The 137576-nt window shown below is 39.1% G+C and overlaps 1 pseudogene; it reads left to right on the forward strand.

Moving 5' to 3' along the window:
- Window positions 1–23092: 23092 nt before the first annotated feature.
- LOC101597536 lies at window positions 23093–108734 on the forward strand (annotated as a pseudogene).
- Window positions 108735–137576: the final 28842 nt, after the last annotated feature.

Genomic DNA, 137576 nt, shown 5'->3' on the forward strand with positions numbered 1-137576 from the left:
TCAAATTAACAAAATTTTCTTTATATGAAGGTAATTTTATATTTGGGAGAAATCATTCTTATAAAAATAATATGCTTTTACTTGACAAGTTAAAATATTAATAGTCCTAAACATCAGTTTCTTCCTTTATTTTATTTTTTTTCTTTTAAAAAATTATTTATTTGAGAGAGAGAAAGAGAGAGTGAGAGAATGGACATTCCAGGACCTCTAGCCACTGCAAACGAATTCCAGATGCATGTGCCCCCTTGGGTATCTGACTTATGTGGGTCCTGGAGAGTCGAACCTGTGTCTTTTGGCTCTACAGGCAAGTGCTTTAACCATTAATCAATCTCTTCAGCCCAACACCAAAGTTTCTAAAAATATAATGTGAGGGCTTCCATGGACAAATATAAACCTCTACCAAATAGTTTACTACAAAATCAAACTTGCTCTGATTTTATGCTTTAGAAGGTATATCAAAGGAAATGCCCTTCAAGTCATAAATATCACCATTAAACTACTTAAGAACAAGTTAAAATTTCTACTCCCATGCACATATTCAATACTTTTAAGTGGTGAGAAGCTTATCTATTTTCAGTGATTTTATAATGCAGGCAAGCTTTCTTGATACTTAGAAAAGGGTTGAAATATTCACATTCTTCTGCAAGTAGGGAGAAAAGATTCTTTCCTTACCACTAGAAACAGGAAGTGATTTACAGCAAAAACCTACAGATCCTTTAGCAGACAGAAGGTGCTGCAGTACAGGCAAAGTGCTGAAAGAAAAATAACCAAACTGTCATCCTAAATTCTATACACAGAAAAATAAATTTCAAAAATGAATACCAAATAATTCAATAACTTTTAAAGGTTTTAGGTTAAAGAATTGAGATAGAAATAAAAATGGGAGAATCTTTTGGATATCAGAACTATATGGTGAGTAAATACTAAGTTCTAAGTAACCCACCTATTAAAGAAGAGGATTAGATGAGAATAGAGTGGTTTCAGGGGAGATGACTCAGTAGATAAAGCACTTTCTTCTCCTTAGAGTACCCCAGAACAATCTCCAAACCTCACATATAAAACCTGAGGCAGTGGGATCCCAGCACACTGATGCTGATGCAACATGAGAGGTGAAGAGAGGAGAACTTCCCAGAGATGCTCATGGCTAGTGCAGCAAGGAAAAACAGAGCAAGAAACTCTGCCTCAAATGAGGTGGACAGGCAGAGGACCAACCTGAAAGTTGTCCTCTGACCTACACACACTATGGCATGCATGTGTACTCCCTCACACACATGTACAAATATATGCAAATAAATAAATAATATTTTTTTCAAAAGGAGTAATACAACGTATCAAAAATTCTCAGGTGCTTGTGTTTGGGTATGGTTCTGACTTGTTTCCCAGCTCCAGCTATGGGTCTAGTACCACTGAGTGGATCAGTTAGCCAAATCAAGAGCAATTGATTCCTCACCATGGCTGTGTACCACTATTGCACTTGTGTGGGCATCACATCCGGTTATTTGTTGCTAATTAGGTTAAACAATCAGGGAAATTTTCGGAAGAGGGGGCGGAAAGAATGTCAGAGTCACATGTTGGGTCATGATTTGCAGAGACATTTATCATACCAATAACTGGGGGCTAACTCCACAATGCACGACCCATTTTCATTAACAAGGAGGGTCTAATGGGAGGGGGTAGATTACAGATGAGCCTAAATAATGGTACCAAACTGCTTGTATTTACTGAAAAGAAAACTAATAAATTAAATTAAAAAAAATTCTCAGGTGCAACAAGAGTAATGATTCATTGATAAGTTATGGCATCATATGCCTATATTAGAAAATGAGAAAAGGGTTGGAATCATCCTCACTTTCCATCCAACATAAACAACTCCATGTAAAGAAGGTAATAACACTGATGAGACGAACACCCTCTTCAAAAGGTGTCACCTAGGGCTGGAGAGATGGCTTAGCAGTTAAGCGCTTGCCTGTGAAGCCTAAGGATCCAGGTTCAAGGCTTGATTCCCCAGGACCCACATTAGCCAGATGCACAAGGGGGCTCACGCGTCTGGAGTGCATTTGCAGTGGCTGGAGGCCTTGGCATGCCCATTCTCTCTCGCTCTCTGCCTCTTTCTCTCTCCGTCTGTCACTCTCAAATAAATAAATAAAAATAAACAAAAAAAATTTTTAAAGGTGTCACTTATAAACCTCACTGGAGAAAAATGAAGAGATAGTGTTAAATTGGTGTGAAGGCACACTACTATTACAATAACTGTCTTTCTCAAATTAAGCTATAAATTCACCATAATTCTAATAAAAATATTAGTGTTTTTTAAGAAATCAACAAAAAATATTTATAAAATTCATTATGTAAATACAAATAAGTCAGAATAGGCAAAGTAGCACTGAAAAATAATGGAAATTGAAATTCTAGCCTAACCTGATTATTTCATGACAATAAGGGCTTCCGGTCCACGGCTGCACAAACTATATAGTTGATATGACTTGAATCTGAAACGTGTACTATAGGCTAGTGTATTTGAATGCCTTAGCCCCAACAGGAGGTGCTGTCTGGGGAGCTTGAGGAGTCTGGGATATTGAGACTAGTAGGTCAATAGGAGCAGGCCCTGAAGATTACCGATGTCTGGTTCTGGGTGTGCACTCACTGGTCAGTTGTGAGGTGAAGAGCTGTGGGTGTCTGTTCCCACCGACACAAACTAGCATGTTTTTCTATCAAGGTGGCCTCAAACTCCTCTAAATCCATGAGACAAGATGAAAGTCCCGTCTTTGTTGCTTGTCCAAGGTATTTTGTCACAGTAATGAGAGTAATAACCAGTACCGTAGCTGCACTAACTTGCTCTTAAAAGAGCCCTCAGCTTCTTTTACTATTCTTTGTCATTGCCTTAAAATTCTTAATATTTTTTAAACAAAGCTGTTTGTTTTGCTCTGGGTCACAAAAAATTATGTGTCTAGTCCTGGCTACAAGAGTCAAGAAGGTTTAGTGTAGTAAAATTTAGTGCTATAAGATAGAAAAACAGTGCACTAGTCCATAGACAGTCATCCTAAACACTGCATATCTTGGTATCTTGGCAGCTATACTAGGTTGGGCCCTGTTAGCACTTCACCAGAAAGACTAGGCCACTGCATCAGTATGCAGTCCAGAAATAAATCAATATATGGAGGGTAAACATTTTGTACAGCTGATCTGTGTGTATGCATGTGAGTGCATGTATACAAGTGCATATGCACACGTGTGTGGAAGTGGAGGCTAGAGATTAATATGGGCTGTCTTCCCGCATTGCTTGCCTCTTTATTTTACAGAGGCAAGATCTCTCACTAGAAGCCAAAGCTCACCAATTTGGCTAATCAATCTAGCCAGCTTGCTCCAAGTCTCCACCTCCCATGCAGAGATTACAAGCAACTACCATACCCACCCCAGCATTTACGTAGGTACTGGCACCTCATGCCAATGTAGCAAGTGCTTTACCCTGAGCCATCTCCCCAGCCCCTATTAAGGCAGTTGGGCAAATAGTGATGGCAAAGATTGCTAGAGAAATTGAGTATTCAAATGCAAAATGAATGAGCTTTCATTCAGTCCTACACCATATATATATATATATATGTATAATTGACACAAACAACCATGAGCCTAGATCCCAACCTAAAACTATAAAATTAGATGAAAACCTCAGAGGCAATCTTTGTGACCTTGCATCAGTCTCCTTAGCAGCAATAAAAACAATATTAAACATAAAAAATAAAAATAAAGATATTCAAGGTAAAATAGTCTACCAAAACAAATGAGAAGACAAGTCACAGAATGAGAGAAAATATCAAAATGCACATATAAGTGTGAATATATATATGTACATATATAACAATAAATGATTTATGTCTGTGTATATACATAATTCTAAAAACTCAATAAGAAAACAAAAACAACCCAGGGAAATATTGGCAAAATGTTTGAATAAAGATTTATAAATGTCAAATCAATGAATTTTTTTTAAGGTAAAGTCTCACTCTAGCCCAGATTGACCTGTAATTCCCTATGTTGTCTCAGGGTGGCCTCAAACTCATCATGCTCCTCCTATCTGCCTCCTGAGTGCTAGCATTAAAGGTGTGCACCACCACACCCAGATCTCAAATCAATGTCTTAAAGGAAAGTAAGTATCAACAGTCTTTAGAACAGTGAAAATTAAAACCACTATGAATAGCTAAAATTAAAAAGAGTTATCATGCCACATGTTGGTGAGGTGTGGAAGATTTGGAGTACTGATATCCTAATGGTGTTTGTTTGAAGAAACATGATAGTTCCTTCAAAACCTAAATATATGCCCACTATCTCTAGCCATTCCACATCCAGGAGAAAAGAAAAATCATGTCCTCTCGATAAAATTATAACTCTTTCCTATAGTTTTGTCTCAATTACCTCCAAACACCAAGGAATTCAAATGCTCATCAAGTTCTGAACATGTAACCAGGTTCTGAGGCATCTTAAAAGTGCAATGATATTCTATAATGTAAAGGAACAAATTCTACACAGATAACTCTCAAAGGCATACTATACTAATTTTTTAAGTGAACCACAAAAAAATGAATACAAATTCTAGAAAAGGAAAAATTCAAACACATTTGTTGGTGAGGTAAACTATTATGTTAGCTAAAAGGGAGCAGAAAGGCCCATTTTAAGGGGTGAAAGAAATTATGAGTAGTGGTTACATGACATTACAGATGCTAAAATTCAACTCACTCTATATTTCATATTAGTTTCCTTTTGTATAAATTATACCCCAACAAAATTTTTAAATTACTTTTTAGAATGCTTCTCCCAGGAGTGAATGTTATTGGCTTATTAGGAAACATGAATACTTTTCCCTTGAGAGAGCCATCTTCAGAGTCAGACCTTACATCAGCTTTGGAACAACAAATTCTTTTTTGGCACAACATCATATGCCAGTGCCAGAAGGTCATTTTGCGAACTCACCTGGCTTTCTCACTTCATTTCACTGTGTGCACAAAACAAACACAGTATGAACATTCTCTACTGTCCTTCCACAAATAGTTCCTGGTTGCAAGCTTATAGAAAATGTCTTTCTGCAAAACTTTGCAAATCTTCCTGAAATTTTGGCAAAGAGATGCTCCTCCTTTGTGCGAGTCCTTCAGACTCAGACCATCTGCTGCATGGAGCATCTCAGAATCCAAGTGTCAAGGCCTCCCAGAGCTATTCTACTACTAATCTTTATGGGATAAATCTGCACATCTGGGGAGGAAGTGTTCCTTAATGTTATCTTACAGCACCTCCTGGTGTTTAGATACTGCAGATTTAAATTCTCAAGACTTATTTTTCCCTAAAGGCAGAGAAATTAGAACAATACTTCATGTTAAGAAAAAATATGGAATAAATAAATCTAGTTTTTAAAAACTATTAGGGATTCTTGGTTTGTCTCTTCCATATACTTTCAAAAGAAAGAAAATAATACTTATTTGCAGAATAGTCAATGGTTAGTTTCTAGCTGGAGTTATATCAGAAACTGTGTATGTAGGCATGCCTGCCTAGGTAGGTGTGTACATATTCACATATGTGTGTGTGTGCATATGTATGCACACATGTTGGCTAAAGAACATCAGGTCTAATGGCTATAGAAGTGACTCACCAGTTAAAGGTTATTTCTGGGCTAACATGAGGGTCTCAGGAGACCTGAGACTGTGTGAGTTCAAATCTCCAGAACCCATGTAAACAGCTGGTGTTCTCATACATATCTGTAACTCCAGTCCTGGGGGAAGCAGAGACCAGAGAATTGCTGGGATTGGCAAATGACAAGCTCTAGTAAGAATCAGTAAGCAACTCCATCAAATGGAAAACACAAATGGGTGTTCTAACCAGTGTGCTCTCCTCTGGCCACCATATGCAAATTCACAGGCCACATTAGCATATATATGTACATATACTACACATACATCACACCATCATATACTATGCATGTGAAGAAAAAGAAAAAAAAAGAAATGTGGTCCATTTCTTTTTGATACCTGTCTCTCATTGGCCTAGAACTCACCCAATATAGGATAGACTGACCACTGAGCTCCAGGAATCCTACTCTCTCTGCCTCCATGATTCTAGGTTTATAGGCACATACCACCAAATCTAGTACTTCATATGAGTACCAGGGATTTAACTGAGGTACTCATGCTTGTAAGACAATCACTTTGCCTACTGAGTTATTTCCTCAGCTCCTACACTAAAAGTTCTATAAATAGTTTACATAAAATTTTTCCATCAAAACAACTAATAATTACTTAAAAATTAACAAATATAGGGCTACAGAGATGGCTCAGCAGTTAAGGCACTTGCATGAAAGCCGAAAGACCTAGTTTGATCCCCCAGTATTCACATAAAGCCAGATGCACAAGGTGGCTCATGCATCTAGAGTTCATTTGCAGTGGCTAGAGGCCCTATCATGCCCATTCTCTCTTCTCTTCTTCTCTCTCTCTCTGCCTCCCTCCCTCCCTCTCTCTCCTTGTAAATAAAAGAATAAATAAAAAATTTCAAAACATACTAACAAATGCAGTATTGTGATTACAGCCCCACAGGAACATAATGACTTGTCATATCAGAGTAGAGCCACTAGAGGCAATTTTTCATCTGTGTAGTCCTGTCTTCTATTCAGTTGGCCAGGTGAACCAAGCAAAGCCTACCAGCCTCAGCAGCTCTGCAGCATGGAATGGGGACTACCCATGCAATCATGGGAAGGTTAGGTAAGACAACTGTCCCTAGGCCTGGGTAATCAACCACCAGCACACAGCAGACTTGACTATTCCTCTCAGCCATTTTTAAGCAATTATCATGCATACACAGGGTTTCTTTTCACCAGAAAAGAGACTGGAATACAGATGACCCTCAAGGAAGAGAGGAATTCAAGCCATTGGCTTTTCCTTTGCCTACACTTTCCAAAGACTTCTACTAAAGTTGTCAACCAAGACTAGAAATTATTGGAAACAAATACCCTTGCTGCAGTTCTCTGTATCTCAGTGTCTACAAAATAATTTGGAGTCAGGAGAGGTTGGGGATGTGGAAGTAAAAATGCCTTGGGATTATCTGTGAATTTCATTTGTCCATGCTAGTCCTCACCACAATTCCACTGCTAATCCTGAGTCAGCTAGAGTTCATGTCTCCCATATGTACACTGCACAGACAGATCAAGGAGGAAAGGGGAGCATTTATCATAAATTACAGAAAAAACATAACAGTACAGCTGATTTCTTGCTAATGTCATCCATCTGTAGCTAATAGGTAGCATGTCTTGGTGCAAACCCAATGATAAGCTCGAAATTTGAAAAATCATAACTTGGCTACTTAAAGTGATCCTTCCACTTAAGCTTTTCCTTTTATAATTTCTTCTATTTGTATATTATTAAAATTATTAAAATAATTTTACTCTACCATAGGAAACCAGCAGGTGCTCCTCTAGAAGCTAAATTACTTAATGTAATTACATCTGAGATTTAAAAATCACTAGTAAAATCCATTTGTAGGGAACTTGACAAATGTACTTGCCATTTTATAAATAGAAGCAATTGATTTTTCATTTTTGACTTATTTCATTTTTTTGCCATAAGAACAGCAGAGTAACAATCAGAAAATGAAGATGATATTTATTTCTGTGCTGTTTACAGCTATGTAAAATCCATTTACTTTTATTTATACTTTTTCCCAACTGCATATGTGAACATATATTGTACCATGTCATCTCAGGTCCAATAAATAAGGAAGAATTTATTGTTACCATAATGAAAGAATATCTTCTAAGTAAAACAAAACAAATATAGCAACCAAACATACATAGCCAATCAAGCATGAAAGACTTTACAACTGAAAGCAAGAGTGGTCAGCAATTAACAATATGCAGTGCATGTTTTAAAACAATTCTATTTTATTTTAGAAAGAATCTTATGAAGCTGCTTTTCCAATTATGCTCTGATTCTGAATAAATGGGGGTTGGGATGGAAAATCCAAGTGCAGCTGTTTCGATATGAAAGTCTCCACATCTCAAACTTGAGCCAAGAATAAAGAGCCCGTCAACCTTTTACAGCCTCAGACAAAGCTTGAGCAAGCATGTGTGCCCGCCTCAAGATGGAAAGGCTGCACTTGGCTGCGATCTGACTCTGGGGAAATTATTCTGAGCAGAGTAAGTTAGGGAGGTATAAACACAAACTTGTAACACAGCAACAACAGAAAATGCTTTCCTGGTGCCATGAAAGAACACCTGCACATTGCTCATTTATGATCTATGTGTACCAAAGTACACTAATTCTGTTTTTTACATTAGTGTTCTTAGAACTGACAACAAAATCCTGTTTCAGGAAGGTAAAACAAGGCACAAAGTAGAACTCTTGGGATCCCAACAGCAGGAGAGAGAGATACAGAGATAAGCTCACAGTCTTGTGTCTGTATTTTAACATGAATAGAACCATTGATTTTTTTAATTAGCCTCCTTTCTTCTAATTGATAATTATTCTAATTAAACAATTGAGTTAATTTGCTCTCCATTTTTATATTTCGTTTAAGATTAAAACAAGACTCCAGCAACCTTTCCACCCAACAAAATAAGATTAAAACAAAGCACTGTATTTGGGGTTTCAGCTATCTTCTCTTCACATATATGTCTGTCTCTCTAGCTAGTTGGTGTTAAGCAACCCAAGAGGTGCTTTTGACTGTCTCTTGGTTGTTTTTAAGCAGAATATACATTACTTTTATCACACTTGATGAAACTACTTTAAGAAAAACCTGGTGATGTTGCTAAGATGTCGGAGACATCAGCCCCAGACCTTGGTCCTCAAGCAAGCCAGTGACAAAATTAATACTGGTCTTGTTTTAAAATGAAAAATCAAACAGAGGTTATTATAATACAGAATGTATTCAACTGGAGAACTATTTTTGACACAAAGTAAATCCTTCCATTTGTAAGAATCAATTTGTGTCTATTTTCTTTCCAAAATGAAAATTATTATATATGGGAATTGCCTTTGGTAAGGGCCCTAATAAGAAAAATGCTATAAGAATTTCCAAATTCTGTGAACTTTTCTGACATATAAATTTTTAAAATCTGGACTAAGATAGAGATATCAGACATCCAGGCTATTAAATATCAAAATGATAGCTAATAAGTGGTGTTTGGCAAGTAGCAAATGTTCCCCATCAACCTTCAGACAGGAACTGAAAACAATATCTGTATGCAAAATACTTTTGCTACCTCCAGGTAGCTCACCTATTATTTTTGTTTCCAAGTCAAATGTTTGCTATCATTTTCTCACCACATTTTCATAAGAATAAATAGCGGGTATTAGAAAGGTAAGTTTTATTTTGACTACTCCCAGATCAGTGTCCATGAATGCAGTTAAATGAGGAGGTAAAGGAAGAGGCCTCAACTCCTTAGAGCCTCACTGGTTCTCGGTGAAGCCCTTCCACTTACTGCTGAATGACATTGGCACCTCATTACCTATTTTACACTGCAGATTCCTTCCCCGCTAAAAGGAGGCTACTCAAGTAATCCTGACTCTCCTGGGAGGACATGAACCAAGGCTTGCCTTGTAAACTTCAGTGACAGCTTTGATAGTGTTTTCACTCCACAAGCTGGGTCAAAGGGTGAAATCTAAATGCTAACAAGGACAATAACTGCCATCAGAATGACTTTCACAGGAGGCAGCCAGCTTAGTACGTTGGTAATCACAAGTAGCAGGGTCATACGGGCATGTGAGAAACTATGAGCAGTGATGTTAGCATAGGTTTCTCCATAATCTACATTGTACACTGGGGTAATCAATGTACTTAGCTGTAAACCTACACTGTATCTGCAAAGCCAAAAGCACAACAAGGAGACTTACATCATCAGTATTTTACAACATCTGTGGACACTTCCCTTGTTCGCTTTTGCCTCATGAGACAGCATTTTGGGTTTTGGATCCAAGTGTTCCACACTGACTTGCTGGATCTTCTGTTCTCTGCAATTCTCTAAGCAACATCCATTAATCTAGATTCCCCAGGGGCTCCCAGGCTATTACATCCTTTAAATTGAAGACTCGTTCTTTTATGTGCTTCACAGAGAATACACATTGAATTGCTATCTTTTCCACAGATTTGAGAAGGATTCTGATTTAAAACAGGCGGATATGTGAGTTACTTGGTTTTCTGTATTACTAGAAAAGAGTAAATATGATAGTCTAGGAAAATATATAGCCATAGATAAAGCAAGGTTAATATGACTAACAACATCATTAATGAAATGGTTCTTTTAACGAAGTACTTTAAACTTTCAAAAATATAATTTTCTAAATGTTTGGATGTATACATAGTCTGTACAATCAGCCGTAATACTAAATAATAATGCAAACATCTTCTAAAACAAGCTTCAAAGATTACTATTGTCTTAGTGAGGAGGGCAAAAGACACTTTTGCAGATTTAAGTTTCTCCTTCGTCCCTTGAAATCTAAATAAAAGTCATGTCTTGCTATGAAATGTAACTCCCAGGCAAGTACTTAGGCCACTTCCTTTGCCCTATTCCTCAACACTATTTCCTCTCCACAGCCTCCTCTAAAATAAATTCTGGAGGCATTACTGTTCATACAATAGAATCCTATCTAGTGATAAAAGCAAAAGAGGTATCAAGCCACACAAAGACATGAATACACTTCAATCATATTGGTATGTGGAGGAAGATAATCTGAAAGAGTTGTATGTATATGATCCCATGCACATGACATTTTGGAAAAATCTAAACTCTACATAAAGTGAATAGTCAGTCATTGCTAGGAACTCAGGAAGGAAAATGTTAACTGGATAAAATACAGTATATTTTTATGGCAGTGATACTTTTCTGTATAAAACTGTAAAGTTGTATACATGACACTCTGTATTTATTGAAACTCCTAGTTACAACCTAAAGAGTGAGCTTTTACATATGCAAATTTTAAAATGATTTAAGAATTCAGGGATCCTAGAATAGAATATACATTCTGACAAAAAAGATCTGACATTATAAATGTGTAAAACAGTTTCACTCAAAAGTGAAATGGAAATCCATGGACTCCAGAAGGATGTGTATATATATGTATATATATATATATACACATGCTCTGTATTCTAGTTTATAAAATTGTTTCCCATGAAGGTGCAGTCTGAGACCACTATACATATATATTAGAATTTAACAGGCTGATATTCTTAATACTGCATTAAAACTTTACAGGTGAGATGGGGACTGGAGGGATTGCTCAGTGGTTAAGGTGCATGTCTAAAAAGCCTAAGGACCCAGGTTTCATTCTCCAGTACCCACACATAGCCAGATTCACAAAGTGCTGCATGTGTCTGGTGTTTATTCTCAGAGGTTCTGGCATGTGTGTCCAATCTCTCTCTCTCTCTCTCTCATTGCAAATAAATTTATTTTTTTTTAATTTACAGGCCAGAGTTGAAATCATCTTGCAGGAAATACAGAAAATAGTTAGGATAATCCATCTGATGGCAGATGAACATTGAAGATATCAGCATAAATTTTACATTTTAGCTTTCTTATGGTTACATAGAGAAATAGTTATAGTCACATCAATATGGAAAGTTAGCAAATATGCATATTTCTTGCACTGTCAACTCAACAAGACCTTGAACAAAGATGTCTCAGTTGTGATAATGATCCCTAGTTCTAGAATCTTGGTCTTTCATGCCATTCTCCAAGAAAACTTGCCAGGGCTTCTTAGAGAACTAGATGCTTGCATGGCTGGCACAGTAAATATTCAAGATGGGCCTGAAATGTAGTGCCAAAAGGAGAAGACATGTCACAGCAGACCCCACACCCTGCAATTGAGCCATGGGAAGGAGTGCATGACCAGTGAACTCTGTGGGCTGCATATGGACAAATTTGAGCAGCAAAATAAACTAGGGTTGAAGTGTAACATATCTATGAGCTCCTGTTAATTCAATCAATAACAGGTAAAAATGGAGAAGATATGAATCTCCCACGAGGAAGAATTCAAATAATTTATGTAGAAATTCTGCTTTCAAGTAAGGGGAACATAATTACTTGTTCCTTAGATGTTAGCTTTGCATAATGATCTATTTCCAAAGATAGAGTATAATAAGCAGTCAGGGGGTTACATCAGCAACTAACACCACAGTCAGGTGATCAAAATTAATAGCAGTAAATCATGGGAATTTGAGGTTATCTTCCCCAACTCACATGCCAAATCGGACTATGAGAAAAACAATAAAACTGAAGGGGAAAATGTAGCTTTTTCTCGTCACTGACATTTCTTGTGATCTTGACACAGACTTTTAGACTGAAATGCTGTGCATTTCTAGATCTCTATCATTTATAGCCCACTATCCTTGGGAAAACATGTTTACATCCCTTTCCTTATTTTATACAAATAGTCATAGCATAAGAAGGCAGAGTGCATAACCATAACTGGTACTGCCATCAGCTATACTGAATTGGACAATACGTGACAGAGAGATAAGGATAACGAAGGCAGCCATGGACATTTTAAACATGTAAACCATAAAGTAAATACACATATGCATGACAGGAGAAACTATTCCAGAAAAACTGATGATCTCAGGGAAAAAGAACAGATATTTGTTTGAAGAAAACATTTAGCTTCTTCAGGCTCTAAATGTCACATAGCATGGGCTGACAGAAATGTGAGCATAGCTCTCCCTAGCAGTCAAAATATTACCATATTATAAAATTAAATGGAGAAGTGGGGAAAAGGAAATAAGTTACATTTCTTTTCCAAGGCCAGACTATTACATTTTCTTTTCCAAATACTTATCTAAACTGACAGGAACAGAAAGAACACGAGCTCTTAAGGAAGAAAGACCTGGCTTAAAACCTCAACTCTGCCATGTCATATGTGACCTTGGTCAGTGTCAAACCTCTGTGCTGTAATGGCTTCATTTGAATAATGAGGAAATAATGCATATTTCTATGGCCCGTAGAAGAGACAAAGTGACATAGAATATTCTGGGACAAGTAATATTTCTTGAAGTTCAGCACCCTAACACTCTGTGGGGTTGCCAGGACCTCATCACTAAGGTCCTTAATTATGAACAGTTCCCAAGGAACGGAAAACTTGCAGATGCATTCATCCTTACTGACTTCTCCATCTAAGGCAAATGCTGTGCTGAAGGAGTCACCTGGAAGTGGTTCTTCCTTCTCTGCCTGCCATAGCAGAGACAGTGTTGTGAGAAGGTAAATAAAAGGCTACAAACTTTCCTACCATTGTTGCAATGGCCTTTTCCGGTTTGGACCTTCCTGGAGCCTGCACAGATTCTCAGTGATTTCCACTCACCACGCAGCACTTTGATTGGCACATAGCCGCTTGTCTGGCAACTTTGAGGGGTCACAGGAAACAGGAGTCCTGACTGTTTTAGAATCTCAAAAAGCCATTTTTAAAAACCATAAGTTGGGTACTATCACTTTCATAAATTGAACTAAATTGTTTGATGTCTTCCCAGTAAAATAAAACCCAAACTTTTTAGCCTTCAGGCACTACATAATTTGTCCCAAGTGTTTGTTTCTCTACTCAGCTTTAGTTGGTTCATTCTTCTCCTTTCTGTCTGACCTCCTACCTCGGCCAATTTCTTTCTGTTCCAGGAAAACATGAGTCCTTGTCTTGCCTTAGGGTCTTTTTTACAAGCTCCCACTTCTAGCGAAAGCACTTTCCTTTTCATTATGCAATGCAAATGCCTACTTTTTAATTCCAAAGTATAATTTCTACAACTTCTTGGAAAGTTTCCTGTGTCCTTTCAGTTCCATTGTCATATACATCAAAACACCAGGCATTTTTCCAACCACAAATAGAGTTTTCTTTCTGGGGTTACTCTATATCAATCTCCTCATTAAACCAGCAAAAGACCTTTATCATAGGAAACACTCCACAGTCCATAGGTCACAGCAGGCACTCAAAACAGTTTTCCTCTCTTTGATAATTTAAAGAAGCTTCTCATTTGTTCCTTTGCCTTGTAGTTGTTTTGCATAGCTGTGGCTAAACACCTGACCAAAACAACATAAGGAAGAATAGGTTAACTTTGGTTCCTGGATGTAGAGAGACTTAAGTCCCTCATAGCAAGGCAGACCTGGCAGAATAGCTATGTCCATGGTGATGGGATTAGGAAGCAGTGGGATAGCTCAGGAAACAGAGAATAAGGCCAGAAGCAGGGGCAGGTAGTCTTCAAAAGCTACTAGTGACCTACTTCTGCCAGTCAGGCCACCTTCTTAATCTTGTAAGTACGTATGGAGAAATATGTATGGGGAAGTTGTGACCATGAGGCAAAAGTGAGTGAAAACATTACCACAATTTAAAAAACAATTTTGTCTGTATGAATGTGTGGGTGGGTGTGAGTACCATAGCACAAGTGTGGAGGAGTTGTCTGTGTTCTGCCCTCTTTGATACAGGGTCTCTTGTCACTGCCAAGGAGTCTGGCCAGTATTCTCCTAGCTCTATCTCTGCATCATCACATGTACAGCTATACATGAATACCAGGGAATTTTATCCAGGCTGTCAGGCTTTTGCAAGAATGTACCTTTAACCACTGATCCATCTCTTTATACCCTAAACTGTAAACTTTAATGCTGGTTAGCATGACTGTGACTTGCTAGAGAAATGAAAGGAATGAATGGTGAGTATTCCTCTCCTCTCTTATCTTCGCCTTCAACAGAAGCCAAACCAACTTCCTCTAGTCCTTCTCTAGGGCATATACCCTCATGGGCCTCAGAAAACTCTCTTCTCCCATTCCCTACCCACACACAAGTGCATGCTTGTCCTCTGGGGCCTTCAGCCTTCAAAATATTGCTACAAGCTGTGGACCAAGTATTCAAACATAAGCCAGTGTTGACATTTCAGATCCAAACCATAAAGCATATATTCTTCTTCTTCAGTCCTATGGAGATGCTGCACATGGATCTGCTCCATGATACATGCTGACATAGACTGTCACCATGCCTTCTGGCATACCCAGGGTTGATATAGAACAGAGCTTCCTTATTTCAATGTCCTTTAACAGCCTTAATCATTTCCTTTCCTCCTCAGGTAGCCAGTGCTTCACCCTGTGAAGAACAAATTGCATTTCTAAAATGGCCTTTACTTCTTATTAAATTATGAACTTGCTCCCCATGCAGGTGCCTCTTTAGCAGAAGTCAGTATGGACAATTAAAACACACAGAAGAATTGCCCACCTCCATGACACACATGGAAGAAATAGATTTGGTGGAAGCTTCTCTAAAACAATTAATTACTACCCTACTATATCTCTTTCCTTTTTTATTTCTTGATTCACTGGAATGTACTGAGTGCCTATCACCTGTATTTTTTTAATTATTTATTTATTTTTATTTATTTATTTGAGAGTGACAGAGAGAGAAAGAGGCAGCAAGAGATAGAATAGGCACTACAGGGCCCCCAGTCACTGCAAATGAACTCCAGACGCATGTGCCTCCTTATGCATCTGGCTAATGTGGGTCCTGGAGAATCGAGCCTCAAACCAGGGTCCTTAGGCTTACAGACAAGCACTTAACCACTAAGCTATCTCTCCAGCCCCACCTGTATTTTTTATGGGAGTGGAAATAGTATATAGATTAATAAAGTTTTACCCTCACCTTTAAATTCAGCTCAGTAACTATGGCAAATATTTAGAAATAATGATCAAAAGAAGTATTCTTGTTCTCAGACAGATAACAGCACAAAGATGAACACACTTACAAGAATGGTTAGAAGGAGGAGGATACTTAATAGGCCGATATTGTATATATGTAATTACAATGATTGTAATGGGGAGGTAATATGATGGAGAATGGAATTTCAAATGGGAAAGTGTGGGGGTGGGGAGGGAGGGAATTACCATGGGATATATTTTATAATCATGGATGACTTCTTGGAGAAGAGAGAAATAATTGCCATATACAGTTATTTTAGCAACTCAGCCAATAAAGACAATTTTCAGCCTCAAAAATATTTTGCAACTGGTCCCTTTAAGAAATAGTAGGAAACAGACCACCTCTCCCTAAAGAAACAGAATATAATGTGAGAAAATTATGATGAGGAGAGACAAAAGGGCATATAAAATACAAAGAAAGAAATGTCAGAAGTATAAAAGGTTGGAGGGAAAGCACACTTAAACTTTTAATAAGGTCAAATGGGAACCAATTAAAAACAATAATACCTCTCAATTGAGTCACAGGAAAGAGCTGACAAGGACCTGAACTATGTCATGTGAACACTAAAGAGCTGAAGGGGACCTGGCCCTATCTTCTAATTTTCTGCCTCCAGGAAATAATTACAAGCATCCTGCTTAGTGACTATGATGCACACACCCATAACTCCAGATTTCTGTGCAATTCCTTCATTTTGCCAACTAAACGAAATCAGTGTTTTGGGCCCTGGCCAAAAAACAAAAAATAAAAATAAATAAACAGAGCTAACATTTACTTGTACTTCATTGACTTTTCTGAGAAGTCTCAGAGGCAGTATCTGGTATAAAATTCAGCAATGCACAGAAGGATGCTACTTAAGTTTTTCCTCATTACTGACACCAAGCACCTGACAAGAAGCAACCCAAGACAGGAAGGGTTGATTTATACTTATAGTTCAAAAGGATGCAGGCCATTATGATGGAAGAGCTATGGGAACAAGAAAGTAAGGTCACATTGTGTCTGCAGTCAGACAGCAGAGAGAGGGAAGTGGAGCTGGGCTAAGAAACCTCAAGGCCTTTATCTATAGACCCTCTTCCTCCAGCTAGGCCCCACTTCAAAGCCCATCACCAATTCCATTAAACATCTGATGTCTTAATTATTACATAAAACATAGGGATATATAATAGTTTTAAAATGATTACCACAACTACACTTAAGCTTGTTCTAGACCATTAATATGCATTTGATTAATTCTCATCATTATTTCTATACTTTCATGCATACTGCTGGGTTATGGAAATACTAACATTGATGTGGAAATATAGTACTTTTACCAGATAAAAGGACAGAAAATACAACCACAGAAAACCAAGGTTATAGAATCAGTGTTGCCAACCAAATGATCACAAGTTTGCTTATTTAACTCAAGATGATATTAAAGATTATTTGGCATATTAACTAAATTTATAATAAGGAATTCACAACCACAATAAAGTTAGGTGTTATCACTCTATATAATATGGCTAATCCCAAGATACCATACCTCAAAAATTCACTTGTTTATCATTCAATGGCACAGTTTCTACTGCAACATGAAAATGTATTCATGGGCAGGGATATCCCTAGCATTGGGGATACCTATAATCCAAAATATTGGTTATAATATACCATTTCCCCAATAGAAGAACTGGGGGCATTTAGAGAGACTGCTGACGGAAAATTACAGGATGAATGTATAATGCTTTACTGTACCAGTCAATGAGAAATTTCTCAAGAATGATAGTGGAAATGCCAACTAAGAAATTTGGACTGAAAAATCAACAAGTCAAATAAATTTCAATCATTTAGTACTAATTGATGCAGATAAGGATTATTAAAATATGCTAAAATTTTTATGTGAAAAATTTTTGGTGATACACATTTTTAAAATATCTCCTTATACTTTATTTGGCTTCAAAGAGAAAATGGTACATTTATAGTGAACAATCCTGACAGATTACAAAATATACAAAAAATATACAAAAGCACATACTTCCATTGAGGCTAATTGTACAAAATAGTTGATTTGTACAGTTCAAGATATTAATGCTGTGGAAAGAAAAACAGGGGCTGGAGAGATGGCCTAGTCATTAAAGTTATTTGTCTGCAAAGCCAAAGGACCTAGGTTCAATTCCCCAGGATCCATGTAAGCCAGATCCACAAGGGGACACATGCATCTGGAGTTCTTTTGTAGTGACTGGATGCCCTGAATGCCATTGTCTATCTGCCTCTTTCTCTCTCCTTCTCTCTCTTTCAAATAAATAAATATAAATATAAATATTTAAGACTTTTTTTTTCCTTTTTTCTGTGTAGGGTCTCACTCTAGCCCAGGCTGGCATCGAGCTCATGGAGATCCACCTACCACTCTGCCACCTAAGTGCTGGGATTAAAGGTGTGTGCCAGCATACCCAGCTTAAAAATAAAAATATTTTTTTAAAAAACAAGAGCAAGGGCTGGAGAGATGGCTTAGCGGTTAAGCGCTTGCCTGTGAAGCCTAAGGACCCCGGTTCGAGGCTTGGTTCCCCAGGTCCCACATTAGCCAGATGCACAAGGGGGCGCATGCGTCTGGAGTTCGTTTGCAGTGGCTGGAAGCCCTGGCGCGCCCATTCTGTCTCTCTCCCTCCATCTGTCTTTCTCTCTATGTCTGTCACTCTCAAATAAATAAATTTTTAAAAAAAAGCAAATAAAAAACAAGAGCAAAACAGATTGAGGACATTTTGTAAATTAAATAATCTTAAAGGAGTATTGAATGCATTGTGACTGAAAAGAAATTGGGAAGATGAGTAAAATTTGAATATGTGTTGTAATTAGATAATAATATATCAGTGCAAGGCTTTATGAATTTAATTATTATGTCATGAGTAGGAAAAAGAATGTGCTTGTTCCTGAAAAATACATCCTGGAGGATTGGTGGAAAAAAGTATTACCATTTCTGACACTTTCTCTAAAATAATTTCACTACACTGAAGACTTTTTCCTTTTGACTTATCTGAAACAAGGTAGTAGAATGCTATTTATGTTGTATTTTTGTATGTAATTATTTAAATTGTATTATTTTATGTAATATAGATATACATACAGGTTATACATAGTATTATGCCTTTTATTTTATTTTTTTTGAGGCAAGCCCAACAGACTGACCTTTTTTAATGTTTTTTGTTTATTTTTATTTATATAATTGAGAGTGACTGACAAAGAGAGAAAGAGGCAGAGAGAAAGCGAGAGGGAATGGGTGCTCCAGGGTCTCCAGCCACAGCAAATGAACTCCAGATGCATGCATCACCTTGTGCATCTGGCTTACGTGGGACATGGGGAATCGAGCCTCGAACTGAGGTCCTTAGGCTTCACAGGCAAGCACTTAACTGCTAAGCCATTTCTCCAGCCCCAGACTGACCTTTTTTTTTTTTTTTTATGCAAGAGAGAAAGTGACAGAGAGAACTGGCGTGCCAGGGCCTCCATCCACTGCAATTGAATTCCAGATGTGTGTGCCCCCTTGTGTGCATGTGCAACCTTATGTGCTTGAGTAATTTTGTGTGCCTGGCTTATGTGGGACCAGAACAGTCAAACATGAGTCCTTGGGCTTTGCAGGTAAGCACCCTAGCTGCTAAGCCATCTCTCTAACCCTAGTATGCCATGTTATATGAGGGACTACACATGTGCATATTTTGTACCATAGAAGTTCTGGAAACAATCCCCCACCAAGACACAGGTGTGTGTGTGTGTGTGTGTGTGTGTGTGTGTGTGCCTGTGTGTCTGTGTGTGGGTGTGCACATGAGTCCATGTAATTAAGCATATGCCAAATGTATAAACAGATGGTGAGTATAGATATTGGAGAAACAAAGTACTGCTATTTTTCCAGTTTTTAATTTTACAAAACTCTTGAATGAAATCTGTTTCTTTTTTAACTAAGTAGTTTGGGTTAATGTTTCCAATTTACCACTGTATACTTCTTAAGGAGTAGTTTGTTTAATATTATATAGTAACATATATGTAGTTGTTTGAATATAATGGCCCCATAGCTTCATATAGTTTAACACTTGGTTCCAAGCAAGATATATCTATTTGGAAAAGTTGTGAAATCTTTTTGCGGTAGAAGCTTGCTAGAGGAGGTCTGTCATTGGAGGCAGATCTTGAGGAACTATAGGGTAGCCATGTTTGCTGTTGTTACTGTGTTTTATCCCTACTCATACCAGCTTCTGTTCCTTCTTTCCTACTTTCCCTGCCATAATGAACTCTGCTCTCTTGAGATTTAGACCAAGTAGGTCCTTTTCCTTCAAAAAGCTGCCTCTGGTTTGGTATTTTGTCCTAGCAATGAGAAAGTAACTGATACAATACCCATATACTTTATATTACTACAGACAGACTCTGACTTACAAAGTTATGACATGATTTTTTTTCTACTTTATGATTGTGTGAAAGTGAAACAAAACAAATAGAAATTCTACATCCAGTTTTTCTCTTTACCCAGACTAGTGATATGTGGTATTCATTTCTCTCATAATGCTGGGCACTAGTAGTAAGCCCCAGCTCCCACTGAGCCTCATGGTCATGAGGGAAGTAATCAGTACTCTGTAGTTTGCTGTATTGCCCTTGTATTTTACCATGTGTTGCTTTTACTTTCCCATTGCTGGGGCAAAACATCCAACCAAAAGCAGTTGATGGGAGGAAAGGGATTATTTTGGCTTGCAGTCTCATGAGGGAAACATCATGATGGCAGCAGAAAGCATGGCAGGAGCAGAGGCTGGACCTTATTCCCTGTCACAACAGGCACAAAACCACCACAACAGTGTTAGCTAAACTCTGGAATTGGGAGCTGGCTGTAACACCTCTAAGCCCCATCCCACTAAACAAAACCCCTTGTCCAACAAGTCTTCACCTCCCAAATTGTCACCAACTGGAGACCAAGCAAAAACACATGAGTTAATGGGGACAGTTGATTCAAACCACCACACAGTGTTTGCATTTTTATACTACATTATATCTACAAAATATCTATCTGTCTCCTACTTCCAGTGGGAAGAAGGCAATCATTGTTCAGATGAAATTTATGACCATTGCCCAGCATGAAAGGGACAAGCCAGTAATGGCCATTACACAGAGGTCTTGCACAGTTGACTTTCTTGACCATTACAATAGACAAGAAGGGAATCGGTGGTGCAGTAAAACCAGCAGTGGCAGTTAAAGCCACTGTTCTGGAATAAATACTGGGCTGGCTTGTTGACATGGGAGCATTGTTTGTCATGTGGCTGGAATATCAGATACAGAAGGGATCTTACTTAACCTGATGACTCAGGCTAAGAAAGAAGTCACTTCAAAATGTTAACAGAGGATATCAAGGTTCCTACACATATGCAAGAGCTTACAACAAATCCTGGGTGGTTCAGAGCTTCCAAGGGCATCGTAATTTAGGCAGCAAGTATCTATAGTGATAGCAACAGTGCTGAAGCTTTTAAGGAAAAGCTGCATAGATGATAAGAAAAATCTTTGTCAGAATGAAAATACTGCTGATGAAGTCAGTATGCTCTGGAGCAGGGCATACATGCATTCATCAAGAGTCAGTCCCAGACAATGCTAAGATTTGAGGCACTGAAGACCAAGTGATGTTGTTTTGCAATGGGGATGTTACAAACCAAGTGATGTTGTTTTGGAGTGGGGATGTTACAGGGTCCACATTAAAACTTTTCCTAACTCACCACTCAGGGAAGCCCATAGCACTGAAGAATGTGATAAAGCATATGATGCCTATATATTATCACCATAACAAGAAAGCCTGGATGATGTCAGCATTGTTTGGAGGCTGGTTTTTGAACTTTTTTATTCCATAAGCAAGAGCATATTGAAGACAAATGCCATCCTGTTTGTGTTTCTTCGGTCACCTACAATACTCAAGGACACTCATCACATATTTGCAACATATATCCTGTTATGAAATTTGTATATCTGCTCCTGAACCCAACCTCTTTTTTAGTCAGTGGACCAAAGTACAATCAGTTCCCTGAAAGCAGCCAGTTACTCTTACACATGATTCACCTGGATGTTTGTACAGTTTATTGAGGCAACTGGTTCATGCCAAAAGCTCTGAGATGTCTGGAAATACTTGAACATTCTACATGAGATGCAGCTCATCACAAAAGCACAGAAAGTCACATAGCAATGCACGAATGGTATTTGGGAGAAAGTTTTAAGACATACATTAGTACATTCAGTGGCTTTCATAAGGATTACTAAATTGTCAATGGCAGCATCTTAGTACTTGGGAAACAGATTCAAAGATGAATAAAAAGTAAATAAAGTCAGGTGTGGTGGCACATGCCTCTAATCCGAGCACTTACTTGGGAGGTCAAGGTAGGAGGAATACTGTAAGTTCAAGGCCATCCTGGGACAACAGAGTAAATTCCAGGTCAGCCTGGGTGAGAGTGAGACCCTACCTCAGAAAAACTAAAACCAAAAACAAACAAAAAGAGTGAATAAAGAAGACATTCACAAGCTGCTTGGCACATAGGTGAAGAGCTTTTCATTGACATACTGATGGGACAGAAGGAAGAAACTGAGGCAGAAAAAGGAGTCTCACCTGAAACAAGAAGAAAGCTCACAGCACATAAATCAGTAGAGGTATTTACTACCATCAGCAGTAGTGTAAGGGGATTAGAAAAAAATAGATATCAGCTCTGAAAGATTTACAAGAGGTCACAGGCAGATACAGGATGCCTTTTCATTCTGTAAAGATATATAGGATGAAAAGAATAAACTCAGCAGTCAAAATTTGATATCTTCCTGAAAATCACCAGGTCCACTCAACCCCTGATGCCCCCGTGCCAATATCCAAGTGCTGATGCCTCAGGGTTATCTACCACTATTCTCAAGCCTCATCAGAAGAAACAGAAATAAGACCCCTCAATGCAGTGAATCATCCATCCCCAGCATCCAATAAGCATAGTTCAGACCCAGCTGTGTGTTAGTGGAGAGTACCTATGTGAGAATTTCACCAAAGAAAGAAAATCTTGGAGAGACTGTCTTGTGTCCAGAGCTCTTGGAAGATCTAGACATGAGTACAGCAGAGCCAACAAGGAATATAGGTTAGTATAGACCAGTATTAGTGCTTTGCACATGGAGGATGCTAGTTAATATCCATCAACCAAAGATAAAAATATATTGGCTGTAATGTTGATCTAAGTGACAGGGAGATGTTGCATTCCAACCATCTTTCTGAAATTTAAACTCAACATTTTCCACAGTTTGTGGCCACATTCTGCAATTTACTTCTGATACTGACTGAAAGTTAGGTTTGTAGGTCACATTGAAAATGTACTGTCTGCAGGAACAAGATGATGGCTGACCCAGCGTGTTCCTTAACTCCACTAGAAAAGCATGTTCTCAACTCTGTAAGGGAAAATGATAGAAATTCCTTCAACTACTGAGAAGAAATTACAGTGGTGGGAGCACCTCCACAGGACACCAAATGATGTGGCCACCTCCCTCTATGCCACAACCCTTACTAAACCATGGTAACTACTTTGCCATTGAGCATGTAAGAACTATGCTTAGGAGGAAATGGACAGCAACACAGTGTGCCACAGAACACTGAAGATGCCTTCTGGAGTGGTAGGCCAAGTTTTATGGACAATTCTAATCAGAGTTTGAGAATGCTAAGTGCAGACAGCATTGAACTTCGAGGCTTGGCTTATGAGCTTTCTAAGGGGAAGGAAAGACTGCAGAGGACTTTGTTGGAACTGGGATACTGGCATAAGGACTGGCTGCATCCTGCTTCCCAGGCCCAGAGAGTTTGATCAAGGTTCAATTTGTAATGGACTGATGTGCTTGGCTAGAGATATTGGACTGAGATATTTTAAGATTTTAAGCTGGAAAACATCAAGCAAGTTAAAAATATAGGCACTGAGACTGGTTTTAGGTTACTGAATCTGCTATTGTCAAACACATTAGCAATCTTAAAGGAAGATGGTCCAATTGCTTTACCATGGAAAGGATGCCTGAGGAAAGACTATCATAGAAATGCAAACACTTTTGGAAAGAGTTGACTGGAGAAGGAACATGCTTTTCAAGGTTATGATTTATTTTGTCTGTGAATTAAGAATATGGCTGTGTCCTGCACACCTGATATTGGGTTCAAAAGCATGAATAATGCGAGGAGACTTCTGGTTAGATGGCGGTGTAGGTACAATGCCAAAGCAGCCTAGGGGGAAAAAAGACCAAAAAAACTCAGCAAAATACACACTTTTACTAAAAAGTGAGGTGTATAGGAAATTGAAGCAGCAGCAGAGGAATAGAAGAGATCCAGAGCAACCAGAGCCTGCACAGGCCAGCAAAAGCATCCCCGGCACCTCCGCCAACCATGGTGGCAGTGCACCAGAAAGCAGCCAGACTTGGCTCCAGCAGCAGGAAAAGCCAGGTGCGGAAGCTGCCACTCACACCGGCTCTCCGTAACTCAGGAAACGTGAAGAGAGAGCGGCAGTGAGCAATGGAGGAGCAGACCATGAGGTAGAAGAACATGTGGAACAACGAGAGATCCAGAGCAGCTCTGGCTCCCTCCACTCCCCCAACACCTAAGCCGAGCTCCAGCGAACAGAGCAGTGGTCCCGGGACCTGGCCATGCCAATTTGAGCTGACATCAGGACCCAAGCAGGAGCAGAGTTTGGCAGCAACATCAGTGGCTCCAGCACCGGTAACAGCGACCTCAGCAGCAGCAGACCAGTAGCAATGGCAACGGCAGACCCAGCAGCATCAGACAGACCCAGGAGCGGCAGCAGCTGCAGATCCTGCAGCAGCAGCTTCAGTGGCAGTGGACCCAGCAGCAGCAGCTTCAGCAGCAGTGGCTCCAGAAGTGGCAGCTACAGCAGGAGCAACAGCAGAGGCAGCAGCAACAATGGGCCCAGCAGCACCAGCTTCACCTGCTGAAAGACCCAGCAGAGGCAGCTTTAGCAGCAGCAGTTCCAGCAGTGGGGATGCTGATCTGCAGGGCCACAGTTGCCAGGCTTGGTTTGCCCCTCAGGAAAAGCCAGTGCCCAGCTCCAGAAATCAAAACAGCAGCCCGACGACCAGGCAGCAACTTGACTGAGACCAAAATCATCCAAGGTAATTGGGATTGCACCAGGGAAGGGTCTCACTTGGTCACAAGCTGACTTGGATCACTCAACAGACCAGAAATCTTAACCTCTATGTTGATAGAGGATCTGGTTGTTATAATAACTGCTCTGGCATACATGCTTGGGGCTGTTTTTGATTGAATGGGTACAGTGTTTAGTTAACTTCTAGGATCTACATGTATTTTATTCTACTCAGCATACTTGAATACTCCTATAGCAAAGAAACTCAACCCCTAGGAGCACCTTTGTAGATACTCTAAGAGTCTTAAGAGCCACACCTAACACCTTAAGCTCCTACCCTGAAAATATATAACATCAAATCAATTGATACAGCTAAGAATACCAAGCTAGCTAGAAAATCCAAGCATTAACTTAATCCAAGATGCAAAAATATATACATTATAACACAAGAATCACTAAAAAGCAAGACGATATAAATCCACCTTAAAGTATTAATGCATCAGAAATGACCTCCAGTAAGAACGAGTTAGAGGAAATGCCTGAGAAAGATTTCAAAAGAATGATTGTAAATATATTCAAAGAAGTCAGAGAACAAATCAAAGGAGTCAAAGAGGAACTTAAAGAGGAAATCAAAGGAATCAAAGAAGACACAGGACACCAATTTCATGAAATAAAGAAGGCAATACAAGACATATATAAGGAAATAGAAATAATAAAGAAAAACCAGTCAGAATTGCTAGCAATGAAGAACACAGTTAATGAAATAAAAAACTCTGTAGAATATCTCACAAGTAGAATGGATGAAGGAGAGGACAGAATATCTAATCTAGAAGACCAGGTGGCAGATATAATGCAGTCCAACAAAGAGAAAGACAAACTTATAGAAAAGTATGAGTGGGAATTTCAAGATATTCGGGGCACTATGAAAAGATCAAATATAAGAATTCAAGGCATAGTAGAAGGAGAAGAATTCCACTCCAAAGGCATAGTAGGCATCTTCAACAAAATCATAGATGAAAACTTCCTCAAATTTGGGAAAGAGGTGCCAATGCAGATACAGGAATCCGTTAGAACCACAGCTAGACAAAACCTGGAAAGAACCTCTCCTCGCCATATCATAATCAAACTTCCAAACACACACACCAAAGAAAAAATATTGAAAGCAATTAGAGAGAAAAATCAAGTTGCATACAAAAGCAAGCCCATCAGGATTACAGCAGATTATTCAACACAAACTTTTAAAGCCAGAAGGGGATGGAGTGATATATTCCAAGTTCTGAAAGATAACAACTGTCAACCAAGGTTACTTTATCCTGCAAAGTTATCCATTCAAATAGACAGAGAAATAAGGATATTCCATGACAAAAGCAGGTTAAAGGAGTATTTGAAGACAAAACCAGCTCTACAGAAAATACTTGATAGAATCCTCCATGCTGAAGAAAAGGAAAAGCACACATATAAGGAAGCTAGAAAAAACAAGCAATACTAAAATACTAGTTAACAAAAGAGAGCAGAGGGAGAACCAGTAGCACACACACACACACACACACAAAAATTGGCAAACATAAATACACACCTTTCAATAATATCTCTTAATATCAACAGCATCAATACCCCAACAAAAAGACATAGGTTTGCAGACTGGGTTAAAAAGCAGGATCCTACAATTTGTTGTCTCCATGAAACTCACCTTTCTATAAAGGATAGACATTATCTTAGGGTGAAAGGTTGGAAGATGGTGTTTCAAGCAAATGAGTCTAGAAAACAAGTAGGGGTTACTATCCTAATATCTGACAAGGTAGAATTTAGTCCAACATTAGTCAAGAAAGATAAAGAAGGTCACTTTATATTGATTAAAGGCACACTCAAACAGGAGGAAATTACAATCCTAAACATATATGCACCTAACATGGGGGCTCCCAAATTCATCAAACAAACACTATTAGAACTAAGGTCACAGATAACACCAAACCCAGTGGTGGTGGGTGACTTTAACACCCCACTCTCATCAATTGACAGGTCATCCTAGGAAAAAAACAGAGAGGCATCTGGAATAAATGAGGTCATAGAAGGAATGGATCTAACAGATATATAAAGGACATTTCATCCAAAGGCTGCACAATATACATTTTTTCAATAGCACATGGAACATTCTCTAAAATAGAACATATACTAGGACACAAAGCAAATCTTAACAAATTCAGGAAAATTGAAATAATTCCTTGCATTCTATCTGACCACAATGGAATTAAACTACAAATCAGTAGCAAGAAAGGCTATAGAGCATACACAAAATCTTGGAAACTAAACAATACACTACTAAATGATAAGAAATCAAGAAGGAAATCAAAAAATTTATAGAGTCAAATGATAATGAGAATACAACATATCAAAATCTCTGGGACACATTGAAGGCAGTCCTAGGAGGTAAATTTATAGCCTTACGTGCCTATATTAAGAAATTAGAAAGGTCTCAAGTAAACAACCTAATGCTTCACTTTAAAGCCTTGGAAAAAGAAGAACAAGGAAAACCAAAAATCAGTACGTGGGAAGAAATATTAAAGATTAGGGCAGAAATTAATGAAATAGAAACAAAAAAAAAATCTAAAGAATTAATGAAACAAAGAGTTGGTTCTTTGAAAGGATGAACAAGATTGATAAAGCCTTAGCAAACCTGACCAAAAGAAAGAGAGAAGAGACCCAAATTAATAAAATCAGAGATGAAAAAGGTAACATCACAACAGATTCCAGAGAAATTCAAAAAATCATAGGCACATACTATAAAAGCATATACTCCACAAAGTATGAAAATCTTTGAAAGAAATGGATGCTTTCCTTGATTTATATGACCTACCTAAATTATATCAAACTGAGATAAATCACTTAAATAGACCTATAACAAACATGGAGATACAAACAGTTGACAATAATCTCCCAACTAAATAAAGCCTAGGCCCAGATGGATTCACTGCTGAATTTTACCAGACCTTTAAGGAAAAGCTAACACCATTGCTTCTTAAGCTTTTCCAGCAAATAGAAAAAGACAGAATTCTACCAAACTCCTTCTACGAAGCCAGCATCACACTGATACCAAAACCAGGCAAAGATAGAACAAAAATAGAAAATTGCAGACCAATCTACGTAATGAACATAGATGCAAAAATTCTCAACAAAATATTGGAAAACAGAATACAAGAGTATATCAAAAAGATCATTCACCCTGACCAAGTAGGCTTTATCCTAGAGATGCAGGGATGGTTCACTATATACAAATCTATAAATGTAATACATTATATAAATGGGTTGAAGGACAAAAATCACATGATCATCTCACTGGATGCAGAGAAAGCATTTGACAAAATCCAACATCCCTTCATGATAAAAGTACTACAGAGACTGGGAATAGAAGGAACATATCTCAATATAATAAAAGCTATTTATGACAAACCAATAGCCAACATATTACTAAATGGGGAAAAACTGGAGGCTTTTCCACTAAAATCTGGAACGAGAAAAGGGTGTCCACTGTCCCCACTTTTATTTAATATAGTTTTGGAAGTCTTAGCCATAGCAATAAGGCAAGAGACACACATAAAAAGGATACAAATTGGAAAGGAAGAAATCAAGTTATCATTATTTGCAGATGACATGATTCTATACATAAAGGACCCTAAAAACTCTACTAGCAAACTGTTAGAGCTGATCAAAACCTACAACCATATAGCAAGATGTAAAATAAATACACAGAAATCAGTAGCCTTCATATATGCTAACAACAAACACACAGAGGATGAAATCAGAGAATCACTCCCATTCACAATTGCATCAAAGAAAATAAAGTACCTTGGAATAAACCTAACCAAGGAAGTAAAGAATCTCTACAATGAGAACTTTAAAACACTCAAGCGAGAAATTGCAGAAGACACTAGAAAGTGGAGAAACATCCCCTGTTCCTGGATTGGAAGAATCAATATTGTGAAAATGGCAATCTTACCAAAAGCAATCTACACATTTAATGCCATCCCTATCAAAATTCCAAAAGCATTCTTCATGGAAATAGAAAAACCAATCCAAAAATTCATTTGGAATCACAAAAAAACCTCGAATATCTAAAATAATACTGAGCAACAAAAATAAGGCTGGTGGTATCACCATACCTGATTTTAACCTATACTACAGAGCCATAGTAACAAAAACAGCATGGTACTGGCACAAAAACAGACATGTAGATCAATGAAACAGAATAGAGGACCCAGATGTAAGCCCAAGTAGCTATAGCCACCTGATATTCAATAAAAATGCCAAAAATACTCATTGGAGAAAAGACAGCCTCTTCAGCAAATGGTGTTGGGAAAACTGGATATATATCTGCAGAAGGATGAAAATAGATTCTTCGCTCTCGCCATGCACAAGAATTAAGTCCACGTGGATTAAAAACCTTAACATCAGACTGGAAACTCTAAAATTGCTAGAGGAAAAATTAGGGGAAACCCTCCAACATATTTGTCTTGGCAAAGACTTTCTGAATATAACCCCAATTGCTCAGGCAATAAAACCACAGATTAATCACTGGGACCTCATGAAATTTCAAAGATTTTGCACTGCAAAGGACACAGTGAAAAAAGCAAGGAGGCAACCTACAGAATGGGAAAAAATCTTCGCCAGCTATATATCTGATAGAGGATTAATATCTAGGATATACAAAGAACTCAAAAAGTTAAATAATAAAGAATCAAACAAGCCAATCATAAAATGGGCTATGGAGCTAAATAGAGCATTCTCAAAGGAAGAAAGACGAATGGCATACAAGCATCTAAAAAAATGTCCTACGTCACTAGTCATCAGGGAAATGCAGATTAAAACTACATTGAGATTCCATCTCACTCCTGTCAGATTGGCCACCATCATGAAAACAAATGATCATAAATGTTGGTGGGGATGTGGAAAAAGAGGAACCCTTCTACACTGCTGGTGGGAATGCAATCTGGTCCTGCCATTGTGGAAAACAGTGTGGAGGATCCTAAAACAGCTAAAGAGTGATCTACCGTATGACCCAGCTATAGCACTCCTAGGCATATATCCAAAGGACTCATCTCATTTCCTTAGAAGTACGTGCTCTACCATGTTTATTGCTGCTCAATTTAGAATAGCTGGGAAATGGAACCAGCCTAGATGTCCCTCAACTGATGAGTGGATAATGAAGATATCACACATTTATACAATGGAGTTCTACTCAGCAGTAAAGAAAAATGAAGTTATGAAATTTGCAGAAAAATGGATGGACCTGGAAAGGATTATACTAAGTGAGGTAACCCACGCCCAGAAAGCCAAGCGCCACATGTTCTCTCTCATTTGTGGATCCTAGCTACGGATGACTGGGCTTCTGTGTGAGAAAGAAAATACTTAGTAGCAGAGGCCAGTAAGTTAAAAAGGAGACATAAAGGGAAGAGAAAGGAAGAGAGGAGGGTACTTAATAGGTTGATATTGTATATATGTAAGTACAATTATTGTGATGGGGAGGTAATATGATGGAGAATGGAATTTCAAAGGAAAAAGTGTGGCGGGGAGGGAATTAACATGGGATATTTTTTATAATCATGGAAAATGCTAATAAAAATTAAAAAATAAAATAAAAATAAATAAATAACATAAACAATAAATAAATAACATTAAAAAAATGCGAGGAGTGGTCATAAATTGCACATGCTTCCAGGAGCTGCCACTGAGATGTGGCAATGAGGTAGGGCCTGATTCCCTGATAGGCTGAAAGAGCCTTTGGAAAATGTGAGTAGTGGTCATGAATTGCACATGGTTCCAGGAGCTGTTGCTGAGATGCAGCCTGAGGCAGGGCCTGATGCCCCGATAGGCTGAAAGAGCCTTTGGAAGATGGACTGTGGTTTGCCTGAAGACCTGAAGATGTTTTGGATATATCAGGACTGTGCAAGGGCTACCATAAAGCACACTGTTGGCCTGAGATGGAAGTGTTCCCTGGCTACTCTGCCCAGCTGGAGGGGCGGAATTGGAAAATCTGGAGACTGTCAGTTTCTGGTTATGTTGAATTTGAGCTGCAGAAGTTTGATGTTTGTTTGATGGTGGTTGAATTTTCATTGTTTTAGACTCTCCTTGCTATGCCTTATACCAGTTAAAAATGTTTACTTTGTGCCTTTATATGTTAGAAATGTTTAACTTGTTTGATTTTACAGGTCTTAATATCTTAAATTGGTCAAGACTGTGGGGACCTTTGAAATTGAACTGAGTACAATTTACAATGTGTGATGATTATAAATGTTTTGGGGAACAGGGGTGGGTGGAATGTGGTGGTTTGAATAGAATAGATGGCCCCCAATATATTCAGTTGTTTATGTATTTGTAGTTTGCATCTGCTGGCTACCTGGCTGGAGGCAATGTCACTGGGTGGATCTTAAGTTGTGGTGATGGGTTTCCGATTTCAATCTAAAGATATGCAAAGTGTGCCTAGCTGGAGTTCCTGAAGTGTGCTCTGGCTTTTGGCTTTTAGGCTTGTGCTTCTCTCTCTCTGCTTGGTCCTGTGAAGGCAGGCCAGCTTCTTCTGCCATTATGGAACTTCCCCTGGATCTGTAAGCTTCAATATATCCCTTCCTCCATAACTGGGCCTGGTCTGAAAGTTCATCTCAGCGAACCTGAAGCTGTCTGCTACACTGACTATGGCTGCAATATGACAAGCTGTCTCAGGCTCCTACAGCTATGACTTCTGTACAGTGATGGACTGTAACTGTGACCCAAAATAAACCTTTCCTTCCTTAATTTCCTTTTCTCAGAGAAAATCAACTAGGACAGGTGCCCAATGAAAGAAGCCAAACCACATTATACCCTAATACCTACCTGAGAAGATTCCCCAAGTATGCCAGGTATGGGTGACACTCTTGGGAGCTATGTTGCATTCCCACCTTCCCAGAGTGGCTGGCAGAGTTACATCATTGCTCATTTCTGTGACCACAACCACCCACCCTATCCCCACCACCAAGCACATCCCCAGTGTGTTTCAGTCACTTTCATGTGTTTAGGGAAGTTGACTTTGTGTCCAAACCCCCTTAGTGTCCAAACCCCCTGCCTCCTCAATTAGGAGAAATCTTGAATAATCTGAATGCCAGAGCCAATGATGAGCATCATTTCTTCCCTTTTTCTGGTTTAGATGTGGAAATTATTCACTTTGGTCAACAGAAACTGTGCTGTCTTTGTGAGATTTCCAGAAAATGCTCACCATTTTCATGAATTCTGTTCATACAATAGTTATATGATGCTGGTTAAGCCTGGGAAACTGTTTCATGTTAATTGGAATATGTGGCAATGAAGGCCTTATTATTTAAGCCTCATATTTGTTTTTTGAAAACCTCATTATGTAAAAGCTTCAAGATGTTAAGTGTTTTAACTAGTGTACCCCACCATATGTTTAAGACACAAACCACAATCTCAACTTCTTCCATTTTTCTCACCTTCTTCTTAGAAATACAAGTGAGTCAGAAAATTGCCAAAACAGACAACCACAGTCATGAATTCTGTACTTTTCTGTGTCTTATTGATCTCTTTGGCCAAATGGTGAAATCTTTGAGCCATTTCTTAGATATCAAAAAAATGTCTATTGTTGTATATGCTTATAAATTGATATATTAACTAGCAAACTCTTTATGTAAGCAGTAACAATTACTATGCTTTAAAAATAATGATACAGCATAAATGGTATTTCAAGATATGTACAACAATTAAAAGGAAAATGAAGATATCTACAAGCCCTATTGGTAGCAAGAATATGCCCATGGTTTGTGTATACATCTGTAAATGATGAAATTGCTAAATTTCATTCAGTAGCTAATTATTCAAAATATGGAATTGTTACAGAACATTTGCATTCTATCCATAGGTTTCTTTTGAGTCCATGGACCCTAGGTACATTTGGAATGTATGTACATGGAGTGTGCACAGTGGCCTGGGTTAGGACTATGTTTCTACAACCTACTATCTCATGTTTCCCTGAAGCCCCCAACAGCTCTTAGAAGAAGGTTCAATGATTCACCAGGGGCTAAGTGGACTTGTTAACTAACTGGTAGTTGGTCAGATCTTGGCTGCAGAGACTTAGTTCCTGAGCTGACAACCACACACTGCCATCTGGAGATAGATAGACCCTTTCCCTGGACCCTTTTCATCCAAGTGGGAAAATTAAAATAGTAAAATGAAAATCAAAGAATTAAAATCCTATCAGGGAGAATATTTTCACTTAATATTGATCCTACTAGACAAGTCACTTCTTCTGGTGGAACACTTCACTGCACATGACACTAAGTGGCAAGAATAAATCAAAAGGATGTTTAGTTGGGTAAAGAGAAATAAACTGGAATGGACTTAAAATGTTAGTTGAAATGGTATAGATACCTCTGATGAATGACAATTATTTACTCTCAATAGTTTTATTATGCAAATTATGTTATTTGTCTTCTAGCTTTACTTAAAACAAATGACTTTGCCAAGGCTGAAAGCAAATAGAATGCTTATCAATTGTCTCATCAATGTGATTTGAAACATCACAAAATTACCATGTGCTGACCACTCTTATATTATCCATTGATCATTTAACTTCAATATCAATTTGACACTACAATATCCTAACCAAAGTTTTTTCTTAATAAATATTCTGCTTATAATAAAAAGAACAAGATGAATATGATTTTGCTCATCTTCTTGTCATTTAAACAGGTTATTTTTTATTTTGCACCAGTATGCTTATATTTCATTTTATGCTTCCATAATAACTGTGAAAAATCAAGTATTTTGAGTGAAAGCAAAATGAAACATATTAAAATAAATTGTCTCTGAGCCAGGCTTCCTTCTGTGGTAGCTTGCCTTTTTCAGTTCTTTTCCTCTTTTTGCCCTCCTTATACCATTCTCTGGTTCTCAATGATGGCTCCTCATCTTCTGTTTAGATTCTTCTTTATTTAAGTGTCAGAAGAAATGCTTGCACTTCCTCCCTCACTTATACTCATGATTTATTTATACAGAAAACATAAATCAAACAAATTCAAGCTGACGTAAGTATCTATTGGTGGATGAATGGATAAAGAAAACATGATACACGAGAGCAATGGGAAATAGTAGACCCCACCAAAAACAATGGACAAGGAAGCCCTGCCATTTCAGCCACATGAGTGAACCCAGAGGTTCTTGTGGTAGCTTAAATAAGTCAGATCGTATGCATAATCTAAAAACATGTATCTCAGAGAAGTTTAAAACAGAACAGCAGCTTCCAGAGGCTGGGAATGATAGCAGTTGCTTAGCAGATATAATGATATAGACAGAAGCAAGGGAAACTCATGCTCTGTTGCATAATATGGAGTGATATTAAAAGCAATATGTTATGTATTTCAAAGAGCCAATGAAGATATTCCATTCTTAGAAATCTGTGCAATACTGCTGCTAGCATAAAATACAAGGAAAAGCAGTTTGGGACTAGCATCAGCTCTGAACATTAAGAAGGCAGTCATATCATCTTGATCTCTTTTCTGTTCCATTTTAATAATAAAAATATATTGACATCTTGTAATATGCAAGGTTCCTTAGAAAAAATTGTTAGCAGTGGCTTGAACATGAGACTTAGAAGATTAGGAGAAAAGAAATAATAACCTCATAATTGTGAGTCCTGGTAAGAAAAAGACATAACTTTAGCTAAATTTTTAGTAAGATTAAAAATGAATAAAAAGAGCTGGAGAGATTGCTCAGCACTTCAGGTGCTTGTATGCAAAACCTAATGACCAGGGTTTGACACCCTAGCACTCACATAATGCCAGATGTACAAAGTGTCACATGCATCTGGAGTTTGCAGTGTTTGGAGGTTCTGGTGTGCCCATTATCTCTCTCTCTCTCTCTCTCTCTCTCTCTCTCTCTCTCTCTCTCTTGTCTCTCTCTCTCTCTCTCTCTCTCTCTCTCTCTCTCTCTCTCTTTCTCTCTCTCCCTTCCCTTGCAAATAATTAAATAAAATATGTTTATAAAATGAATAATTGGAAGAAAATAAGTATGGAAAAAGAAATGCAATATTAAGAGAATTGTGTATTTTTGTTTGCTATTAATGTGGCCTTGGTTTTCTCATTCCTGGTGAACAAGGATAATGCCATTTACAGTAAAACTATAAAGAAGTACATCCAACCCACTTCTACATAACAAGGAATCATTCAACATAAGTGTTAAGCCAACTTGTAGAAACCTTATTTCAAAGTTGAAGATTGTAGTCAAATGTTCTTGTTCAATTTCACATAGCTAGTAATATAGTTGGGGTGAAATTCTTGTTTTATTTGCTACATATCAAATGATCTGTCCAATGTTTTATAACTATAGAGTCTAAACTTTTGCAAGCTTCGCAGTAGAGGCATATAAGTTTTTAATCTTTGACTAATTCTGATAATATTAAGATGAATGTGTTCTGATTGTTTCTTTAGTGGTAGACCTAGGAGGCACACTTTAAAAATTCATTTTATCATAATTTTCAAGAAACTTTCTAAGGCTGGAGAGATGGCTTAGCAGTTAAGTGCTTGCCTGTGAAGCCTAAGGACCCCTGTTCAAGGCTCAATTCCCCAGACCCACGTTAGCCAAATGCACAAGGGGGCATATGTTTCTAGAGTTCATTGGCAGTGGCTGGACCCTGGTGTGCCCATTCTCTCTCTCTTTTATTTTTATCTCTCACTCTCCATCTGCATCTTTCTCTCTCTGTCACTCTCAACTAAATAAATGAAAATGAATTAAAAAAATTAAAAAAGAAACTTTCTAGTAAGAGAAAACAGAATTGTTCAGAATACTGAAATAAAAACTAACAAACCAGTTCCAATATTGGCTTTATAAATTACTAATATGTTGTTTAATTTCTCACTAAAAAGCTTCTGAAATATTAAAGAAATATATCTACTATGTTAGTTATCTGTGTGATGCTCAAAAAACAAAGTTTTTGAGATAATCAACATAAAGAGAAAAGGGTTATTTGGCTCATAGTTTTAGAGATTCTGGCCCATGATCAGTTGGCGCTGCTGCTCTGGGCTTGTAATGAGGAAGAATAACATGGCATGAGTATACTATAGACCAACATCTCTCCAGGAAGTATTTACCAAGAATCAAAAAGTGTGATGGAGAATAAACTAGGGTCTTATAATCCCTGGGAGGATACATCCCAATGACCCAGGGTCCTCCTCAAAAGCCATAAATTTTCTACCAGTGTGAGAATGAACTATCAGAAAAATCTGTGAGAATGAACTATAAAAATAAAATAAGAGGGCTGAATTGATGGCTTACTGGTTAAGGCACTTGCCAGTGAAGCCAAAGGACCCAGGTTCAATTCCCAGAATCCACATAAGCCAGATGCACAATGTGGCACATGCATTTGGAGTTTGTTCACAGTGGCAAGATTCCCTGGTACACCTGCTCCCTCTTTCTCTACTTGCAAATAAATAAATAAAAATATTTTTAAAGGAATGAAATATGGGGGAAATAGTGGGAATATTTTTATAAACCTTAGATATAACTTTCCTGAGAATATTACTTTGAGATGTTTTTTAAATTCCTGACTTGCAATTTACCCTAAAGTTAACCTTAAAACCATGTAATCCAATATGACTGGGTTCCTCTGCCTTCATGTACTTTTGGCCTGAACAGTACAGATGACCAATATTGACAGGGACTGTTTGGAGATGGAGAATTATCTTGAGCTATGTGCTCTACCCAATTTCCTTAGTAGCCTAATTAGGCTGTTGACCCACAACAAGCACACATTCATGAAAAACGCTGACCACTGCACTGAAGACAACAGTCAGTAACAACTAGCCCACAGAACTGTCACATATCTGCTGGAGACATTTGTGAGTGATGTGTTTAAACAAATATTTAAGTATTATTCAAAGTCATCAGTGTTTTGCCCTTTGTCCATGGAATGTTATGTATTTTACTTCTTTTTAATCATTTAATAAAAATACCACTGAGTGTCTGTCAGCAAAGTTACATCCATAGAATGTCAGAGCCATGGCAATAGCAGATGCAATGGATTCACCCTTGTTTTAAATGAGTCCCAGTGTGTTTGCTTTCTTTTCTCCCAGGTTATGATATAGAGGCAGCTAGTCCACTCTTGGGCAACTCCAAAGGTTAGTTTCCTTTCCCTAAGGCTCTTTTTCTAGAAGCAACTTTGCCATTCTTGGATAAATGATTACAAGGGTTAGTTTTTATGATTCCAGGGCTGTGACTTATAATTGGGCACATCAGCTCTCAAGAATTGCAAACCAAGCACCAATCTTCTAACATATAAGACCCATTTGGGGGTGGGTGTAGAGGGGAACAGATGGTGTTTATTTTCAAGACAAGGTCTCATGTGGCCCATGCTGTCCTTAAAATTTCTATGTAACCAAAGCTGGGCTTGAACCCCTCATCCACTTGTTAGCCTAACAAGTCACCATCTATTTTCTTAACCACTAAATTATTTTCAGAACTCATAAAGAATGAAGACTATTCTTATTCCATGAGAGAAAACTTCATTTAATTTGTAAAATTTGCAAATTATTTAGAATAAGTAATTTATTAATATTTCCAGTTTAAATGGTAGATATTGCCCATATTCAACTTTTATTCCTTCTCAAATTTAACAAATATAAAAGCAAAAGAAATAGGTATAAAGCCATGAAAACAAAATATATTAGTTGGTTACAGGTAGGCATAATTGTATAAGTGAAGTATGGATGGGTGAGTGGTAACTTATTAGAGAAGAGAAAACTTAAATAGTGTTGTGAGCTTCAGGAGGTGTGCTATTGTTAAAGTGAAGCAAAGTTTCATACGGTTCAGAATATGGAGCAACTTGTCACTGTCACTCTCTAGATGGATATGGGTTAAAGCTCACAATAAGAGATCTGGCCAAAAATAACATTGTATGAAAATGAGCTGTACACCTGTGTCTTCTTCCTAAGCCCAACAAGATTGTAGTAGTTTAAATAGGTGTCCCCCAACATATCCAGGGCTGGAGGAGTTATCACTGTACAGATCTTAGGGTATAGCTCTAAGGTATGGTAGAGAATTTGGAATTTCAGTCTAAAGATAGGCAAAGTGCTTGAGTTCTGCCTGGAGTTTCTTAAGAGTGCTTGTTTGTGGAGTGGCTTTTGGGTTTGGCTTGTAGCTTTTCTCTCAACATGGACTAGTGAAAGCAAGCCAACTTCTTCTGCCATTATGGAACTTACCCTCTCTTAAACAAATCTCTTCCTCCATAACTGTGCCTAGTCTGGAAGTTTATCTAGGTGACTGAAACTTTCTACTGGAAGAAAACTAAACAGCATTCTCACTTTCAGGACAGACAGACCTGTAGAGGCTCTAGACCAAAAGATCATAGGCACAGCTGAAGGTAGAAGTTAAGGTCTTATCAGAAAAAAGGTAACTAAGTGGTAATCTACATACTGACTTGATCTCAGGGTGCTGGTTTGAAGCATATGTTTCAGATGACAGTTTCTTTTATAAAACTCAACTAATATAAGAGAAAGGGCCCACAGAAGTTAACTGCCTACACAACCCATTGTAAAGCCCAATAGCTTACAAAGTAACCCATCCCCCTTAACAGAAATAACCAGTACTCATATTTATGCTTATCATACCACCCCAGAAGATTATAAACATAATCAAGTAGTCAACTGTCATCAAGAATTCTCAGCGAGTTTTGCCATGGCTCCTCTTTTAAAAATATATCATTCCTTCTTGGTAATTACAATCCCTGTCTGTCTTCCCTCATTAAAGGTAAGAGTCTTAAGGACAGGAAACTACAGTTTCTCCAGGTTCCTGGAGTAGCATAGATATTCATTAAATATTCTTAAATTAATAATAAAGTAAAACTCTTTGAAACTAAAAAACATGGAATCAAATTTTTAATTTTTATTAACATAAATTAGTTCTACAAAATAATGGGCTTCAATGAAATATTTTCATACACATATTATGGTAGTTTGAATTTATATCCCCCAGACTCAAATGTGTTTCTTTTTTAATATTTTTTATTTTTTAAAAAACTGTATTTATTTATTTACAGGCAGAGAAAGAAAGTTAAAATGGACATGCCAGGGCCTCCAGCCACTGTAAATGCACTCCAGTTGCATGTGCCATCTTGTGCATCTGGCTTATGTGGGTAACTGGGGAATCAAACTCAGGTCATTAGGTTTTGCAAGAAAATGCCTTAACTGTTGAGCCATGTCTCCAGCCCTCACATGTTTTATTACACCTATAACTTGGATTTCCAGCTGCCTGGCTGGAAGAGGTATCACTACGGGTGGATCCTGGGGTCCAGCCCTAAGGTGTTACTGGGGGTGGATCTAAATTCCAGCCTAAGGTATGCAGGGTGTGGTCTGCCTGTGTCCCTACTGTTTTGCTGTTGGTGTTTTGTATCTGGCTGCTTGCTTTGTGGTGCTGCTGGTGGTATTTCTCTCTGTGTGGACCTGTGAAAGGGGGCCATCTTCTTCTGCCATTTAAAAAATTCTTCTGGAACTGTAAGTTTTCAATTAACCCCTTCCTCCCATAAACTGTGCCTGGTTTGTAAGTTCATCCTGGCAATGTGAAGCTGACTACTATAGAAATTTGTTATTAAAGAGTGGGCTGTTGCTATACAATGAATCTGACCATGTGGATGTTGGTCTTTTGAAACTTTTGTTTTGGAGGAATGGATGTGGAATTGGTATTTGCAACTGAAGATGCCTCCCACAGTGGTAAGCCAAGTTTTATGGATTATTCGGGTGGGAGTTTGAAAATACTAAGTGCAAAGAGGACTGTATTTGAAGGCTTTGCTTATGAAATTTCAAAGGGGAAGGAAAGACTTCAGAGAAATTTGTTGGAACTGGGTTACTGGCATAAGGACTGGCTGTGTTCTGCTGCCTAGGCCCAGAGGGTTTGATGAAGGTTAAATTTATAATGGACTTATATGCTTGGCTAAAGATATGGAACTAAGAGATAGAAGATTTAAAATGGAGAAATTCAAACAAGTTTAAATTTAACAGATACAAAGATTGGCTTTAGGTTACTGAAGCTGATATTACATTAGCAATACATAAGTAATCTTAAGGAAGATGACCCAACTACTTTACTTTACATTAAAATAATGGAAGGGGGCTGGAGAGATGGCTTAGTGGCTAAGGTGCTTGTCTGTAAAGCCTAAGGATCCAGGTTTGATTCCCCAAAATCCACATAAGCCAGATGCACAAGGTGAAACATGCATACAAGGTGGCACACATATCTGGAGTTTGTTTGCAGTGGCTAAGTCCCTGGTGCACAAATTCTCTCTCTATTACTTTCTCCCCCTCTCTCTCTTTCTCAAATAAATTACAACAGAAAGGGTGCCCAAGGAAAGCCTGAATGGCATAAATGCAAACACTTTAGAAAGTAATAAACTCGCTCTTCAAGGTCACACTAAATTTCAAAACTGAATTAATAATATGACTATGTCCTGCATACCTGGTACTGGTTTCGGTAGCATCAAAAATGCCAGGAGTGAGTCATGAAATGCACATGTTTCCAGGAACCACTGCTGAGACACAATATAAGGCAGGGTGTGATGAACCTGATAAAGAGTCAAGTGAAGCCATTGAACAATGATCCATGGTGTGCACAGAGACCTGAAGATGTTCTGAATATACCAGGACTGTGCAAGGGCTACCATGGAGCACCGTTGGCTCAGTATGGAGGTTTTCCTAGCTACTCAGTCTGACTCGAGGGCCAAATTGGAAAATCCAGAGACTCAACACTGGTTACTGGTTATGGATAGAGGATTTGAACTGCAGATGTTTGCCTAATGACTGTTGATTTTGAATTGGTCTGGTCTCTCCTTGTTATGCCTTATAGCAATGGAAATGTTTACTCTTTGTTGGAAGTATGTAACTAGTTTCACTATACAGGACTCACAGTTAGTTAGAGAGAGTCTTAAATCTCAGATGAGACTTGGGACTTTGGAACTATCTTAAATTGGTCAAGACTACAGGAACGTTAATGTTAGACTGAACACAATTTACAATGTGAGATGGGTATGAATCTATTAGGGGCTAAGCGGGGGGATATGGTAGCTTGAATTTATGACCCTCAATAGACTCAAATGTTTTATTAAAGCAGTAACTTGGATTTAAAGCAGCCTGGCTGGAAGAGGTATCTCTGTGGGTGGATCCTGGGGTCCAGCCCTAACATGTTGCTGGGGGTACATCTAAATTCTAGCCTAATGTATGCAGAGTGAGTTCTGCCTGGGTCCCTGATGTTCGGCAGGTGGTGTTTTGTTATTGGTTGCTTGCTTTGTGGTTCTAGTGGTGGTATTGCTCTCAGTGTGTACCTGTGAAAGGGGGCCAGCTTCTTCCACCATAATGGAACTTCCCCTGGATCTATACATTTCAGTAAATCCCTTCCTCCTATAAACTGTGCCTGGTTTGGAAGTTCATCCTAGCAACATGAACCTGACTGCAACACGTGCATAATATGTATGGGTACAAATATATTTGATCCCACCCCATGCCAATTCAAAACTTCAATAGGCAAATTGAAATTAAATTAAACAGATTATTCACAAGGTCCAAGAAAAAATTTTTTAAAGTAAGGGAAAAAACATTATGAAATAAATATGATTATTTTTCATTAGGAAGGATGTGAGTTTCCAGAATTAAATGGCCCAAGTAGGCACCAGAAATGTAATTTAAAGAGAATCAAGCTATAGTCAACACTGTGACACACGAAAATACCAAGGAGAAAGATTTCAAAAGCTTCAGAGAGAAAAAATAATAACATAAAAAAGAGGATCCCAGGACGTCTCAGGACTTCTCATAAGCATTACTGGAAACAAAATATCATGAGAAAGTTCTCTGGAATTTCAGAGAAGAAAATAATATATATTACTTAAAATTTAATATATAACAAAATCACTAATCAAATATGATAATGCAAAAGAGATTTAAGTACTCAAGTTCTCTCAAAATATTATTTCATTTATTTTCCTTTACCAAAGCAAATTTTATATTAATGTTTTGGACATGTCTTTATGGTAAAACACAATATTTTAATTTTTTTCCTGTTCTTTTTTAATTTTTTTATCTTTTGGTTTTTCAATTTTTTTTTCTTTTCACAATTTTTATTAACATATTCCATGATTATAAAAAATATCCCATGGTAATACCTTCCCTCCCCCCCACACACACTTTCCCCTTTGAAATTCCATTCTTCATCATATTACCTCCCCATCTCAATCATTATAGTTAGATATATACAATACCAACCTATTAAGTACCCTCCTCCCTTATTTCTCTTCCCTTTATATCTCCTTTTAAACTTACTAGCCTCTGCTATTAAGTATTTTCCTTCTAACACTGAAGCCCAATCATCTGTAGCTAGGATCCACATATGAGGGAGAACATGTGGCACTTGGCTTTCTGGGCCTGGGTTACCTCAGTTAGTATAATACTTTGCAGATCCATCCATTTTTCTGCAAATTTCATAACTTCATTTTTCTTTACTGCTAAGTAGAACTCCATTGTATAAATGTGTGATATCTTCATTATCCACTCATCAGTTGAGGGACATCTAGGCTGGTTCCATTTCCCAACTATTATAAATTGAGCAGCAAAAAACATGGTTGAGCATATACTTCTAAGGAAATAAGATGAGTCCTAGGGATATATGCCTAGGAGTGCTATAGATGGGTCATATAGTAGATCAATCTTTAGCTATTTTAGAAACCTCCACACTGTTTTCCACAATGGCTGGACCAGATTGCATTCCCAACAGCAGTGCAGAAGAGTTCCGCTTTTTCTACATCCCCATCAACATTTATGATAATTTGTTTTCATGAGGGTAGCCAATCTGACAGGAGTGAGATGGAATCTCAATGTATTTTTAATCTGCATTTCCCTGATGACTAGTGATGTAGAACATTTTTTTAGATGCTTATATGCCATTCGTATTTCTTCCTTTGAGAATGCTGTATTTAGCTTCACAGCCCATTTTTTGATTGTGTTGTTTGATTCCTTATTATTTAACTTTTTGAGTTCTTTGTATATCCTAGGTATTAATCCTCTATCAGATATATAGCTGGTGAAGATTTTTTCCCATTCTGTAGGTGGCCTCTTGGCTTTATTCAGTGTCCTTTGCAGTGCAAAATCTTTGAAATTTCATGAGGTCCCAGTGATTAATCTGTGGTTTTATTGCCTGAGAAATTGGGGTTGTATTCAAAAAGTCTTTGCCAAGACCAATATGTTGAAGGGTTTCCCCTAATTTTTCCTCTAGCAGTTTCAGAGTTTCTGGTCTGATGTTAAGGTCTTTAATCCATTTGGACTTAACTCTTCTGCATGGAAGAAGAGTCTATTATCATCCTTCTACAGATACATATCCACTTTTCCCAACACCATTTGCTGAAGAGGCTGTCTTTTCTCCAATGAGTATTTTGGGCATTTTTATCAAATATCAGGTGTCTATACCTACCTGAACTTACATCTGGGTCCTCTATTCTGTTTCATTGATCTACATGTCTGTTTTTGTGACAGTACCTTGCTGTTTTTGTTACTATGGCTCTGTAGTATAGGTTAAAATCAGGTACAGTGATACCACCAGCCTTATTTTTGTTGCTCAGTATTATTTTAGATATTCGAGGTTTTCTGTGATTCCAAATGAATTTTTGGATTGTTTTTGCTATTTCCATGAAGAATGTCTCAGTAATTTTGATAGGGATACATTAAATGTGTAGATTGCTTTTAATAATATTGCCATTTTCATAATAGTGCTTCTTCCCATCCAGGAACAAGGGATATTCCTCCACTTTCTAGTCTCTTCTGCAATTTCTCACTTGAGTGTTTTAAAGTTCTCATTGCAGAGATTCTTTACTTCCTTGGTTAGATTTATCCCAGGTATTATATTTTTTTTTTGATGCAATTGTGAATGGGAGTGATTCCCTGATTTCATTCTCTGTGTGTTTGTTGTTAGCATATATGAAGGCTACTGATTTCTGTATATTTATTTTGTGTCCTGCTACATGGCTGTAGGTTTTGATCAGCTCTAACAGTTCGCTAGTAGAGTCTTTAGAGTCCTTTATGTATAGAATCATGTCATCTGCATATAATGATAACTTGATTTCTTCCTTTAAATTTGTATCCCTTTTATGTGTGTCTCTTGCCTTATTGCTATGTCTAAGACTTCCAAAACTATATTAAATAAAAGTGGGAACAATGGACACCCTTGTCTTGTTCCTGATTTTAGTGGAAAAGCCTCCAGTTTTTCCCCATTTAGTAATATGTTGGCTATAGGCTTGTCATAAATAGCTTTTATTATATTAAGATATGTTCCTTCTATTCCCAGTCTCTGTAGTACTTTTATCATGAAGGGATGTTGGATTTTGTCAAATACTTTCTCTGCATCTAATGAGATGATCATGTGATTTTTTTTCTTCAACCCATTTATATAATGTATTACATTTATAGATTTGTATATAGTGAACCATCCCTGTACCTCTGGGATAAAGCCTACTTGGTCAGGGTGAATGATCTTTTTGATATATTCCTGTATTCTGTTTGCCAATATTTTGTTGAGAATTTTTGCATCTATGTTCATGAGGGAAATTGGTCTGTAATTTTCTATTTTTGTTCTATCTTTGCCTGGTTTTGGTATCAGCGTGATGCTGGCTTCATGGAAGGAGTTTGGGAGAATTCCTTCTTTTGTTATTTTATGGGAGAGCTTAAGAAGCAATGGAGTTAATTCTCCCTTGAAGGTCTGGTAAAATTCAGCAGTGAATCCATCTGGGCGTGAGGTTTTTTTAGTTGGAAGATTATTGATAACTGCTTGGATATCCATGCTTATTATAAGTCTATTTAAGTGATTAATCTCATCTTGATTTAATTTAGGTAGGTCATATAAATCAAGTAAATAATCCATTTCTTTCAGATTTTCATACTTTGTGGAGTATATGCTTTTATATAATGTGCCTATAATTTTTTGAATTTCTCTGGAATCTGTTGTGATGTTACCTTTTTCAACTCTGATTTTATTAATTTGTGTCTCTACTCCCTTTCTTTTGCTCAGATTTGCAAATGGTTTATCAATCTTGTTTATCCTTTCAAAGAACCAACTCTTTGTTTCATTAATTCACTGGATTTTTTTTTTAATTTAATTTATTAGTTTCCTTTTCAGTAAATACTGGCAGTTTGGTACCATTGTTTAGGCTCATCTATGATCTTCCCCCTCCCATTGGACCCTCCTTGTTGATGTAAATGGGTCATGCATTGGGGACTTAGCCCCCAGTTATTTGCATGATAAATGTCTCTGCAAATCATGACCCAACATGTGACTCTGACATTCTTTCTGCCCCCTCTTCCGCAAAATTTCCCTGAGGCATGTTGGGTTCATTTTTGGTCTGCTTCAGTGCTGAGGTATTGGGGGCCTCTGAGGCTCTGGCTCTCTGATTTGGTAGGAGTTGATTTTTCTCTGCATTAGTCTCCTTCCCCTTTGTGCTGGTATCCGGTTTATCAGGAACACAGCACCCTTGCTTGTTTCGCCAGTTGTCCTTAGTTTTAGTTGGGCCCTTTATGAGGTATGTTGGGGCAGCTCTCTCCTTAGGATTTGCATCTATCTGAAAAAGAGAAGCAGATTCTCCAACGGAGAGTAAGTTAGCACCCAGAATATTGAAATAACACTTACTTTTTTGATAGACAGTTTGATAGGTGTAGGCCCTCTTATACCCCGTGATTGATGGTAGCTTGTTATTGTAGATTGGGCTTGTGTTTGGGTATGGTTCTGACTTGTTTCCCAGCTCCAGCTATGGGTCTAGTACCACTGAGTGGATCAGTTAGCCAAATCAAGAGCAGTTGGTTTCTCACCATGGCTGTGTACCACTATTGCACTTATGTGGGCATCACATCAGGTTATTTGTTGCTAATTAGGTTAAACAATGTGTTGCTTGGACAGATCTTGGTCATTTCCCCCAGTCGCCTATGTAGCGCCTTCTGGCACTAGACACGCTGACTGTCTGGGGACTGACTCTCTCCTGGATTCCAACCACGTCATTCAATTTTACATGTCAGCTGCATATGGAGTCTTCAGCAATAGGGTCTTACCACTGGCCTTTAGTGGGTCATCAAGTACTCTGATAGAAGTCTGTCATTGTTTGGGGAAACCTTGTAGGTTACTCTGATCAAAAGCTCATTGTGGATGGTAGGTCCAAGCTGGAAGTGGGGGTTAGAGGTCAGTGTCCACTAAGAAATTGAGGAAGAACATAACTAATATACACGAGTTAGAGAGGAGAGAGATAGAGGGGAGAGGGGAGAGAGAGGGAGGGAAGACATAGAAGATTTAGGTTAGTCTTGATCCTACCCTCTCCAGTGTCTTGTGGTTCAGGTGTTTCCTGTAAGGGTCTAGTGAAGGTTCAGCCTTTTGGTCTGTCTTTTAGGAAGTAGAATTTTATGGTACCATTGCCGTTTGGGTCCAGATTACTGTTTTCCACACTTTGATGCCCTCCCCGCCCTCCCATCCATCCTATTGTCTAGTCCATGAGGTGCTTGCTGGGTATGTAAGGCATCTTGGGCAGATTCAGTTTAGGTGTTGCAGATGAGTGAGACTATGTGTCGATTTTTTTTCTGTGATTGGGTTAAGTTCGCTGAGAATGATCTGTTCCAGGTTCAACAATTTTTCCTCAAATTTCTTTGTGTTGTTTTTTTCTTACTGCTGTATAGAATTCCATTGTGTAGATATACCACATCTTTGTTATCCATTCTTCTCATGATGGACATCTGGGTTGATTACAGCTTTTAGCTATTATGAATTCAACTGCTACAAACATGGTTGAGCAAATCTCTCTGGCCTTTGGTTTGAAGGTTTTAGGGTAGATGCCCAGTAATGGTATAACTGGGTCTGTTGGTATTTCTATAGTCAGCTTTATCAGGAGTCCCCATATTGCTTGCCAAAGTGGTTGTACCGTCCTGCATTCCCCCCAACAGTGAGTGAGTGTCCCTGCTTCTCCACATCCTCACCAGCATTTATTTTCATTTGACTTTTTGTTGTTGGCTATCCTTATTGGGGTAAGGTGGAATCTCATAGTTGTTTTAATTTGCATCACTCTGATGATTAGGGATGATGAACATTTTCTTAAGTGTGTGTTTGCCATTTATATCCTCCAATATTTTGTTGAGAATTTTTGCATCTATGTTCATGAGGGAAATTGGTCTGTAATTTTCTATTTTTGTTCTGTGAATTGCCTGTTTAACTCTGTGCCCCATTTTGTGAGTGGGGTATTTGTCTTCTTATTGTTTATACTTTTGATTTCTTTGTAAATTCTAGAGATAAAGCCTCTAACAGTTGGATAACCTGCAAATATTTTCTCCCATTCTGTGGGTATTCTAGTGGCTTTGCTTATTATATGCTTGTCTGTAAAGAAACTCTTTGGCTTCATATGATCCCAATGGTTGAGTGACTGTTTAAGAGCTTGAGCCACTGGGGTTTTGTTCAGGAAGTCTTTTTCCATTCCTATATCATGGAAAGTACTTCCTAAATTTTCTTTCAGTAGTATTCGAGTTTCTGGTCCTATGTTGAGGTCTTTGATCCATTTGGATTTGAGTGTAGTGCATGGTGAAATGTGTGGATCAAATTTTAGTTTCCTGCATGTGGTTATCCAGTTTGTCCAGCACCATTTGTTGAAGATGCTATCTTTTTTCAAGTCTATATGGTTGGGGCCTTTGTCGAATATCAATTAGCTATAGTTGCTTGATCCAAAATTCAGGTCCTCAAGTCTATTACATTGGTCTATACTCCTGTTTTTATGCCAGTACCATGCTGTTTTTATTACTATGGCTTTGTAATATAGCTTTAGATCAGGAATGGTGATGCCACCCAAGGTATTTCTTTTGCTGAGGATATGTTTGGATATGTAAGGCCTTCTGCCTTTCCATATGAAATTGGAGATCATTTTTTCTATCTCTGTGAAGAACACTGTAGGGATTTTAATTGGAATTGCGTTAAATCTACATATTGCCTCTGGTAGGATTGTCATCTTCACAATGTTAATTCTGCCTATCCAGGAGCATGGGAAGTCTTTCCATCTTTTCAAGTCCTCCTCAATTTCTTTTTTGAGAGTTTTTATATTTTCATTGTATAGATCTTTTACTTCCTTGGTTAACATTATTCCAAGGTATTTTGTTGTTGTTGTTGTTGCTATTGAAAATGGGACTATGTCCTTTATTTCTTTTTCTGTGTCTTTGTCATTTGCATACAGAAATGCTACTGATTTTTGTGCATTGATTTTGTATCCTGCTACTTTGCTATAGGAGTTAATCACCTTCAGGAGTTTTGGCATGGAGTCTCGGGTCTCTTACATATACAATCATGTCATCAGCGAATAGAGCTAACTTAACTTCTTCCTTTCCAAATTGTATCCCTTTTATTTCTTTCTCCTGCCTTATAGCTTGGGCTAAGACTTCCAGAACTGTATTGAAAAGCAGAGGTGAGAGAGGACATCCCTGTCTTGTTCCTGATCTCAATGGAAATTCCTCCAGTCTCTCTCCATTAAGTATTTTTTGGGCCTCTGGTGCTTTGTATATAGCCTTTATTATGTTAAGATGTGAACCAGCCATGCCGATTCTCTCCAATGTTTTGATCATGGAGTGATGTTGTATCTTGTCAAAGGCCTTTTCTGCATCTATTGAAATGATCATGTGATTTTTATGTTTAAGCTTGTTTATGTGGTGTATTACATTGACAGATTTCCATACGTTGAACCACCCTTGTGTTCCTGGCATAAATACCACTTGGTCAAGGTGGATAATGCTTTTGATGTGTTGTTGGATTCGGTTTGCGAGTATTTTGTTGAGGATCTTTGCATCTATGTTCATTAGGGAAATAGGCCAGTAGTTTTCTTTTCTTGTGGCATCTCTGCCTGGTTTTGGGATTAGGGTGATACTAGCTTCATAGAAGGAGTTGGGTAGCTTTCCCTGTTCTTCAATTGTGTGGCCCAGTTTTAGAAAGATTGGTTTGAGTTCTTCCTTGAAGGTTTGATAAAATTCGGCTGGGAATCCTCTGGTCCTGGACTCTTCATTTTTGGGAGTTTTTTTTTTTACTTTTTCAATCTCCGTGAATGTGATGGGTTCATTGAGGTGATTAATATGCTCTGAGTTGAGCTTTGGTAGATGATATGCATCCAGGAATTTAACCATCTCCTCCACATTTTCCAGTTTTGTGGAGTAGAGGTTTTTGAAATAAGTCCTGATGATTCTGCCAATTTCACTTATGTCTGTTGTGATCTCTCCTTTTTCGTTTTGAATTTTGTTATTTTGGAGTCTCTCCTTTTTTTGCTTGATCAAATTGGCCAGAGGTTTGTCAATCTTGTTTAATTTTTCAAAGAACCAGCTCTTTGTTTTGCCAATTGCCTTAATTGTTTCCTTGGTTTCCAATTCATTAATTTCTGCTCCGATTTTAATTATTTCTTTCCTTCTGGAGCTCTTTGGGTTGGATTTTTCTTGTTTTTCCAATGCCTTTACACAGTCTTTGTGACCCAGTATATGGTCTATTTTAGAGAATATTCCATGGGCTGCTGAGAAGAATGTGTAGTGTGTGGATTTGGGATGGAAAGTTCTGTAGATGTCTGTTGGGTCTAAGTGCTCTATGGTTTTGTTGAGCTCTCTTACTTCCTTGTTGAGCTTCTGTTTGGATGATCTGTCTATTACTGATAATGGTGTGTTATAGTCCCCAGCTATGGTGGTGTTGGTGGTTATTTCTGTTTTATTGTCAAGTAGGTTTTGTTTTATGAACTGTGGTGCCCCTGTGTTTGGTGCATACAGATTTATGATTGTAATATCCTCTTGATGGATTGTTCCCTTTATAAGTAGGAAGTAGCCTTCTTTGTCTTTTTTGATTGTTTTTGGTTTGAAGTCAATTTTATCTGATATTAATATAGCTACACCTGCTTGTTTCTTATTCCCATTTGCTTGGAATATTGTTTTCCACCCTTTCACCGTGAGGAGGTTTCTGTCTTTAGTGGTAAGGTGGGTTTCTTGAAGGCAGCAGATTGAGGGGTCTAATTTTTTGATCCACCCTGATAGCTTGTGTCTCTTGATGGGTGAATTAAGGCCATTAATATTTAGGGTGATGACTGTGAGATTTGATTTGATCCCTGTCATTTTGTGGTGGTAGAGATGTGTTGGCATTTCCATGGAATTTAAATTTTTTTCTGTCTACTCTGGGTTTGGTGGCTGTGATCTGCTTCTTGTTGACATTTGTGTTTGATTATTTGTTTCTTCTCTGTGGAGAATTTCCTGGAATACTTTCTGTAGGTTTGGTTTTGTGTTCATATAATTGTAAAGCTGAGTTTTGTCATGGAAAGTTTTCCTTTCACCATCTATTATAAGGGAGACTTTTGCTGGATAGAGTAGTTTGGGTTGGAAGCCATAGTTTCTTAGAGTTTGGAGAGTGTCATTCCAGGCCCTTCTAGCTTTCAGGGTTTCCATTGAGAAGTCTGAAGTAATTCTGATGGGGTTTCCTTTGAAATTGGTGTGCTGTTTTTCCCTAGCTGCTTTTAGGATTTTTTCTTTTGTGTCAATGTTTAGAGTCTTAATGATAATATGTCTTGGGGAGTTTCTCCTTTGGTCTAGTCGGTTAGGAGTTCTGTTTGCTTCTTGTATCTTGAGGGGCCTTTCTTTTAAGAGATGGGGGAAGTTTTCTTCAATTATTGTGTTAAATAAGTTCTCCATGCCTTTGGACTGAAATTCTTCTCCTTCTGGTATTCCAGTGATTCTGATATTAGGACATTTAAGTGTATCCCACAATTCCCTCATGTTCTGTTCACAGGAACTTTTGAACTTACTGAAATTTTTGGACTCTCGAACTGTTTCTTCCATCCTGTCTTCCAGATTAGAATTTCTATCTTCCACTTCGCTGACTCTATTCTTGAGAGCCTTTAGCGAGTTTTGGACTTGTTCAATTAAGTTTGCATTTTCTACTACTTTCCTATGTATCACTTCCATCACTTTGTCCAGCTCCCTTTTCATCTCATTTTCTGATTTTCTTGATGATTCTTGGAAATCATCCTTGCATTTCTTTATGTTTTCATTTAGTGTGGCCAGCTGATTTTTTTTTAATTTTTTTTTTATTTATTTATTTGAGAGCGACAGACACAGAGAGAAAGACAGTTAGAGGGAGAGAGAGAGAATGGGTGTGCCAGGGCTTCCAGCCTCTGCAAACGAACTCCAGATGCATGCGCCCCCTTGTGCATCTGGCTAATGTGGGACTTGGGGAACCGAGCCTCGAACCGGGGTCCTTAGGCTTCACAGGCAAGCGCTTAACTGCTAAGCCATCTCTCCAGCCCATGGCCAGCTGATTTTTAAGGTCCTCTTTTTTTTCACTCTCCCTCAACTCTCTTAGCTCTCTTTGAATTCCTTCCAGTGTCTTATCATAGTGCTCTAGCTTAGTGATGGTAGCATCCACATGATTATCTGTCCTTTGTAGCTTTCCTGCCAGTTATAGCAGTAGGTTGGTCAGGGTTGCATTGTTCATTGCTTCCACTTGATGTTCTGATCCTAAACACTCTTCTATGTTTTGGTTAGATGTAATCCTTGTTGGACTGGGTGATCTGTCTGGATTTTCTTGCATTTTATTTTTCACATTATTTCTTTTGCACTGTGGTCTACCCATGTTAGTGTATGGGCAGGTAGGTGGGTGGAGCAGCCTGGGATCTAGCTTAATGAGAATCCAAGGCAGCCTGGGGCAGTTGCAAGCAGCCTGGGTTTTTGCTCTCTCTTGCCAAAGCCGCCTATCTATAGCCTGACAGGGGCACCAAAGTTGCCTGAATTCTCACCTAGTAATGCGCCTAAGCTGCCTGTCTTCCAGCTTAAAAGGGGACTGAGGTAGCAAGCCCTGAAGCTGCCCAAACTCTGGCTGGGAACACTGGGACCTGCAAACAGTCTGCGCTCTCCCGCCTCAGGGGAGTGGGGGATGGGTCGCAATGTACAGGTAGGGATGGCACCTGTGCTGGTGCTAGTGACTCAGTGTGGACTTGTGTGGCCCTTGCTGTGGGACTAGCCTGCTGCATGTGCAATTGTAGTGCAGAGGCAGCTGATGTGGGTACAGGATCAGGACACAGCAGAGGCTGGCAGGCCAGCAAGTGATGGGATCACAGCAGCAGGGGATCTGGCAGCCACCTAATCATGGTAGAAGTGGCCCCCGCAGGCATGTGAACTGAGCACTACGTGGCTGGCCAACTTGCAGGATCAGCGAATAAGGGCAGAGGTCACAGCTTCAGTGCAGCAGGCTGGCGGGTGTGGCTGGTGGGTGCCCAATCAGAGCACAGCCACACGGAGCACAGGGCATGCGTGGGGAGTGTGGGGGCCCAGGGCACACGGGGGGCGCGTGGCTCACGGGGGCTGCGATGGGGCGCAAGGCGCGCAGGGGGGTGTGGGGCAAGCTGGGGCACGGGGCACACCGGGGCGCAGGGTATACAGGGGCACAGGGAGCATGGGGTGGGAAGTGCAGGGGGCGTGGGGAGGCGCTTGGGGGGCATGGGGCAGGTGGGGGGGCACGCGGGGGGTGCGGGGTGCGTGGGGGGGTGTGGGGGGAGCACGGGGCCACAAGGGTGCGTGGCACAGGACCACTGGGGCGCCGGGGCGCAGGGCACACCGGGGCGCGTGGGGGGTGCAGGGGGCTTAGGGCGCACAGGGCTGCCAGGGTGCGCGGGGCTTGGGGCGCACCAGGCCACCAGGGCGCGGCGGTGGGTGGGGGTCACAGGGTGCGGGAGTGTGTGCTTCCCTGTTTTTCCCAGTCTGTGCACTCCCACTGGCAAAAAGACCCTAATAGCCCTTGAATACTTGCCTTTTTTTTTCCCCCTGGTATCTGGAGTGCAGCTAGGCAGTCGCCATCTTGGCCGGAAGTCCTGGATTGGTTTTTTTGTGTGTCTATTTCATTAATTTCTGTCCTAATCTTTATTATTTCTTCCTGTCTACTAATTTTTGGTTTGCCTTGTTCTTCTTTTTCCAAGGCTTTAAGGCGAAGCATTAGGTCATTTACTTGCAACCTTTCTAATTTCTTAATATAGGCACTTAAGGCTATAAATTTACCTCTTAGAACTGCCTTCATTGTGTCCCAGAAATTTTGGTATGTTGTGTTCTCATTATCATTTGACTCTATAAATTTTTTGATTTCCTTTTTGATTTCTTCATTGACCCAGTCATCATTTAGTAGTGTATTGTTTAGTTTCCATGATTTTGTGTATGCTCTATAGCCTTTCTTGCTACTGATTTGTAGTTTAATTCCATTGTGGTCAGATAGAATGCAAGGAATTATTTCAATTTTCCTGAATTTGTTAAGATTTGCTTTGTGTCCTAATATATGGTCTATTTTAGAGCATGTTCCGTGTGCTGCTGAAAAGAATGTATATTGTGCAGCCTTTGGATGAAATGTCCTGTATATATCTGTTAGGTCCATTCCTTCTATGACCTCATTTAGTCCAGATGCCTCTCTATTTATTTTATCCTGGGATGACCTGTCAATTGATGTGAGTGGGGTATTAAAGTTACCCACCACCACTGTGTTTGGTGTTTACTGTGACCTTAGTTCTAATAGTGTTTGTTTGATGAATTTGTGAGCCCCCATATATATTTAGGATTGTAATGTCCTCCTGTTGGAGTGTGCCCTTATTCAATATAAAGTGGCCTTCCTTATCTTTCTTGACTAACATTGGACTGAAGTGTACATTTTCAGATATTAGGATAGCAACCCCTGCTTGTTTTCTAGGCTCATTTGCTTGAAACACCATTTTCCAACCTTTCACCCTAAGATAATGTCTATCCTTTATAGAAAGGTGAGTTTGTTGGAGACAACAAATTGTAGGATCCTGCTTTTTAACCCAGTCTGCAAACCTATGTCTTTTTTTTTGTGGGGGGGGGGGGGCATTGAGGCCATTGATATTAAGAGATATTATTGAAAGCTGTGTATTTACGTTTGCCATATTTTTTATGGTTCCGGTTCTACCTTTGCTCTCTTGTGTTAACTAGTATTTGAGTATTGCTTTTCTTTTTTTTCCAGGTTCCTTATATGTGTGCTTTTCCTTTTCTTCAGCAAGGAGGACTCTATCAAGTATTTTCTGTAGAGCTGGTTTTGTCTTCAAATACTCCTTTAATCTGCTTTTGTCATGGAATGTCCTTATTTCTCCATCTATTTGAATGGATGGCTTTGCAGGATAAAGTATCCTTGGTTGACAGTTGTTATCTTTCAGAACTTGGAATATATCACTCCAAGCCCTTCTGGCTTTTAAAGTTTGCATTGAATCATCTGCTGTGATCCTGATGGGCTTGCCTTTGTAATTAACTTGATTTTTCTCTCTAACTGCTTTCAATATTTTTTCTTTGGTTTGTGTGTTTTGTAGTTTGATTATGATATGGTGAGGAGAGGTTCTTTCCAGGTTTTGTCTAGCTGTGGTTCTAATGGATTCCTGTATCTGCATTGGCACCTCTTTCCCAATTTGGGGGAAGTTTTCATCTATGATTTTGTTGAAGATGCCTACTATGCCTTTGGAGTGGAATTCTTCTCCTTCTACTATGCCCTGAATTCTTATATTTGATCTTTTCATAGTGTCCCGAATATCTTGAAATTCCCACTCACACTTTTCTATAAGTTTGTCTTTCTCTTTGTTGGCCTGTATTAGACCTGTCACCTGGTCTTCTAGATTTGATATTCTGTCCTCTCCTTCATCCATTCTACTGATGAGATTTTCTACAGAGTTTTTTATTTCATTAAATGTGTTCTTTGTTGCTAGTAATTCTGACTGGTTTTTCTTTATTATTTCTATTTCCTTATTTATGTCTTGTATTGCCTTCTTTATTTCATTAAATTGGTGTCCTGTGTCTTCTTTGATTTCCTCTTTGTTTCCTTTGATTTCCTCTTTGATATCTTCTTTGATTCCTTTGATTTGTTCTTTGACTTCTTTGAACATATTTACAATCATTCTTTTGAAGTCTTTCTCAGGCATTTCCTCTAATTTGTTCTCACTGGAGGTAATTTCTGATGCATTAATACTTTTAGGTGGATTTATATTGTCTGGCTTTTTAGTGTTTCTTGTGTTATAATGTATATATTTTTGCATCTTGGATTAAGTTAATGCTTGGATTTTCTAGCTAGCTGGTATTCTTACCTGTATCAATTGATTTGATGTTATATATCTTTAGGGTAGGAGCTTAAGGTGTTAGGTGTGGCTCTTAAGACTCTCAAGAGTATCTACAAAGGTGTTCCTAGGGGTTTAGTTTCCCTGCTGTGGGAGTATTCAAGTAGGCTGAGTGGAATAAAATACAGGTAGATTCTAAAATTTAACTAAACACTGTACATATTCAATCAAAAATAGCACCAATATTTATGCAAGAGTACTTATTATAATAGCCAGATCCTCTATCAACAAAGAGGTTAAGATTTCTGGTCTGTTGACAGATCCAAGTCAGCTTGTGGCCAAGTGATAACCTTCCCTGGTGCAATCCCAGTTACCTTGGATAATTTTGGTCTCAGTCAAGTTGCTGGCTAGGTTTTTGGGCTGCTATTCTGATTTCTGGAGCTGGGCAATGGCTTTTCCTGTGGGGCAAACTAAGCCTGGCAACTGTTGCCCTGCAGAACAGCACCCCCACTGCTGGAACCACTACTGCTGCTGCTGAAGCTGTCACTGCTGCATCTGTTGCCACTGTTGCTGAAGCTGCTGCTGCTGGATCTGCTGCTGCTGCCTCTGATGTTGGTGCTTCTGGATCTGCCGCTGCTGCCACTACTGGATCCGCTGCTGCTGGGGCCGCTGTTGCTGGTGCCGGAGCCGCTGATGTTGCTGCCAGACTCTGCTCCTGCTTGGGTCCCACTGTCGGTTCAAGTTGGCATGGCTTGGTCCCAGGATGCTGCTCTGCTGGCTGGAGCCTGGCACAGGAGGTGCAGCTGCTCTAGTTCTCTCACTGTTCCACGTGTTTTTCTACCTTGTGATCTGCTCCTCCATTGTTCATTGCCACTCTCCCTTCACATTTCTTGAGTTGTGTAGGGCTCTGGTGTGAGTGGAAGCTCCCCTCACCTGACTTTTCCTGCAGCTGGAGCTGAGCCTGGTGGCTTTCTGGTGCTGCCGCCACCCGCCGCGGTTGCAGTCCCACTGGGGCCACTTTTGCTGGCCTTTGCAGGCTCTGGATGTTCTGGTTCTCTTCTACTTCTCCACTGCCATTTCAATTTCCTATACACCTCACTTTTTAGTAAAAGTGTGTATTTTACTGAGTTTTTTGGGTCTTCCCCCCCCCCCCCGCCCCAGGCTACTTTGGCATGGTACCTACACTGCCATTTTAACTGGAAGTATGAAAATATTATTTCTGTGGCCTCTTTCTCAGGAAATTACTGGAGAATTCACTGCACCAAATGCGGTGTAGTTTAAGAAACAATCCTAGAGAAATGCTGGGGAAAGGTGAGGGGAATTCTCAATGAGCAGAAGGGAGTGTCCCCATCAAGAGAAAAGGTAAAAGGAAATCTCTGTGAGGGAAAGGAAGCACCCCATCAAAGCAAAGGTTTAGGAGATTCTTAGGGAGGGAGAGAAAGTGTCCCATATAGCAGTTTTGACACAGGCTTAGAGTGAACCAGTTACAATTATTGTGCAAGGATAGAGGTTTCCAAAAGTTACCAAAAGAAAAAAATGGCCCTGACCACTCTGAGATTTTTACAGTGTATATGGAAAGTACATGATAGATTTAGTAATCAGTAAGTAGAAATTTAAGAAAACGCATGAAAATGCAAATGTTTTAACTTCAGAAAAAAGTTACAAATAAAATGCAATATAATATGCTGCAGAATTAGCTATAACTACAGTCATCATAAGAAAAATTTTAAGCATTCATTTAAACATAATTATGCTAGAAAGGCAGGAATTGCCACAATGTTGGCTGGGGTCAGGAGCAGTATAAGAAAATAAAGCAATTAAAATAACAAGCCAATAATACCTAAAAGTTTAGCATAAATAAATCCCAGTAGAAGCACTTTACTCACAAATATGGAATAAACACTAGAGGGAGAAAAATCCAGATGAAGGCGCTGTAATTCCTCTGGTAAATGGAAAACAAGCCTTAGCAGGGATCAAACTGTGGAGTCTTGTTTTTATTATAAGTTTTGTAGAACTATTTGACATTCTAAATCTTTTCCACTTACCATCTTAATCATGAAATTTCTTAGGAGGAGTATTTTATGTAATTTTGCTACAAATAATACTACTTCTGTGAGTTCTTCTGGACCTGGGATTATCATCATATGCACACTAGTTTCTACAAACAAACAATATCCAAAAAAGTTAAATCAGAACCTCTGATTTTGTCACTTCAAAACCCTGAAGTATTTTTGTGGGTGCATTTTCTAAATCATTTCATGATGGGATGTGTTGGCACTGTAAACAAGTGGATAGAAAGAAAAACAATAAATAAGCTTGGTTTCATACTCTAGTCCACAAGTCTACAGATAGACCTTCCCAAAGGAAGGAAGTACATTCAGGAAGTTTGAGTAGGAGCTGGTGATGAATGGGACTGGGAAATAAGACATCACGAAGGATATGCACCTGTTTCTTTCCAGTAACACCCGCAGATGAATAATTCCTGGAAAGAAGACACATGTGAGTAGGAAAAAATTTCATTCATTTGAGAAATTAAATATATGATTTACTACTGTTTGAGAAGTCCAGTAATTAGTTGCAACTATAAGTCAAAAAGATCAGGAAAAATTATAGATGGATACTGGAGATTTGGAAGCCATCAAAGTAATTGTAGTCAGTGAGACACTTAGCACTACTTGATAGGGAAGGCTAACAATAAAGAAGAGTAAGTACAGACAGATGAAAGGAGGGATGGACAGGAATTTTGGGAATACCCACTCATGAAGGATGGGAGAAAAAGGAAGTAGGCAAGGTGGGGTGGTGAAGCTGAATGAGAAAACCCAAAGAGACATACTGAGGTGGGAGCAGCCAAAAACAAAGAAAAGTTCAGAAACAAGATAGTATTCCACTGATTGGCATGCTATTGACATACAAGCCCACAAAGACACAGAGTAGGAGGGTACTGATGACTTTCATGAGGTGATTTTGATTGACAGTTCTACCACCCTGGTTTGGTAAGTGCATAGATGAAGAAATGGAGGCAGTGAATTTAGGTGGCTGAACCAAAAGAATAAGAGTAAAAAAGGGAAAATCATTAATATTAAATACATGAACCATTATTCCTGTATTTCCTTGAGTGAGCATCTGAATCCTTTCTATTCATTTCCTAACTTCTTTTTCAGAAATCTCAGATGTTCCACTTTTGTCATCAAAACTGAAAAAGGCCAACCCAAACCAGTATTTTTCACATACTCAACTTCTGTTATCACTGCTGGACTCTTCTGAGTGTGTTCTTCATCTACATCTTGTCTCTCTCTTGTCTTTTGTTCTTCTTTTAGTTTTACTTATTTATTGCAAGCAGACAGAACAGAGAGACAGACAGAATGGGCACACCAGGGCTTCCAACTGCTGCAAATGAACTCTGTGTATCTGGCTTTACATGTGTACTGGGAAATTGAACCTGAGTCATTAGTCTTTGCACCTAAACACCTTAACCACTGATCCATCTCTCCAGCCCTTCTTTGTCTCTCTCTAGACACTGACCTATACCAAGTATGAGAGTTCACCCACTATTTACCCCTGTGAATTTATTTGCTAGCTGACCAGTTCTGCTACTTGATACCTCCACTGTCCAGAATCTTTGAGTATCAACTGTGTTTTAACAATGACAGTAGTAGCACCACTGTTTAGTAATAATGATGTGTCTGGAGCCATGCCAATGTGTTTCCTAGGCATTATCAGTTTTCATGCTCACAACCATCTTATTATACCTTTTATTTCCAGATGAACAAATTGATGTTTAAAGAAATTAAGATACTTGCCCAATGTCACATTTCATACATGATGGAACTATCATTTGAATTTAAGTTTATCTTACTCTAAAAACTTACCTCCAATACGAAGAATTAAAATAGGCCTCAAGAATGCATGCTGTGTCCCCAGAAAGCCAGCCCTGGAATAAAATGATATGGTAAGATTGAATTCCAGGTCAGAAATATGTAATAGCTGTATACCACTGTACCACTCCCTGGGTCACACAAACACAAAATAAACAGTGCCTGCTCCCAACGACTTTTTTAATCTAGCTGAGAAGATCAGACAAATAGGTTTGAAAATTCAAAGAACCATATAAAGCAGCTTATGACGAAGGGTCAAATGACAGGTACAGATGAGAAGCGCTGTTATGTGAGAAGAAGGAGAGATTAAATCAGGCTGGGAGGATCAGAAAAGGTTTCAGAGGAAAATCTTGAGCTGGACCTTGAAAAATGGCTCCAATCTTAACAGGAAGAGAAAAGGGATGATATGAATTCAATCAGCAGATATGGAACGGGGACTGAACTATTAGTGATAGCAAGGCAGGAAATGAATGAGTAGGTCACCACCATCTGATCTGGACAGAGGCAGCTTTTCTCAGCATGGACATATCCACAGCCAAAATGAGAACCAAATCCTTCTCAAGCTCCATTAGATACAGCCTGATGATACTTTCATTTTCTTCCCAGTTAATAGAAAGCTTTCTTTTTGTGAGCTACTGCTCCAGCCTACCAGTAACCAAACCCAATTCAAGGTATTTCTGGACTTTAACTTCTCATATGACTCATGCACTAATGGTGTGTAAGAGTACGTTTAAACCTATAATTGAGGTAGCAAAACAATGATGAATTAAACTCTGTGCATCTACACATTTTTATGGAAGAATGTAATATATATATAGTCATGTTATTTATGCTATGAGTTGGATGTGCTCATTAAATTTTCAGAGTTGAAACAATCTTCATTGTGTAAAATATTTGACTTTTTTATTCACTAAACCATTCAGCATAATAAATAAGCACAGTATTTCAGAGAGAAAAGACTTGTAAATGGAAATTTGTCCTTTCCCAAGGAGACATTGGTATTCTCTTGGCTGCAGTGTCATAGAAGAGTTGTGTTTAAGAAATGATTAAATAATAAGGTGATGTCTTTGTTTCATCTTTTGCTGTTCCAATGATACACAGGACAATATTTGACTGTGCCTGAGAGTGAAGAATGCATGGATAACTGTGTTTGATATTTACAAGACACTAATGTTCCCAGGCATCATAGTAACTGCACCAAGACCATCTTTCTTGGCATTGTTGATTAAAGTAGATGATTACAAGTATTGCTATGTGGACCAGTGAATCTTGGGGCTTGTAGACAGGGTGTAATTTCTGTCTGGAAATCTCAGTGCATGATTAGATTCAGCACTGCTTATTTGCATTTAATGTCACAATCAGCTCAGCTCTATTTGCAGTTAAATGTCCATTGCTAACTGTCAGGCATGCAATAGCTATGTGTTTAAACATAGTGTGCAAATATTTGTGCTTAAAAATAATGAGCAGGATTTTAATTAATTTGAAGAAACTAACAATGTAAAAAGGCCCACAAAGCCGACACTGTTCTAAATAGATGTAATGTAATCTAACATGATTGGACTTGTGTTCTTTATCTATTCTCATTTCAGTATCCCCCAATGCACATTTTATGAATCTTTAACAGATAATGTAGGGTTTATTTTACAAGTAAAAGCACCCAGATGACCAAGTCTAGTCAGGCACTGATGTTTCCAATTCAAGACCGATTTTTTTTTTTTTTATTTGTAACTAGTTGGTAGGTAATCCTTGCACAGATCCACTCACATTGGATTTACACATTGGTGTTAATACTGTCACAGAAAAGGAAAACTTTTAGGTTTTGGTTGCTTGTTTATATCACAGCTGGAGGTCTAAAAGATGGAGAGGAGGACTAGTTAGGAATTTCTATCTCTCTGAAGAGAAGGAGAAGGAGACACGGGCATGGAAGACTATGTACATGGACACTGCATCAGGCATAAATGACAAGCTCCTCACAAGGTCACACATCTAAAGACTGCTTGCAGAGTCTTTATGACTGTCTGCTGCAAAAACCCTGACTATCACAGTGCTTAATGAAATACTGGACTCTGCTCATTCAGATAAAGAACGAGAAAATATGTCTGCACTTAGTCCTTTGATTTAGTCCTTGTGCTTTAAGCCCCAGCCACTGCAAGTGTGTATTGAAAATAAATAAAAGGCATAAAAATTCAAAATAAAAATAATAAAAACTGCATATGTTCATAGTCATGGAAAATTCTAAAGAATTTATGAAAAAGTCTACCATGCTGATATGTAACTTTAGCAAAGTGTCAGAATATCAGGCCCAATTATCAGGAATTATGCTTTCATATAATATCTATAAATAATTTAAACAAAAATATATCATTTAATCTTGCAACAAGACCATATAAAATACATAAGGACAAGGTACTCAAATATGATTAAAATGCATCATATCACATATGGAAAGGTCATGACACCTTTTTGACAGTGTTCATCCACAAAGCACTTTCTACTACATGCCCTGTGGAGTCAGCTTTCTGGGGATCTCCACCTGTGATAAGTCAAGGTGAAGAAGTCTCAGTACCTCATTTACTACAATGACTTCTTAATAATTAAAATGATCCCATAAGACAATACTCTGCCCTGAAAGGCAGTCAATTCTTTCACATGAAAATATCTTAAAATGATTGACAAACTGGCTGTAAAGAATTTCTGAGTCAAAAAAAGATTTAAAACATATCACTAAAACATGTTTTCTAATTCAAAGTAATCTGCAGTTCATTAGATCAGGTATTTTTTTACCTGTGAGAAATCACTTGTTCCTTTGTGGCCATTTCTTTTTTTAAGGAAAATAAAAAGACTAAAATAACACTGAAGTCCCTTGTACTCCAGTGACTTTATGGTCTATAATGTGTTTCTACAAGTTTTAAAGACATAATTAGTATGATGCCAATTTCAGATAATGATGAGAACACATGAAAGGTTAGTTCCATGGCTATTAGTGTAAATAAAATGTTACCACTTTGTGAATCTGTTGATTTTCTACCACTTATGCCAAGCTTCTTTAAAGAATGTTTGTCATTGACCAGCCCATTATGATTGATTCTGCATTACTCATTTTCCTGTCCTTATTTCCATGGCAACCAGTATATAAAACCATCAATAATTTGCTGAAAAAATTTCTAGAAATTTAAGAAAAGGTTTTGTTTAGTTTCTGAAAGAGTGAGAGAAACAAAAACATACAGGCATTCTCATCACCTTCATTATACAACTTCCTTGAAGTCAGTGATGTTGATAATATAATATAATATTATGCTATTATTGCTAGCACAGATAATATTAAAGTATTTAATACCAAACAATAGTTTACCAATAACTTTCAAGTGTCTTATTATAAGTATATATGCAACATGATAAGTAATACCTAAAATATAGTGGCAATTATGGTGCCTGCTAAAGAAAGTGTAGAAGAAATAAGTTTATCCTACTACAACATATATTCAGAATTGGAAGCAATGTCACCACGTGGAATATTAGACTTCAAAGTGAACACCATCTAATATCTTTTGCTAAAAGATTTTTCAAGCTGAGAGGAGTCACATGTAATAATGAGAATCTGAGGTAGATGTGTGTAGAGGCAAACACCCACTGAACAATCTATTAAGGTTCCTAGAAAAAAATTACATATGCAGACTTTCAGTTAAGATGACAGCATAGAAACCAAGCCAAGCATAGGGAAGAAAAAGCCAAAGAAACCCAGCAAAGTACACTTTTACTAAAAAGTGAGGTGTATGAGAAATTAAAATGGCAGCAGAGAAGTAGGAGAGATCCAGAGCATCCAGAGCCCACACAGGCAGGCCAAAGCAGCTCTGGCAGCGGTGCCCGGCTCCAGCAGTGGAAGCGGTGGTGGGAGCTGTGGCTCTGGCTACGACAGCAACAACAGGGGCTCCAGCACCAGCAACAGCAGCTCCAGCAGCTGTAGCAGCGGCAGGGGCGAACCCAGCAACAGCAGCTTCAGCAGCAGCGGCAGACCCAGAATCAGCAGCTTAAGCAGCAGCAGCAGTGGGTCCAGCAGCAGCAGCTTCAGCAGCAGCAGCCTCAGCAGCAGCAGTGGCAGCTCCAGCAGTGAGGGTGCCCATCTGCAGGGCCACAGTTGACAGGCTCAGTTTGCACCACAGGAAAAGCCAGTGCCCAGCTCCACGAAACAGAGCAGTGGTCCAGCGACCCAGCCAGCCTACTTGACTGAGATAAAAATCATCCAAAAAGGTAACTGGGATTGAACCAGGGAAGGGTCTCACTTGGCCACAAGCTAACTTGGAACCCTCAACACACCAGAAATCTTATCCACTTTGTTGATAGAAGATTTGGTTGTTATAACACCTACTCTTGCATGAATACTTGGTGCTGTTGTTGATTGAATATATATAGTGTTAAGGTAAATTTAAGAATCTACCTGTACTTTGTTCCACTCAGCCTACTTGAATAATCCCATAGCAGACAAACTCAACCCCTAGGAACACTTTTATAGATACTCTGAGAGTGTTAAGAGCCACAACTAACATCTTAATCTCCTACACTGAAGATATATAACATCAGATCAATTGATAAAGCTAAGAATACCCAGATAACTAGAAAATCCAAGCATTAACTTTATCCAAGATGCAAAAATATAAACATTATAACACAAGAAACACTAAAAATCAAGACAACATAAGTCCAACAAAAAGTATTAATGCATCAGAGATGACCTCCAGTGAGAACGAGTTGGAGGAAATACCTGAGAAAGACTTCAAAAGAATGATTGTAAATATGTTCAAAGAAGTCAAAGAACAAATCAAAGGAATCAAAGAGGAAATCAAAGAAGACACGGGACACCAATTTAATGAAATAAAGAAGGCAATACAAGACGTAAATAAGGAACTAGAAATAATAAAGAAAAACCAGTCAGAATCACTAGCAATAAAGAACACAGTTAATGAAATAAAAAAAAAAAACTCTGTAGAAAATATTTCCAGTAGAATAGATGAAGGAGAGGACAGAATATCTAAGCTATAAGACCAGGTGGCAGATCTAATACAGGCCAACAAAGACAAAGACAAACTTATAGAAAAGTATGAGGGGGAATTTCAAGGTATTCAGGACACTATGAAAAGATCAAATATAAGAATTCAGGGCATAGTAGAAGGAGAAGAATTCCACTCCAAAGGCATAGTAGGCGTCTTCATCAAAATCCTAGAAGAAAACTTCCCCCAAATTGGGAAAGAGGTGCCAATGCAGGTACAGGAAGCCTTTAGAACACCAGCCAGAGAAAACCTGGGAAGAACCTCTCCTTGCAATATTAGAATCAAACTACCAAACAAACAAACCCAAAAAAAATGTTGAAAGCAGTTAGAGAGAAAAGTCAAGTTACATACAAAGGCAAGCCCATTAGGATTACAGCAGATTACGCCACACAAACTTTAAAATCCAGAAGGGCTTGGAGTGATATATTCCAAATTCTGAAAGATAACAACTGACAACCAAGGTTACTTTATCCTGCAAAGCAAATAAGGACAAAAGCAGGCTAAAGGAGTATTTGAAGACAAAGCCAGCTCTACAGAAAATACTTTAAAGAATCCTCCATGCCATAGAGAAGGAAAAGCACACATATAAGGAACCTGGAAAAAACAAGCAATACTTAAATACCAATTAACACAAGAGAGCAAAGGTAGAACTGGAACCACAAAAAAAATGGCAAACATTAATACAAAACTTTCAATAATATCACTTAATATCAACAGCCTCAATGCACCCAACCAAAAGACATAGGTTTGCAGACTGGGTTAAAAAGCAGGATCCTACAATTTGTTGGCTCCAAGAAACTCACTTTTCTACAAAGGGTGGACATTATCTTGGGGTGGAAGGTTGGAATCTCCATCAAAATTCCAAAGGCATTCTTCATGAAAATAGAAAAAACAATCCAAAAATTCATTTGGAATCACAAAAATCATCAAATATCTAAAATAATACTGAGCAACAAAAATAAGGCTGGTGGTATCAACATACCTGATTTTAACCTACACTACAGAGCCATAGTAACAAAAACAGTGTGGTACTGGCACAAAAGCAGACATGTAGATCAATGGAACAGAATAGAGGACCCAGATGCAAGTCCAGGTAGCTATAGCCACCTAATATTGGATAAAAATGCCAAAAATACTCATTGGAGAAAAGACAGCTTCTTCAGTAAATGGTGTTGGGAAAACTGGATATGTACCTGTAGAAGGATGAAAATAGATCTTCTCTTTCTCCATGCACAAGAATTAAGTCCAAATGGATTAAAGACCTTAACATCAGACTAGAAGCTCTAAAATTGCTAGAGGAAAAAGTAGGGGAAACCCTTCAACACATTGGTCTTGGCAAAGACTTTCTGAATACAACCCCAATTGCTCAGGCAATAAAACCACAGATTAATCACTAGGACCTCATGAAATTACAAAGATTTTGCACTGCAAAGGACACTGAATAAAGCAAAGAGGCCACCTACAGAATGGGAAAAAATCTTTACCAGCTATATATCTGATAGAGGATTCATATCTAGGACATACAAAGAACTTAAAAAGTTAACTAATAAGGAATCAAACAAGCCAATCCAAAAATGGGCTATGGAGTTAAATAGAGAGTTCTCAAAGGAGGAAATATGAATGGCATATAAACATCTAAAACAATGTTCTACGTCACTAGTCATCAGGGAAATGCAGAGTAAAACTACATTGAGATTTCATCTCACTCCTGTCAGATTGGCCACCATCATGAAAACAAATGATCATAAATGTTGGAGAGATTGTGGAAAAAGATTAATCCTTCTACTCTGTTGGTGGGAATGCAATCTGGTCCAGCCATTGTGGAAATCAGTGTGGAGGTTTCTAAAACAGCTAAAGATTGATCTACCACATGACCCAGCTATAGCACTCCTAGGAATACATCCTAAGGACTCATCGCATTTCCTTAGATGTATGTGCTCAACCACGTTTATTGGTGCTCAATTTATAATAGCTGGGAAATGGAACCAGCCTAGATGTCCCTCAACTGATAAGTGGATAAGGAAGATATAGCACATTTATACAATGGAGTTCTACTCAGTGGAAAATAAAAATGAAGTTATGAAATTTGCAGAAAAATGGATGGATCTGCAAAGGATTATACTAACTGAGGTAACCCAGGCCCAGAAAGCCAAGTGTCACATGTTCTCCCTCATATCTGGATCCTAGCTACATATAATTGGGCTTTGGTGTGAGAAGGAAAAAACTCAGAGGCAGAGCCCAGTAAGTTAAAAAGGAGATATAAAGGGAAGAGAAAGGAAGGGTACTTAATAGGTTGGTATTGTATGTATGTAAGTAGAATGGTTGAGATGTGGAGGGGATATGATGGAGAATGGAATTTCAAAGGGGAAAGTGGGGGGAGGGGGTGGGTGGGTATTACCACTGGATATCTTTTATAATCATGGAAAATGTTAATAAAAATTGAGAAAAAATATTACAAATGCATCAATACTGTATAGAGTATTTAAATGCTGAAAGAAGGTTGAGGATTTAGCTTAGCAGAAGAGTGCTGGCTTAGCAAATGCAATGCCCTGGGCTCAGTCCCTAGCGCTGAGCAAAAAATAAAGGAAGAAAATTCCTATGTTAAATGCTGAAACAACAGAATATAAACCAAATTTCATTTACTGAATTTTTATTAACACCATTGACAACAACAAGAAAATTTCTATTATATTTTATGTGTGATTTTTGTGAATTCCATGGCCAATACTGCAACTTCCCTTAATACACTTTCTGAATCATAACATGGAGACTTCCTATAGGAGCCTGATCAGCATCTTTGAGATTATTGTAAATGTTTGTTATGTCTTTCAATATTACTAGGAATTATATTCAGAAGACAATCATTGTGTAGAAGTTTTCTCTGAATTGAAATATTACATCCTGAAAGAAAGCTTATTCGTGACTCAAGAAATTCCAAAGCTCATTAAGTCTCAAGAAATAAACAAGGTTGAGAATCTCACATGTCTCAGGAAGTTCCTGAAACTTCCAAGATACTTAAAACATCCACCCAGGGTCACAGAAGCTGTAAGAATTGCAGGTGTGGGGCTCACTCTCCAACCAGCTGAGCTGCCTGCAAGTCTGCAGTATGTTCCAGAAATGCAGCTTCTGTGAGTCATCTTTCATGCTGGAGTGGGCTTTTGTGTGGTACAGCTGCATTTGAGTCACCCATGCACCCATAAATAACACCCCACCCATGCTCTGTAAAGAACCACAATAAACTCATTGGTTCTCCAAAATTAGGTATTAGTACAATTGTTCTGTGGTCTATCATCTGTGCTCTATCTGAGGTAAATATGTTCATGCCACCCCAAGGAAAGTTTCACATAACACAAATATAAAATACAAGAAAATAATACTCCATACTTTGAAAACACTGCTTGGTTAAATGATAAGAAAACATTCCCATTGGCAAACAATAAGAAAATTGCCCAACGTATTATTTGCATGAGATTTAAAATACTCAGATTTAGTGTAAAATTTATCTTCCATTTTCTAGAATATAAGAACATAGGATGAAAACAATGAATGCTTAAAAATAACTAAATTTTTTCTTTCTAAGTAGCTTCTAGCTGCTTAACGCCAACCCTGCCTACCATACTGATGCTCTGGGAGTTGCAGTGGAAAAAATGCCAAAAACAAAACAGTAAATGCAGGATATTGAATAGGATACAAAAATTGTTTTATTTTTATATGAGAAACTTTATTTTCTGTGGTGCTGGGATCCAAAATGCAGCTTTTGTGCATGCTAGGCAAGTTCTCCACCACTAAACCATATCCCAAATTTTAAGTTTTTTTCTTGAGAATTTGAGTTGTTTCAGAGTAAGACAGCAGACTAGACGTTGCCTCCATTTGATATAGTGAAGGAAAAGAAAATATAGACTATTCGATAGAAAGAGTGATAAGAACAGCTTCATAAATTCACAAAAGCCATGATGATTAAACAGTAGAAGACAATGCCCAGAAAAGAAGTCAAGCTAAACACCACACTAGCCCTGTGGCTCCCTGGTACAGAGAGTGGACCAAAAGGTAAAGCAGGTGGATCCTGTAAAAAGATACTGGCAGTCCTGACCTCAGGATTAGCCCACAGCCCTCACAAGCCTCAAGATCAGTTGGAAGTTGTAGGGATATATTGATTTCTCTGGAAGAAAGTCAGTAGTAGGGAGCAGACTATATAACTCAGAGACTAGGGACTGGGCTTCATCTTGAGAGAGGATTTATTGTTGAAACTGAGCTATGCTGCTGAGTTCTTGAGAAAGGAAAACCATAAGATAAAGAGTTTCAACTTAATCTTCCAGAGCCTCAGGGCAAGAGAAAGCTCTGGAGGCAGTGGTGGAGCAAAGGAGAGCCAGACACTGACAAGTTGACATGTGAAGGGGGAAGAAGACTCATGCTCAAACAGTGATGTGCATAGGGAAATGGATATTAACTCTTGAGTTTCATAGCCTGAGCATGAGATAAACTGTGAGTAAACCTGCTGAACCTGATGTCATCAGGTGGATGCACTTTTTTAGCCACTTCTCTATGGTTCACTTGAAAACTCTGAAGGTCCATCAGTCTATTTGATGCCCCAGGCAGGGCTTGAAGGTCTTGAAACTACAAAGAGAGAATCCTCAATCTGTATACAGGTACTATGGCATTCCAAGTGCATATGGGAGACTCCCCAGCTAGAAACTAGTTACCTCAGAGAGTATGAGCTAAAGAGAAACTACCCAGCTCTCAGCATTAAAATGTAAGTGTGTCCTGAAGATGGCTCTAGTATAAATAGAAGGGAAACTAATGTAATGATAGCTCTATATGACATTGGACACTTGTCCAATATAGCCTGTAAAGAGAAACACCAACTCATCAGTAAAGGTGAACCTTAAGTCAGATGGCTCATCAGCAAGCACAAAAGCTAGGAAAGCATAAACTGCTACATCTCAAGTTAAATATAAAGTAACTACAAGCCAAGATTGTTAGACTCAGCAAAGGCATCTTTTAAAATTGACAAAGACATAAAGACATGTCAAGATAAGCACAAACTAAGGATTCTTCACCACTAAGCCAGCGCTGTAGAAGACAAGGGAATATTATACACAGAAGAGGAAGACAGGTATTCTCAGCCATGAGAGCACAGGGAAGAATAAATTTCATGAAGGGATATATGATAAAGGAGAGTGACTGTATGACTCAGTAAACTCCTAATACTAATAGGACAAGGTAAAAAGGACAACCATCCAACCAAGTACAAAAAAAAAAAACAAAACAGATATAAGCATCTCTCAATAATAATCATAAATGTAGGCACTACACTCATTAAAAAAGCCTTGCATGTTGGCTGACCTAAATTTTAAAAATCCAACTATTTGCTGTATCAAAGAATCACACTAAATTGGCAAAGGCATCCTTAAACTGAGTCAATAATAGAAGATAATTTTGTTCAGTGTTGTGAACAGTGCTAAGTGTAAGTGTAAACGTTCACATTGCTGGGACAGAACACACACACTAAAAGCAGATAAAGGGAGGAAAGGGTTTATTTTGCCTTGAAGTCTTGAGGTTAAGGTTCATGATGACAGGAGAAAGCATGGCATGAGCAGAGGCTGGACATCACTTCTGCCACAGTAGGTAGAAAACAAAAGCAGGAGACTGAACTGAGCTCTGGCAAAGGGGAACTGACTTTAACATGCCTGAAACCACTGCCAGTACATCTTGAGATTAAGAGCCTTGCTCTTAAATTTCACCCAGCTGGAGATCATGCACTGAAAATACATGAATTTATTCAAACCATCACATTCTGCTCCTGACATAAGTCGACTCATGACAATCTCAAGATGTACAAATGCATTCAGTTTAACTTTAAGACTCACATAAGTCCAAGACTCAAAAGAGTGTCTTAACTGTAAGCCTATAAAATTAAAATAGAACTTAAATACACCATGACATGGAATAAACAATCACACTGCACAATATGGCATTAGGCATAGCAAGGAAATATGAAACCAATGTGAGATCTAAATCAAGCAGGGCAAATATAAAATCCTGTAGCTCCATGTAGAACATTTTGGATTTGCAATGTATTTTGGATTCTAACTCCACCCCTCCAGCTGGGCTATCCATAGCCTAGGAAAAACTCCATCCCAAGTCAACATATATCCTTTCAGCAATCCTTACATCCATTTCCAAAATCCTGAGGTCTCCATCACAACACATTGTTGACCCTCAGGGATCCATCCAGATCTTCAGGGACTCTAACAACCCTGCCTCACATCATCTAGTGTTCATTACCCTCACCTCAAAAAAAAAAAAAAAAAAAAAAAAACAAGAAAACCTGCATTACATCAAATAAATCACTCTTTCCTTTTTTATGCTTCCATAATGCAAACTTTGTTAATGGTAGGGGTGAATAAAGCTGACAGAGCAGCATTTTTCCTATACAGTGTGAAACAGCTGACCCAGTCCTCAAAAGTGGTAATCTTTCAAACAATTGTAATTTAAGAATGCTTCAGGCTCCAGCCCAAAACGTTCATGTTTTTCTGTGCCATATCCTTCTGCTCTATATTTTGCCATAAGTTTTAAGGTAGCTATGCTTAAGGTCTCAGAACACAGAAAGAGAATGGCTAGCCTTACACACAAACTGCCTCTAATACAGTTAGGCAAAGTTCTTCTTTCCCTCATAAGCCAAGCCTCCACAGTCCATAGTCTTTCAGAATGACTCACAAAGCCCTACTTACAGCACTGCAATGCATGTCTTGGTGCACTTTGAAATCCTTTCACATCCTTCCCATAAATAAGTTACAAAAGCACAAAAGCCACATGGTCATACTTACAGCAGCAATGACCCCACTCCTCTGGTATCCATTTTCTGTTTCCATTACTTTAATGTTGCTGGGACAAAACACATGACCAAAAGTATCTGATGGGGGGGCGGAGTTTAGTTTAGTCTAATGGCAAAGCTTCATGATGGCCAGGGAAAGCATGGCACAAGCAGAAGATAAACAGCACCACTGCCACAATAGGTAAAAACCAGCAGCAGGAAAGTGAGCAGAGCTCTGGCAAGAGCTAGCTGGCTACAATACCCCTAATCAACAACACACCTCCTCTAGCAAGATTCTGCCTCCAAAATTGCCACCAGATGGGGACAAAGCCCTTAGAGCACATGAGTTTAAGGAGACATCTGATTCAAACCAGTACATGAAGTGAAAAGATGCCAAAAGAAAACTGGAATAGTATTCTGATATCTGAGTAAGTAGACTTAAAATCAAAATTAGTCAAAAGAAATACAAAATACCACTACATATTAAAACATGTAAAATTCATCATTAGGCCATAACAATTATCAATCTATATGAATTGAATTTGGGGACTCCTAATTTCATAAAGATAACATTAGTGGGTATAAATCATCTCATAGGTCATAATATAATAACAATTGGTGACTTTGATATCTTATTCTTAACTTTAGATAGATCATCTAAACTCAAAATCAATAAAGAAGCTTCAGAGTTAAACTGAGCCATAGTTCAAACATGTAGATGTAGCAAACATCTGGATAATATATCATCAAATGGACATATAATACACACTCTATTCATCAGATTATGAAACATTCTATAGAATGTGCCACATAATAAGCCACAAGTTGTGACAAAACCAAAAAATTAAAATAATTACAAGTACCTTTGATGTAATAAGACTAGAATTAATAGCAAAAATAACTCTAAAAGCACATAAATATTTAGAGAATAAATAATGTACTCTTGAATGAGTCATTGAACAAAATCAACAAATTACAAAAACGTTTCAGATACATCTAAAGCAGTTCTAAGAGTAACATTTAAAGCTATAAGTAGTACCATTAACAAAAATTAGAAAGTGGCACTTCTGGTTAAGATGGTGGCATAGGTACCAGACCAAAGCAGCCTACGGGGGAAAAAGCCAACAACAACAACAACAAAATAACACTTTTACTAAAAATTGAGGTGTACAGGAAATTGAAACAGCAGCAGAGAAGTAGAAGAGATCCAGACCATTCAGAGCCCACACAGATGGCTGAAGCAGCTATGGCAGGTCCACAGGACTGTAGCAGCCGTGTGCCAGCCAGATACCAGGCTTGGCCTGAACCACAAGAAAAGCCAGGTGAGGGGATATCCTCTCACACTGGGGCTCTCCACAAACTCAAGAAATGTGAAGGGATAACAGCAGTGAACAACAGAGGAGCAGATCACAAGGTAGAAGAACATGTGGAACAGTGAGAGAACTAGAACAGCATCAGCAGCCCCCCCACCACCACCACCGCCAGTGCCCAGCTCCAGCGAACAGAAGAGTGGTCCAGGAACCTGTTCATGCCTACTTGAACTAAAAGTAGGGCTCAAGCAGGAGCGCAGCACAAATGAGATCAAAATTATCCAAAAAGTAACTGGGATTACACCAGGTCAGTACCCACCTAATAAACCTGGTATATAGGCCTGAACCAGAAGTGCTACTTGCACCTCCCATATCAGGATAAATTATATGTCAAATATGATGGATGGTCAGATTTGCCATTCTTAAATAAGCTATATTTTGGGCTTGTTATTTGTTGCTTCTTGATTTATCGTGGCTTTGTTCCTCTTCTGTTATACATTAGGGAAGGGTCTCACCTGGTCACAAGCTGACTTGAAACCCTCAACAGACCAGAAATCTTAACCTCCTTATTGTCAGGATTAAGGGAGTGGGTGAGGCACCACATGGCCTAAGGGACAGACAGAAGATCTGGTTGTCATAATACCAACACTTGGATAAATACTCTATACTAGTTTTCACACCCATATTCTCTCTCTCTATCTGTGATTAAAATAAATAAATAAAAATACTTTTTTGAAAAAAAAAAAAAGAACAAACTTTAAAAGCCAAAAGGGCATGGAGTGATGTGTTCCAAGTACTGAAAGATAACAATTGTCAATCAAAGTTACTTTATCCTGCAAAGCTATCCATTCAAATATATGAGAAATAAGGACATTCCATGACAAAAGCAGGCTAAAGGAGTATTTGAAGACAAAGCCAGCTCTACAGAAAGTACTTGAGAGAATCCTCCATGCTGAAGAAAAAAAAAAAAAAAGCACACATAAGGAACCAGGAAACAACAAACAATACTTAAATACTAGTTAACACATGAGAGCAAAGATAAAAACCAGGAGAGCAGCAAAAATAAAAAAAAGGCAAAAATAAATACACCCTGTACAATAATATCTCTTAATATCAATGGCCTCAATGCCCCAACAAAGAGACATATGTTTGCAGACTGCGTTAAAAAGCAGGATCCTTCAATTTGTTGCCTCCAAGAAACCCACCTTTCTACAAAGGATGGACACTACCTGAGGGTGAAAGGTTAAAAAATGGTGTTTCAAGCAAATGGACCTAGAGAAAAAGCAGGGTTGCTATCCTAATATCTGACAAGGTAGACTTTAGCCCAAAAGTAGTTAAGAAAGATAAGGAAGGTCACTTTATATTGACTGAGGGCACACTTCAACAGGAGGACATTATAATCCTAAACATATATGCGCCTAACATGGGGGCCCCCAAATTCATCAAACAAACACTAGTAGAACTAATGTCAAGATAACACCAAACACAGTGGTAGTGACTTCAACACCCCACTCTCATCAATTGACAGGTCATCCCCAGAAAAAATAAACACAGAGGCATCTGGACTAAATGAGGTCATAGAAAGAATGGACCTAACAGATATATACAGGACATTTCATCCAAAGGCATAGCCTTTCTATATATATATATATATATATATATATATATATATATATATATATATATATATATATATATATATATATATATAAAGGTATAGCCACCTGATATTCAATAAAAATGCCAAAAATACTCATTGGAGAACAGACAGCCTCTTCAGTAAATGGTGTTGGGAAAACTGGACATATATCTGTAGAAGGATGAAAATAGATTCTTCTCTCTCCCCATGTACAAAAATTAAGTCCAAATGGAATGAAGATCTTAACATCAGACCTGAAACTCTGAAACTGCTACAGGAAAAATTAGGGGAAACTCTTTAATATGTTGGTCTGGGCAAAGACCTTCTGAATATAACCCAAATTGCTCAGGCAATAAAACCACAGATTAACCTCTGGGATCTCAGGAAATTACAAAGATTTTGTACTGCAAAGGATGGAGTGAATAAAGCAAAGAGGCAAGCTACAGAATGAGAAAAAGTCTTTGCCAGCTATATATCTGATAGAGGATTAATAGCTTTCATATACAAAGAACTCAAAAAGATAAATAATAAGAAGTCAAACAAGCCAATTAAAAAATGGGCTATAGAGATAAATAGAGAGTCCTCAAAATAAGGAAACTGGCAAACAAAAAAGGGTGCTTTTTTCCTGATGAACTGGATACCAACACAAGGGGGAAGGAGACCAACACAGAGAAAAATCAACTTCTACCAAATCAGAGAGCCAGAGCCTCAGAGGCCCCCAACACATCATCACTGAAGCAGACCAAAAATGAACCCAACATGGCTCAGGGAAATTTTGCGGAAGAGGGGGTGGAAAGAATGTCAGAGCCACATGTTGCGTTATGATATGCAGAGACATTTATCGTGCTAATAACTGTGGGCTAACCCCATAATGCACGACCCATGTACATCAAGAAGGAGGGGCCAATGGGGAGGGGATAGGCCACAGATGAGCCTAATAATGGTACCAACCTGCCTATATTTACTGAATACAAAACTAATAAAAAGAAAAAGAAAAAAAGAAATATGGATGGTGTATGAGCATCTAAAAAAATGTTCTATATCCCTAGTCATCAGGGAAATGCAGATTAAAACTAAATTGAGATTTCATCTTCTCCTATCAGATTGGCTACCATCATGAAAACAAATGATCATAAATGCTGGTATGCATGTGGAAAAAGAGGAACCTTTCTAAACTATTTGTAGGAATGCAATCTGTTCCAGACATTGTGGAAATCAGTGTGGAGGTTCCTAAGACAGCTAAAAGTTGATCTACCATATGACCTAGCTATAGAACTCCTAGGCATATATCCTAAGAATTCATCCCATTTCCTTAAAAGTACATGCTCAACCATTTTCTTGCCACTCAATTTATAATAGCTGGGAAATGGAACCAGCCTAGATGTCCCTCAACTGATGAGTGGATAAGATAATGAAGATATGGCACATTTATACAATGGAGTTCTACTCAGTGGTAAAGAAAAATGAAGTTATAAAATTTTCAGGAAAATGGAAGGATCTGGAAAGGATTATACTAAGTGGGGTAGCCCAGGCCCAGAAAGCCAAGTGCCGCATGTTCTCTCTCATATGTGGATCCTAGATACAGATGATTAGGCTTCTGTGTGAGAAGGAAAACCCTCAGTAACAAAGGCCAGTAAGCTTAAAAAAGAGATATAAATGGAAGCGAATGAAAGTGAAGAGGGTACTTAATAGGATGTTATTGTATATATGTGAATAGAAGAATAGATTAACAGGGGTGAAAGGCCCAAAATGAGGTTAGGGGAAGAGATTGAGTAAAGGAAAGGTGGAGGGAGGGCTAATTAAAATCTAAGAGGATATAAATAAATCATAGGGAATCCTCTGATTTTGGACAATGGAACACTCAGAAGCTGTAGATCATTGCTAGAAAATTTTCAGTGCCACACATGGGATACCTTCCAGTGAGTTGTTGGCCAGTGAGGTCCCTGATGCCCCCAAAACATTATAGGCCATTGCTGAGTCCCTTTTTCCCACCAGGAATGGATGGTAAGACCCTATTGCTGAAGATTCCACATACCTGGGCTGCAAAGCCACTAAGAAATCCTGCTGGAACTGAGCTAACAACCTCCTCCATGTAGACCAGCTGACAGAAAGCTTGAAGAAGCCATTACACATGCAGTTCATTGGGAGAAAGAGATACCACCAGTGAAGATACTCAACAGTGGACACTGCAAGCCTTATAATTGTCCAGCCAGGGCAAATGAGCCAACAGGTGCAATAGTGGCATGTCTGTCATGGTGGAATCCAACTGCCCTCTAATTGGACTGGGGCCCACTCCATGGGAGGGAATACATCCCTGATACTGAAAACTTAAAACAGGTGTAGTCATGAGCCCTAGGGGTATAACATCTGCTGATGTTTTGATAAGTATATATACTATGCTTATCAAACTGCCCAGTAAGCACTTCTCTTAATATTTATACCCTGGTATTAATGCTACTCTCACTTTGGGTACAGAATCTTCTCTTTTCAGATGGCAGTGACTCTGGGATGACTCAGAAGGTATCATAGTGCTAGAAGGAAGTGACTAGAGTACCAAGTAACATCTTGATCACACCTTCCAAGGCTCAGGATCTAATGTGGAAGAGGTAGTGGAAAGAATGTAAGAGCCAAAGGAAGGGTAGGACTCCTTACAACGTGCTCCCTCCAGACATAAAATGGCCTGGATATCCATGACCTCATAGTGCCTGACACTACCTACACAAGACCATCATAAGAGGAGGAAAAGATCATGACATCAAAATAAAAGAGAGACTGAGTAAGATGGGAAGGGGATATGATGGAGAATGGAATTTCAAAGGGGAAAGCGGGAGGAGAGAAGTTATTAGCATGGGATATTTTTAATAATCATGGAAGATGTTAATTAAAATTGAGAAAAAATAAATAAAAGCTGAAAAACTCAGAAATCTCTCTGGAGAGGGGGTACGATGGAGAATGGAGATTCAAAGTGGAAAGTTTGGGGGGGAGACGGCATTACCATGAGATATTTTTTAGAATCATGGCATTTGTTAATAAAAAAAAATAGATAGCTCTCAAGAAATAACCTAATAATACAACTCTCCATCTTAGAAAAACAAACAAAGAGAAGCCCCACTAGTCTTTGGCCAAAAGAAAGACTACAGTAATCAAAAGCTCTCTAAATTAACTATGCTTATATGGTTTAACCTCTGTTGGAGAATCTATTTTTCTTTTACAGAAGGCAGTGACAACCAAGGACAACTAAAATATATCAATAAGACAAGAAAAGATAGCTGACTCCACATTATGAGATGAGCCAGCCCTTGCATATCATCTAGGGCCCAGGTAACACCACAGAGGAATCTGTGAGATAAACAAGAGTGCTGTTTTAGCAGAGAACCCCTGACAACCTGTGTCAGAGTGCTTGAGACAGACACTGAGGATACTCAGAATGCAACAACGCAGAAGTCCCAAAGTGGCTGAGAGCACAACACTAAAGGAGATTTAAACCACACCTAGGCTCAGGCAGTTTTGTGGATGAGGGAGTAAAAGACTGTAAGAGCCACAGGGTTGGAGGGAATATCCAGAGGCATTGCCCCACCAACAATGACTGACTATTGCTCTCACAACTCATGACCCACAACCCATGGTGAATACCAGTAATCCCACTTAGGAGGGCCTTTAGTGGAATGGGGGCAGAGAGGAGTAAAGTACCAACATATATGTCCATACAAAGTTTCTACTTAATGAAAAAGTTAAAAAAAAAAAAAAGCAGAGAGGGACTAGTTGAAAAGAAGAAAGGGTTCAGAATTGGGAAGGGAGACAAGATAATGAAAGAGGATGATGACCAACATTATGTACATATATGAAAGTGGTCAATAAAAAGTTTTTAAAGAAGTCAGTAGTGATGGCTCACACTTTTAATCCCAGCACTTTGGATGCTGATGTAGGAGTATTGCCATGAATTCAAGGCCAATCTGGGCTACAGATAATTCCAAGTAGGCAGGTCAGCCTGCCCTAAAATGAGACCCTGCCTAACAATCAAAAATGAACAAACAAAAAAAGAACTCAAAAGTCTAAACAATAAGAAGACAAATACCCCACTCACAAAATAGGGCACAGAGTTAAACAGGCAATTCACAGAGGAAGAGATACAAGTGGCAAACACACACTTAAGAAAATGTTCATCATCCCTAATCATCAGAGAAATGCAAATTAAAACAACTGAGATTCCACCTTACCCCAATAAGGATAGCCAACATCAAAAGGTCAAATGAAAATAAATGCTGGCGAGGATGTGGAGAAGCAGGGACACTCATTCACTGTTGGTGGGAATGCAGGATGATACAACCACTTTGGAAAGCAATATGGAGACTCCTGAAAATGCTGACTATAGAAATACCAACAGACCCAGTTATACCATTACTGGGCATCTACCCTAAAACCTTCAAACCAAAAGCCAGAGAGATTTGCTCAACGATGTTTGTAGCGGCTCAATTCGTAATAGCTAAAAGCTGTAATCAACCCAGATGTCCATCATTAGAAGAATGGATAACAATGCTGTGGTAGATCTGCACAATGGAATTCTATACAGCAGTAAGAAAAAACGACACAAAGAAATTTGAGGAAAAATGGTTGAACCTGGAACAGATCATTCTCAGCGAACTTACCCAATCACAGAAAAAAAAAAATCGACACATATTCTCACTCATCTGCAACACCTAACCTGAATCTGCCCAAGATGCCTTACATACCCAGCAAGCAACTCATGGACTAGACAATAAGATGGATGGGAGGGCGGGGAGGGAATCGAAGGGTGGAAAACAGTAATCCGGACCCAAACGGCAATGGTACCATAAAATTCTACTTCCTAAAAGACAGACCAAATGGCTGAACCTTCACTAGACCCTTAGAGGAAACACCTGAACCACAAGACACTGGAGAGGGTAGGATCAAGACTGACCTAAATCTCCTACATCTTCCCTCCCTCCCTCTCCCCCTCTCCCCTGTATCTCTCTCCTCTCTAACTCTTGTATATTAGTTATGTATTTCCTCAATTTCTTAGTGGACACTGACCTGTAACCCCCACTTCCAGCTTGGACCTACCATCCACAATGAGCTTTTAATCAGAGAAACCTACAAGGTTTCCCAAAACAATGACGGACTTCTGTCAGAGTACTTGATGATCCACCAAAAGCCAGTGGTAAGACCCGATTGCTGAAGACTCCATACGCAGCTGACGTGTAAAATGGAATGACATGGCTGGAAGCCAGGAGAGAGTCAGTCCCCAGACAGTCAGCATGTCTAGTGCCAGAAGGCGCTACATAGGCGACTAGGGGAAATGACCAAGAACTGTCCAAGCAACACATTGTTTAACCTAATTAGCAACAAATAACCGGATGTGATGCCCACACAAGTGCAATAGTGGTACACAGCCATGGTGAGGAACCAACTGCTCTTGATTTGGCTAACTGATCCATTCAGTGGTACTAGACCCATAGCTGGAGCTGGGAAACAAGTCAGAACCATACCCAAACACAAGCCCACTCTACAATATCAAGCTACCATCAATCACGGGGTATAAGAGAGCCTACACCTATCATACTGTCTATCAAAAAAGTAAGTGTTATCTCAATTTTCCGGGTGCTAACTTACTCTCCATTGGAGAATCTGCTTCTCTTTTCCAGATAGATGCAGATCCTAAGAAGACAGCTGCCCCAACATACCTGAAAAGGGGCCCAACTGAAACTAAGGACAACTGGTGAAATAAGCAAGAGTGATGTTTTCCTGTGAACCAGATACCAGCACAAAGGGGAAGGAGACCAACACAGAGAAAAATCAACTCCTACCAAATCAGAGAGCCAGAGCCTCAGACGCCCCCAACACCTCAGCACTGAAGCAGACCAAAAATGAACCCAACATGGCTCAGGGAAATTTTGTAGAAGAGGGGGTGGAAAGAATGTCTGAGTCACATGTTGGGTCATGATTTGCAGAGACATTTATCATACCAATAACTGGGGGCTAGCTCCACAATGCACAACCCATTTTCATTAACAAGGAGGGTCTAATGGGAGGGGGTAGATCACAGATGAGCCTAAATAATGGTACCAAACTGCCTGTATTTACTGAAAAGAAAACTAATAAATTAAATTTTTAAAAAACTCCATAAAGATAAAACCATACTGGAAGTTAGAGAGAAACTTACCAAACTCCAAAGTGGTGGTTTACATGAAACAATAAAGACTAGGACAGAAATTAATGAGATGGAGACTACAAGAACAATGTGGAAACTTCTGAGGAAAACTTAAGTAAACCCTTCACAATGTAGTCAGAGCCAATGACTCTCTAGAATAGCTTCAAATAGCACGAGAAACAATTCCCAAGAATGTTTAAGTGGAATTACATGATATTGAAAAGCTGCTAAACAACATATGAAAACATCACCACAGTGAAGTTACAACTTACAGAATGAAAAAAGTTGAGACTTCTGGCCAAGATGGCTACTGCCTACCTGTGCTGCACATCCCTGGGAAAGAAAGGAAAGGCATTAAGGGTTCATAAGGTCTTTGGGGGAAGAGCAATCTCTAATAGATTGCCAATGAGAGGACCCAGAGGGGGCCAAAAAGGGAATTGCTGATTCCCTCACTTGCAGGTACCCTACCAGCTCCCCAACCCCCCCCCCAACCAGCTTCTATACCCACAGTCCCAGCTTCAGGATACCCCTACACTTATAGTAGGAAAGGGGACCCAGGCCAACATAGTTCGACTTGCCTCACTGCACAGGAGAGATTACCCTGCTACCCCGACCCACACATTAGCTTGGGCAGGCTCCACCCACTGGCCAGCTGGAGCTTAGGCACCATGGTCCATTTGCCCACCACACATGTGCTGCCAATCCCCGCTTGTGCAAGCTTAGCCTGCTCTGTCCATTATGCCCACCTACTCTTCTGGCCACAGCCAGCCCATATGTGAACTCAGGCGCATTCCACCTGCCCATGCAAGTTCAGGCTTAGTCTGTCTGTCCGCCTGTACTAGCTCAGGTGCAATCCTGTGCTTGTACGCCACACCTGCAGCCTGCCAGTGTCCTGTTGCAGGCCAGCTCAGACTGCTTCTGTGTCCCAGTGCTCCACCACGTGGGAGTTTAGGCTGCTTTGGTGCTTGGTGCTTCAGCATCCGTCTGAGCATGAGCGCAGGCAACTTTGGCACCCCTGCCACTCAGGAGCTCAGCCTGCTTTGGCATTCTTCCAAGTGAGAGCTCAGACTGCTTTGGCATCCAGCCTGGGGCTGCTTCAGCTTCTCACTGTGCTTGAGCACAGGATGATCCACCCACCCATGTGTTAGATCAGGACCACTCAGCCTATCCGCTTGCCTACCAAAACTTATGGGATACAATGAAGGCGATCCTCAGGGGAAAATTCATAGCACTAAATGTCTTCATAACAAACACAGACAGATCCCAAATCAATAACCTAACCATCCACCTAAAGGCACTGAAAAACAAGAAAAATCCAACCCAAAAAGCTCCAGAAGGAAAGAAATAATTAAGATCAGAGCAAAATTAATGAATTGGAAACTAAAACACAAGAAAATTGACAAAACAAAGAGCTGATTCTTTGAAAAAATAAACAAGATTGGTAAACCCCTAGCCAATCTGACCACGCCAAAAAAAAAAGAAGAAAAAAGGAAAAAAAAAAAAAAACAGAGGTGCTTCAAGTTAACAAAATTTGAAATGAAAAAGGAGAGATCCCAACAGATATAAGTGAAATTGGGAGAATCAACAGGACTTATTTCAAAAACCTCTACTCCACAAAACTGGATAATGTGGAGGAGATGGATAATTCCTGGACACATACCATCTATCAAAGCTAAACTGAGAGCAGAGTAATCTCCTAAACAAACCTATCACACTCATTGAGATTGAAAAAGTAATAATAAAAAAAAAACCTCCCCCAAAAGAAGAGTCCAGGACCAGATGTCTTCTCAGCTGAATTCTATCATACCTTCATGTAAGAACTCAAACCAATCTTTCTCAAACTATGCCACACAATTGGAGAACAGGGAAAACTCCCCAGTTCCTTCCATGAAGCTAGTATCACCCTAATTCCAAAACAAGACAGAGATGCCACAAGAAAAGAAAACTACTGGCCTATTTTCCTGATGAACTTAGATACAAATATCCTGAACAAAATCCTTACAAACCAAATCCAACAAAGCATTATCCACCTTGATCAAATGGGATTCATCCCAGGAACCCAGAGGTGACTCAACATACAGAAATCTGTCAGTGTAATACACCACATAAACAAGGTTAAACACAAATGGCCATTTCAATAGATGCAGAAAAGGCCTTTGACAAAATACAGCATCACTTCATGATCAAAACATTGAAGAGAATTGGCATGGTTGGTTCATATCTTAACATAATAAAGGCAATATACAAAGCTCCTAAGGCCCAAATAATGCATAATGGAGACTGGAGGAATTCCCATTGAGATTAGGTACAAGATAGGGTGTCCACTCTCTTCTCTGCTGTTCAATATAGTACTGGAAGTCCTAGCTCAAGCAATAAGATAGGAGAAAGATAAAAGGGATACAATTTGGAAAGGAAGAAGTTAAGTTTGCTCTATTCGCTGATCACATGATTGCATATGAAAGAGACCCGAGAGAGACACCATCCCAAAACTGTTGAAGGTGATCAACTCCTATGGCAAAATAGCAGGATAAAAAATCAATGCACAAAAATCAGTAGCCTTTCTATATGCAAATGACAAAGATACAGAGAAAGAAATAAGGGACATGGTTCCATTTTCAATAGCAGCAAAAAAAAATAATGTTAACCAAGGAAGTGAAAGATCTATGCAATGAAAATATAAAATCACTCATAAAAGAAACTGAGGAGATCTTGAAAAAATGGAATGACCTCCCATGCTCCTGGATAGGCAGAATTAAGATTATGAAGATGGCAATCCTACCAAAGGCAATATAGAGATTTGATGCAATTTCAACTAAAATCCCAACATTGTTCTTCATAGAGATAGAAAAAATGATCTCAAATTTTATATGGAAAGGCAGAAGGCCTCAGATATCCAAGCATATCCTCAGCAAAATAAATACTTCTGGAGGCATCACAATACCTGATCTAAAGCTATAGTACAAAGCCATAGCAATAAAAACAGCATGGTACTGGCATAAAAACAGGAGTATAGATAAAGGGAATACAATTGAGGACCCAGACTTTTGGTCAAGTCACTACAGCTACTTGATATTTGACAAAGGCCCTAACAATACAGGCTGGAAAAAAGATAGCATCTTCACAAATGGTGTTGGAGAAACTGGATAACTATATGCAGGAAAATGAAACTTGATCCACACTTCTTGCCATGCACTACACTCAAGTCCAGATGGATCAAAGACCTCAACACAAGACCAGAAACTCAGCTACTACTGGAAGAAAATAGGGGAAGAACTTTCCATGAGATAGGAATGGAAAAAGACTTCATGAACAAAACCCCTAGAGCTGACAATCTTAAATAGCCACTCAACCAATGGGATCCCATGAAGCTGAAGAGCTTCTTTACAGACAAGCATACAATAAGCAAAGCCAATAGATTACCCACAGAATGGGAGAAAATATTTGATGATTATCCAACTGACAGAGGCCTAATCTCTAGAATCTACAAAGAACTCAAAAACCTAAACAATAAAAAGTCAAACAACTCACTCACAAAATGGGGCAAAGAGCTGGACAGGCAGTTCACAGAGGAAGAGATACAAATGGCAAACACACACTTAAGAAAATGTTCATCATCCCTAATCATCAGGGAAATGCAAATTAAAACAACTATGAGATTCCACCTTACCCTAATAAGGATAGCAAACATCAAAACATCAAATGAAAATAAATGCTGGTGAGGATGTAGCGAATTAGGAACCCTCATCCACTGTTGGTGGGAATGTAAGATGGTACAACCACTTTGGAAAGCAATATGGAGACTCCTAAAAAAGCTGACTGTAGAGTTACCAACAGACTCAGTTATGCTCTTACTGAGCATGTACCCTAAAACCTTTATACCACAGTCCAGAGAGATTTGTTCAACCGGGTTTATAGCTGCTCAATTCATAATAGCTAAGAGGTGGAATCAACCCAGATTCCATCACTAGACAAATGGCTAATTAATATGTGGTATATCTACAGAATGGAATTCTACACAGCAGTAAGAAAAAAAATTTCACAATGAAATTTGAAGAAAAATGGTTGAACCCAGAATAGATCATTCTCAGTGAACTCACCCAATCACAGAAAGATAACCACTGCCTAGTCTTACTCAGCTACAGAACCTAACCTGAATCTACCCAAGATGCCAACATACCCAACAAGCATCTTGAGGACTAGACAATAGCGTGGGTTGGGAGGGAAGAAAGGGCAAGGGAGGAGGTGGGAGACACAAATCTACACCCAAACAACAATGGTGCCATAAAATTCTACATCCTAAAAGGCAGACCAAATGTTTGACCCTTCACCAGGCCCTTAAAGGGAATACCTGAGCCACAAGGCACTGGAGAGGGTATGATGAAGACTGACCTTAATCTTCTACAGCTTCTCTCTCTCTCAACCTCTCTTTCTCTCTTCTCTCTAACTCTTTTATATTAGTTATCTTTTTCTTCCTTCTCTTAGTGGGACCTGACCCTTAACTCCCAATACTAGCATGTGGCTATCATTCACAATGAGCTTTTGATCAGAGAGACCTACAAGGTGTCCTAAAAGAAACACAGATTTCTGTAAGAGTACTTGATGACCCACCAAAGGTTAATGGTAAGACCCAACTGCTGAAGACACAATATGAGGTTGACATGTAAAATGGAATGACATTGCTGGAAGCTGGAAGTCCCCAGACATTCAGCGTGTCCAGGGCCAGAAGGTGCTACATGGACGACTGGGGGAAAATGACCAATATCTGTCCAAGCAACTCACAGTCATACCTACTTAGTAGCAAATAACCTGTCATGATGCTCACACAAGTGCAATAGTGGCACACAGCCATGGAGGGAAACCAACTGCTCTTGATTTGCCTAACTGATCTGCTCACTGGAATGGGGCCCATAGCTGGACCTGGGAAACATGTCAGAACCATATCCAAATATGATCCCACTCTCCATTATCAAGTGGTTACCACCAATCATGGCCTAAAAAAGGTCTTATACATATTAAATTCTCTATAAAAAAAAATAAGGGTTATTTCATTTGTCTGGGGATAACTTTACTCTCCATTGGGGAATCTGTTTCTCTTTTTCAGATAGACACAGATCCTAAGGAGAGAATCACCTCATCATACCTCAAAATGGCCCCAGCTGACACTAAATATAATTGGCCAAACATGCACGTATGCTGTTTTCTTGGTGATCTGGGTACCAGTACAAGGGTGCAGGAGACACACACAGAGAACAATCAAGTCCTTCCTACCAAATCAGATATCCAGAGACACAGAGGTCCCCAACACCTCATCACTGAAGCAGACCAAAAAGAAACCCAACATGGCTCAAGGAAATTTTGCAGGAGAGGGGACAGAAAGAATGTCAGAGCCACACTTTGGGTCATGATACACAGAGACATTTCTCCTATCCCTAACTGTGAGCTAACTCCACAATGAATAACCTATATACCTCAACAAGGAGGGGCCAGGGGGGCAGGGTAGGACATGGACAAGCCTAACAATGATACCCACTTGACTGTATTCACTGAGTACAAAACTAATTAATAAAAAATAAATTAATTTAAAACAATTTTTAAAATAATAAATAAATAAATAAATGTCTTTGCCAACTATTTCTCAGGTAGGAAATTAATATCTGAAATATATAAATAACTGAAAAATAATTAAACATCAAGAACCATTCAATCAAAAAATGACCCAGTGAAGCCCATACAGTGCTAAAAAATCTCTCTAAAATAACAATTCTTCTCCCATTTAGCCTATCCTGATCTAACTCTCTGTTGGAGAATCTGTTTTTCTTTTTCAGAAAGCAATGAGAACCAAGGATAACCAAAATCTCTCAGAGCGACAAAGACAAATATCTGACTCCCTGCTAGGAGATGAACCACCCCTTGCATAGCAGGCAGGACCCAAGTGAAGCCACAGAGGAACTGGCAAGGTAACAAGAGTGCGGCTTCCAGGGTGAGTCTGACAACTTGGGACACTAAGATACTCAAAATGAACAAAATCAGAAATCTAGAAGCTACAGAGAGCTCAACGCTAATTAAAACTTAAAGCACAGCCGTCAAGGCTCAGGGAATTTTGTAGAAGAGGGAGAAGAAAGGACAGGATGGGAGGAAATATGCAGCGGCATCGCCCCACACCTCCACAGTGACTGAACTGCTGTTCTCACAATTTATAACCCACAACTCCTTGATGAATGCCAACAATCCCACAAAGGAGGCCTCAGTGGAGTGGAGACAGGAAGGGGGGGGAATGATGGTACCTACATATGACGTGTCCGTACAAAGTTTGTACTTAATAGAAAAAATAAAGAACTGTTCTGCAAAAATTCAAATGAGAATAGCTACCATAACAGACAGTTGTTTACAATGGACATCCTCATTGAGGCATGGCAGAAAGTGTGATGGACTACTTATCCCAGTTTGCTTCATACGTTTAATCACTGTAACAGCCTGGAGAGACTTTCATGCAGACACTAAGCACCATGAGCCTTTGGTGGGAGTTCATGGCTCTGCCCATCAGGAATTGAAAGGAAGATGTGCACAAATTACACAAGAGAACACTGGGTTGAGGAGGATAGGGATCTAGATACAGATTGAGAGGTCAAAAGATACAGGGCCTAATTATATCACACTTTCAAGTTAGAGATGTGTATTAGAAGAACTGCCATGAGTTCAAGACCAGCCTAAGAGAACATAGTGAATTCTAGGTCAACCTCGGCTAAAATGAGACCCTAACTCAAAAAAACAAAACACACACACACACACACACACACACACACACACACACACACACACCTTTGGGACTGGATAAAAAAAATGGGCTATTGAACTAAACAGGCAGTTCTCAAAAGAAGAACACAAACTGCTAATTATTTAATGTATTTATTTATACATACAAAAATTGAAAAAATACTCAATAACCTTAGCTATAAGAGAAATGAAAAATTAAAGCTGCTTCATGATTCCATCTAATTGAATCAGAATGACTATCAACAAGAAAACAAATAACAACAAATGCTGAAAAAGGTATAAGGAAAAAGCAACTCTTCTACATTGCTGGTGGGAATGAAAACTGGTACAGCCACTATAGAAACTAGATTTGGGTACATACCCAAAGGACTCTATATAAAGATACCACATAAGTACTATCAATATCCATGTTTATTAGTACATGACTCAGAATAGCTTTAAAAAATGGAACCAGCCTATATGTCTCTCAACAGAGTAATGGATTTACAAGTTTAACTCATTTGTAAAGAGGAATGAAAATTATACCATTTTAGGAAATGGATACAACTGGAGATCATTATGTTAAGCAAAATAAGTCAGACTCAGAAAGACAAACACCATGTTTTCTCCAGTATGTGAACTCTAGGTTTATGTGTGTGTGTGTGTGGTAGTGTGTATGGTATAGGTCATGGAAGTAGAAAGGAGAGTATGAGAGGAGGGGAAGAGATATTAAGGGAGAGTGAGAATGTAAGAAAGGAGAATAATATAATGCATGTGACATGAAGGGGACCAGCAAGAAAGGGGGTAGGTGAGATGGGAAAGACACTGGAAGAGGGGATGAATAAGAACAAAGTCATAATTACATCTATATATGAAAATGCCACAATTTGGGCTGTAGAGATGGCTTAGTGGTTAAGGCATTTGACTACAAAGCCAAATGACCTAAGTTCAATTCCCCAAGGCCCATGTGAGCCAACTGCACTAGGTGTCAGGCACATGCGTTTGGAGTCTGTTTGCAGTGGCTACAGGCCCTGGTATGCCCATTCTGTCTCTCTCTCTTTCCCTCCCTCTCTTCCTCTGTCCCTCTTTCTCTCTCTATCAAATAAATAAATGCCATAATTAAACCTGTTACTTTGTATATGAAGTTAATTTTGTAAATGATTTTCAAAAGTGAAGGTAAGGGTTTTCCAGTCCAAGATGGTGTACTGACTGAGCATCCAGGGCAGCCCTTTATTCTGGCACCAATCTCTTTACATATTTGCAAATGACAGAAATGATTCATTTCAATAGTAGAACACAAGGAAAGGGGGTACTATGCATTCTCTATAAAAGCAAAGAGTGGGATAGATTGAGGATGGAAATACATTCAAATGTATCTAAGAGAGGAAAGTTACAAAAAGTGTTTCGTGTCATGTCCTAAGGTAGCAGGTAACAGGAGAGAACCCAAAAGTGTTGGACACTTGTGCTTCAGGTGGTAGCTACCCAATGGTTCAATCCATACACATTACCCAACTCCACTCAGCTTTCCTCAACCTACCAAGGGGAGGAAGAAAGAAGAAAAAATAAGATACTCTTCAGATGAGTAAACACAGTGAAGGCTATGTGTTGCTCTCATCACTATGGGGTCCCAGCAGGAATGATGAGTTCTGGGCACAGAATTCTATCTATTATTCCATTCAAAATGTAGTCCTACTCATCCCACAAATAAGGTTGCAAAAATAGATACGTATACCTCTTGCTGAATTTAACGGGATTTAATCACAAAGGTGTGCAAAATCATTCAATGTTCCAGGTCTCAAAAAAAGTTGATTGTGCAATAAAAGTTATCCTCTAGCTTACACACACACACACACACACACACACACACACACACACATGATACATTAGAAGAAATGGATATTTTAAGAATGTAAAGATGATCAAAACTGTCTCAAGAAAAAAAAAAACAGAAAATATAAACAGGTTTAGCAGAAACTGGCATGTCTACCAAAGAATTATTGTCAACATTGTATAAGAAGGAAGTAGATTGTGGATGAATGCCATAAAACCCTTAATAAACAAATAATTCAACTTTAATTTTTTCAAAACACATGGAACAGCCCATTGCTCTAAGCTAATATCACTGGCATCAGAAACAAGAAAAAGTACCAGAAAAGGCCATTCTGAGTCATTTTCACTACTAAGCACATAAAATTTCTGCCTTCAGTAGTGTTAAAATAATAATTTATTATTACCAAGTAGGATTATTTCAGGACTCCAAAGATACATTCAATGAAGTTTCAAATACAATAAAATTGGATTTTTATATTAATTTTTATTTTATATTAATTGTAACAAGTGATTCTCTTTTGTCCCCTCACTCCAGCTCCTGTTACCCTGGAGACCATACTCAATTGGGTTACTCCCCATGTGCCGCGGACTGACTCTCGGGGAGATCAGGACCGAGGGAGAACAAGGGCGAAGGCTCAGGGAGAACTCGGGATTCGGCGAGGAAATGACAGACAGACACACTCAAGTTGAATATGCTGCTGCAATTTACTGAAGGTTTCATGAAGATTTTATACAGATTGAACAGAGAAACTTAGCAAGCCAACAAGTGATCTCAGAAATCATTAATCTAAACAATCTTGAGTATTGTTCTATTGTAAGCATACATGTAATGTTGATCAGGCAGGAACTGTACCCATTTTTTAAGAAGGGCGTCTTGTATCATTGACCACAGCTTTACATGAATAGAAGCTTGGGGTAAGGGATGTAAGGTGAACAATAGGTTATTTATTTTTTATAAACCGAGCAGAGAGCCATCTCTTTTCATTTATAAGATTATTTATATAATCCTCATATTTATTATAAAAGTGTTTCTATCCAAAAGACCACCAATATTTTAAGGCTGGTTTAATGTTTTCCAGGAATTCTTTTCTTTCTTGTCTAGAGTATAAGCACCAAGGCTTACATGTCCTTGCTAAGCATTTTATAAATGGAAGAGAATGCCATAGCCTCCTTTTTACTTCATAATTCACCCATCTATTACCGAATTCATCATATCCTCCCTCATAGGGGAGTGGAACTAAGTAGATTCCAGCTCTAGGAGTCCACCATCTGCCCTTGATCAAGTACTGAACATATCCCCCAGGAAGTTTCCTGGTGGGAATGTTTAAGTTTTGTAACTCCTTTTCTGCAGAACTGTCATGTTTCTTATGAACACTACCGATCAACATTTCTACTTTCATATTCTCAGGCTCAGTATCGTTCTCAAACATCATAAGCTGTTTTTACTTTACACCATCTAAAAACTGTTCTAGAGTTAATTTTTTATTCCTAGTAGAGTTATACATTCTCTCCATTGCCCTAATCATAGGAGGGGCACATTCAATACTTAGATTGTTTCTTGTACTCTGATTGCGTGCATGATTACTAATAAGTGTTGAATTAGCTGTTCTTAGACAAACAGCTAGAAGAAAGCAGGAAAGAAACAGCATTGGCGCCAGCAATTAGGTCGTCGTGACTTCATGGGCAGCAGGAACCTTTACAGTAACTGACTGCCAAGGGGTCACCGGGGGCATCCCTCCGAGGAGTGCTGGCCCTCTGTCCTCAGCTCTCTTCCAGTGCAGAAGCATTTCTGCTTGCTACACAGGCGAGGTCGCCGTGGACGTAGCACCCATGGAGTAATGTAGGATTGTGTCTCAGGATATTCCTACCCACTCTGTGGCTCTTACAAACTTTTTGCTTCCTCTTCCACAATGTTCCCTGAGCCATAGCAGCTTCTTGTCAGTCTAATTTAGTGTTGAGTTCTCTGTAGCCTCTGGATTTCTGTTTTGATAGATTTTGATTGATCACCATGTTTGTCACCATCAACTTTGGGCTGGTTGGCAGGCTAGCAGTATGAGCAATGTTTATGTCTTCACTTCCCCTGAAATATCTCCTGGGCCATGGCAGATGTGGGAGATAGAGGTGGCACATCTCATGGTGGACAGTTTTTAACTTCTTGTCTTATTGATGGATCTTCATTCTCCTCCATTTTCTCTGCCATCTGTCAAATAAAGCAGATTCTCCAAACAAGAGTGAAAGCAACTTGAGTTAAAGGGGATATGCAAATTTGAGTAATTATTGTTATTATTATTAATTATTATTAGTGTGCAAGCACAGTCTTCTGTTCCAGAGAGCAGTGGAGGCTTCTCTTTAGAGTCTAAGTTTCCTGACAATGGGATTCTGTCTTGGTTTCCAGTACCAGAGAACAGTTGGTTACCCACAAAGGATGTGTGTCACTATTGCACAAGTGTGTACTTCTTGATTGGCTGGTTGATTTTGTAGTCTATGGGGTCTCCTGCTTTTTGATGCTATTAGTGACCATTTTCCTCCAGTGGCTCCCATAGAGCTCTCTAGCACTATGAGGGTTAGCCAGGAGGGAGCTAGTTTCCCTTTAGGTTCCAACATGATATTCCAATATCTTATGTCTACAGACAGTGGCATCATCAGCAATAGGTTATAATCTTTTAGCTCTGGTAGGTAGTCAAGTGTTTTGGCAATGGCCTGATTTCTTTTGGGGATTTCATATATATCCATAGCCAAAAACTCACTGTGAGGGGCAATCCAATTCTGGGCCTGGGGTTTTATCAGCCAAAGTCTGTAGTTCAAGTTTTGTCCACCTAGGACCCTCCCTCTGAGACCAGCCAAAACAGCAACACCAACACCATATGGGGACCAAATATCCAAACACATGACCCACTGGGGACATTTCATATCCACATCTCCACCACTTGTCCAATTATTAGAAAGCAAAATAGGAAGATGGCTCTTCTTGTCTTCTATTTTTTTTCAAACTTAATACAAAATATCTCCTGCCCAATCTATTCCTACAAAGAACAGACATTATTGGAGCTGTGTATATATCTTTGTGGTAAGCATGGTTACACATGGGAGGCAGACAGGATGATCAGAAGTACAAGGTAATCTTGAGTTATATATCAAGGGTAGCCTTGACTACATGAGACTGTCTCAAGACAAACAAACAAATTCTAACAACAAAGAATGGAGATTATTGTACAGGAGCTGTGAGTGAGAGGACAAGTAGTCATATTTGGGATATGTTTGAAAGCAATATAGAGGGAATTGGCATTATATTGGGCAAGGCTGTGAATGAGAAAGAAGTATTAAGTGACCTTCAATTTTTAAAAAATTTTAATTTTATTTATTTATTGATTGATTTAAGAGAGACAGACAGAGAGAGAGAGAGAAAGAATGGGTGTGACAGTGCCTCCAGCCACTGCAAATGAATTCCAGATGTATGTGTCCCTTGTGCATCTGGCTAACAGGGATTCTGGGGAGTCAAGCCTCAAACTGGGGTCCTTAAGTTTCACAGGCAAATGCTTAACCACTAAGCCATCTCTCCAGCCTGACCTTCAAATTTTTAACTTTTTGCACATGGAGTTGTAGGTCCCACTTACTGAGGAGGAAGAAGCAGGGAATAAAAAGGTTTGTAATTATAGAAATAAAGGCTTATGGGGCTGGAGGGATGCCTTAGCACTTAAGGCATTTGCCTGCAAAGTCAAAGGACCCAGGTTTGATTCCCCAGAACCCACATTAGCCAGATGCACAAGGTGGTGCATACATCTGATTTCATTTGCAGTGGCTGGGGGGCCTGGCATGGCCATTCTCTCTCTCTCTCTCTTTCTCTCTATCAAATAAATAAATAAAATATTTTTAAAAAACCAGGCCTATGATTTTAAAACCTCTCAGAGCTTGAGATACGCACATTTTGAGACATTTCTTATGTAGCCAAGTGGTAATATAAGGTAAGCAACAACTGCCAGCACATCTCAGAGGCTTTGCTGAGCTTGATCAGGGCTGGAGAACATTGAATGCAGAAGCTGCGTCATGCTGACTCTCACTGGATTTTGTTAGCCATTATTAATAATTAAATTTGAAAACCTTATAGAAGTTATGTTCCTAATTATCTTATGGAGTAGTGGCAATGCTGTATGATGGTGAAACACTGCCCATCCCTTCCCAAGCCCCATTTACTGCCATCATAATGTTATCTGAAATTTGCTTCAGTGGATGCAATTAGGGTTTTACCCCCTCCCCCAAAAGAGCTAGTAGTCTGAAATTTTCTGTCACATTTCTTGCTGGAAATTTACACTTGGGAGTCATCACAAATTGAACTTAAACCATGTAGTCCCATCTGCTTGAGCCTAGTGCTGGAATTCAGAACAAAATAGTAGCTTCTCATGACTTTGTGTAATACCAAAAATAGTACTTCCAGGAAGCCAATCTTGTGTCCAGCAAGTCTTACTTCAGTCATTGAGGAAGCAATTAAAATACAAATAGACCACAAAAAATGAGGAGATACTGTCCTTCATGCTGGACTGCCCACACATAATCTTGTTTCCTGGTTGACTTCTAGCCCCTAGATTTTCACATGGTCAGAAAGAAATGAACTATCTCACTTGTGGACAAATAAGTGTTCTCATACATCTGATCTTCAAAATAGGATTGGAGGGATGTACTTTGGAAGATTTTCCTCCAGAAATCAAATGAACCAATACATGTCAGGGACTAAGGAGGACAGCGTGACTATAAGGGACAAGCTGAAAAGTTGTCAGGACATTTTATGTGTATGTCAGTTTTGCGTGATTCCTAAGGAAAGCTCTGCCCTGTTCTTTATGGCAGTGAGGTGGGTGGGAAATGATTTTAATGTGCAATAAGTTTCTTTTAGTATAGTTCTTGTAAAGATTTTAAAGAATAATAAAATTTTGTTCTACTACAAATATCTTCACTGCCATTCCCTTTAGTAGTCATCCATGAAAGACTTAATTTGAAATTAGTGTCCAAATTTTGAGTAGATTGATAAAATATATAGTAGAGAGAGAACAAGTTTCAAATGTCCCAATTCATGGAGAAATTATACTTGTTAAGTCATATAAAACCACCAAAAAGTAAGAATAACTAACCTGAAAATTCATATCTACAGAATCAGTGTTTCTAACAAACTTACCATGTAAGAAAGTATAAGTAGGCAATAATAGTTTCTAATGACATGGCATAATTGGACTTAATCAGAGTATGGGTTAAAATAGACTGAAATTTTCTATTTTTTTAAAACAGTGCTTATCATATAAAGATCATAATAAAGGCATTTATATTGCTACCACTACAAGATAGAATAAACCTATAATTGTCTCCATGTTTTAATATATGGGATATGGTAAAGTGAAATACTTTCTACATTCATGAAGCTTTCTTCCAGAGTTAACAGAGTAATGTATAATTACCTATACATACACACACACACACACACACATACACACACACAAACACACACACACACACACACACACACCAGAGTTATTATGGCATCACTCATTTGTAACTTTGGCCATTTGGCTTCAGCTAACCTGCCTGTTCATACAGATATGTCATTTTTGCTATAGAGAACTGGCATCTTAATATATAGAAGAGCTTATCCTTTTACTTGACTCCATTTGTTGATGCAGTATATCCAATAGTCTTAATTTCCCTGAATGGCTAGGTTCTTGCCAAGTCATTTTACAGGACCCTTTTGCTTTTCTGCTCAAATTCCCTCCATGACTCAACCCAGAGCTGGGTTTATTACATCTTTTATGCTGGACTGCAGAAAAGCAAAACCTTATATATAAGAAACAGATCCACTTAGCAAATCAAGGTGGAAAGTTTTGCACCAAAATAGACTCTTAACTCCAGCATTTTTTAAAATCTATCTTCCCTGGACATGCAGCAACTTTAACCATCATATCATGCTCAAAACTCATTTATAGACCACACAATCTCTTAAATCTGAGAATCACTAATTCAAGTGCTAAAGAAATGTTCATGGAATGGATTTGGACATTATATGTCAGTTATTTGTTCAAAAGTCAGTGTGAGGAAGCAAAATCAGACAGAGTACAAGATCACAATCTCTAGCCAGACTTCTCAAAATTCAAATCTCTACTCTGTCAGGGACTGTTTGTGTTTCTTCATTTATCAAAGGATAGATTAATCTATCTCTCTCATAGGCTTCAAAGATTTACTGGGATATATGTGCAAAGCAACAGTGCCTGATATATAGTTATACTGAAAAATGTTGAAAATTACCATAAATTAAACATTCAAAAAGTGTGCTCACCATCATCTCTATACTTATATCTTCCCATCAGCATGGCCAATATATATGTGTGTGTGTGTGTGTGTGTGTGTGTGTGTGTGTATTCAGCAATCAAAGAAACTAAATATAAGATTCTAGATTCAAAATATAGAAATAGGAATATAGGCAGATACTGTGACTTAAGAAATATTTCTATCTTCTCAAAAAGAGTTAAAAACCCATGGCATCTGCATAACCAGAGAAGCAGACACAAAGAAATACTTCTTTAAAATAAGGAAAGACCAAGTGAGGTTGACAAACTTAATGTCCAACTGACAAGTAGATGTTTTTAGTAAATAAAATGAAGTACTTCTAGAAACTCCTCCAAAATTAGAGGAAGAAGATAAAGACAGGATAATGAAGCAAAAGATGGGAAACACAAGAAACAACTCTGGAAGGTGCTACCTCCAAAATCAGTAATTAGAGAATTGATGGAAGGAATTGTTTCCATCAGAAATTTTTGTTAAAGTAGAGTATTTAAAGTATCATAAACTTGCTTAGAAAAATACAGAAATGAGACATGATGATTAGAATTAAGAAGACTTATTGAGGTAAAAGTTCGAATTGTCAGAATGAAACAATTCTGCAAGCACTCTGAAAATATATCAGATGACTGTCATGGTGACAATGAGCTGCATGGCAAGCAGTTGTTTTCTTTAATAAAAATACTAGAAGGCACAATGATCACCTCCCAGAACTCTATAGAAAATAGTACATGATAGTACAAAAATTCTATACCAATTTCAGTTATCATTCATATGCCAAACAGTAGAAAGTTGTCTTAGAAATGTTGGGATTTGGAGATAAACTTGTGGCAGGTATCATTCCTACAGCAATTCTCTGAAGACAATTTCCTCTTAACAACTAATAAAATAAAATAAAACAAACATTTCAGATGGAGGGGCTGGAGAGCTTGCTCAATGGCTAAAGGTGCTTGCTTGTAAAGCCTGACTAAGCCAGGTTCGATTCCCCAGGACCCACGTAAAGCCAGATGCACAAAGTAACACATGTACCTGAAATTCATTTGCATGGCAGGAAGCCCTGGTGTACCCATTTCTCCCCCTCCCCTCTCTCACTTAAATAAAAATATTTCTTAAAAATACATTTTAGAACCAGAACATTGAAATGCCATTTTGAATCAGTAGAGGGCCTCACAATACAAAATGTGTGGGTAGCAGTGTTCACATCAACTTCTTCTAACCAACCTTTAAATACACAAGCAAGCACAGGAAAAGAAACTTTAAAAACTCAAACAAATACTGTCAAATGATCAGAAGTCCAAATGAAGGAAAAATGGAATTTATTATACACTGTAAACATTAGATTAAGGAAAATCCTACTTAGGATACTACTATTGACTTCTCATAGCATCATTACATAAAATGGAAGCATTTAAAAAATTAAATATATACTTAAGGATAGTCGAGAATCCAAAATCTGAACCAGCCTAAAACAGAGAAATTCCCATCCAATCCTAAGTACCACTCTACTCATAAGAAGTATGCTGCTTTTTCATATCATTGCATTATATATATAAAATATATAATATATATGATATATGATATATATAACATATACGTATAACTATTTTTCTACATGGGATAAAGTGCTATAAGAGCTAGAGAACAAGTGGGCAAAAGATAAAGAGAGCAGACCTTCCCAAGAAGTGTATTCTTTGAAGGCAGTAGTAACACACACAGTGGACGTTTTAGTAACAATACACATGGGGGTGTAATAGTTTAGATGTTTGTCCCTCCGAAACTGCATATTGAAACTGCTTGAGCAAAGTTATGGAAAGGGCTGGCATCTAAGGAGAGAGTAGGTTATAAAGGACGCACCCATATGGGCCAGTATAAGCTATTAATAAAAGGGCTTTTAGGATTTGGCATTCCTACCCTAGTTTTGTAGCCCCTCTGCCTTCTACCATAAGAAGATCCAGTCAGAAACCCCTTCTGAGGATTCAATATGTAAGGTATCATCTTAGAAGAGAATGCCCTCATTAGACACCAAACCTGCCATCACCTTATCTTAGACTTCCAGGCTTCTAGAACTTCCAGACAGTACATTTCTCTTTGTTATAAATTACCCAGCCTCAAATATTTTGTTATAGGGCTGGGCATGGTGGCACACACCTTTAAAACCATCACTTGAGAGGCAGAGGTAAGAGGATTGCTGTGAGTTTGAGGCTAGCCTGGAACTACAAAAGAGCAAGTTTCAGGTTATCCTGGGTTAGAGTAGGATCCTACCTTGAAAACAAATAAATAAATAAGTATTTTGTTCTAGGAACACAAGTAGCCAGACATTGGGAGAGATTTCCAGGACTAGGAAGAATATAAATATCTAAAGATCTAAGAGGATGAGTGACAACTTATGGGATACAAGGAAGATATAAGTCCCCCAAATATTTACTAATACAAAAGCAAGGAAAGTGAAAACATTAGAAATGTTAAGGAATTATTTATACCAAAGTATCAACCAAAAAACAAAATGTCAACTATTGTGAATATGAAATTTTAATCTACCTGGAACTCCAGAATCTGACCTTTCATTGAAACAAACACTGGAGATAAAATTAGTCAAGATGAAGTCTTATTAGATTTTCAGCTACAACCTTCATATTAGATAACGCACATTTTTATATTTCTCATTAAAGAAGCAAATATTCTCCTGTTTGTTTATGAAGGTGGGAGAATGGGGATTATCTTTTAAACATATTTTTTTCAAAACAATGAGCAGCTTTTCAGTGAAAGACAAAAATCTATGGTCATACATTAATTACAATTCCTGTAATTGAACATTACATGAAATAATAATATTACTATAAACAGATATACACAATAGTTCTAATAATAATGGAACTCATGTTAGTCTTGCCATTTCTGTAGCTACCTCAGTTCAATATTTTCCTCTACCTTTAAATGCTGTTCTTACCTACAAGTACCTCTGGGTGTGTATGTGTCTGCTCACTAGCCCACTTCTAAGAATTTTTATAATTATCAGTACCCCCTACCCTCAATTCTATATAATCTATCTTCACTAATGACATCTACAAAGACTCTTCCTAAATAAGTTCACATTCTGATGTTCCGGGTGGCACTATTTAACTCAGTACATTATACAGCAGAGAAAAAAAAAATCTCAAAACAGTTACCAATTATGGGGCTGGAGAGATTGCTTAGTGGTTAAGGTGCTTGCCTATGAAGCCTAAGGACCCAGGTTCAACTCCCCAGAATTCCATAAGCCAGATACACATGTTGGCAATTGTGTCTAGAGTTTTTTGCAGTGGCTAGAGGCCCTGGAGCACCAATTCTCTCTCTTTCTCTTCCTCTCTCTCTCTCTCATAAATAAATAAAATTACCAAATATGAAAATTTCTCAGGCTACTCTTTTAAACTAGCATAATAACACAGGAGGAAAAAAACACACACTGACATTTTTATGTTCTTTCCTAAATTGCTCTCAAAGTAAAAGAGAAACTCAGATTTACAACAATATACTATTTAAAAATAATGAGGACAGGGAATATATCTCAGTGACTGAACATATTCCTAGCATATGCAAAGCCCTTGGTTCAATGCTCAGCATCATAAAACTTAAATATTGAAATTAAAAATGATGACAACAGAAGTGGTACTTGTGTTAATGCAGAGAATATTCTTAAAATTAAGTAACTAAAATATGAGCAACCAAAAACACAAGAAAAAAAAAAAAACAAAGCAAGAAGACAAAGTAAACCAGATAAAAATACAAAAATGATATAGCACCTAATAAAATTGAAAAAATAAACCTAAGTGATAGTAGTTCAAAAATAGTGATAAAATAGACAAATGCCCAGTCAGGATGAGAGAGTCTGAGAGAAAGAGAAAAAGAGTGACAGAATGCAAACACAAAATATTTGGATGGCTAATAGGATGGAAGTATGGTATAAAGAAAAGTGTTTTCAAACTATAAAATGATATATTGAACAAACTCTATAAAACGTTTTAACCAACAATCAATCTAGATCCTGTGAGGCAGTCTCTCTTTAAGACTGGGGTATTCATTTTACTGTCAGTATAAATGCATATTGAGGAATGGAAATTACCCTAGACCCAAGGGAAACCCTCACCCAGATGTACTTCCCTCTTTAGTGACAACCCTCATGCAGTGACTGGCCAGCTGGCCAACACTGGCAATACCACAGGGCCATTCCAGCTCTAGATCTCTACCTTGGCTGAGGCCACTCTGGCCCCTCCATGGCATGGCATCCCTCCCTTTTGTATTGGAAAATTTCAAAAATATTACCAGTATACTATGGTCATATTCACCTCCCACTGCTTTCCCATTTTTCTTCTCCAAATCCTTCCTCCACTGAATCCCATATATATACTTACATAGGTTATAATCTTATATCCCTTCAACTCTCATCTCCAATTTCCTGAGGGCCCTCCTTAACAGAATCCTTGTTGTTCACTTTGGGGTATTTGGGGCCTCTATCAGTTTCCAAATGGTATGTGCTTCAGGATATTTTATCCACCCTGTGCTCTTACAATCTTCCTACTCCCTTTTCCACAACAGGCACAGAGCTTTGGCAGGAGTGTTAGCATTTTGTTTTACTGTTGATTTCTCTGTAGACTTTGTATTTCTGTTGTGATGTGTTTCAGTTTACATATGTGTTTGTTACTATTCCCCTGGAGGTTGTTTTCAGGCTAGTATTGGGAGCAATATTCATCACTCCTTCCTCTGCAGATTCTTCTCAACCCAGGCAAATATGGAAAAGGTGATACATCTCATAGTGGGCAGTTGGCTGACTTTTCTTGTCAGGTTGATGGATCACAATTGCCCCAGTATTCTCTGCCGTCTGTAAACATTCTCCAACCAAGAGTGAGAGTAGCTCTGATATAAGAGGGATATGCAGAGCTAAAGAGATGGCTTAGAGGTTAAGGCACTTGCATGTGAAGCCTAAGGACCCATGTTTAACTCCCCAGATCCCACATAAGCCAGATGCACAAGGTTACACAAGCACAAGGTCACACATGCACACAAGGTAGCACATGTGAACAGAGCTTAACTACAGTGGCTGGAGGCCCTTGTAGACCAACTGTTTCTCTCTCTCTCTCTCTCTCTCTCTCTCTCTCTCTCTCTCTCTCTCTCTCTCACACACACACACACACACACACACATAAAGGCATATGCCACCATGCCCAGCAAAAAAAAGGGGGGGGAATATATATATATAACTATCAGAGACATTTTGATAAGGATACTCACTCAAGATGTCCAGAGAACAATGGGGACTCCTCTCTGGCAGATATGAGCTTCCTGCCCATAGGGTGCTATCTTGGGTCCGAGTTTGTGTTCTCAGCACTGAGTCCTTACAGATGGTCCCCAGTGAAGCCCAAATACAAATCTCAGAGGCTCATCATCTATCTTCCAGAGAATCATTAACTGCAATGGGCAGTTTTTAGGTCTGATTAATTTCTGTCTGCCTCTGGTCTTTCTCCCATTCTGGTGAGAAACTATCTGTCACAAGGTATATATTCAGTCAGCATCATCAATTGTACTGAATAATGGGGAAAAAGAAAAATAGAAATCAACAGCACTAAGCTTTAAACATACCAAGGGGGCTGGAGAGATGGCTTAGTGGTTAAGCGCTTGCTTGTGAAGCCTAAGAACCTTGGTTCAAGACTCAATTCCCCAGGACCCACGTTAGCCAGATGCACAAGGGGCCACACATGTGTGGAGTTTGTTTGGTCCTCCTGAGTATGTCTAGTCTAATTGGCTTACAAACCAAAGCTTATCAGGGTAGATAATTCTGTTCCCTAAAACATACCACTGCTTCCTCCGATCATATCATGGTCAACAGATCCCCTTTCCCAGGAAAGAACCTGAGAAACCATCATGGATCCATTTTCGTCTACACAGTGTGTCTAGGACAATTTTAGTTCGGCACATTGGCAGATTCAAATCTAAGAATATTGAAGGACAGCTGCATTGTGATTGAACCAGGCAGATCATATTAATGCTGAAATGTTGGATATAAGAAAATCTGACATCTCAGGCTGGGAGACAGCTCAGCAGGTAAGAACACTTGCCACAGAAGCATGAGAGTGAGACTAGCTGAGTTCAGTTCCCCAGCAAACACATGAACAGCTGAGTGTGGCCATGCATGTCTGTAATACCAGTCCTGTGTAAGGGGGAGATCAGCCAGTCTGATAAAAATAGGAGCTCTTGATTCAGTGAGTGATTTCATCTAAAGGAAAGAAATGAATCAACATCAAAAAGCAATATCCAGTATTCTCTGGCCTCTGCATGTGTGCTCAGGGGCATGTGCATCTGCAATGCCACACATACTAAACACATGTACACATAGAAAAATAAAGAGGGCTGGAGATATGGCTTAGCACTTAAGATGCTTACCTGTGAAGCCTAAGGACCCATGTTCAACTCTCCAAATCCCAAGTAAGCCATATGCACAAAGGTGAGGCAAACACAAGATTGCACATGCCCACTATATGGTACAAGTATCTGGAGCTCAATTGCAATGGTTGAGATCCTACTGTGCCAATTCTCTCTCTGTCTCTCATAATAATAATAGTAATAATAATAAAAGAAAGAAAATTGGATGCCTCATCATCATAACATTAAGTTGTAACAGAAAAATTATGTTTTGTAAATTAGAAAGAAAAGCCTCAAGGTAAGCAATATCTGATCTTAATAAATTTCTTAAAAATGGAATCTAGCTGGGCTTGATGGTACATTCTTGTAACCCCAGTACTTAGAAAACTAAAACAAGAGGATCTTGAGTTCAGTAGTCAGTCTGGGCTACAAAATGAGACCCTGTCTCAAAAAAGAAAAAAAAGCAAAGCAAGTTTAATACTTTTAGTAATATAATGAAGTATACCTATCCCATATGTAAAACCATCAAAATTCTTGTCAAATCAGTTCACAGTCATTTATATTATATTTAGACTTGATTCAAGTCTAACATTGTCCTGAAAACCATAGGCAAGGAGATTAGACATATAGGAATGTATGGCATATATATTGCATGCTCAGGATCTGAGAAATAAAGGGAAATACCATTTATATATGTGACAGAATTGGTTCTTGGACAATTTTTTAAAATCATGTGATAAACTATGATAACTAGTAAATGAACTTATCAGTTTAGCTATTTTTCTTTTCTTTTTATTTTTTTCCTTTGGTTTTTCGAGGAAGGGTCTCACTCTAGTCTAGGCTGACTTGGAATTCACTCTGTAGTCTCAGGGTGGCCTTGAACTCATGGCCTTGATCCTCCTACCTCTACCTCCCAAGTGGTGGGATTAAAGGCGTGCGCCACCAGGCCCGTCCAGTTTAGCTATTTTTATTGTTATTATTTTTTATTAACAACTTCCATGATTGTAAACAATATCTCATAGTAATTACCTCCATCCCCCCACTTTCCCCTTTGAAACTACATTCTCCTTCATATCCCCTCACGCTCTCAGTCTGTGTTTTATTTTTTTGTTAACATCTTTTCCTCCAATTATGATGGTCTTGTGTAGGTAGTATCAGCAACTGTGAGGTCATGGATATCCAGGCCATTTTTATCTGGAGGAGTACATTGTAAGAAGTCCTACCCTTCTGTTGGCTCCTACATTCTTTCCACCACCACTTCCACAACCCTGAGCCTTAGAAAGTATGATAGAGATATTTCAGTGCTGAGCACTCCTCCATCATTTCTTCACAGCACCTTGGTGCTTTCTGAGTCATCCCAAGGTCACTGCCATCTGAAAAAAGAAGGTTCTCTAACCAAAAGTGAGAGTAGCATTAATATATGGGTATGAACATTAAGAGAAGTAATTACTGGGTGGTTTGGTGGGCATAGTATATACATTTAGATAGACAGCAGCAGACATTACACCCCTAAGGGCTCATGACTACCCCTGTTGTAGGTTTTCAGTATCAGGGATGTATTCCCTCCTATGGAGCAGGCCTCCAATCCAATTAGAGGGTGGTTGGTTTTTCCCATAACAGACATGCCACTATTGTACTCATTGGCTCATTTGGCCTGGCTGGCCAAATATAAGGCTTGCAGTATCCATTGTTAAGATTCATTGCTGGTGATCTCTCCCATTGAACTGCATGCAGCATAGCTTTTTCCAGCTTTCTGTCAGCTGGTCTACATGGAGGAGGTTTTCAGCTCAGTTCCAGCAGGATTTCTCAGTGACCTTGCAGCCCAAGTATGTGGAGTCTTCAATAATAGGGTCTTACCACCTAATCCTGGTGGGAAACCAAGGGCCTCAGCAATGGTCTTTAATGTTTTGAAGACATCAGGGACCTCCCTGGCCAACAACTCACTGGGAGGTGTCCCATCCTTGGCACTGAAAATTTTCTAATAGCAATCTAGGTCTCATGAGTGTTCCATTGTCCAAAAAAAGTAGGTTTCCATGCAACTTAGTTATATCCTCTTAGATTTTGATTAGTGACAGAACCAGGTCAGCATGGCCACAGTTGCCAGGCTTGGCTTGAGTTGCAGGAAAAGCCAGGTAAGGGGATTGTTTACTCACACCAGACCAGAAAGCTTACCCTTCTAGTTGACAGGATTAAGGGTGTGAGGCAGCACACATCCTAAGGGACTGTGACTTTGTTAGAGGATTGTCATAATTCATACTCTTGCATAAATATTCTGTGTTGTTTTTCATTGAATGTGTACATTGTTTAGAATCTGCCTATACTCTGTTGCACTCAGTCTACTTGAATACTCTCATAGCAGACAAACCCAACATCTAGGGTAACTTTTGTAGTTACTCTGAGAGTCTTAAGAGCCACACGTAGCACCTTAAGCTCATACCTTGAAGATATATAACATCAGGTTTGTTGATACATATAATAATGCTGCTGATACTTAGAAAATCCAAGCATTAAATTAATATAAGAAGTAAAAATGTGTACATTATAACACAAAAAAATCATGACAATATAAATCCACCAGAAGTATTAATGCATCAGAAATGATCCCCAGTGAGACTGATTTAGGGGAAATGCCTGAGAAATACTTCAAAAGATTGATTATAAATATGTTCAAATAAATCAAAGAGGAACTCAAAGAAATGAAAGAAGACACAGTAATCCAATTTAATGAAATAAGGAGGTCAGTATAAGACCTAAATAAGGAAATATAAATAAAGAAAAACCAGTCAGAATTACTAGCAATGAAGAACACAGTCAATGAAATTAAAAAAAAGAAAAAAAGGGCTGGAGAGATGGCTTCGCGGTTAAGCGCTTGCCTGTGAAGCCTAAGGACCCCGGTTTGAGGCTCGGTTCCCCAGGTCCCACGTTAGCCAGATGCACAAGGGGGCGCAAGCGTCTGGAGTTCGTTTGCAGTGGCTGGAAGCCCTGGCGCACCCATTCTCTCTCTCTCCCTCTATCTGTCTTTCTCTCTATGTCTGTCGCTCTCAAATAAATAAAAAATGAACAAAAAAAAATTTAAGAACGTCCTCAGCGCACGTTCTTAAATTTTTTTTGTTGTTTATTTTTTTATTTATTTATTTGAGAGCGACAGACATAGAGAGAAAGACAGATAGAGGGAGAGAGAGAGAATGGGTGCGCCAGGGCTTCCAGCCACTGCAAACGAACTCCAGACGCTTGCGCCCCCTTGTGCATCTGGCTAACGTGGGACCTGGGGAACCCCCACTTCCAGCTTGGGCCTACAATCCACAATGAGCTTTTGATCAGAGAAACATACAAGGTTTCCCAAAACAATGACAGACTTCTGTCAGAGTAATTGATGACCCACCAAAGGCCAGTGGTAAGACCCTATTGCTGAAGACTCCATACGCAGCTGACACGTAAAATGGAATGACATGGCTGGAAGCCAGGAGAGAGTCAGTCCCCAGACAGTCAGCGTGTCTAGTGCCAGAAGGCGCTACACAGGCGACTGGGGGAAGTGACCAAGATCTGTCCAAGCAACACATTGTTTAACCTAAGTAGCAACAATTAACCGGATGTGATACCCACACAAGTGCAATAGTGGTACACAGCCATGGTGAGGAATCAATTGCTCTTGATTTGGCTAACTGATCCACTCAGTGGTACTAGACCCTTAGCTGGAGCTGGGAAACAAGTCAGAACCATACCCAAACACAAGCCCACTCTACAATATCAAGCTACCATCAATCACGGGGTATAAGAGGGCCTACACCTATCAAACTGTCTATCAAAAAAGTAAGTGTTATCTCAATTTTCTGTGTGCTAACTTACTCTCCGTTGGAGAATCTGCTTCTTTTTTCCAGATAGATGCAGATCCTAAGAAGAGAGCTGCCCCAACATACCTCAGAAGGGGCCCAACTGAAACTAAGGACAACTGGCGAAATAAGCAAGGGTGATGTTTTCCTGTGAACTGGATACCAGCACAAAGGGGAAGGAGATCAATGCAGAGAAAAATCAACTCCTACCAAATCAGAGAGCCAGAGCCTCAGAGGCCCCCAACACCTCAACACTGAAGCAGACCAAAAATGAACCCAACATGGCTCAGGGAAATCTTGCGGAAGAGGGGGCGGAAAGAATGTCAGAGTTACATGTTGGGTCATGATTTTCAGAGACATTTATCATACTAATAACTGGGGGCTAACTCCACAATGCACGACCCATTTTCAATAACAAGGAGGGTCTAATGGGAGGGGGTAGATCACAGATGAGCCTAAATAATGGTACCAAACTGCCTGTATTTACTGAAAAGAAAACTAATAAATTAAATTTAAAAAAAAAATTTAAAAAAAAAAAGAAAAAAAAACATGTTGGGTCATGATTTGCAGAGACATTTATCATACCAATAACTGGGGGCTAACTCCACAATGCACGACCCATTTTCATTAACAAGGAGGGTCTAATGGGAGGGGGTAGATCACAGATGAGCCTAAATAATGGTACCAAACTGCCTGTATTTACTGAAAAGAAAACTAATAAATTAAATTTAAAAAAAAAATAATCAAAAAAAAAAAAAAAACTCTGTAGAAAATCTCACCAGTAGAATGGATGGAGAGGACACAATATCTAAGCTACAATACCAGGTGGCAGATCTAATACAGTCCAACAAAGTGAAAGACAGACTAATAGGAAAGTATGAGTGGGAATTTCAAGATATTTGGGACACTATGAAAAGATCAAACATAAGAATTCAGGGTATAGTAGAAATAAAAGATTTTTTCTCCAAAGGCATAGTAGGCATTTTCAACAAAATCATAGAAGAAAACTTCCCCCAAATTGGGAAAGAGATGCCAATGCAGATACAGAAAGCCTCTAGAACACCTAACAGACAAAACCTGGAAAGAACCTCTCCTCGCCATATCATAACTAAACTACCAAATACACAAGCCAAAGAAAATATATTGAAAGCAATTAGACAGAAAAATCAAGTCACATACAAAGGCAAGCCCATCGGGATCACAGCAGATTACTTAATGCAAACTTTAAAAGCATGAAGGATTTGGAATGATATATTCCAAGTTATGAAAGATAACAACAGTCAACGAAGGTCACTTTATCCTGCAAAGCTATCCATTCAAATAGGTGTAGAAATAAGGGCATTCCACAAGAAAAGCAGGCTAAAGGAATATTTGAAAATCCAGCTCTACAGAAAATACTTGAAAGGATCCTTCATGCTGAAGAGAAAGAAAAACACACATATACTGAACCAGGAAAAAACAAACCATACTCAAATACTAGTTAATACAAGAAAATAAAGGTAAAACTGAAAGAACTACAAAACAAGAAAAATGGCAAAAATAAATACACACCTTTCAGTTTAGCTATTTATATAGTCTCTCTGAATATGTGTGTGTACAATACACATATATATCAACTATCAACATTACAATATATTTCTCATTTGCAAATTAAAAATAAAAACAAATCTTTCTCATAGCAGCACTATAAACTCTCCAGAAATGGAATATAGAAGACTATTAAGACTCATATGAAAAAAAATCAAGTCCTATTTCAGACATTTCTTCCAAATAAATTCCAAATAAGGTACATATTTCGATTTTGAATAATGTTGGTGTAGTAATGAATTCTCTAAGCAGTACAAGAAGTGCATAACTTTGTGTTTTCTCCCAGAACATATTAAACTTTCCAGTACAATTAAACTTGTGAGGTTAGCAACAAACCATGAAGAGTTGTGTTACAGAAAACTATATTATCTCTGATATGTAAAACGCTTTAATAAAATAGGTAGGAACAAGTTGAATACACAGTGGGAAAATGCATCAAAGATGTGACTTGGTAATTCACACAGAGGAAATGAAAACTCTATTAAATGCATTAAAACAGAAAATGTACTGAAGGAACCCCAGGAGGGGGACCCCACACTCTGCCAGGATATGGTGACACCCCAAATCACTCACGAGAAGCGGTCTTGATGCAAACCGCAAGAGGATTTTATTCCAAGCGCGCTGGGGTCCACAGTTGTACACCGCACAGGGGTAGAGGACTGCAGAGCCCCGAATGCAGGAACGGGACAGTTTTTATAGGGTTTCTAACAAAGCCTGTGCATTAGACCAATCATATTTTTAATATCAGGAGCCCGCAGGGTGCGAGCCAGTCAGTTAGTGCCACCCCATAGTTTCTAAGCCAATTAGTTTAATTTGTTCATGCCTCTGGTGGACCAATCATTCTCTTATGACCTTGGAGGTCAGCATTTGTGCAGGTCCTTAGGTGGGGGTAGCAGAGTATGGTATCAGCCTCCTATGACCTTGGTGGTCTGAGGCGGGCTGCTACAGCTTATGGTGCGAGCTACTAAGGCTTACAGTATGGGCTATTAAGGCTTATGGTGCAGGCTATTTACAGAAACCAAATAAGTGGTTCACTTCATTACTCATTTCCCATCCTTGAGGGCTATCTCATGCCCTTTTTACCTAGTTTTATATTAGGAGCGGGCTCTGATATACTGAGAAGAGGGATTCTTTACTTGCTTCCAACAGAGTAAAGCCTGGAGTTTGAGGTATGCAGGAGCCCGCTTAAGCTCCCTTTGGAGCGTGATAGTATTTCTGGGCTTCTGAATTCTTGGGCCTTTCAGTACATTCAGCTATACTAACAATAAAGTTAAAGTGAAGTGTGTTTGTTAGAGACTTGCCCAAAACTTATGTTAAAAGAGCGAGTCTGTTCCAGTCAGGTTCACATTGCTGCCAGAAAATACCTGACCAAGAACAGCTTGTGGAAAAAAGGTTTATTCTGGCTTATGGGTTCCAGGGGGAAGCTCCATGATGACAGGGGGAAACGATGGCATGAGCAGAGGGTGGACATTATCTCTTGATCAACATCAGCAACAGGGGTGTGTGCAAACACTGGCAAGGTTATAACACCCATAAGCCTGCCCCCAACAATACACTGCCTCCTGGAGGCATTAATTCCCAAATCTCCATCAGCTGGGAACCTAGTATTCAGAATCTAAGTTTAGGGGGAACACATGAATCAAACCATCATACAGTCCTTCCTGCCTTTCTCAGGGCACTTCTGTCACATACGTCCAGCCTGACATTGCACGGATCCTGCCTCAGTGAGTCTGCAGGCAAGGATATTAGCAGGGACGGGAAGTTAGGCCTGGGGCCCGGAGCCCGCGGGGAAGCGGCCTCAGGCGGCGTTGGCGTAGGCGGTGCGCCCAGGACTTCACGCGGAGTCGCGGGATGGCCGTCTGGGCTCTGCTGCAGGCCTGGCGGGAGGCTGGACTTCAGCCACGGCTTCGTGCACCACATCCGACGGAACCAGATCGCCCGGGACGACTACGACAAGAAGGTGAAGCAGGCCGCCAAGGAGAAGGAGAGGAGGCGACCCGCGCCCGCGCCCCGCAAGCCCGACCCGCCGAGGGCGAGGTAGCTGTGGCCGCCCTGCAGCCTTGACTGGGAGTCGGGGAAAGCAGCAGCGGCCGCTCTGAGCTGGAGCCCTCGGGCGCCAGCCCTTCTGCTTAGAATATGAAGCGGACGGCGGAGAGCTCACAGCAGTTACCGCGTGCCAGGATGATGACCCGGGAAGGGTGGGTGAGGAAGTTTCAGCGCACACACCTCTGGATCCGCCCATGCCAGAGGCCCTCAGATTGCGGATCCAGGAGACTGCAAAGCGCCAGAGCCAACACTGATCAAGTTGAAGGCGGAAGGTGTTCAGGCTGGATTCACTCACTGCACTTGGAAGAATTCTGCTCAGGGAGCTCACCCTGGTTTAGGGCTATCAGGACCAGTCTATCCATCTTCAGACCCCTACCCCACAAAGCTGCTACATCCACAAGGGTATGTTGCAGGACCATAGCTAGCCTACCTCCCTGTTAGCCATTCTTTTTTGTATATTGGCCCATTTGCTTAGCCTAACATTCTAGAACATTTTGTTTGGCTAATTAGGTGTCCTGGGGACAGAGACTTCAAGGGAGAGCCGAAGTGTATGAAGCCTCCGGCCCCCATGCTGCTGTCACACAGACGTACACCTGGCCACGCCATGAGCCACATTGGTTATCTCAGGGTTCTTTCATGTTTCTGCTCACCTCCACCCATGTTTGCTTAGATTTTTCCAGTTCTGGCTTTTCCTTTCCCCCATCTTTTTGCCTCAGGTACAATCAGTTTTCCTCACCCAACATGATTGTTTCTCTACTGCTCAGGACTTTGGAAGTGGGATGGGGATGGTCCCGGGAGTCTGCTTCTAACAAGTTCTCCAAGTAATTCTGAAGCAAATAAAATGGGGGAACTTTGTTTTTGAGGCCTACTTGGAAGCATGTTTCCTTCCCCTTCTGTGGCTTTTCTAGGTTGCTCTATGTCCTACCTCTCTGCACTGTCTACACAAGAAAACTAGAAAAAGATGCTGAGCTAATTGATAATCGTTGCTTGCAGCAAAACCTGCCTTGGCTAGAGCTACAGAATTCCAGCTTTTGACCTCATCCCTAGCTGTAAACAGAATATTCTCTCTCGGACTAAAGGGGAATCATCAAAATGACCTTGAAACTGACTTGCCAGTTATGACTTAATAGTTTTGGACTGTTAAAGTTGGGAAGTTAGCTGGACATGGTGGCATAGCCTAGTGTGGAGGCACACACCTTTAATCCCAGCACTTGGGAGGCAGAGGTAGGAGGATAGACCTAAGTGCAATGCTGGTCTGAAATTACAGAGTGAGTTCCAGGTCAGCCCGGGCTAGGGTGAGAAACTACCTTGGGGGCGGGGTGGGGGGAGTGATGGGAAACTCAACAATAATTGCCTATGTGTAGAGCTTAGTTACTGGGGGAAAAAAAGAACAAGAAAAATCCTGACGACCATAAAGGAAGTGAAGTGAGCCCCTCTCCTTTCCCCCATGCTTTTACCTTTCTTATGTCACTTGGGCCCAGTGGTACATCCTTGTAATCCCAATACTCAGGAGGCCAAGGCAGGAGGATTTCCACAAGTTTGAGGCAAGCTTGGGCTACAGAGCACAACCCTATCTCACCACCAACAGAAGCTAACTTAGGTCTGTCTGTAGGGTAAAGATCCCCAGGAATAGCATTTCTCTCACTTAAGGAACATTTTTTGTTTTCTATCGAGGGGTTAGGCTATGGTCTGAAGTCCACAGGACATCCTGTGTACAGGAATTTTGAGGCACCTAACTTCTAGCACGTGACCCTACCCCTCAGCAACTTGAAATGTGGACTGTAAGAAAGCCCCTGAGCACTGAGACTGCAGCCAAAGCCCCTGCCCCGGGGTGTTTCTACACGAGGGTCTCGTGATCAGTCTGGCTGGTCATCACTGCAGTTTTTCTCTTAAAGGCTTCCTGAGAGCTGTTTTGTCACAGCTTGCAATGCTGGGACAGCGAGTGAGGTGGTAAGTTAGAAGGGCCTGGCTATGAAGATGGCTGGAGAGAGAATGCTCCAGACCCACAGAGCTGGCCCAGGGTTAAGTGCCTTAAGTTTGCCAGTCCTGAACCCAGTTCTGCTTTCAAAGGAGAAAGTCTGTGCCCTCTATGTAGGCAACTATGGTAGAAGTACCTTTAGAAGTCATTTCCAACTACCCTCCAAAGGCTCCTTGCTCACAGAGGTTCTGCCAAACTACCCCCATCTTCCTGCAGGCTAGAGGACCGCTTCCTTAGTCTTCCAGATCTTCAACTGAATGTATGACCTGGAACATAGGATTCACTGGAATTCTTCAACACTTAGTCTGGAAATACTTTGGGGGCCTGTCTTAGAACTGGATCATTTGTTTCCTGGTTCCATTACAGAACCTAGAAAAAAAAATGCCTGAAGAGACAAGCACCTAAAATTTGCTTCTTGAAAAAGGAACATAAAAAAAAAGGCAATGTTTGTGTGTATCTCTTGTCCTTTTATGTTTGTTATATGAGTCTCTCAAAGACCCTCTCAGGCAGGAAATGATAGTTTTTAAACTTTCTTTTAGAGAAACTTGGCTTATCAAGTACATATGAAATATTTTCTAAGATTCTTAGCAAATAGTATGACTAAATAAAGCTAAATCTTGTGCTGAAAAAAAAGAATATTAATAAGGTGAGAAAATTACATAAAAATGTTTGTTGGTATATTATTTCCATTATTTTTAATTTTTAAATTAATTTGTATTTTTGAGGTAGGGTCTCACTGTAGCCCAGACTGACCTGGAATTCACTATATAGTCTCAGAGTGGCCTTGAACTCATGGTGATCCTCCTACCTCTGCCTCCTGAGTGCTGGGATTAAAGGCATATGCCATCACACCTGGCTAATTAATTTATTTTTATTTGGGACAGAGAGGGAGAGAGAGAGAGAGAATGGGTCTGTCAGGGCCTCTAGCCACTGCAAACAAACTCTAGATGCATGCATCACCTTGTGCATCTGGCTCACATAGGACCTGGAGAATCAAACCTGGTTCCTCGGGCTTCACAGGCAAGCACCTTAACCACTAAGCCATCTACCTAGCTCTTATTTCCTTTATTTTGAGGCTGAAGGGAATTGAGTGAAGCTCTCTTTATATAGGCTCAGACTGGCCTGGCATTTAAGATCTCTTCCCTTAGCCTCCTGAGTAGCTAGAGGTGTAGACCACCATGCGGGTATATTATTCATAATATAAAAATAAAAGCAGGCTAAATATCCTAAGATAAAAAATGACTAAATAAGCTATGCTTCACCTACCATATAGAAGTTTTTATTAGCTTTAAAAATAGTTTCTAAGTAGTTTTAAAAAGTAAAAAGATGTTTGCTATAATAATTCATAACATAAGCAAATGACCTAAGAGTGTGTACTGTATGATTCTCTCTAAAATACACCAAAAACTCCACTTATAGTAAAAAAACACAGGAGGAGTATAGGGGACAGCTTAGTAGCAAAGTGTTTGTCTTGCATATATAAGGACCTCTCATATCCCTAGAACACAAGTAAAACTGCCAGAAATAGTGGTGTGCTTGCAGTCCTGCAATGAGGATGCAGACAGAGGTAGATAGATCTCTGGAGCTCAGTGGCCAGAAAATCTAGCCTAATTGGTGAGTCCCACACCAATAGAAGACATTGTTTTAGAAAAGATGGATAGTACCTATTGCAGTCAGATTCACATTGCAGGCAGAAATCATCTGACAGAGAGCAGCTTTTGGGGAAAACTGGTTTATTTTGGCTTACAGACTCAAGGGGAAGCTCTATGATGGCAGGGGGAAATGATGGTATGAGCAGAGGGTGGGCATCACCCCCACCCATCATCAGGTAGACAATAGCAACAGAAGAGTGTACCAAACCATGGCAAGGGGACACTGGCTATGATATCCATAACCCTACCCTCAACAATAGACTGGAGGCATTAGTTCCTAAATCTCCATCAGCTGGGCACCTAGCATTCAGAATGCCTAAGTTTTTTGTTGTTGTTGTTTTTTGTTTTGTTAATTTTTATTTATTTATTTGAGAGCAACAGACACAGAGAGAAAGACAGATAGAGGAAGAGAGAGAATGGGCGCGCCAGGGCTTCCAGCCTCTGCAAACGAACTCCAGACGCGTGCGCCCCCTTGTGCATCTGGCTAATGTGGGACCTGGGGAACCGAGCCTCGAACCGGGGTCCTTAGGCTTCACAGGCAAGCGCTTAACCGCTAAGCCATCTCTCCAGCCCCAGAATGCCTAAGTTTATATGGACACTTGAATCAAACCACCACATTGTACTTCTGGGTACCATAAACTTATAACAATACTTGATATAAAATACAATGCATTCAGTCCAACTTTAAAGGTCCCCATAGTTTTTATCAATCCTAGTGATGTTCATACATTCCCATAGTCCAAGATATTTTAACTTAGCCATAATACCAAAAATAAATCCCCAAAAAGACCCATAATGGCACAGAATAAACATCCATACTGCAAAAGATGGCATTGGACACAGCAAAGAAATATTCAAACAATGCAGTATTTAAACAGGGAACATCAAACTCTGTAGCTTCAAGCCCAGCAACTCTAGCCAGCAATGTCTCCAAGTCTAATAATTCTAGCCAGCAACAAGTCTCTGGAGTTCCAATCCACCCTTGTAGCTGGGTGATTCACAGTCCTGGAAAACCTCATCTGGGGCAGGCAGTTCTCTTTGACAGCCATCTCCTGGTCCCAGCCTCTCCACTGGGTCACCAATGCAACCCATGATTCATCCTCATGGCTTCACTGGGTCTCCATGCAGGCATCCAGCAAGCCTGTTTCACACTGCCTATGACCATTTCCAAAACACAAGACAGTGTTACAAACTCTATGACCCTCTGTTTCCTGCATTTCTTTTCTTTTAAATTTATTTATTTATTTATTCATTTATTTGAGAGAGAAAGAGGCAGACAGTGAGAGAGAGAGAGAATATGGACACGTCAGGGCCTCCAATCACTGCAAATGAAGTCCAGATGCATGTGCTCCCTTGTGCATCTGGCTTACATGGGGCCTGGAGAATCAAACCAGGATCCGTTGATTTTGCAGGCAAATGCCTTAACTGCTAAGCAATCTCTCCAGCCCCTCTTGCATTTCTTATACTCCACAATACCAGGAGGGTGCCAAATTGTTAAGTCAGGGGGAATAAAGCAGACTTTGAAGAACAGGACAGTCCTTGAGTATGCAGGCCCCTTCAAAAGAGTCTGCATCCTTCCTGTTACCCCAGGTCAGCTGGCCCAATCTCAAAGGTTGTAACCTCTCATATAATTGTAGCTAAATGGGCAGAAGTTTCAGCCCAAAGATTTCATTTCTGTGCCATATGCCTCTGTTCAAACCAGTCAATTTCTATACAGAGCAACCCTGCCACAAATTCTCAGGACAGGGCCTGACAGCAAACCTCTCACACAAACTGCTTCTAGCCCAGCCCAGGCAAAGCTCTTTCTCACCCTCATCAGCCAAACCTCACAGTCCACAGTCCTTACTGCATTCAAGTCTTTCAACTCTGACCAGAATAGTCCATCAATCTGTACTTGTAGCACTGCAAGGCATCTCTTAGGCCAAAGTTTTAAATCCTTCCACAGTCCTCTTGAAAAACAGCTTCAAAAGACCAAAGCCACAGAGTGAGATGTCTAGCAGCAACATCACTCTCAGTACCAACATTACTGTTGCAGTCAGGTTTGCATTGCTGGTATATATCTCCCAACCAAGAGTAGCATGTGGGAAAAAAGAGGTTTATTTTGGCTTACAGACTCAAGGGGAATCTCCATGATGGCAGGGAAAAACAATGGCATGAGCAGAGGTGGACATCACCACCTGGCCAATATAAGGTGGAAAATAGCAACAGGAGAGTGTGCCAAACACTGGCAAGGGGACACTGGCTATATTTCCCATAAGCCTGACCCCAACAATCCACTGCCTCCAGGAGGTATTAATTTCCTAATCTCCATCAGCTGGGAACCTAGCCTTCAGAACACCTAAGTTTATGGGGGACACCTGAATCAAGCCATCATTGTACCTAAGGAATGACATCCTCTGGCCTCCAAATGCACATGTGAACATGCATCCTTACACATGCAAAACACACACACATACATATACACACACACCCCAGAAAGGAAACACAGTATAAGACTATGAGCTACAATTATCTCCCATCCTTTTGTATTGCTTTGCATTTTATAGGTATCCTACCATGACGTCTTACTTTTTTGTTATTTGGTGTTTCTTTTTTTTTTTTTCAAGGTAGGACCTCATGCTAGCCCAGGCTGACCTCTAACTCACTCTCTCTTTAGTTCCAAGGTGGCCTCAACCTCACAGTGATCCTCCTACCTCTGCCTGTACTGGGATTAAAGGCGTGCACCACCATACCTGGCAGGAGAGCTTCCTTTTGTAGCTGGGAAGAAAAATTATTTTTGTAAAAGAACATCCACAATCACATCGGTTTCTATCTCTTTCATTCTAATCATGCAGACCTATTGCAGCTCTGCACTTTTATTATTGTAAGCTTTCTGTTAATAGTAATGCTAGGTAAGACTCATGCATCTATGCTATCTGGCTATCTAGCCAAATGTATTTCTTGGAACCTGAGTGATATATCTTATGAAGCACTTCTGAATTTAAAGAAATAATATATAAGGCAGAAAACTAGAAATCCTTGAGACTTCTATGTAAGCTGTCTGTCAGTAACTTCCAGGACTCCCAGAAACCCATGTGTGCTGGTATCTTCATCTGTATCAATGACTTTCACTAAGGCCAGAGTCTGCCATAATCTACCTTGCCTCTTAGGGCCACCTTAGGATTTAAGTGAAATTGAATTTATAGTCAATTCCAAAAGGTGAAAAAGAAAAAAAAGGAGAAAAGGGAGAGAGAGAAAGAGAGAGGAAAAATAAAGGTAGGGATGGAATAATGGGAAGGAGGCCCAATATAGGGTCCCATGGGAAACCTGGACCTGCCTATTGTGCTTCCACTCTCTTGTTAATATTTAGAGAGGGCTTTTCTCAGAAAATACCCAGTGACCTACTCAGTGTCCTTTAAGACTCATATGTACCCATCATCAGCTCTATTCTACAGAAGCCAGAACTTTAAAATAAATCAACAAAGGTCACCTAACCTTACTTGGTGGCTAATCAAAGTGGAAGACCTGCCAGGATTTGGATCCCCTGTCTTGTTCCTTTCCTCAGGCAGTGTCCTATTTCATATGAAAGACCTCAATTGCACTGAAGGGCAGGAAGCTAATTGGAATTGTTCTGATTTTCATGACTCAAACTTCATGCTCTTTTAACATCATTTTGGCTGAGCAGACCTCTTCACCATGGTTTAATAGCAAAAGGCATTTAAAATAACAATCTCAAAAGTCTTTCCAACCTCTCCAATTAGAGTAAAATAAATTGGCTCTTAGAATTAGAGGCTGTGCTTTCACAAGTTATGGAATAGCTCGTTGCTTTCTGATATCTTAACAAGAAGGAAAATGACAGTTACTAGTATTCCATTTTTATCTTGTCCTCAGCTCTCAAAACATTCCTACTAGAACATACACAACCTGCCTGGTCACATATTGTGTCTTAGATCATCCTCCTGTGATTCAGCTTGGCCTTTATTCATTTTCTTTTTAATTAGTTATTTGAGATGTTATCCAGCCTTAGGAAAATGTTATGAGATTTGGCTTATTATCTCTGAAGTGATCAAAACGGCCATATTATCATGCTGTTGTTTACTGAATCCTAGGTGCTGTTATAACTGAAGAGATAAACCACCTCCCCATATCTTTACATTCTGAAAAGAATTTCAAAATCATATCACTTTATAATGTAATTATGAGCTTTTGTCTTTATAACTTAATGGGTAGAAATTGCCCCTGATCTAAAATGAATTCTTTAGCATAGATGTCCAATTAGTGGATGAGCCAGTCTGAGGTATGACCTGGGGGCCACAGATTTGATTATGTCTACATGATTTATTTCCAGTTTACCCAAGTTCGACTTCATTGCTAATTATAAGTATATTAAAAGTATACTCTTTGGGCTGGAGAGATGGCTTAGTGGTTAAGCGTTTGCCTGTGAAGCCTAAGGACCCTGGTTCGAGGCTTGTTTCCCCAGGACCCAAGTTAGCCAGATGCACAAGGGGGCGCACGCACCTGGAGTTCGTTTTCTGTGGCTGGAAGCCCTGGCGCGCCCATTCCCTCTCTATTTGTCTCTTTCTCTCCCTCTCTCTCTGTCACTTTCAAATAGATAAATAAAAATGAACAAAAAAATATTTAAAAGTATACTCTTTTCTGAGACTTTATGAACAAAGTACTTAAAAATGTATGAAAAGGCTGCATCAAAACTGTTTATGCAGATATGCATGAATATAATAGGCACATCTCTGTTGCCAATCTCTCTTCTGTAGGATGACTAGTTATTTTTTCCTGCACATTTTTGGAAGTCTCTGCTATTTTTAGATTATCCAGAAGTAACACCCTTGGGAATCATGTGACCAGGAAGTTAAAGGAAAAGTAAAATTTAGTTGAAAGAATTGGACACTGTCAGGCTGAATTTTCTCAGCCTGATGCATGCACCTTGAACTACCATTATGTCTTTGTGTGTTCTTGGAGAGCTAATTGAAATTGGTTTCCCCACTACTCCTCTGGGCTTTTCCCTACAGGGTAGTGCACATACTTTCTGACTGCCACTCCTGTTTGCTTCCTAGTTTTTACTTGGTTCCTATCCTCCCTCAGTTTAGAGTTTTACTGGTCTTCTTTTTTTAATTCTTAATTTGATTCAGTTTACCAAGTTTCCACAATTTGGACATGAGCTTTTAAATTTTTTATTTATTTATTTAAGAGAGACAGAAAGAGGCAAGTTGGGGAGAGGAAGGGAGAGTATGAGTGTGTCCTGCTACTGTAAAGCATGCTCCATTTTGTGTTTCTGGTTTTTTTTTTTTAATTTTTTTTTGTTCATTTTTTATTTATTTATTTGAGAGTGACAGACATAGAGAGAAAGACAGATGGAGGGAGAGAGACAGAATGGGCGCGCCAGGGCTTCCAGCCACTGCAAACGAACTCCAGACGCATGCTCCCCCTTGTGCATCTGGCTAACGTGGGTCCTGGGGAACCGAGCCTTGAACCGGGGTCCTTAGGCTTCACAGGCAAGCACTTAACCGTAAGCCATCTCTCCAGCCCGTGTTTCTGGTTTTATATGGGAACTAAGGAATCGAGCCTGTGCTGTCAGGCTTTGCAAGCAAGCACCATTAACCACTGAGCCATCTCTCCAGCCCTGGACATGAACTTTTTATTTATTGCCCAGAACATCCACATGTTTTCCCCTTCCTCTGTATGAATGTTCTAACAGGAGACTAGAGCAAGACCTTGGTTATGCTTCTCATCCTCTGAGTATTACTGCTCTGTTAGCATTTCCTGATCCTTTTCCATATTCATAAGTTCCTCACAGATATATCCCTTCCCTTGTACAATTCATAAGTAGCATGCCAGCTATAAAATAATACATAGGGGCTGGAGAGTTGGCTTAGTGATTAAAGCAACTGTCTGTGAAGCCTAATGACCCAGGTTTAATTCTCCAGAACCCATGTAAACCAGATGCACATGGTGACACATGCATCTGGAATTCATTTGCAGTGGCTAGAAGCCCTGGCACACCCATTCTGTCTCTCTCTCTCTCTCTCAAACAAATAAATTAATTTTAAAACATTTTTTTAATGATGAGGCCAGAGTGATGGCTTAGCAGTTAAGGCATTTTCCTGCAAAGCCTAAGGATCCAGGTTTGATTCCCCAGGACCCACGTAAGCCAGATCCACAAGTGGCACATGTGTTTGGAGTTCATTTGCAGTGGCTAGAGGCCCTAGCATGCTCATTCTCTCTCTCTCCTCTCTCTCTCTCTCTTTCTTCCTCTCGACCTCTTTCTATCTATCAAATATATAAATAAAAATAAATTTTAAAAAATTATATATAGGAGCTGGAGAGATGGCTTAGAGGTTTAGCACTTGCCTGTGAAGCCTGAGGACTCCCGTTCCAGGCTCTATTCCCTAGGACCCACGTTAACCAGATGCACAAGGGGGCACAGGCGTCTAGAGTTCGTTTACAGTGGCTGGAGGCCCTGGCACACCCATTCTCTCTCTCCCTCTCTTTCTCCCTCTTTCTCTCTCTGTCACTCTCAAATAAAAATAAACAAAAGTAATGTAAAAATATTTTTTAAAATGATATATAGATAGATAATAGATGATTAGATGTTAGATACATAAATATATAGATGATACAGAGATAGATAGATAGATGATAGATAGATAGATAGATAGATAGATAGATAGATAGATAGATAGATAGACAGACAGACAGACAGACAGACAGACAGATAGATGATAGACAGACAGATGGGGTAGATTTGTCTTACAGGAGAGTTCCTCTTACCTTAGTAAGATTGCTTTTCCTTTGGTCTCTGGTTTACCTGTGATTCTGAAGATGACATTTTATCTCCTTGCTACATTGCTACAGGTTCATAGAAGGAAAATCAGTCAGCTCTGGAGACCTGAAAGAAACAGCCTTTCACAATAGAAGTTAAGCTTGCATATCTTACTAGAACCTCCCTCTCAGAAGCAAGCAAATTACAGAGCCCTCAGTCTGAACACATCTGACTTATTCAATTTTGGAGTAACTTTCTTATTTAGAAATCTTAACAGCAAATTCATAGGCTCACAATAGCAAGGGTCATGCAATCCAACAGAGTGCTGAGTCAACCCACCAGTACCTGGACATATGGCCAGCATCACTGAAAGGCCAAAGGGCAGGCAGCCACAACAGGTACATACTACCTGTGTGATGCTTGGCCCCATTCACACAGGGTTTATGTTTGAGCATCATAGCTGCCAGTTCAAGACCAACCAGGAGGAGGCATGGCAGGATAAACAACTAAACCTTTACATTTTCTTTAGGATGAAGAAGGCTCAGTGGAGATTCTTTTTTTTTTTTTAATATTTTATTTATTTATTTGAGAGTGACAGACACAGAGAGAAAGACAGATAGAGGGAGAGAGAGAGATGGGTGTGCCAGGGCTTCCAGCCTCTGCAAACGAACTCCAGACACGTGCGCCCCCTTGTGCATCTGGCTAACGTGGGACCTGGGGAACCGAGCCTCGAACCAGGGTACTTAGGCTTCACAGGCGAGAGCTTAACCGCTAAGCCATCTCTCCAGCCCCTCAGTGTAGATTCTTTATGACATGATTCTGTTTGTGTTGACAAAGCAAGGAGACTTCTCTCAGACTATCATCACCTGTTGACCTTACAGGTCTCCATTCTCCTATATACTCACCATTAACCCCTGTGCATTAACACCCCAAAAATCCAAATTTAAAAAATATTTAAATTTTATAATCCTAAACTTAAATTGACTAATGTATTATTCTAACATGACCTAAGGCTCAGCTGCATTTTTATACTAGTTTTTTATGAGTTCATTGTGTCATGGTGGCTTTATATTACAAGATATACTTATGACAAGCCCTGAAGACCTCTTTATTCATTGCCAAAATACAAAAAATATACATTGAAAAATTAAGCAATTTCTTGCTTATTATGGAATTTTATTCCTTAAGAACAATCAGAAGCGAATACTCGTCACTAAAAACAAGAAGTAGAATTCCAATTAAAACTTATGCTTCCGGCATGTTGAGAATTTGTTCACATGACCAGCTACCTGGAGAGGAAGAGACTTGTCACTATTTGGACATTAGACAATCACTTCTATCGAATGAAATAGCACAGACTTTCAGCACTAAAACATACTTCTAAGTATTAACCTCTTATCATATGTAGGGGTTACAAATATTTTTCCAATGTGTAGGTTTCCTTACATTTTCTGGTCATTTGCTGGGTAGAACATTTTAACTAAATACAGTCCCCTCTTACTGTTTGCTATTGATGCCTGTCCTTTCAGTCAAATGAAATAAAGAAATGCAGAATTAATGTCAGGGCAAGCTTTCTTTGGTTTCTTTTTCTACTTTTACTTTTTGATTGCATACTATTTTTATGTCTTAAATTTAATTCCTTAATTTATTTTGAACAAGATTTTAAGCACAAGGAAATGGTCCAACTGTTCCTCTTCAGGTGGGTATGAGTTTCCCCAACACCTTATTGAAGAAATTGTCCTATTTCTGCTGTGTGTTCCTGGAAACCTTGTGAAGATCCACCACACATGTGTGGGTATATTCTAGGCTCTTTTTTGTATCCCATGTGAGTCTTTGGTTTATGCCATCCTGTTTTGATCACTACCTGTTAGAAAACCAGATAGTAGTAGCATGCCTCCAGCTTTTATTTTCCACTTGAGTGCATTGGCTATTTGGGAAACATTTTGGCTTCCATATTAATCTGATTTTTTTCTATTTCTCTTTAAAATGTCATTTTGTTGGGTATTGCACTGAATTTATGCTTCACTTTCAGTGGTATGGCAATTGGAAAATATTAATCCATCCTAACCATGAACTGAGAAAATCTCTCCACATGTCTATATCTTTGTTGGTTCTGTTAATCCATGGTTTTAATTTCCACCCTACAGATTTTATGAGATATATATATATATATATATATATATATATATATATATATATATATATATGGTGAAATATATATACATTGTGTGTCTCCCAGGGTTTCTTGCCACCAAAAATGAACAGAAGATACTTGCATGATGTTTCTTTTCTGCCTTTATGTGGGTATCTGGGGAATTAAACCTGGCCAGCAGGCTTTGTAACCAAGTGCCTTTAACCACTAAGTCATCTTCCCAGGACTCTACTATTGTTTTTGTAATGTATCTATGTTTAAAGGCATACATTCTAATTGTGATAGACATAATTTATTTGTTCTCAAGGGGGCAAAATTTTAGATTGGATTTTGCAAAAGCCATTCTTAGTTTTCCTTTTATACAACTTATCTGGTGTATAGGTAGAAATTGTCTTACTAGGTCACAGAGATTGTTCATTGCAACTTTAGTAGATACTGAAAAATTGATACCCAGGCTAAATGTAATAATTAACATATGTACCATGAGTTTTAAGTTATTATTGTTCTTTGGCCTTTCTATATTTTATACTTTTTTATAGAACAGGTAAGTGTGAAATGGATCATCACATAGTTTAGAACCTTACTTCTTAACATTAAATGATTTTGACAACCTCTGCAACACATAATGTTACATTCACCCACATACTATGTATGTATGCCTAATGTAATGTGAGGAACAATGAGTAGGGTGCTTTTCATATGTGTTTCTCACATCCAAGATGCAAACTTATTTTTCAAATTTTTCCTACATGTCTATAATATATTTTGATCATATTTCCCTCCTGATACCTTCTCTTGTCTACCTCCTCCCCTATTCCCTTCTACCATACCCTTTCTTATTTCCAATTAGTCCTCTGCTATGTTGAGGTATTTTTTTTTACCTCATCCAACATTCATGATGGAATTTTGATGGGTACAATATTATTCTGGGCTTGTACAGGTAATAGCCCCTGTAGCTGCAGTAATGCAACTGGTACTTATACAACAGCCCTGATAATAACTAATGGCCAGTTGAGGTCTGGAAGACAGCTTTCCTAAGCACTCTGCCCTATCCTCTGGCTCCATTTTATAAATTTGAAATTGATTCAATAGTTTATTTTTTTTAATATTTTAATTTTATTATTTATTTCAAGCAGAAGGAGATAGAAGAGAGACAGAGAGAAGGAAGGCCTCCAGCCACTCCAGGTGTATGCACCACTTTGTACATATGGCTTTATGTGTGTACTAGGGAATCAAACCCAGGTTGTTAGGCTTTGCAGGCAAGTTCCTTAAATATAGAGGCATCCCTCCAGACTATAAAAAGTTATTCTAGAGACTTCGGTTAAGATGGGGGCGTAGGTACCACGCCAAAGCAGCCTAGGGGGGAAAAAGACCAAAACAACTCAGCAAAATACACACTTTTACTAAAAAGTGAGGTGTATAGGAAATTGAAGTGGCAGCGGAGAAGTAGAAGAGTTATAGAGCATCCAGAGCCTGCACAGGCGGGAAAAGTGGTTCCGGCGGCTTGGCCAACCACCGCAACCGCGGCGCAGCAGAAAACCGCCAGACTCGGCTCGAGCCGCAGGAAAAGCCAGGTGCGGGATTTTCCCCTCACACCGCGCTCTCCGCAATTCGGGAAACGTGAGGGGAGAGCGGCAGCGAGCAGCGGAGGAGCAGACCGCGAGGTAGAAGAACACGTGGAACAGAGAGACAACCAGAGCAGCCGCGGCTCCCTCCCATCCCCCACCGCCTGAGCCCAGCTCCAGCGAACAGAGCAGCGGCCCGGGACCTGGCCACGCCAACTTGGGCTGACAACGGGACCCAAGCAGGAGCAGAGTTCGGGAGCAACATCAGCGGCTCCAGCACCGGTACCAGCGGCCCCAGCAGCAGCAGACCCAGGAGCGGCAGCAGCGGCAGATCCCGCAGCAGCAGCTTCAGGGGGAGCAGCCGCAGTGGACACAGCAGCAGCAGCTTCAGCAGCAGTGGTGGCTTCAGCAGTGGCAGCTACAGCAGCAGCAGAGGCAGCAGCAGCGGCTCAGTTTGCCGCGTAGGAAAAGCAAGTGCCCAGCTCCAGAAATCAGAACAGCAGCCCGACGACCCAGGCAGCAACTTGACTGACACCAAAATCACCCAAGGTAACTGGGATTGCACCAGGGAAGGGTCTCACTTGGTCACAACCTGACTTGGACCCTCAACAGACCAGAAATCTAAACCTCTTTGTTGATAGAGGATCTGGTCAATAACTACTCTTGCATACATACTCGGGGCTGTTTTTGATTGAATGTGTACAGTGTTTAGTTAAAATTTTAGAATCTATCTGTATTTTATTCCACTCAGCCTGCTTGAATACTCCTATAGCAGGGAAACTCAACCCCTAAGAACATCTTTGTAGATACTCTAAGAGTCTTAAGAGCCACACCTAATACCTTCAGGTCCTACCCTGAAAATATATTACATCAAATCAATTGATACAGCTAAGAATACACAGCTAGCTAGAAAATCCAAGCATTAACTTAATCCAAGATGCAAAAATATATACATTATAACACAAGAAACACTAAAAAGCAAGACGATATAAATCCACCTAAAAGTATGAATGCATCAGAAATGTCCTCCACTGAGAAAGAGTTAGAGGAAATGCCTGAGAAAGAGTTCAAAAGAATAATTATAAATATGTTCAAAGAGGTCAAAGAACACATGAAAACAATCAAAGAAGAAATCAAAGAGGAAATCAAAGGAATCAAAGAAGAGGACAGGACACCAATTTAATGAAATAAAGAAGGCAATACAAGACATAAATAGGGAAATAGAAATAATAAAGAAAAACCAGTCAGAATTGCTAGCAATGAAGAACACAGTTAATGAAATAAAAAACTCTGTAGAAAATCTCACAAGTAGAATGGATGAGGGAGAGGACAGAATATCTAATCTAGAAGACCAGGTGGCAGACCTAATGCAGTCCAACAAAGAGAAAGACAAACTTATAGAAAAAGTATGAGTGGGAATTTCAAGATATTCGGGACTCTATGAAAAGATCCAATATAAGAATTCAAGGGCATAGTAGAAGGAGAAGAACTCCACTCCAGAGGCATAGTAGGCATCTTCAACAAAATCATAGATGAAAACTTCCCTCAAATTTGCGAAAGAGGGTGCCAATGCAGATACAGGAATCCGTTAGAACCACAGCCTAGACAAAACCCTGAAAGAACCTCTCCTCGCCATATCATAATCAAACTTCCAAACACACACACCAAAGAAAAAATATTGAAAGCAATTAGAGAGAAAAATCAAGTTGCATACAAAAGCAAGCCCATCAGGATTACAGCAGATTATTCAACACAAACTTTTAAAGCCAGAAGGGGATGGAGTGATATATTCCAAGTTCTGAAAGATAACAACTGTCAACCAAGGTTACTTTATCCTGCAAAGTTATCCATTCAAATAGATGGAGAAATAAAGACATTCCATGACAAAAGCAGGTTAAAGGAGTATCTGAAGACAAAACCAGCTCTACAGAAAATACTTGATAGAATCCTCCATGCTGAAGAAAAGGAAAAGCACACATATAAGGAACCTAGAAAAAACAAGCTATACTCAAATACCAGTTAACAGAAGAGAGCACAGGTAGAACCAGAAACAACACACACACAAAAATGGCAAACATAAATACACACCTTTCAATAATATCTCTTAATATCAACGGTCTCAATGCCCCAACGAAAAGACATAGATTTGCAGACTGGGTTAAAAAGCAGGATCCTACAATTTGTTGTCTCCAAGAAACTCACCTTTCTACAAAGGATAGACATTATCTTAGGGTGAAAGGTTGGAAGACGGTGTTTCAAGCAAATGGGCCTAGAAAACAAGCAGGGGTTGCTATCCTAACATCAGACAGGGTAGACTTTAGTCCGATGTTAGTCAAGAAAGATAAGGAAGGTCACTTTATATTGATTAAGGGCACACTCCAACAGGAGGACATTACAATCCTAAACATATATGCACCTAACATGGGGGCTCCCAAATTCGTCAAACAAACACTATTAGAACTAAGGTCACAGATAACACCAAACACAGTGGTGGTGGGTGACTTTGACACCCCACTCTCATCAATTGACAGGTCATCCAGGGAAAGAATAAACAGAGAGGCATCTGGACTAAATGAGGTCATAGAAGTAATGGACCTAACAGATATATACAGGACATTTCATCCAAAGGCTGCAGAATATACATTCTTTTCAGCAGCACATGGAACATTCTCTAAAATAGACCATATATTAGGACATAAAGCAAATCTTAACAAATTCAGGAAAATTGAAATAATTCCTTGCATTCTCTCTGACCACAATGGAATTAAACTACAAATCAGTAGCAAGAAAGGCTATAGAGCATACACAAAATCATGGAAACTAAATAATACACTACTAAATGATGACTGGGTCAATGAAGAAATCAAGAAGGAAATCAAAAAATTTATAGAGTCAAATGATAATGAGAACACAACATACCAAAATCTCTGGGACACAATGAAGGCAGTTCTAAGAGGTAAATTTATAGCCTTAAGTGCCTATATTAAGAAATTAGAAAGGTCGCAAGTAAACGACCTAATGCTTCGCCTTAAAGCCTTGGAAAAAGAAGAACAAGGCAAACCAAAAATCAGTAGACGGGAAGAAATAATAAAGATTAGGGCAGAAATTAATGAAATAGAAACAAAAAGAACAATCCAAAGAATTAATGAAACAAAGAGTTGGTTCTTTGAAAGGATAAACAAGATTGATAAACCCTTAGCAAATCTGACCAAAAGAAAGAGAGAAGAGACCCAAATTAATAAAATCAGAGATGAACAAGGTAACATCACAACAGATTCCAGAGAAATTCAAAAAATCATAGGGACATACTATAAAAGCATAAGTATGAAAATCTGAAAGAAATGGATGATTTCCTTGATCTATATGACCTACCTAAATTAAATCAAAATGAGATTAATCACTTAAATAGACCTATAACAAACATGGAGATCCGAACAGTTATCAATAATCTCCCAACTAAAAAAAGCCCAGGCCCGGATGGATTCACTGCTGAATTTTACCATACTTTTAAGGAAGAGCTAACACCATTGCTTCTTAAGCTTTTCCAGGAAATAGAAAAAGAAGGAATTCTACCAAACTCCTTCTATGAGGCCAGCATCACCCTGATACCAAAACCAGGCAAAGATAGAACAAAAAAATAAAATTACAGACCAATCTCCCTCATGAACATAGATGCAAAAATTCTCAACAAAATATTGGCAAACAGAATACAAGAGTATATCAAAAAGATCATTCACCCTGACCAAGTAGGCTTTATCCCAGAGATGCAGGGATGGTTCAACATACGCAAATCTATAAATGTAATACATTACATAAACGGGTTGAAGGACAAAAATCACATGATCATCTCATTAGATGCAGAGAAAGCATTTGACAAAATCCAACATCCCTTCATGATAAAAGTCCTACAGAGACTGGGAATAGAAGGAACATATCTCAATATAATAAAGGCTATTTATGACAAGCCTACAGCCAACATATTACTAAATGGGAAAAAACTGGAAGCTTTTCCACTAAAATCAGGAACAAGACAAGGGTGTCCACTGTCCCCACTTCTATTTAATATAGTTTTGGAAGTCTTAGCCATAGCAATAAGGCAAGAGACACACATAAAAGGGATACAAATTGGAAAGGAAGAAATCAAGTTATCATTATTTGCAGATGACATGATTCTATACATAAAGGACCCTAAAGACTCTACTAGCAAGCTGTTAGAGCTGATCAAAACCTACAGCAATGTAGCAGGATACAAAATAAATACACAGAAATCAGTAGCCTTCATATATGCTAACAACAAACACACAGAGGATGAAATCACTCCCATTCACAGTTGAATCAAAAAAAAAATAAATAAAGTACCTTGGAATAAACCTAACCAAGGAAGTAAAGAATCTATACAATGAGAACTTTAAAACACTCAAGCGAGAAATTGCAGAAGACACTAGAAAGTGGAGAAACATCCCTTGTTCCTGGATTGGAAGAATCAATATCGTGAAAATGGCAATCTTACCTAAAGCAATCTACACATTTAATGCAACCCCTATCAAAATTCCAAAGGCTTTCTTCATGGAAATAGAAAAAACAATCCAAAAATTCATTTGGAATTACAAAAAACCTCGAATATCTAAAATAATACTGAGCAACAAAAAAGAGGCTGGTGGTATCACCATACCTGATTTTAACCTATACTACAGAGCCATAGTAACAAAAACAGCATGGTACTGGCACAAAAACGGACATGTAGATCAGTGGAACAGAATAGAGGACCCAGATGTAAGCCCAAGTAGTATAGCCACCTGATATTTGATAAAAATGCCAAAAATACTCATTGGAGAAGAGACAGCCTCTTCAGCAAATGGTGTTTTGAAAACTGGATAAATATCTACAGAAGGATGAAAATAGATTCTTCTCTCTCGCCATGCACAAGAATTAAGTCCAAATGGATTAAAGACCTTAACATCAGACCGGAAACTTTGAAACTGCTAGAGGAAAAAGTAGGGGAAACCCTTCAACATATTGGTCTTGGCAAAGACTTTCTGAATACAACCCCAATTGCTCAGGCAATAAAACCACAGATTAACCACTGGGACCTAATGAAATTACAAAGATTTTGCACCGCAAAGGACACAGTGAAAAAAGCAAAGAGGCAACCTACAGAATGGGAAAAAATCTTCGCCAGCTATATATCTGATAGAGGATTCATATCTAGGATATACAAAGAACTCAAAAAGTTAAATAATAAGGAATCAAACAAGCCAATCAAAAAATGGGCTATGGAGCTAAATAGAGAGTTCTCAAAGGAAGAAATATGAATGGCATATAAGCATCTAAAAAAATGTTCTATGTCACTAGTCATCAGGGAAATGCAGATTAAAACTACATTGAGATTCCATCTCACTCCTGTCAGATTGGCCACTATCATGAAAACAAATGATCATAAATGTTGGCGGGGATGTGGAAAAAAAGGAACCCTTCTGCACTGCTGGTAGGAATGTAATCTGATCCAGCCATTGTGGAAAACAGTGTGGAGGTTCCTAAAACAGCTAGAGATTGATCTACCATATGACCCAGCTATAGCACTCCTAGGCATATATCCAAAGGACTCATCTCATGTCCTTAGAAGTACATGCTCAACCATGTTTATTGCTGCTCAATTTATAATAGCTGGGAAATGGAACCAGCCTAGATGTCCCTCAACAGATGAGTGGATAATGAAGATGTGGTACATTTATACAATGGAGTTCTACTCAGCGGTAAAGAAAAATGAAGTTATGAAATTTGCAGAAAAATGGATGGACCTGGAAAGTATTATACTAAGTCATTAACCCAGGCCCAGAAAGCCAAGCGCCACATGTTCTCTGTCATATGTGGATCCTAGCTATAGATGACTGGGCTTCTGTGTGAGAATGAAAATACTTAGTAGCAGAGGCCAGTAAGTTGAAAAGGAGACATAAAGGGTAGAGAACGGAAGGGAGGGGATACTTAATAGGTTGATATTGTATATATGTAATTACAATGATTGTAATGGGGAGGTAATATGATGGAGAATGGAATTCCAAATGGGAAAGTGTGGGGGTGGGGAGGGAGGGAATTACAATGGGATATATTTTATAATCATGGAAAATGTTAATAAAAATTTTAAAAAAAAAGTTATTTTAAAAAGAATCTAAGTAGGTCATTGTCAGAGTACAGTTCAGAAAAATTCTAATCCAGGATGGTAGTACAATAGCCATGCCAAAGCAGCCTAGGAGGGAAACAAGCAGAAAACAACATAATAAATTCTTCTGCCAAAAATCAAAGATTTTTAAGAAATTATCAACTATAGCAGAGAAGCAGCACCCAGAGCTCCTAGAAACCATGCAAGTAACCAAAACCAGCTCCCACTGCAGTGCTCACAGCCCCAGCCCTCTGGGAAGAGCAAGCTGCACCCTGCCCTGCCTGAGCTGCAGGAGCAGAACCTAGGTGAAGGGGCTCTCCACTCACTCCACTATCCTTACAGAGTTGTGAAACATGAGGGAGAATACATCAGGGACAAACTGAGAAGCTCTTGAATTTGAATACAAATTGAACCCATGTTCCAGAATTGGTACAACTTCATGCACACCTTACAACCTCCCATCCCCCAACTGCCATTGTTAGAAACCACTAGAGATCTGGAGAAGGGAACTGAGCTACATGACATCCAGCACAGTGGATCAAAACAGCAACTTCACTAGCCTGACCACCCAGCCAAGACCACAGTGCAGCAAAGAGTAACCCAACCAAGCACTCAACATAGGTGAGACTGGTAGCCATGGCAGAAGGTAAACACCTACTTACACTGGGTCAATACCTGCCCCAAAGCCTGGAATAAAGGCCTGCATTGGAAGTGCTAATCACACCTTCCATGTCACAGAAGGTTATGTGTTACATTTGATTGATAGTCAGCTTTAACATTCTTTTTTTAAAATTTTTTTGTTTATTTTATTTATTTATTTGAGAGCAACAGACAGAGAGAGAGAAAGAGGCAGAGAGAGAGAGAGAGAGAGAGAGAGAGAGAGAGAGAGAGAGAGAGGGAGAGAATGGGCACACCAGGGCTTCCAGCCACTGCAAACGAACTCCAGACACGTGCGCCGGGGAATTGAGCCTCGAACTAGGGTCCTTAGGCTTCACAGGAAGCACTTAACTGCTAAGCCATCTCTCCAGCCCAGCTTTAACATTCTTAAATAAGCTGTATTTTAGGGTTGTCATTTGTTGCTTCCTAATTTACATCACTTTTGATTTTTCTTGTCATCTTGAGGGGCAGAGTCACCCTTGGCCCGAGACTGATCTGGAACCCATTACAGACCAGAAATCCCAGACTCCCAGTTGACAGGATTAGGGATGGAGGGCAACACAAACCCTTAGGGACTTTTATTTGTTAGATTTTTTTTTTTTAATTCACCACTCCTACATAAATGTTCAGTGCTGGTTTTGATTCAGTGTCTAGATTTCTCAGTTGAATTTTGGAATTTTCCTATGTTTTCCTCCACCCAGCCCACTAGAATACTTGCATAGCAAACCCAAAAACTAAGGTCACTTCTGCTGATATTCTGGGAGTAATATAAGAGTCATACCTGGTACCTTAAGTTCCTCCCTTGAAGATATATAATATCAGACTTACACATCTACGAATATTGCAGATAATTAGAAATCCCAAGTATCAAATTAACCCAGGATGCAAAAATCTCTACATTATGATACAAGAAAGACAAGAAAATCAAGACAATATAATTCCACTAAAATTATAAATCCACTGGATATGACCTCCAGTCAGACTTACTTAGATGAAATGGCTGGCAAAGATTTTTAAATAATGATTATAACTATGTTCAAAGAAATTAAAGAAGCAAACAAACTCCTAAAGAGAACACAGAAAACCAACTTAATGAAATAAGGAGTTCAAAATAAGACATAAGTAAAGAAATAGAAACACTAAAGGAAAACCAATCATAAAATTAAAAACTCTGTAGAGGGGCCAGAAAGATTGCTTAGTGGTTAAGGTGCTTGCCTGCAAAGCCAAAGGAACCAGGTTTGATTCTGCAGGACCTACATAAGTCAGATACACTAGGTGGCACATGTGTTTGGAGTTCTTTTGCAGTGGTTGGAGGACCTAGCATGTCCATTCTCTCTATGTCTCTTTCTTTCTTTCTTTCTTTCTTTCTTTCTTTCTTTCTTTCTTTCTTTCTTTCTTTCTTTCTCTCTCTCTCTCTCTCAAATAAATAAATAAAAATAAAACATAATTTTAAAAAAATCTGTAGAAAGTTTCACAAATAAAATGGATCAAGGAGAGAACACACTGTCTAAATTAGAACACCAGGTTTCAGATATAATACAGTCCAACAAAGAGAAAGACAAACTAATAGGTAGTTATGAACGGGAATTTCAAGACATTTAGGACACTATAAAGAGATAAAACATAAAATTTGCCCCAAACAGGGAAGGAGATGCCAATATAGATACAGGAAGCATTTAGTACACCAAACAGACATTACCAGGAAAGAAACTTGCCATATTTTAATTAAACTACCAAACACAAATGCCAAAAATACATATTTAAAGCAGTTAGAGAAAAACATCAAGTCACATATAAAGGCAAGTGCATCAGAATGACAACAGATTACTCAAGACAAACTTTAAAAGCCAGAAGGCCTTGAAAGAATTATACTAAGTGAGGTAACCCAAGCCCAGAAAACCAAATGCCACAGGTTCTCTGATATGTGGATCCTATCTATAAATGTTTAGATTTATATGTGAATTGGAGTAAAACTCAGTAGCAGAGGCCAATAATCTAGAAAGGGGCTATAAGTGAGGAGGAGAACTTAAGGAGATGGTATTGTATATATGTAAGTACATGAACATATTCCTGACGTGGAGTGGTCTAAGTGAGGTCAGGTGAAGAGACTGAGCAAAGGAAGGCTGGAGAGAGTTAATTAAAATTTAAGTTGTTATGAACAAGCCATTTGGCAACCTGTATTTTTGGAAAATGGCATACTCAGAAGCCATAGAGTGTTACTAGAAAAATTTCAGTGCCAGAATTGGGATACCTCCCAGTGAGTAGTTGGCCAGGAAGGCCCATATGCCCCCAAAACATTGTAGGCCATTGCCAAGACTCTTAGTTTCCCACAAGAAGTAGATGATAAGACCCTATTGATGAAGACTCCACATGCTTGGGCTGCAAGGTCACTTAGAAATAAGACTGAAGCTGAGCTGAAAACCTCCTTCCTATAGACCAGCTGACAGAAAGCTGGAAAGAAAAAAACCTATGCTATAAGCAGGCCTATGGGAAAGGGAAGTCACCAGAGGTGGTAAACAATAGTGGACACTGCCAGCCTTTATGCTTAGCCAGACAGGCCAAATGGGCCAACAGGTTATGGGGGAACAAATTACTCTCTAATTGAACTGGAGGCCTACTCCATGGGAGATGATATATGCTCAGTACTAAAAACCTTGTCAAAAGCCTTTGGCAGGGGAGGTCATAAGCTCTAGGGGTGTAACATCTGCTCTTGTCTGGCTAAAAGAGTATATTATGCTCACCAAACTGTCTTGTAAGTACTTTTGTTAACATTCATACCCATATATTAATGCTACTCTCACTTTTGGTTAGAGAAGCTTCTCTTTTCAGAAGGTGGTAACCACTGGGATGACCCAAAAGGCACTACAGTGCTGAGAAGAACTGACAGAGGACTGTTCAGCACTGAAACATCTTTATAACTGAAACATTTCTATCACACCTTCCAAGGCTCAGGGTCCATTGCGGAAAAGGTGTGGGAAAGAATGTAAAAACCAAAGGATGTATAAGACTGTTTATAATGCAATCTTCCAGACACAAAATGGCATAGATATCCATGACCTCACAGTGCCTAGCACTCTTACACAAGACCCTCATAATAGGAGGAAAAGATAATATTATCAATACAAAAGATAGACTAATTGAGAGGGGGAGGCAATATGACTGAGAGTGTATTTGTGAAGGGGAAAGTAGGGAAGGGAGAAAATTATCATGGTTTATGTCTATGATTATGGATATTGTCAATAGAAATATTTTTTTAAATGTTCAATTCCCACAGAAACTGTGGGGATTTTCCAGCTCTGAAATTCCCCTCCTCTGTGAAGAGCTTCCTTTCCCCTTTCTTTCCTTCTTACTCTAAAATAAACTTTATTATTTTAAAATAACAAAAAAAAATTCTGACCCAATCCCAACACAAATCAATTAGTGACCAGATTGTTGTGAAGTACCATTCAAGCTATCCTTCTAATAGAATGGAATGAGAAATTTCAATAGGAAATGGCTTCACCTATAACCACTTTTTTATAATAAAAACTTTATTTGGAAATTAGTTTTAAAATAATATTAATAATTTGTAATAGCACAAAGAACACTCATATATGCTTTAATATAACTTTGGGTCCATTTAATTTATCATTTCATTTTTTAAAAATTTTTACTAGGAACCTTAATATGTTGTGCCCACGAACATTATATGTTGTGCCCTATTCCACTGAGGGCCATGAGTCTTTTGTGCCCACATTGTCTATGATAACACTAAAAAACTTGCTTGCTATATATAGTATGAAAACATAACATAATCAAAAAAGAAAGCACACAATAGACTATAATTCAAATATGTGTTATAATACACAGACAATAAAATACTTCTATGAATTTGTGAATTATTATAAAGATGAAATATTTAAGTCCAGAGAAATGAATAATTTGAATTTATGAAAGACAAAAGTAAATATAAACATCTACAATTTAAAAAAAAAACAAATATTGATATTTAAAATTCAATGTCTATGTTCAAGAACAGATGTAAAACAAATTCAATAGGGAAAAAATCCAAAATAAATAAGAAAAAATAGAGTAATATAAATAAAGGAGAGAAATGAGACAAATATAGGAGTTGGGTAAAAAGAAGAAGGCATTCTACAAAGAGAAAAGAGAAAAAAATGGAGTAGGACAATAATGGCAGGAGGAAAAAAGTACTAAGGAGGGTTAGGGAAAGGATGTTGAAGAGGGGCGAGGTAGGGAGAATGTTTAACCGACAGTAAAGGTTAAAATGAATAAGTTATATGAAAGCTTATTTCATTCTTAAATAATTAGAAAAAAAAAAACAGCATAGGAAAGTCCTAGTTCTGGGCATAGGAACTTCCCAGTGAGGGAAGCCCATGAGGTCCCAAAAACAATACAAGCTATTGCCAGTGTTCTTGGTTCCCCAACCCCCCCAGAACTAGAACATAAGACTCTATTACTGAAAATGCCACACAGGTCAGTTGCTAGACACTAAGCTCAGTAGTTCAATAGCCTCCTCCCTTCTTGCTAGCTGCCATAATGCTAAAAAGTGCTATTCAGGCTGCTGAGAGAAAAGTCATCAACAGTGTTACCCAGCAGTGGACCCTACAAACTGACCAAGCAAGATGTCCCTACTGGTACAATAGTGGAATGACTGTTATGGGTATTAAACAACTGCTCTGTGATTGGATTTGGAGCCTGCTTACAGGAGGAAATTCATAAACAATTCTGAAAACCTAGTCAAAAGCCTATGGTGTAGAAGGTCATAGGCATTATGGGGAAAGCAACTACTGTCAGTTGGCTAAATGGATATGTTGTTTCCAGCAAATTGCCCCCTAAATACTCAATTTATGCTTTCATACTAGTGCTGCTCTCACTTTTGATAATAGGAGCTACATTTCACAGATTTCTATGACTGCAGGGGAGACACAAGCTTACCAAAGTGCAGGTAAGAAGCAACAGTTAAATGCTCAGCATTCAATGAAACATCTATATCACACCTACTTCCACTCAGGGAACATTGCTGAAGCAATGACAGAAAAAAGATAACAGCCAGAGAATGGGGAATAGTGCTTTAGAATGTTATATTACTGACATGTAGTGGGCACTTCATTCATGACCTCATAATGTGGTCATTATTTGCACAATATTGGCCCCATCATCACATCATTATAGATGATGAAGGAAGGAAAAAATAATAAAAAGAAGATATTAAAAGAAAGGAAGGAGGGAGAAATGAACAGCAAAATAAAAGAGGAACAGGTTGGAGGTTTGAAGGGGTTAAGTGGAAGGGGTATGGGTGAGGGGGGAACAAGAGAATAACTGGAGAGACTATGATCAAAATACAACATGTGCATATATAAAAATTGTCAACAAGGCCTGGAGAGATGGCTTAGCAGTTAAACGCTCACCTGTGAAGCCTAAGGAACCTTGTTCGAGGCTCAATTCCCCAGGACCCACATTAACCAGATGCTCAATGGGGGAGCAAGCATCTGGAGTTCCTTTGCAGTGGCTGGAGGTCCTGGCGCACCCATTCTCTATCTCTCTATCTGCCTCTTTCTCTCTGTCTGCTGCTCTCAAATAAATAAACAAATAAAATGATAAACAAAATAATTTTTAAAAAATTGTCAACCAAAGCACTCAGGAGGCAAAGGTAGAAGGAGCACCGTGAGTTCAAGGTCATCCTAAGAATACACAGTGAATTCCAGGTCAGCCTGAGCTAGAGTAAGATCCTGCCTTGAAAAACAAAATAAATAAATAAATAAATAAATAAATAAATAAAATGTCAACAAAATAATTATAATAATAAAATATGCAAAAAAGAGAGAGGGGGCAGAAAGAGGCTATGTGAAGTTGCACATCTTGGAGAAAATATTACTAGTGATAGAATTCTATTGTGTGTTCAACAGACAATATATGTATGAATCTTCAAAAATGTTTTTGAAAAATAGTTTGGATGTAGGCATCCTACATCATCAAAATGCTACTCCCAGAAATCAGCTCCTCAAGTATGTTATTTCTTATTACTTGTTGATCAGGGAGACCCATGACACCCTCCAAAACAAAACAAACTATTAACACTGCTTTTGGTTGTACACCAAAACTAGGTGATAAGACTCTTTCTGAAGATATTCACTTTGATTACAAGACATGGAGAAATCAAGCCAGGACTGAGCCAGAAGATTTCTCTCTGCTACCTAGCTTTCACGGAGCTAGAAGGAACTATGCAGGCTGCTGGAGAAGAGCTGTCATCAACAGTCTTACTTAGTTGTGGACCCTGCATACTACTCTATCAACCTACCAAACAAAGGTGTCTACTGATACAATAGTGTCATGACTGTTATGGGAGTAATTAACAGCTTTCCTACTGGATTTAATGCCCCATTCCATAGAGAGAATTCATATATTCGGTACTGCTAACCTGACTAAAATCTGTGGTTGGGAGGGTGATGGGCCCTAGTGGGAAAACTTTGACTGTTGTCACAGTAAATGGACACAGTGTGCCTGTCAAGTTTCCTTCTAGGTATTTATGTGTCTGCCCAAAGATTAGTGCCACTGTCAGTTTTGGTAAGAGAAGCTTCTTTATGCTTGGTCTACATGGTCAAAGTGGGCAGAGTGCTAAGGTTGAGATGAATGCTCAACTGTAAATGGCATATCTATTACTCTCTACAAAGCCTAAGAAATATCACAGAAGATATGGTGGAAGAATGTAAGAGCCAGGGGAATGAATGTAACATTGTGGAAACACCATCTTCCTGGCATGGAATGGCCTATGTACTCTTAAACTCTTAGCAGCTGTGTTCAGCTGTACAAGATTGAGTTGTCAACAGTCCATCACAGGCAAGTAATGTCAGCTGTAAGTGAGAAAGACATTTTCTTCAGTGGTGTGGCCACTGATACATTACCCATGCTCTTGTAAATAATTCAAATTAAGCTATGTTCTATTTTTTATTTGCTACTTAACATTTGTATTTCATTTTGTTTATTTTGTCCCTTGTAAGCTTATTCATTTTGATGCTGAAAGTATGGCTATCACAGATTAATTTTCTGGATGAAACAGACTACTGAAGGATTTTTAATGACTTAAGACCTATGGAACTAAAGCAGGGATATTCACATTTCTTTCTGACATATACATCCAAGTTCACAGCACAGGGAAAAAGGCAAGGACTCAGGGTAGAAACTTCAGTCAGGAATAAACATTATATACTTGATTGGAACATCCCCTGCACATTTTAGGAACCAGTGTTTTAAGCATGAAGTATAAGAGACTTGACTTTCTAAATAAATTTTAGGTATCTTGAGGGCAAGAGCTGTGTTTATACTCTATGACCTTCTTTAAATTACTTTTTTCCCAAGACATTTTTTACTCAGTGTTTTATCTACTAAATAAGCATTGTGTGTTCAATATATAAACTCCATATAGGGATGTAAAATATAAGTAGAGTGTTTCAATTCCATGCATTTAAGGTGTGTTTCTCAGTAGCAGAGGCACCTGTGACAAAGTGACCAGAGATGCTGGAAGAACTGGTGTGCATTCACACAGGAGCTTCTTCCACATTATTAGATTTATTTGATAACTTAGCAGCTGTCTGCCACTGCTGTTCCCATGGAAACAGACACTGAACCTCAGAAATCTAGAGTGTGAGAGCTTAAACTAATCACTGTAGCAAAAAATAAAAAATAACAGGCTATTTTCTTCTCACAGTGTAGAAATAGTGATTAGGTTAACAGCCCCTGATCTCTTTCCCTAGGGGTATAGTTTTATAGAAATTGGTATAACCATCCTATTAAAAGCTTTTCTGCACCTGTTCGTTCCAAGCTGTGCTGGTATTATCTCAGCACCAATATGTTCAAATTCAGTGATACACTAGTCCAGGAGTTCAGTAAGAATTTGAATATTACTACAGCGCCTGTATTTTTGCTCATGCATCCTTACTTATGCATTGTTCAAGAATGAAGTCAAGTACTAGGAGGTCTCATTCTGGAAGAGCTGTACTCAGCCAATAAGAATTCTGTCACAATAGGCAATTTCCTAATATTTGTATTTAACTCAACCAAGCCATGAATATACAAATAAAGCATTATTTAACCTAAAAATTGAGACCCTCTCAGTACTTAATGTATATTAAGATCGTAATGTATATTAAGATGTTACATTTATTAGTTTCTTACTTA

The sequence above is a fragment of the Jaculus jaculus genome, chromosome 9 (genome assembly GCF_020740685.1).
Source record: "Jaculus jaculus isolate mJacJac1 chromosome 9, mJacJac1.mat.Y.cur, whole genome shotgun sequence".
NCBI classification, from domain to species: Eukaryota; Metazoa; Chordata; class Mammalia; order Rodentia; family Dipodidae; genus Jaculus; species Jaculus jaculus.